This window comes from Adiantum capillus-veneris, chromosome 11 (genome assembly GCF_014529385.1).
Source record: "Adiantum capillus-veneris isolate H3 chromosome 11, ASM1452938v2, whole genome shotgun sequence".
NCBI lineage: Eukaryota > Viridiplantae > Streptophyta > Polypodiopsida > Polypodiales > Pteridaceae > Adiantum > Adiantum capillus-veneris.
In genome coordinates, this window is record NC_140941.1 from 112,628,867 (window position 1) to 112,773,045 (window position 144,179).

Sequence of the window (144,179 nt, forward strand, 5' to 3'; positions counted from 1 at the left end):
ATGAGTTATCTTTGAACTCACTTTGTACTCCACCCACATGTTGTGTATGTAGATCCACTTGCAAGTTTGCAATTGCACTCTGCACACACCTCTCGGTGCACTCACAAGTGGTATCAGAGTTGCAGCTTCCTGATCCTCTCCCGACACATGCGCGAATTTTGAGATGAGCTAAGTTATTGGCCCTTAGTTTGCTAGACAGTAGGTGTAAGGAAAAGGGTTAACTGAGCATATGATTGTACGCAACATTGGACATTACAACAAATTAAGGTAGTGATGTTTAAAAGCAAAGCATAATGTTGTAGCAAGAAAGTGCTAATGTTGGTTGTGACATGAAGCGAATGTAGCGCTACTGAACAAAGTAGGGAAGAGAGAAAGAAAAAGCATTGGATTTTCTATAGAGCTACAGGAAGCGAGGAGATAGAGAGAGCGTTAGCTCTTGAATGTGTATGCAAACGGCAAAGGTGTGTGTGCACGCATACACGCACACGATCTTCAAACACAAAGAAGAGGGAGACAAATCTCCTCGACATCAAAAGAGAGCAAAGAAAGATATAATTTTTTGCTTCTCTCTTGACATATGGGGGGGGGGGGGGGAGAGAGAGAGAGAGAGAGAGAGAGAGAGAGAGAGAGAGAGAGAGAGAGAGAGAGAGAGAGAGAGAGAGAGAGAGAGAGAGAGAGAGAGAGAGAGAGAGAGAGAGAGAGAGAGAGAGAGAGAGAGAGAGAGAGAGAGGGATTGTGTGCACGACACACACACACACACACACACACACACACACACACACACACATGCACTACTTTGGTGGTTCTCTTGCTTCCTAGCATCGGCTCTCAACATGGACAATCTCATCTTTTTAGATTGCAGCATCGATAACGAATCTTCAAGCTCAAAGGCTTCAATATAGCAAGCGATGGAGAGAGCACATCGGCGTTCTCAACACTTGGCATCGATGAGGGATTTTTGTTCGATAACAAAAATCAACATCGACATCCAACAATTTCTCTTAGCATTGACTTCTTTGGCATTGACATAGCAAATTACTTGGCATCGTCAGAGAGAGGAGTTTTTGACAGTTACTGCTTGGCTTCTTAGTGCTTTGATTTTTGCATAGATTTTTTATGTATGCCTATTGTGGTTCAGTTATGTGATGCTTAGCCTTTCACGGCTCACATATTACCAATTTTCATTAGTTTACCGGACTCAGATCTACACAACTACAACTTTTATAGATTTCTTGGCAGGTTTCCAACTACAAGTTTGTTTTTCTTACACTTTACAAGTGCCAATTATCATATGCATGGCATGTGTGGTTTGATTTTGCCCAGCCTAGTTGCCTACAATAAACATGCTTTGTCATTAACAGATTCTAGGTTGAGCGGGAAATTTTTGACTAGTGATTGCTTTTCTTTGGGACCTTTATGCGAATGGATATGTGTGATTAGCACCTTGTGTGTAGCAACTGACATGCATGCGTCATGAACAACATGATCATAAGTACACTCTGCACTAAAATCCCACTATGCATCTACATCAACATCACAATCTCCTTTCACAGAAGACTCTACAATAGCTGCACTTGTATTAGACCCTGTAGTTTATTTAGCTTCTTTTGCCTTCAGTTTTGGACAATGCTTGATCAAGTGATCATTAGCTTTACAATAATGGCAACGTGTCTTCTTTTTCCCTTATCATCAAAATTCCCAAACGAAGTGCTGCCAGTAGAAGCACTAGGAACAAAAGATTTTCCACTCGTAGAAGAACCATGAGAAGTGGTTACATTGTTGTTACCACCTTTTCTTTGAGCAACAATAAAAGCATGTTCAATTGCACGCTGTTTAGTCCTTTTTTTTGGAAAGTTACTCTTGCAGCTGCAATGTGCATCAAACTTGACAACTTCAAGTACTAGTAAAAGTCTGGTAAGAATCTTGCAAAGAATCAAGAACAGTCTACACAAGGGAACTGCCAAAAAAGTCTTCGCCTGCAAAAATAAGTTACTCATTAATATCCTTGACACCGGAAAAGAAAGTGTCCATTTCATCTTCGTCATGCATAATCTTTGACTCCATCTCTTTAGGCAACAATGCAATTTTTGCCTCATTTTGACTTGCATAAAGACCAGCCAGAATATCCCAAGCCTAGTTTGCAGATTTTGCTGAACAAATGTGAGGAGTAATAGTGCGCTTCATAGAAATTTAAATCAATGCACGAGCCTACGCATCTCTTATATCCCAATGAGCTTGCTCAACCATAGGGAAAACAGTTGTGGCAACAGCAATCCTGCCACCAAAACCTACAACATCCTCAACATCACCTACATCCTCGGAACCAAAACATAGATCAATGCCCCACACAATATTCCAAACACCCTTTGACACAAGGACATGTTGCATCATGTAAGCATGCATATGGAAATTTTCCCCATCCAATCTGTCCTCAACAACAAACATCTTGATCACATTTGTGTTGTTGTTAGCCATGGCAAATGCTGCACCTGATGTGCAAACTACTCGAAAAGAGGAGAAACAAAGTGGGAACAACACATGTTATATAGCATAAACCGTAGAAGACTGTAAGAGGACTGTTATGCAAAAAATGACACTGACAAAAATTCTGCACAAAATGACCAAATACCATGCACAATACTGCTTGTAGTGAAAACGGAGGTCAAAATGAGCCCAAAGCAAAAATCTTAGCAAACCAAGCTCTACGAGCTTGCCGAATTATTTGTCAACTTGCTGACGCTTGCCAAAACTCACAAAAATCAAAGAAAGTGAGCAGGTGTGTGCTGGAGCTGCTGGCAACTAAGCCAAGAGGATGCAACCTGCTCTGATACCAATTGTTGGAATTAGGGTTGCAAAGAAACACACACAACTTGGAGAAGACGAAGGAAGCTTAAGAAGGCACACAACAAAGAGTGTATTACTTAGTGTGCAATGGAAAGATAAGATAGCCCTAAAGTCATGGGCTTATATACAATGCACGGCGGAAAAAAACCTCCCAGTGAGGGAAAAAATGCCCCGGCAGTCCTAAGTGTGTTCACACACATCACTAACATCACTACCACATGTATATGGTAACAACTATTATGATAACGGTTCATATAATCAATAGGTCACCTAGCACACCGTTAAACTATAAGATTTTGCATGAGATGTGGGTATGCAAGAAGCCTAACTATGATAGATTACGTGTATTTGGGTATAAGGCATTCTCACATGTGCCTAAAGAGCTTAGAACGAAGCTGGACCCCAAGTCACACAAATGCATCTTCATTGGCTATGAAGAGATGGGTTATCGTCTTTGGCACCCGGGATCCTTGAGAGTTATTCGCAGCTCACAAGTGATTTTGAATGAATCAAAGATGCACAAATAGCCCGTGGGAAAGGTTGAGTATCACAAAATGAGATACAAGGATGTAGCCTCAAGTCCAGTTACACAAACAACTCAGTCTACTAGTGATGTACCTACCGCTAGTAGTACTCTAGAGAGATCTAGTTAACTCCTGAGACAGTACACTCCAGTAGCTAGGCAATGTAGAGATCTATGCATGTGTCTCTTGCCCCTAAGTGCTTTTAGCCAGGGTTAGACTATTTGGTGTGGTCACTGACTACGAAGAGCCTACCTGCTACCAAGAGGTTATTGGGATGGAAGATAGAATGAAGAGGAAGCAGGCAATGCACTCTGAGTATAACTTGATTATGGAAAATGACACTTGGGAATTGATAGAGTTTCCAGAGAGAAAACAAGCCTTGCCTTGCAAATGGGCGTACAAGAACAAATGCCCGATAGACGATCCCAAGCCTAAGTATAAGGCTAGATTGGTTGCTAAGAGATTCAAGTAGAAGAATGGCATGGATTTTGATGAGATTTCCTCTCCAGTAGTCAACATGACCACTTTGTCTCTTGTGCTTGGACTAGTAGCCATTGAAGACATGAAACTTGTCTAGATGGACGTGAATATGGCTTTCCTTCATGGGGATCTTGATAAGGATGTGTACATGAAACAACCACGGGGTTTTGAAGTCAAACTTGAGAAGCCTATGAGGGTAGAACTCATGTGTACATTGTGTAAGTCATTGTATGGCCTAAAACAAGGCTCAAGGCAGTGGTACATGAAGTTTGACAAGTACATACAATCCCAAGGGTATGGAAGGAGCCAAAAAAAAATCACTACTTGTATGCCCAAAATTTGAACGATGTCGTGACGCTCCGCGTCCCACTAGGAGAAAAGCACAAAAATAATAGGATTTTTAAAAATTGTTTGTGGTGCGTACATCAATTTTTTTTGTAGCTTTGGCCTCGACCCATTTGGTTAGGTAGTCTGTGGCTAACATACTCCACATGAGTCCTATAAGCCGGTGGTGCTATGGGACCCACAAAATCTAGGCCCCACTTGGCAAACGCACACTCCTACCATTGGTCTCATAGGCATTTCATACTTCTTAAGTGGAATTTTTGTTCTTTGGCATTCATCGCACCGCCTCACGTATGTGTCAGCATCCATGAAGAGTCTTTTCCACCAAATTCTGGCAAACACTATACCCAAATCTACCAAAAAACCTCAAACCTCAAGCTCTACATAAGCTTATATTGCACATTCAACCTTACAATTTATGCACCCAATTTTGAGCACTTGTTGTGCTTTTAAAAGTGCATCATATTCGCACAGCGTGCAAGACAAAAAACCTAAATATTCTTGTATACAGTTAATCTATGCTAGATATCTGAAAAACGGTGAGGAATTTGCAAAAAGTTTCTTCTACAAAGTTGTAGACCATGTTGAAACGAAGGAGAATTGCAGATAGGATTTTCACATTTGCAATCTATAAGGAGAAAATCCATTTGCAAAATAGTGCTACTGTGCACACACAATTTTTATGGCAGCTACACACTATCTTCCATACTATCGTTTGAGCATACATCACTTTCAACTGAGTAAACAAGCTTCCATTGTGTTCTCACAAAGATTCTAAGCTTTCTTGATCTCTCCACTGTTGAGAGAGAGCAAGCTATTGCCTGGAAGCTCTTACGTTGCCATGCTCCCTGCCATAGTCATGTGCTGTGGTACCAATTGAAGGGTGAGAGAGAGAGAGAGAGAGAGAGAGAGAGAGAGAGAGAGAGAGAGAGAGAGAGAGAGAGAGAGAGAGAAGAGAGAAGAAGAAGAAGAGAGTTTTAACGTCGTAGGAAACTATCCCAAGAGACCTTAAAGATCTAACTGGAGAGAGAGAGAGAGAGAGAGAGAGAGAGAGAGAGGAGAGAGAAGAAGAAGAAGAGAGTTTTAACGTCGTAGGAAACTATCCCAAGAGACCTTAAAGATCTAACTGGAGAGAGAGAGAGAGAGAGAGAGAGAGAGAGAGAGAGAGAAGAAGAAGAAGAAGAAGAGAGTTTTAACGTCGTAGGAAACTATCCCAAGAGACCTTAAAGATCTAACTGAAGAGAGAGAGAGAGAGAGAGAGAGAGAGAGAGAGAGAGAGAGAGAGAGAGAGAGAGAGAGAGAGAGAACACATGGAGTGGGTGGACTCAACTCTAAGTGAAAGCTACTCCCTTATTTTTTTTAATTGGATAAGAGATAGGGTTAGTGTGATGGATGTGTTATTAGGTATCGATCATGCTGGCCTTTACCCCAACAAGCGGTGGATGAAGGTCACCAAATTTTGTGGAAATTAACATGCTTGTAATTCCTTCAAGGTAGTCCGAATTAATGGGTAGCAAGGGTCTTGAACACAAGGTGAATGTCGCACATTGTGCAATCCAATAAACATGCATGGGCAACAAAGTGACTGGTGATGGCACTCCTAGTGGCTGGCGGTGGTTTGAAAAGTGTATAATGGGCATTGGCAATCGTGTTCCAATGCCCTTATTTGAAAGCTACCAAAAACACTACAAAGATATTTCAAGACAACATATTTGGCTATATCTAGGCCACGTCTTTTCTCTTGGATGTGAACATCGCGACAAAACCTAATACTCCACCAAATATATGGCTCCAAACAAGCACCAATCTTACCTCAACCAAAGTAAGCTCTCTCCTAGAAGGATACAGAGTGGAGCATGCACAATAGGGTGACAAAAATCTCCCCACCCACCACAACTCTACACTTGAGTCATGTTGGCAGCTCCTTGGCATCACCAAATGATGGTGGACATACGATAAACACATAACACTAAGAGTGAAGCATCACACTTTAACCCCTTTCAAGGCGGTGAAGAGGATCGACTCCACCCTTGAAATGAATGGGAGGTTTATAGAGGATATTTGTGGACTAGAGCACATCCATGAAGTTTTCAATGTAGAGTTGCACAAGGATGCCAAACCAGACACATTGGCAAGTATGAAGTTTGTGTCACAAGAGAGCCTAGCTGCACCTATTCAAACTTCACTGAATGCACGAAAAGGAAGAGGCCATATCTAACATACAAGGATATCTATTTTGTCTTGTGCATTCTCGATCTTAGTCAAAATGAGAGTATGCTTATTCGTCAACCCTTCTTGGGACTAGAGGACTTGTTCAATGTGTTCGTTTTGCGACAAGAAACTTATTCAAACAACTAGAGTTAGCATGGAGGTGGCACATGTACTGTGTTTTTGGATTTTTAAAATTTCTTTAGTGAAGAAGGTAGCTAGGTAGACTTTTGAGATGTCTTACAGATTACAAATTGATGGTTTGACTTCATTCAATCTAACCAACCAACTATTACTCATAGTCTATGTTAGTAGGCATCCATATTCCAACACCCATTGAATATATGTAATCTACTTTTTTTTGGTGGAGGGGAGAAAGAAAAATAGTGTGGGGTCCATGTCAGGGGTGCACATCCTTTCATATCGAGGGAGAGGGGGGTTGTATTGTAAGGTTTTTCTATTTGATGTTGTCATGAAAATATATTTCTAACCTTCTAAGTGTATTTTCCATCTTAATTTGGCCACTTAGGTCTGGGAAAAATAAAAGAGAATGAGAGGAGTTGATTAAAGTGCTATAGACTTAGTTAGGTCAAAGGCTTGGGATCAAAGAAAGAAGTTTATAAAAAAGCAAGGATAATAACTGTTTAGTTATCTCGATCAAAGATACAAGTCAAGGAATATGAATCTATCTCGAGCAGCCTGGATCAAACGTACAGTACAAAGAAAATTACCTAAAGCAATTATAAGAGCCTATATGCATGCTAAATATGCTTAAAGCTTGCCAATGGAGTAAGCATATAAAAAATACTACTTCTTTGCTTAAGAAATACTTCTTTTCACCCTTATTTGCCTATTACCCCGCACTTCTTTCTCTTCCCCACTGGGGTGTTTATGGCTTGGGAAGGAGGTTACACCACGGAATCATGAAGCTCATTATCTTCTTGGTTTGAGGAAAGCTTCGCAGGAGCAAAATCTTATATTGTAATCAAGCCTCTCTTTGAGAGAATTATAATGAAAAGACCTTTTGGAGGGGGAACCGACTCCAAGAAAATGTGGTCTTCAATAAGCAATCAATCTTAATTATGCGATTCTCCTCAAGTTATGTGCATGAATTGATATTCTCGTCTGTAAAATATGCAAAGAAATCAGCTTGACACAACCTAAAGTCTCCTTTAAAGATTTTTCTTAAAGAAAAACTCCCCTTTCATAATTCAATTCCGCTGTGTTTGTAAGAAAATACTAGATTTTTTGATAGAGGTCATTATGAAATAGGAGGTATTCGTTGATGGAAAAGTGGATCCTTGCAAATAGATTTTTTGTAAGAGGGCTCCCCCATGGACCTTTAACGGTATTATTAGGGGCCCTCCAAAAGTATATCATGGGCTCATAAGGCTCCTTTCTCAAAGAAGAAAGGGTCTTCATCAAAATTTTGTGAAGGCGCTATTGGGATGTCCTTCAACTAATCTCCGTACCTGGGAAGGGTCTTTTGACTCGAGTTAGCAGATTGGCAATTAGTCTAGTTTTCATGAACCACTTCCTATTTATACTTCACACCCCATTTATGGCTACTTTTCAACCTAAGGAATAATAGAGGGCCCAATTCCTTGGTGGCCCTTTATGGACTTCTATGGGGGCCCCTCTAAGGATGTCTACACACTATTTCAAAGATCACCATTCCCATGACAATATGTGCAGGGGGTGCTTACACAACAGCTGCTTGCCATAGTAGAATTTTAAGAAGCTCTAACTGGCATCAAAAGACGTTTGGGTAGCCTATTGGTCATGGGATTATCTTTTAGTGAAAGGGGATGAGATCCAACTTATGGGCATTGCCTAAACATATGGATAGGGATAAGGGGTGCCCATAATTTTGTCATCCACCCTTTTGTGCATTCACTTCATGATTCCATGTGGCCATCATGTAGCCATATGCACTTGAGTGCCAAATATGGCACTCAATGTGTGTACACCCTAAGGCTTCACGACGATGAGGGTGAGCTATTGAGGATGGTAGAGTCTTCTCTTATATGAACCATAGACATAGGGTCATTATTGACTTTGACACATTGAATCTTCCTCCTTGAAGGGGCATCTTCTCGTCTACATATGACGAATTGACCTAAGGTTGAAGGAATCAGAGGGAATATCATGGTTTAACTTTTGTGGATGGCACACACTCCTCACTAAATGAGACAACCATTCTAGGAGGAATCTCATGGTTTAACTTTTGTGGCTGGCATACATCCTCACCAAATGAGACACCCATTCTAGGAGGGATAAATGACCTGAAATCATCAACGATTATTGATCGCCTATTTCCCAACGGGGGGGGGGGGGGGGGGGGGGGGGGGGCGGGACAAATTGGGGGCTCATGAGATTGAACCCACTCAGCAAGTCTAGATCTCAAAGGCGATATTGAACAATTTTTCATAGTGAGGGTATCTTACTTGACAGTTTTGTAGATACACTTGTGTACTTCCCAAAACCTCAAGTTTGGGTCAAAACAATCCTTCAAAGACCAAGTTATAGGTGAAATAAAGTTTCAGAGCAACTAGGATCTTTTCCCTTTATCGAGATCCTATAACCCTATCATTGTGCAAGCATACGTTTTTTGATGTGGTAGTGGAGTTTGAAGCACACCTAGGGTAAAACCCCCAATAGAGGACAAGCTAAGCTGGTCGGCAAATTTCAACCTCCACACTGTACTATTTTAAGCTTAAAGGGGTGCATCAAATCGTTGAAGGCAACATCTACTAGCAGTAAAGCCACAACTTGACTGGTGATACACATGCGTTGAACGACGACGCGATAGTTTTACAGTTTAACAAAATCGAGGGCCAATGAGGCGACGCCCCTAGGGGGAGTAGGGAGCCAGCGCATCAACAAGGCTTGAACCGAGGATGTGATGGTACCTCACTGATGCTAACCATAAAAGTATTAAACAGCCGATGTCTCACAATTTGGTATTCTCTTGTGGGTCAAGAGGACCCTCCTTCTTATTTGGGGTTTTTCCCTGGCACTTGAGTTCACTAGTTAAGAAATGCTCACATAGAGTTTGACTTGTAGCTGTATTTTTGTTGGTTTTCATCCATGTACAACATGCTCTAGGTAGGATGTTCCGTGTCCCGACTAGTTGACTAGGTGGCAAGAAGCAGCTGGCAGACCCAGAGCAGCCATGGAGTGGATGAAGCTCTTGAGTCCGTTGAAGCTCACAAGCAGCGGCAGACCGGAGCTCTTTGCAGATGAAGTGGAGTGCTGCTTAGTGGGCAACGCAGATCTCGATGCAGAAGGTCTACCTCCTCTCAAAGCAGGCATAGTAATCTTCACAACCCACCGCATTCTTTGGATAGATCAGAATAATTGCAAGGGAGGATTCCTCTTACTTTCCTCCATCATCCAAATATTCCCTCCCAAGAAGTCCATCAAGAACATGTTTACAACTCCCCGCATCAAGCTTCAGATTTGCTTATCATCATCAGGCGCCCCTTGCCCCCATAGCCAGAATGCACCCACCTCTTCTATGCTTGTCTCAATCATCTTGCGAAACCAGTCGGCGGGCATTGACTCCGCCTTCTCTAAGCTCGCTGAGATCCTTCAGGCCAAGGCTTGGCGAGTAAACCTCCAACATCAACAAGATTCAAGAAGGGTTTTAATGAGCCAAGAGGGAGTTGGTAATTCTTTGTCGACCGAAGATGTCTCAGGCCCTAGCCGACTGAAGCCTGCCATGGCTGGAGTTTCAGGCATTCTCAGAAGAGAGCAAGAGCAGTGGGAAGAGACTGACAAAAATCTTCATGATGCTTTCCTGGATCTTAAGGCATTAATGGTAAAGCACTCCATGGATGTAGAATTCTGTTTATGCCTGTTCTTTGCATGAGAGAGAGAGAGAGAGAGAGAGAGAGAGAGAGAGAGAGAGAGAGAGAGAGAGAGAAAATGTTATATTAAACCGCTTCAAAAGGCCAAAATGACCTATGAGACCAAATTGGAACAATCTTGATGAATTTGATACAATTTCAAGGTACAAAATAAAATGGACGGAAATAAGATAAATTCTAAATGGTATTGTCATGAATCTAAGCAGCTCAGAGCTGTGTAGCACTATAAAGTGTGTGATGGTGAAGCAATGGGTAGTACAATCTCAGTGTATGAACATCAATGCTTGAGGATGTCCGGCCTCGAGCGTTGTTCGAGGGTGTACCGCATTGGTTTTTGTAGAATCTCGCCGATGTCCATCATGGTAAGTACTCTTACTAGGCATCTTGCATGTCGGGCTAAAGTAATCCGTATTCTTTGTTGTAGTCTCCGTCGATGGTGTGAGGTACCCCTCACTCACAGGCATCTAGATCTCCCTAGCTCCGTAGCTCAATGGATTAGCGTACTTCTGGTGTGGGTGATAGCTGGGCTCTGTTGAGTGACTTGCTCCTCTGTCTGCCTAGTAGGTGGTCTGAAGAAACTTGTAATCCGCCTCTAAGACTGTCTCTTTGCTGGTCTCTGCAACAGACTCTCTCTGTTTGCGTATCTCGAGTAAAAACAATTCAAGACATCTTTGATCCTGATATCTCATGACCCTAGATAGTGGTCCAAAAATTCTCCGAAGAGGTAGTGAAATTGCCCCCGCATCTGGTAGTGTACCGGACAATGCATATGTGATGCAACTCTGTCTCGCAGGCTCCAAATGACATAGCTTGCATATCCTAGCCTTTGAAGGTATCTTCCTAAATTTGCTAGTATAGACCTCAAGCTGATGTAAAGAGGTGCGTAACTGACCCATAGGGCACCGTATCTGTCACAAGGCGGGCACCACGTGCCAATAGAAAAGAACAGACTGAACAGACTTTTGGCACTTCAATAACAATTGAACGGAAAGAGAGAGACGACACGCGACACGGAGTGGCGGAATTCCACCCCAGAGAGTATTGGCCCCAAACCTTGGCGCCCCTTTCGGTATTTCTTTATATTGCATCATCAAAGTACAAGCCGGTACTCCAGACTCTGCACCTTCTCCAGGAAGCATGCCAGAGAATGAGCCCTAGCCTCATATTTAAAGGCCCTTGGCCTGAAAAGCAGTTATAGTAAAAAGCCTTTAAAACTCAAAAGCTTCTGGTTCAAAAGCAAAGCCAAAAAGCTGCCAGCGCAATTTACAGAAATCCATACAGCCTGCCATGTCATCAGCTAGCGCAAAACGCAGAAATCCGTACAGCCTGCCACGTCATCATGTCAGCGCAATTTTCGGAATTTGTCTGTTGCCTTAGGGTTAGGGTTTTTGGCAAAAATTAGGGTTTGCAGGTTTTAGGGTTAGGGTTTTCAGCATTAGGGTTTTCAGCAGTTAGGGTTTTTGGCAGACATTAGGGTTTAGGCGCCTCGGCCACATCTGTACGTTGACTCCATTCTTTAGGCTTTGACACATCAGCAGTTTGTTACAGTATCCCCCAAGATAATTGTGTATCCATGTAACTGGGTCTATCACAAACCCTTCCTCCATCAATTGGAGAAGATGCTTGTCAGGTGCAGCGGAATTGAAATGGTCAAGATCTAGGTTTTACACTTACACAAATCCTTTTCTTTCTTTCCTTGCGTTAGTGATTCCTTTTAGCTTGAGTGATGGTTCCTTTTACTTTTTCCTGAAGAGAGTGAATGGGAGAGTGCGGTAGAGATGTGTAGAGGGAGAGAGAAAGAGAGAGAAGAGGAGAATGACGCTTGATGGGGCCCCCCACACCCATAGTCACAAGGGACGCGTGAGGGGACGGGGCTCAAATGGATTTTTAGTGTAAAAAAGAGGACGGGACGGTAAGTGGGGACGGGAAGCTAAAAAATGGGCGTCCCCTATGACTATGCCCACACCGTCGTCGATGTGGTATTTGCTTTTGATTGCGTAAATGGAATGTACACACAATGCAATACCTCAAGTGCAGACTGTACTGACTCAAATAATGAGTGTAGCCGCGGTAACTCCTCAAGATGAGGCACCTTAGGGGCTGATTTGATGCACCTTTGAATCGTTCTCGGTGTGGGATTGCGAATGGCCACCAAGGGGTAGATATTGGGGCTGATTTGCGCTCCGCTCCCGATGTGAGGGGAATGAAGGGCTGAAAACTGGTTGCAAAAACGCAGATCTGGTGCGCAAAACGCAGCAGATCTATCGTGTAAAGCAAGGCTGAAAACGTAGATCTCGACGATGCCGATGATGGACAGCAATGTGAACACTTGATGACGGCGAGGGAATGGTCGAGGCTCGATGGGCTGCCGAAGTATCTGATTGCAAGGGGGAACTCGTTAGGGAAGATCCAAGCCGCTTTCCGGCGAGGGGAAGGACTGAATTTTGAAAACGATGAGGCTGATCTGCCCGCTGGTGCTAGCACTAGGGCTGATTTGGCAATGCAAGGCCAAAACGCTAGGGCTGGAGGCTGTTGCAGAAAACGCCAGGCTGATCTGGGCAAAAACGTTGGCTGCTCCCTTTGCTAAAGCTATCTGCAAGTCACTGAAAATGCTCCTTGCTTCCTTTATAGGGCTGAAATTTGGGTTATAAACCAAGTAAGGGCTAGTAGGGCAAATTATCCACCAGACCTAACAAATAAATCATAAAAATGATTCGTTAATAAATTGGTCTAGGGGGTGAGTTTCCATATGAAACTATCTCCACGACGACTTTTGAGAGAGAGGCTCCTTTGGGTGATGTGGAAATGGCCAAAACACAAGGATGGTGATGATGCATCTACTCGCAAACAATGGATTGCCTCTTGGATTAACGATGCCTTTGTTGGTTACTGGTGAACAATAACCTTTGCTGCTCCAACTTGGATGGTGTGAACCAAACTGCAAACTGGAAATATTGCTTGTAAAGCGAATAGCGGAATATGCAAACGCCTCCGCGAAGGTTACCGGCCAACCCATGCTGCCCCTAGGTGGGAAGATTGGCGAGAGCAACCCCGAATGTGAGATCAAGATGGATATGTCCTTTGGAATGGCCACAAACCATGATAAGTCCTTTGGATGATGTCTCATGAAATGGCGAAGTAACTCCTTAAAGATAGAGACTCCTCTTGGGGCTTCGACTAGATTGCCGTATGATAGAAGCTCTAGATGACTCCTCGTCTATGCAATGGATGTGGCTACAATTGTAGGCTCACGATGATTACGAACTCTGGCGGAAATTGCGTTACAAAGTGATGACGTGGCATGACCAAATGGAAGAGAAATGGCCGAGTGGACAAGAGAAACTGACCAGACTTACTTAAAGAACTTATGAAGCATCGGTCATGGGGCCTAAAACGCTAAAGACCAAAAGCTTGAACTCTGGGAGACAATTCTCTACAATGCGCTGACATGCTGACGTGGTAGAGTGTACGGATGCCAACATGGCGGGGCTGTACGGAATTTCTGCAATTCGCACTGCAGGTGCCACGTGGTAGGTTGTACAAATTTCCGTGATTTACGTTGGGCTGCTAATGTGGCAGTTTTATCCAAGCTTTTGGATCAGTTGCTTTTGATAAAGATGCCTTTGGGGCTCTGCTTTTGGGCATCCCTTGTAAGAATAAAACAGCCCCTGGGGCCTCGTTCTACAAAGCATCTGGACGTAGAGTCTGAGAGCAGAGGACCTCTGGAGTTGTATTCTTGTTGTGATCAATAAATAAAGAAATACCTAAAGGGGCGCGAGTCTTTGGGGCCAATGCTTCTGGGCGCGGAACTCCGCCGTGCTGTGTCGACTCTCTCTCTCTCTCTACATTAAAGTTTAGTGACTTTGAAGTTTTTGTTCGTGTGTTGCTATTGATTTCTTGCTTGGAGTATCCAACCCGTTACAATGGTGTTGGAGCTCAAAAAGATTCTTCTTCTAGGGAGGATCCGATCCCTTCGGCAACACACATTGATTCTCGAGGAGAATTTGACAGACCAATCAAGTTTCTATTGTTTAACAAAGAATCTTCGTGTCCCGACACCGAACTTATTAGCCACTCCCACCCTTTGTCCATCGCGCATCGGGCGCGTTGTTGTCTTCATGGCTTTGTCTTAAAGGGCATAAGCCATAAAGAACCCCAGATTACACATGGGTTTTCGTAGAGAATCTGACAGAAAATAACACCTTTCAGGGGGGAGGCGAAGAAAAGTTGAAATCTGGCGCGAGAATTGAAGAAAAGAATGAAGATTTGGACAAATGCTTGGCGGAAAAGCTTGTGAGAGCGGAGTACAAACACCAATTGCAAGTTGACCCATGTGTGAAAAAATTGATCAGGTACTCTAGAGACCTGAGATTTGCGAAACACCTGAAGGATTACCCGATTGATGAGATTAACTCGCGATGGCGTGATGCCATTGATTCTCCTCTCAGGTCGGGAGGAAAGCTGAAAGGACAGACGAGTGCAGAAAAGCGGAAGCTACACTTGCATAAAGAGCTGGAAAGAGCTCTTAACTAGAAGCCAAGCTAGAGAGTTCCTGAGCAGTCCAAGAGCGCGGAAGAAAAGGAAACACGAAAGCAGGACTGATACCAGACTGTATGGAGACCGACCCTGATGAGATGGATGAAATACTGAACTTTGTAGAGCGTGGGGCAAAGTGCGAGACCAAGAAGCCCTTATTTTCTTTGATGGAGAGCCAAGGCCAACTTTATTTCAACCGAATTGGCGGCTCGACTTGGATTTACGTCCGAGGAAATGGATTATGGGGCTACCGGCCAAGGCTGTTCTAGCGGCACCTGGACGGATGTTGCCATTACACCTGTCATTGGCAAAATACGTTTGTATTTTTAGGGGTATTTAGGGCACGAGGACTTTTACATCATGCCTTTGGAAGGGTGTGACATCCTTCTAGGAATCCCTTGGTTCCACAAGAACAGCGCCATGGTCGAGTATAGGGCAAGGAAGGCCATCTTGAAGAATGAGAAGGGCAAAGAGATTGTACTTGATGTAAAAGTGAAGGGCGAGTCCGTTCTCCTTGTCTCAGCTTCAAGAGTTTCCAAATTAATGAAATTCAGTCTTTTTGAAAGAATTGAATGACAATCAAAGGTCAAATTTGTCAGTGTCACAAGGCGGGCACCACGTGCCAATAGAAAAGAACAGACTGAACAGACTTTTGGCACTTCAATAACAACTGAACTGAAAGAGAGAGACGACACGCGACACGGAGTGGCGGAATTCCACCCCAGAGAGTATTGGCCCCAAACCTTGGCGCCCCTTTCGGTATTTCTTTATATTGCATCATCAAAGTACAAGCCGGTACTCCAGACTCTGCACCTTCTCCAGGAAGCATGCCAGAGAATGAGCCCTAGCCTCATATTTAAAGGCCCTTGGCCTGAAAAGCAGTTATAGTAAAAAGCCTTTAAAACTCAAAAGCTTCTGGTTCAAAAGCAAAGCCAAAAAGTTGCCAGCGCAATTTACGGAAATCCGTACAGCCTGTCATGTCATCAGCCAACGCAAAACGCGGAAATCCGTACAGCGTGCCACGTCATCATGTTAGCGCAATTTTCGGAATTTGTCTGCTGCCTTAGGGTTAGGGTTAGGGTTTCTGGCAGAAATTAGCGTTTGCAAGTTTTAGGGTTAGGGTTTTCAGAATTAGGGTTTGCAGGTTTTAGGGTTAGGGTTTCCAACATTAGGGTTTCAGCAGTTAGGGTTTCTGGCAGACATTAGGGTTTAGGCCCCTCGGCCACATCTGTACGTTGACTCCATTCTTTAGGCTTTGACACGTCAGCAGTTTGTTACAGTCAGAACTTAATGAAATTCAGTCTTTTTGAAAGAATTGAATGACAATCAAAGGTCAAATTTGTCAGAACTTGAAAAGAAACAACAAGATTTTCTTCAAGCTCAGGCTGATTGTTTCTTGGAAGGCTTACGAAGAGAGTTACCTACTCCACGATCATTGATTTGATTCCAGGCAATACACCATCGAACCGACCACCTTATTGAGTTAGTTGAGCCCAAAATGAAGATTTAATGAACTAGGAGAAAAGTGGATCTTGGAGAATGTGCATTGACTATAGAGCTCTCAATAAACCATTAAGAACAACCCAAGATCAATGATATACTCGACAGACTTCAAGGGTCTACTTACTTTAGCAGAATTGATTTGAAAAGTGAATATCATCACATCCGAATTGCTTCTGGAGACGTCTACAAGACAGCTTTCAGGACGACTTTTGGTTCGTAGGATTATTTGGTAATGCCCTTCGGTCTCACGAACGCTCCGACTACATTCAACCGCATGATGGATAAGATTTTTAGAGAGTACCAATCATTTGTGGACACTTTCTTCGACGATATCACTGTCTTGTCCAAGAGTGAGGTAGAGCACAAACCATACCAGGAACGGGAAATCGAAACGCAAATAGGGAACGGAAACGAGCATGAATTGCCATTCCCTGTTATGAATACTCACGTCTAAAACACAGAATGGGGATTTGGAACGGGAAGTTGGAATGGGAATAGGGAATGGAAGCCTAAAAATGGCCATTCCTTGTAACTATGGCACATACACCATCTATTATAGGTTTTCCAGGCACTATGGCAACATTAATTGGTTCTAAATGAAAAAGAGCGAGTTCTTCTTGCCAGAGATGCACTTTTTGGGATACAGTCTCAACGGAAGGCGTAAAGATGGACCCGGCCAAAGTTAAGACCACTCGTGATTGGCCTAATTTGAAGAATGTTCATGAAGTTTGAAGCGTTTTGGGGTTGTGCTCTTGCTGTCGGCAGTTCATTCAAAAACTTGCGAAGATTCCTTTGCATGTTGTCACAAAAATATGGAAGCGTAAATTGACTTTTAATTGTACTTCAAATACTCAAGAGAATTAGAGAGAGAGAGAAACTTCATTGGGGACCAGAAGATGGGCTGGTCCCCCCCCATAAAGAGAATATCTTTATTACTAAGGGAGAATCTTTGCAAGCACAGGAACGGGGGGAAAGTCCGTCCTTTGTTCTTTCTTGGCCTTTTTTCTGCTTCTGACTGAGAGAGTAGAAGAACTGCTCTCTGACTACTGAGAGGATCTATCCTCTTCTGCAAGATTTTGGGAAGCTCTCGTAGGAGAGAGTCTACCTTCCACAAAACTCATCGGAAGCTCTCACGAATGAGGGTCTATCTTCCGCTAACTGTGCCACTTTGGACGTAATCATTCTTGCAATCAACCAACCACAGAAACATGCAAAACACACACACACACGCTTGCTGTAATTTTCTGCACATAATAAAAAATTGTTACCTGAGCGCGTTCCAATGCCAAAATGGAGGTCCTTTTCGCGATGGAAATGCTCCAAACTTGGTGTATGTGTAGAGTAGGTAGTGGGGAATAAGATTCTATTAAGACTTTGCTGAAATTCACCCTAATACAAGTGATTAGGGGCTGAAAACAGGGAATTTGCAGCAGCTAGACAAGGGAGAAAGAGAGTTTTCTACTACTTTACGCGATGAAACTTCTCCCAAAGCTGCATGCAACCATGAGAGGCCTTGTTCTAGGTGATGGGTGCTCAGAGGCTCCACCTACACCACAAGGTGTTGCTCTCAAGCTTCAATGGAGAGCTTCACTGCGTAGAGGATGGTCAACTTGGGGGAGGTAGTGCACTGCCAACCTGGCAAGAGGGGGAGGGGCTGCTCTCTTATAGCCTCCCAGAAGAGGGGGCGCTAGCATGAAGAGAGGGAGAGAGAGAGAGAGAGATTGCATGGGAAAGTGTGCCAAGTGGCACACTTACTTTAAAATTTTTAAACCATTCAACTTTTGACTTTAAAAATCCTATGCTAGTTAATGAAATGTGCAATTAAGTGCACAACTGCACACATAGATGCAACAAATGAAAACGTTATCTGCTCCCTAGCGCATTGACTTACCAGCAATGCTCTGGCATTACCTGTTTGCACTTGTCCTGCCATTTGGTCTAGCGCAAATCATTTAAGAATACTTTTAACTAACTTATCCTAAGGCCGTAAAATAATCAGGCCTTAGGGTTATTATTCTAAGGACCCCATCTCATTCCTGTGCTTGCACTAGCGCGCGTAATTTTCTGAGCCTGAAATCTGAGGCTACTATCTATCCCTTCATTGAAGACCGGATTTCCCAATCGCTAGGGCTTCAAGGTATTTTCTGCTAGGGTCTTCCTGAGGTGCACTGGCCCAAACTTGGGCGCACCTGAGGCCCCAGAACTGCTAAATCTATTTTGATGTGCACACAACTAATTAGATAATTCCTTTCTCGTAAATAAAGTAATTATTTACAAAGTCTGACTTAGTTACATCCCTCTTGGTTCTAAACAGTTGACCTCAACTGTAGAGCGTCAAGATAACTGTGCAAGATGTCTGGGTAGTCCTTAAGATCGGACTCAGTCATCCACTTTGAATCTAAAGGAGTGTAATTCTTGAACTTGACTAAATACTTTCAATGTAGACTCCCCGACTTCAGTTGTCTCTCCGAGTGGTGTATTATCTGTTCAGGTTGAAGGATTTCCTCAGTCTCTTCGACTTCTGGAGGATCTTCTTGTACTGGCGCCACTGGAGAAGGTCCAACATATGGTCGGAGGAGACTGACATGAAAAGCATTATGGATGCGCCAGTTAGAAGGCAAATCCAATCTGAAAGTCACATCATTGACTTTATCTGTAATTTTGAAAGGGCCGTAAAATCTATGGGAAAGTTTGACAACTTTCCCTTTGCCGACCCGCTTTTTCAATCTAGCTTTCTCAAACCGAAGCAGGACATATTGTCCTTTTTCAAGATTGAGATTCCTTCTGTGCTTGTCTGCTTTTCTCTTCTGTTGCTCTTGAGTACGAAGAATCGCTTGCTTTGCGTGTTGATGGGCAATATCAATATTGCGCACAAATTCATCTGCGACGAAGATGTTTTCTTTGGTCACCATAATAGGAAGTAAGAGTGGCTTCCCATAAATAATTTCAAAGGGAGCTTTACCAGTTGAGGAATGTATGGTATTATTATACACAAACTCAACTATTGGTAAGTACTGCTCCCATTCGGATTGTCGTTCCGAAACATAGCACTTGAGGAGATCTGAAACAGTGGCATTAGCGATTTCGCTTTGACCATCTGTTTGAGGATGATAAGTTGACGAAAAATCAAGCTTAGTTCCCAAGTTTTCGAACAATGCCTGCCAAAATAGACTAGTCATGCGGGGATCTCTATCGCTGACAATAGTCTTTGGCAATCCATGGTGTTTAAAAGTCTGAGCTAGAAATATTCTAGCTGTGATCAGCTTTGATCGTCTTCTGTACTGGAAGAAAATGTGCTTGCTTACTGAATCTGTCTACTATAGTCCAGATTGTATCATTTCCATTCTTGGATCTAGGAAGATCCGTAATAAAATCCATGGCAATACTTTCCCATGGCGTGTTAGGCACAGGGAGCGGCTGAAGCTTGCCATAAACTTTATGTCTGTCATATTTTACTTTTTGGTAGACTAAACACTCACGTACATGTTTTTCAATGTCCGCACGGAGTGTTGGCCAAAAGAAATACCTTTCGAGGGCACTAGTGGTGGAAGCAATTCCCCGATGCCCGGCATAAGGAGAATTATGTGCTTCATCCATCACCTTCTGTCGTAAGGGCTAAGCTATGCATATTGCTTGTTGACGATAGAGCGTATTATCCCTAATGGAATAAGGTGGCCTTGAGTGACCAGCTTGAAGATCTGCCGAAATTATGGCGAAGTCTGGATCTTGAGGATACATCTTGTTGAGAGATTCTAGCTCCTCATGATAAATTGTTGTTAGTGCATTGATCTTTGGACGCCTGGAGAGAGCATCTGCAACTGCATTCTTTGTTCCAGAAGTGCGTAAAATTTGAAAATGGAACATTGAAAGAAAGTTGGCCCATCTCATTTGCTTTTCTGATAACTTTCTCTCTGTGAGAAAGTAGCGAAGACTTTGATGATCTGTCTTGATAATAAAATCAGCTCCTAATAGATAGTGTTTCCAAATGGAAAGAGCATGAATTACTGCCATTAGCTCTTTCTCGTATATGGAGACATGCAACTCTGCATCTTCAAGGCGTCGACTTTCATAGGCTATCGCGCGACCCTCTTGGTTCAAAACTGCTCCTACACAATCTCCAGATGCATCGCAGTATACCTCGAAAGGTTTGCGAAGATCAGGGACGGTGAGAACAGGTCCGTGACTGAGTAGATACTTAAGCTTTTCGAAAGCTTGTTTTTGTCCAGATCCCCAATGGAATGGAATCCGCTTCTTTGTCAGGTCATGGAGGGGACCTGCTATCGCGGCAAAAGCTTGAATGAAACGCCGATAATAGGAACGGAGGCCAAGGAAACTTCGTACATCATGTACTGTAGTTGGCGTAGGCCATTCTACAACTGCTTGAATCTTATCAGGGTCCATCCTCACCTGATTGTGAGACACTATATGGCCCAAAGAGTGGATTTCTTTTAAAAAGAACTCACTCTTCTTAGCATTCACAAATAATTTGTGTTTGCGTAATTCTTCAAACACTAAGGCGAGATGCTTATAGTGTTCGTCTTCCGACATCTGAGAAGATTAACACGTCATCAAAGAAAACGCCTGTAAAACTTTTGTATGAGTGGAAGATTCTATCCATCATTGTGTTGAATGTAGCTAGTGCATTAGTGAGTCCAAAAGGCATCACTAGAAATTCATACAACCCGAAGGTTGTTCTAAATGAAGTCCTATGCACATCCTGAGGAGCTATGCGGATTTGATGATAACCGCTCTTCAAGTCTATACGACTAAAGACACTTGCTCCTTGTAACTTGTCAAGAATGTTGTCAATCTGAGGGATTGGAAATCGATTCTTGATTGTGATCTTGTTTAGAGATCTATAGTCTATGCACATATGGAATGTGCCATCCTTTTTCTGTTCTAGCAAGACAGGTGAACAATATGGAGAAGTACTAGGCCTTATTAAGCCCTTCTCCAAGAGTTCGTTAACCTGCTTGAGAATTTCCTCTTGTTGCATTAGACTAACTCGATAAGGGGGCTGATTTGGAGGAGAACTTCCTGGGATCAAATCAATTGTATGATCCTCAGGTCGCGAAGGTGGGAGTTCATTTGGAAGTTCATCTACAAAACAATCTTTATAACTTTCTAATAACTTAAGTCTTTTTTTCTCTAAAGAGGAAGAAAGTTGTGAAACAGACACATCTCTCTCTCTTGCAAAATCAAGTACGCTAAAACACACTTTTTCATTTCTTTCTTGATGGCAATGTGATTGGCGATAGGAATACGCCAATCACCTGCATCTGCAAGTACAAGATACTCCTTTCCTTTATGAGCAAAGGATAAGGTTTTCTGAACATAGTTAGGAATGGGATGCATCTTGTAGTGCCAAGGCATTCCGAAGATAACATCGCATCCTTCAAGTGAAGCTAGTAAGAAAGACTCTTGATCTTTGTAGTCGTCGACCTTTAGATTCAACTTCCCTATGATTGGAGTAGAGTTTGAGTTCTGCCCTTTGAAAGCAGATTGTGCTTGAATAGAAACTCCAAAACGATTGGGCTGCAAGTTCAGGTCGTCAGCTAGCTTGGTAGAGATGAAGTTGTCTGTACTACCAGGGTCAAACAAAATAAGAGCCCGTTGGTTGTTGATACTACCCCATGCTTTGAGAAGAGCTCTTTCTTTTCCAGCCTTGGTTGTATTTCCCTGTACATCTGGGACTGCATTGGAAGAGGGTGGTTGCGGAGGTTTGGTAGGACAATCACCCTTCATATGACCAACTTGTCCGCACTTGAAGCATCTTCCTTCACTAATGTAGGTTCGCAACTCAGCAGGAGAGAGATATCTCCCTTTCTTGGGCTGATTTGGCTTTGCTTCTGCTTCGGAGGTGGTTCTTTTCTTCTTTTGCGAAGAAGAAGTAGAGGTAGGCTGCTCATGGAGAGCCTTCTGCTTGGCATGGTAAGTGCTTTGCTCCATCTTCCTAGGAGTACCCTTGTCATGTATTCCATTAGCTATGCGGGCTGATTCCATAAGTATCTGCAAGTTACCTCGAGGGTGAAGCTTCATAGCCTTTTGCAAGGCTTCATGCAAACCTGCTTCAAACTTGCGCATCTTCTCCGAATCGTCAATCTTCTTAAATGGAGTGACTTTCAAGAGAACGTCCCAAAACCTATCCACATAGCGTGGAACAGTTTCGTTCTCTGACTGTGAAAGTCGATCCCATTCTTTCTTTACCTCTTTCTCATAGTCTGGAGGAAGGAACTGTGCGTAGAACTCCTTCTTGAAAGCAGTCCAATCTTGGGGTTTGCGATCTTCCAGGATAAGGGTTAACCACCAACTGCTGGCGGTGCCTTTCAGGTACATACTGACATGGCGAAGCTTGGATCTTTCTTTAAAATTCCCTTCAGCAAATGCAACTTCGAATTGGCGGATGAAAGCCAAAGCTTTGTCATTATCACGCCGTCCATTGTAGGTGTCGAATTTCACATCTTTATCTCCCGACTTGAATGTTTTCTGCCTGTGGTGCTTCTTCTTATGGTGCTCCTTCTTTCTATGCTTGGACTTCTTATAGATAGGAGTCTTTTCCCTTGAATGCACTTCTTGCTGCGACGGATCGTCAAGAAACATGTCTTCCGGAGCAACGATGTCATCCAAATCCTTCATAAAAGAGAACTGAGGGGAATCAGGGGGATTCTGCTCTTGAACCTTTGGGTTAAAACGCACATGACGTTCTGGAGGTTTCCTCTGCCTCTCGCGCATGCGGGAGGTTCCAATCAAAGGATCTTTCCTTGGTTCTGGCGCCTTTCGGTTCTGCGGGATCTCTCCCGACCCCATCGGCATTTTCTCCTTCCCTTTCTCAAGAGTATGGAGAATCTTTTGGACTTTTGGATGGGAGAGAGCTTTTTGCAACTCTTCCACCTACTGTTGAAGGAGAGAGAACTCTATCTCGTGTCCTCCCATTTCTGCAGTCTGCCAAGAGTCGTCAGTCCCTTAAGGAAGAGAGAGATGACCTTGCTCTGATACCACTGTCACAAAAATACGGAAGCGTAAACTGACTTTTAATTGTACTTCAAATACTCAAGAGAATTAGAGAGGGAGAGAAAGCTTGACACTTCATTGGGGACCAGAAGATGGGCTGGTCCCCCCCCCCCCCATAAAGAGAATATCTTTATTACTAAGGGAGAATCTTTACAAGCACAGGAACGGGGCGAAAGCCCGTCCTCTATTCTTTCTTTGCCTTTTTCTGCTTCTGACTGAGAGAGTAGAAGAATTGCTCTCTGACTACTGAGAGGATCTATCCTCTTCTGCGAGATTTTGGGAAGCTCTCATAGGGGAGAGTCTACCTTCCACAAAACTCATCGGAAGCTCTCACGAATGAGGGTCTATCTTCCGCTAACTGTGCCACTTTGGACATAATTATTCCTGCAATCAACCAACCACAGAAACATGCAAAACCCACGCTTGCTCTAATTTTCTGCACATAACAAAAAATTGTTACCTGAGCGCGTTCCAATGCCAAAATGGAGGTCCTTTTCGCAATGGAAATGCTCCAAACTTGGTGTATGTGTAGAGTAGGTAGTGGGGAATAATATTCTATTAAGACTTTGCTGAAATTCACCCTAATACAAGTGATTAGGGGCTGAAAACTTGGAATTTGCAGCAGCTAGACAAGGGAGAAAGAGAGTTTTCTACTACTTTACGCGATGAAACTTCTCCCAAAGCTGCATGCAACCATGAGAGGCCTTGTTCTAGGTGATGGGTGCTCAGAGGCTCCACATACACCACAAGGTGCTGCTCTCAAGCTTCAATGGAGAGCTTCACTGCATAGAGGATGGTCAACTTGGGGGGGGGGGTAGTGCACTGCCAACCTGGCAAGAGGGGGAGGGGCTGCTCTCTTATAGCCTCCCAGAAGAGGGGGCGCTAGCATGAAGAGAGGGAGAGGGAGAGAGAGAGATTGCATGGGAAAGTGTGCCAAGTGGCACACTTACTTTAAAATTTTTAAACCATTCAACTTTTGACTTTAAAAATCCTATGCTAGTTAATGAAATGTGCAATTAAGTGCACAACTGCACACATAGATGCAACAAATGAAAACGTTATCCCTAGCGCATTGCCGTACTAGCAATGCTCTGGCATTACCTGTTCGCACTTGTCCGGCCATTTGGTCTAGCGCAAAGCATTTAAGAATACTTTTAACTAACTTATCCTAAGGTCGTAAAATAATCAGGCCTTAGGGTTATTATTCTAAGGACCCAATCTCATTCCTGTGCTTGCACTAGCGCGCGTAATTTTCTGAGCCCGAAATCTGAGGCTACTATCTATCCCTTCATTGAAGACCCGATTTCCCAATCGCTAGGGCTTCAGGTTATTTTCTGCTAGGGTCTCCCTGAGGTGCACTGGCCCAAACTTGGGCGCACCTGAGGCCCCAGAACTGCTAAATCTATTCTGATGTGCACACAACTAATTAGATAATTCTTTTTTCGTAAATAAATTAATTATTTACAGAGTCTGACTTAGTTACACATGTGCTGACTCAGGAAGGGTTTCCTTTTACTTGGGGCCGCCAAAGATTGCAGCTTTTCACTCTCAAGGAAAAGTTGACACCAGGACCAGTATTGGCTTTGCCAGACTTGCAAAATCCCTTTGAAGTTTACTGTGATGGATGTGGTCGTAGTTTGGGAGCAGTTTTGATGCAAGAAGGCCATGTCATACCTTACGAGAGTAGGATGTTTTCCTGAGCGCGTTGCACAGATTTATGAGAAAGAGCTTCTGGCAGTTATCCATGCTCTTACACAGTGGCGACATTTTCTACTTGGAGTCGACTTTACCGTCTTCACAGACCATCAGAGTTTACGCTACTTCTTGTCTTAGAAGCAGCTTTTGGAAAAGCAAACGAGATGGGCTAACATTCTGTCACACTTTCATTTTTATATAGTCCATGTTCAGGGTGCGTTGTCTTGTAAGCCCTTGGTTCTGGCTATTTTCGCGATTCATCGTAGAAGCGCTTTGAGGATATGGTAGATCAGTACGCCACTGATCCTGATTTTGCTGACACCTTTCTTCGGTAGCAGAGTGGGGAGACAGTTTGTATCTATGTCAGACTTTGTAAATAATTAATTTATTTAAGAGAAAAGAATTATCTAATTAGTGTGTGCACATCAAAATAGATCTAGCAGTTTCTGGGGCCTCAGGTGCGCCCAAGTTTGGGCCAGAGCACCTCAGGGAGACCCTAGCAGAAAAATACCCTGAAGCCCTAGCGATTGGGAAATCGGGTCTTCAATGAAGGGGTAGATAGTAGCCTTAGATTTCAGACTCAGAAACTTATGCGTGCTAGTGCAAGCACAGGAATGAGATGGGGTCCTTAGTATAATAACCCTAAGACCTGAATCATTTTACGGCCTTAGGATAAGTCAGTTAATGTATTTTTTTTAAATTGTCTATGCCGGACCAAATGACCGGACAAGTGCGAACAGGTAATGCCAGAGCATCACCGGTACGGCATTGCGTTGGGGAGCAACTAACAATTTCATTAGTAGCATCTGTGTGTGCAGTTGTGAGTTAATTTTCACATTTCATTAATAGCCTAGGGATTTTTAAAAGTGAAAGTTGAAGGGTTATTAAGTAAGTGTGCCACTTGGCACACTTACCAATGCAAACTAACTCTCTCTCACTCTCACTCTTACCCTCTCTCTCTTCCTAGTGCCCCCTCTCCCTGATGGCTATTTAGGAGCCCCTCCTCCCCCATTTTCAGTGTTGGCAGTGCTCCTGCCCCCCCTATTGTGAGTATGCCCTACGCATTGGAGCCCTCCATGGAAGCTTGAGAGCAGCCCCTTGTGACATATGTGGTGGCCTCGTGCTCCCATTGTCTAGAACAAGGGCTCTCATAGCCATAGCCAGCTTTTGGTGAGGTTTCATCGCGAGAAGTTACAGCAGGCACTCTCTTCGTAGAGTGTGGTGGCTGTAAATTCTCTGTTTTCAGCCCTTAATCACCTCCTTTAGGTTGAATTTCAGCAAAATACATATAGAATCTAGTTCTTCTCTACCTACACTACGCGTACACCAAGTTTCGTGCAATTTCATCGCAGAAAGGTCTCTATTTCGGCTTTGGAAGGTGCTTAGGTGACATTTTCAGGTTATGTGCAGAAAATTACAGCAAGCATGTGTGCGTGCATTTTGCGTGTTTCTCCCTTGTTTTTGTTGCAGGAATGATTATGCATAAAGGGACTCAGTTAGCGAAAGGTAGACTCTCATTTTTGAGAGCTTCCAAAATCTCATAGCAGAGGGTAAATCCTCTCAGTATTCAGAGAGTAGCTTTCGCACTCTCTGAGTCAGAAGCAGAAAAGAAAGAATAGAGGAAGGGCTATTGCCCCGTTCTTGTGCTTGTAAAGATTCTCCCTTAGTAATAAAGATAATCTCTTTATGGGGGGGGGACGAGCCCATCCTCTGGTCCCCAATGAAGTGTCAAGCTTTCTCTCTCTCTCTCTCGTATTCTCTTGAGTATTTGAAGTACAATTAAAAGTCAGTTTACGCTTCCGTATTTTTGTGACAGTGGTATCAGAGCAAGGTCATCTCTCTCTTCCTTAAGGGATTGACGACTCTTGGCAGACTGCAGAATGGGAGGACGCGAGATAGAGTTCTCTCTCCTTCAACAGCAGGTGGAAGAGTTGCAAAAAGCTCTCCCATACAGAAGTCCAAAAGATTCTCCATACTCTTGAGAAAGGGAAGGAGAAAGTGCCAATGGGGTCGAGAGAAATCCTGCAGAACCCAAAGGCGCCAGAACCAAGGAAAGATCCTTTGATTGGAACCTCCCGCATGCACGAGAGGCAGAGGAAACCTCCAGAACGTCATGTGCGGTTTAATCCAAAGGTTCAAGAGCAGGATCCCCCTGATTCTCCTCAGTTTTCTTTCATGAAGGATGTGGATGACATCGTCGCTCCAAAGGACATGTTTTTGGACGACCCGTTGTAGCAAGAAGTGCGTTTAAGGGAAAGGACTCTTGTACTCAAGGAGTCTAAGCATAGAAAGGAGCACCATAAGAAGAAGCACCACATGCAGAAAACATTCAAGTCGGGAGATAAAGATGTGAAATTCGACACCTACAATGGACGGCGTGATAATGACAAAGCTTTGGCTTTCATCTGCCAATTCGAAGTTGCATTTGCTGAAGGGAATTTTAAAGAAAGATCTAAGCTTCGCCATGTCAGTATGTACCTGAAAGGCACCGCCAGCAGTTGGTGGTTAACCCTTATCCTGGAAGATCGCAAACCCCAAGATTGGACTGCTTTCAAGAAGGAGTTCTACGCACAGTTCCTTCCTCTAGACTATGAGGAAGAGGTAAAGAAAGAATGGGATCGACGTTCACAGTCAGAGAACGAAACTGTTCCACGCTATGTGGATAGGTTTTGGGACGTTCTCTTGAAAATCACTCCATTCAAGAAGATTGACGATTCGGAAAAGATGCGCAAGTTTGAAGCAGGATTGCATGAAGCCTTGCAAAAGGCTATGAAGCTTTACCCCCGGGGTAACTTGCAGATACTTATGGAATCAGCTCGCATAGCTGATGGAATACATGACAAGGGTACTCCCAGGAAGATGGAGCAAAGCACTTACCATGCCAAGTAGAAGGCTCTCCATGAGCAGTCTACCTCTACTTCTTCTTCTCAAAAGAAGAAAAGAACCGCCTCCGAAGCAGAAGCAAAGACAAATCAGCCCAAGAAAGAGAGATATCTTTCTCCTGCTGAATTGAGAACCTACATTAGCGAAGGAATATGCTTCAAGTGTGGACAAGTTGGTCATATGAAGGGTGATAGTCCTATCGAACCTCCTCAACCACCCTCTTCCAATGCAGTCCTAGATGTACAGGGAAATACAACCAAGGATGGAAAAGAAAGAGCTCTTCTCAAAGCATGGGGTAGCATCAACAACCAACTGGCTCTTATTCTGTTTGACCCTGGCAGTACAGATAACTTCATCTCTACAAAGCTAGCTGATGACCTAAACTTATAGCCGAATCGTTAGCACAATCTGCTTTCAAAGGGCAGAACTCAAACTCTACTCCAATCATAGGGAAGTTCAATTTAAAGGTCGACAACTACAAAGATCAAGAGTCTTTCTTAGTAGCTTCACTTGAAGGATGCAATGTTATCTTGGGAATGCCTTGGCACTACAAGATGCATCCCATTCCTGACTATGTTCAGAAAACCTTATCCTTTGCTCATAAAGGAAAGGAGTATCTTGTACTTGCAGATGCAGGTGATTGGCGTATCCCTATTGCCAATCACATTGCCATCAAGAAAGTAATGAAAAAGTGTGTTTCAGCGTACTTGATTTTTGCAAGAGAGAGAGATGTGTCTGCTTCACAACTTTCTTCATCTTTAGAGAAAAAACGACTTATGTTATTAGAAAGTTTTAAAGATTGTTTCGCAGATGAACTTCCAAATGAACTCCCACCTCCTCGACCTGAGGATCATACAATTGATTTGAACCTAGGAAGTTCTCCTCCAAATCAGCCCCCTTATCGAGGTAGTCTAATGCAGCAAGAGGAAAGTCTCAAGCAGGTTAACGAACTCTTGGAGAAGGGCTTAATAAGGCCTAGTACTTCTCCATATTGTTCACTTGTCTTGCTAGTACAAAAAAAGGATGGCACATTCCGCATGTGCATAGACTAAGATCTCTAAACAAGATCACAATCAAGGATCGATTTCCAATCCCTCGGATTGACGACATTCTTGACAAGTTACAAGGAGCAAGTGTCTTTAGTCGTATAGACTTGAAGAGCGGTTATCATCAAATCCGCATAGCTCCTCAAGATGTGCATAAGACTTCATTTAGAACAACCTTCGGGTTGTATGAATTTCTAGTGATGCCTTTTGGACTCACTAATGCACCAGCCACATTCAACAAAATGATGGATAGAATCTTCCACTCATATAGAAGCTTTACAGGCGTTTTCTTTGATGACGTCTTAATCTTCTCAGAGACGGAAGATGAACACTATAAGCATCTCGCATTTGTGTTTGAAGAATTACGCAAACACAAATTATTTGTGAATGCTAAGAAGAGTGAGTTCTTTCTAAAAGAAATCCACTATTTGGGCCATATAGTATCTCACAACCAAGTGAGAATGGACCCTGATAAGATTCAAGCAGTTGTATAATGGCCTACGCCAACTACAGTACATGATGTACGAAGTTTCCTTGGCCTCTTTTTTTATTATCGGCGTTTCATTCGAGCCTTTGCCGCTATAGCAGGTCCCCTCCATGACCTGACAAAGAAGCGGATTCCATTCCATTGGGGGTCTTTAGAAAAACAAGCTTTTGAAAAGCTTAAGTATCTACTCAGTCACGGACCTGTTCTCACCGCCTCTGATCTTCGCAAACCTTTCGAGGTATACTGCGATGCATCTGGAGATTGTGTAGGAGCAGTTACGACACAAGGTGATGAATGAAGCACATACTTCTCTTTATGTCGGGCATCGGGGAATCGCTGCTACCACTAGTGCCCTTGAGAGGTATTTCTTTTGGCCAACACTCCGTGCGGACATTGAAAAACATGTACGTGAGTGTTGAGTCTGCCAAAAACTAAAATATGATAGACATAAAGTTTATGGCAAGCTTCAGCCACTCCCTGTGCCTAACACGCCATGGGAAAGTATTGCCATGGATTTTATTACGGATATTGGATCTAAGAATGGAAATGATGCAATCTGGACTATAGTAGACAGATTCAGTAAGCAAGCACACTTCAATCCAGTGAAGAAGACGATCAAATGGCTAGAATATTTCTAGCTCAGATTTTTTAACACCATGGATTGCCAAAGACTGTTGTCAGCGATAGAGATCCCCGCATGACTAGTCTATTTTGGCAGGCATTGTTCGAAAACTTGGGAACTAAGCTTGATTTTTCATCAGCTTATCATCCTCAAACAGATGGTCAAAGCGAAATCGCTAATGCCACTGTTTTAGATCTCCTGAAGTGCTATGTTTCGGAATGACAATCCGAATGGGAACAGTACTTACCAATAGTTGAGTTTGCGTATAATAATACCATACAGTCCTCAACTGGTAAAGCTCCCTTTGAAATTATTTATGGGAAGCCACTCTTACTTCCTATTATGGTTACCAAAGAAAACATCTTCACCGCAGATGAATTTGTGCGCAATATTGATAATGCCCATCAACAAGGAAAGCAAGCGACTCTTCGTACTCAAGAGCAACAGAATAGAAAAGCAGACAAGCACAGAAGGAATCTCAATCTTGAAAAAGGACAATATGTCCTGCTTCGGTTTGAGAAAGCTAGATTGAAAAAGCGGGTCGGAAAACGGAATGTTGTCAAACTTTCCCATAGATTTTACGGCCCTTTCAAACTTACAGATAAAGTCAATGACGTGACTTTCAGATTGGATTTGCCTTCTCATTGGCTGTTAGTCTCCTCCGACCATATGTTGGACCTCCTCCAGTGGTGCCGGTACAAGAAGATCCTCCAGAAGTCGAAGAGACTGAGGAAATCCTTCAACCTGAACAAATAATACACCACTCGGAGAGACAACTCAAGTCGGGGAGCCTACATCGAAAGTATTTAGTCAAGTTCAAGAATTACACCCCTTTAGATGCAAAGTGGATGACTGAGTCCGATCTTAAGGACTACCCAGACATCTTGCACAGTTTTGTTGACGCTCTACAGTTGAGGTCAACTCTTTAGAACCAAGAGGGATGTAACTATGTCAGACTTTGTAAATAATTAATTTATTTACGAGAAAAGAATTATCTAATTAGTGTGTGCACATCAGAATAGATCTAGCAGTTTCTGGGGCCTCAGGTGCGCCCAAGTTTGGGCCAGAGCATCTCAAGGAGACCCTAGCAGAAAAATACCTTGAAGCCCTAGTGATTGGGAAATCGGGTCTTCAATGAAGGGGTAGATAGTAGCCTCAGATTTCAGGCTCAGAAAATTACGCGCACTAGTGCAAGCACAGGAATGAGATGGGGTCCTTAGAATAAGAACCCTAAGACCTGAATCATTTTACTGCCTTAGGATAAGTCAGTTAATGTATTTTTTTAAATTGTCTATGCCGGACCAAATGACCGGACAAGTGCGAACAGGTAATGCCAGAGCATCATCGGTACGGCATTGCGTTGGGGAGCAGTTAACAATTTCATTAGTAGCATCTTTGTGTGCAGTTGTGAGTTAATTTGCACATTTCATTAATAGCCTAGGGATTTTTAAAAGTGAAAGTTGAAGGGTTTTTAAAGTTATTAAGTAAGTGTGCCACTTCCCACACTTACCAATGCAAACTAACTCTCTCACCCTCTCTCTCCCCCTCTCCCTGATGGCTATTTAGGAGCCCCCCCTCCAGTGTTGGCAGTGCTCCTACCCCCCCTATTGTGAGTATGCCCTATGCATTGGAGCCCTCCATGGAAGCTTAAGAGCAGCCCCGTGTGACATATGTGGTGGCCTCGTGCTCCCGCTCCCATTGTCTAGAACAAGGGCTCTCATAGCCATAGCCAGCTTTTGGTGAGGTTTCATCGCGAGAAGTTGCAGCAGGCACTCTCTTCGTAGACTGTGCTGGCTGTAAATTCTCTGTTTTCAGCCCTTAATCACCTCCTTTAGGTTGAATTTCAGCAAAATACATATAGAATCTAGTTCTTCTCTACCTACACTACGCGTACACCAAGTTTCGTGCAATTCCATCGCGGAAAAGGTCTCTATTTCGGCTTTGGAAGGTGCTCAGGTGACATTTTCAGGTTATGTGCAGAAAATTACAGCAAGCATGTGTGCGTGCATTTTGCGTGTTTCTCCCTTGTTTTTGTTGCAGGAATGATTATGCATAAAGGGACTCAGTTAGCGGAAGGTAGATGCTCATTTTTGAGAGCTTCCGTTGAGTTTTGTGGAAGATAGTCTCTCGTTTTCGAGAGCTTTCCAAAATCTCATAGCAGAGGGTAAATCCTCTCAGTATTCAGAGAGTAGCTTTCTCACTCTGTCAGTCAGAAGCAGAAAAGAAAGAATAGAGGACGGGCTATTGCCCCGTTCTTGTGCTTGTAAAGATTCTCTCTTAGTAATAAAGATAATCTCTTTATGGGGGGGGACCAGCCCATCTTCTGGTCCCCAACGAAGTGTCAAGCTTTCTCTCTCTCTCTCTCTCCCTCTCTCTCTCTCTCTCTCTCTCTCTCTCTCTCTCTAATTCTCTTGAGTATTTGAAGTACAATTAAAAGTCAATTTACGCTTTCGTTTTTTTGTGACACAGTTGCAGGCTATTCCATACGGGACGGCTATTTGATGCGGAAAACGATGTTGTGTCTTACACAGCCTTTGAGGCAAAAGGTTTTGACAGAGTGCCATTGTCCACCTGTTTCGGGCCACCGCAGCATAGGTACCACCTTGAAGGGTGTTGAGTGTTACTTCTACTGGCCGAGGCTCAAAAAGGATGTGGACGAGTTTGTTTGCAGTTGCTCAGTATGCCAAAATGTCAAGTTTGACAGGGATAAGGCACCAAGAATTTCATAGCCTTTACCCATACCCTCTCGTCCTTGGGAAAGCATAGCCATGGATTTTATTTTTGATCTTCCCAAGATCAAAGTCGGCATGATGGCATTTGAACAGTCATCGATAGATTCAATAAGCAGACTCACTTCACTTCGGTAAAGAAGACAGTTAAGCCCGATCATTTGGCGAAAGTGTTTGTTTCACAGATTTTTCGATTACATGGCATGCTTGAGTCCATAGTCTCAGACAGAGATCCTCGATTCACTAGTTTGTTTTGGAGGGCAATCTGGGGGAACATTGTCATGCGGTTGCAGTTCTCGTCCTCTTTCCACCCACAGCCAAACGGGCAATTTGAGATGGCCAATTTAGTGGTTTTGGATTTGTTGAAGTCTTATACTTTGGATCAAAAGACTCAATGGGAAAAGTATTTGCCCTTGGTGGAGTTTGCCTACAACAACACAATTCATTCATCGACTGGGAAGGCGCCATTTGAGGTAATCAAGGGTGCTATAAAGGTACCACCATTTCTAAGCACCAAAGGTAAGATGTTTGAAGCAGATCAATACACGCGAGATCTAGACACTGCTTTTGCCAAGGTTCGCGAGGCTCTTGAGAAGTCTCAAGCACGGCATAAAAAGGTAGCGGATAAGCATTGACGTGACTTGCAGCTAAAGGAAGATGATCGGGTGCTCTTACGGTTTGAGAAGGCATGCTTCAGGAAACGAAAGGGAGAGGAGCAGCTTTTTCCAAAGCTAAGTATACGGTACTATGATCCTTTCCAAGATCAATGATGTATCCTTCAGACTGAAGTTGCCAGATACTTGGAAGATTCACAATGTATTTCATGTGAGTCTGTTGAAGCCTTTCAAAGGTACCAATGGAGAGGGAGTGTGAGGAGCAATTTGAAGTGGAAGAGAACGAGGAGATTCTCGGTCCGGAACAGATACTGGTTTACAAGAAAAAGGAAAGTGAAAGGTAAAGTGAACGGCGGTTCTTAGCCAAGAACTATTCCGCATTGGATGCGAAGTGGATGGAGGAGGAGGACCTAGCAGATACTCCTCTCTTAGAACTTTACCTTGAGGCTTTCGGTCTAGCTTTGACTATCCGGAGACATCCCGGAGATGAGCAGGGTTGAATCTGGTGTAGACGAGACTTCACAAGAGGGGAGTCACTCCGCTCCTTTGTCATAGGTTACCTAGATGGAATAAAGTCACTGATTTCCCTTTGGATTTCAGGGATACTGATGGGCTAATAGTATTCTGCTGAATGACTTTATGAAAGAAGTACTTTGAACTTGGAATTCCCGAAATGTATCTGATTTTCGTGGGCTCTCTCATGTGAGTAGTGTTTGAGTGCATGTTTGAAAGACGAAATGACTGTCGCATTTCAGTCTAGAGTTTCCAGAGAGATGAGATGGACATGATAGCAATAAGAATTAGTCAAATGAGAGATATGTGGAGATCTGGGATAGATCTAGATGTGATTGCTAAACACGTTGCCCATTGATCATAATTCTCATCCAAGATCTCGATGGAAATATAATGTGAATGTGATTTGAATTTTCAGTGTGAACTCAGTGTGTGATTTGTGAATTGCATGCTATACGGATGGTCATGGGTATAGTTCGCTTGATTGGTAATGTGAAATGAAAAGATATGAATCTGATAGTAACCCGATTTAGTAGATCAAGGACATCCATAAAAAGATAAGTGTGGTTTGATGTGATTGCTAAATGTTACAATGATCAGGATTTGTATCTGAGACCCTTGATATAAATATGATTGATCAGTGATTGATATCTTTGTAGAAGTGCTAGATCGGTCGAGGCTGGTGCATGAGTAGATATAGTCAGTGTCTACCGGAAAAAGTTTCCGTTTTTCGGTTGTTTGTGTAGGTGTAATCGAGGGTGATTATAATTCTTTCAAGAGGGGGAAATGTCACAAAGTGATGACGTGGCATGACCAAATGGAAGAGAAATGGCCGAGTGGACAAGAGAAACTGACGGGACTTACTTAAAGAACTTATGAAGCACTGGTCGTGGGGCCTAAAACCCTAAAGACCAAAAGCTTAAACTCTGGGAGAAAATCCGTACAATGCACTGGCATGCTGACATGGCAGAGCGTACGGATGCTGACGTGGTAGGGTTGTACGGAATTTCCGCAATTGGCACTGCAGGTGCCACGCGGCAGGCTATATTTATGTGATTTACGCTGGGCTACTAATTTGGCAATTAGTTGCTTTTGATAAAGATGCTTTTGGGGCTTTGCTTTTGGGCATCCCTTGTAAGAATAAAAGAGCCCCTGGGGCCTCACCTTGGGAGTTGTACCCTTGTGATCAATAAATAAAGAAATACCGAAAGGTGCGCAAGTCTTTGGGGCCAATGCTTCTGGGCGCGGAACTCCGCCATCCGTGTCGACTCTCTCTCTCTCTCTCTCTCTCTCTCTCTCTCTCTCCATGTATGTATTAAAGTTATTAACGTTAAGTGACTTTGAAGTTCTTGTTTGTTTGTTGTTATTGATTTCTCGCTTGGAGTGTCCAAGCCTGTTTACAGGTTGCCACGGATTGGAACCCTTTGGCTCCGGAGTGATGGCCACCGATTGCTAAGGATGTGCAGATGATGTGGACCTGATGTGCTGCCAAAGATGTGTACAAATCAATGACAATGCAATGCCTCTTGTGGAATGATGGAATTCTCCAAGCAGATGGGAGAGATGGCTCTTCCAACAATGCCAAGACTCCAAAGCTAATAGGTTGATTTGGATGGTGCCTTCCTTTGTCGTCATAGGCTGCTAACAAATCCGGATACTTGCAATCAACATCTTCAGGTTTCCAATGCATTTCTTCAATGATGCGATCTGTCATCTCGAAAAATTTATGACTGCAAATATCCATGCTAGGAGTTTTTTTATGTCGAGGTGGTCGAGCGCGCACACCAAGTCAACTACCCTCTCGCTGGTGCACCACAACTGTAACCCCCGGTATACAATGTTTGCATTTCCTACGCTCAATGCGCATGGTCCTGCGCCCAAGGCAGGTCCTGCAGGTCCCTGAGTGAGAGAAGTGTCCTTGGGCGAAATTTTACAACACACACTCAAACACTAGAGAGGAAAAAAAGAAAATCCAAAGATTAGCGGATTAGTGCAAAATCACAAAGCTCTGATATTAATGCTAGGTGCAATGGAATTGAATGGTGAAGATCTAGGTTTTACACTTCCACAAATCGTTTTCTTTCAAGAGACTCCATGGCAGCTCCGACCGCATGCGGGAGCGCAGAGAGGCTTTCCTTTGACTCTGGCGCCCTGGGCCTTTTTTCACCATGGTCCAGGGTGTGCTCAGATGGCACTACCGTCCACCTGTGTGGCTTTTCCCTCCTCCCATTTCTTGATTTAGCCTCATTGTACGTATGTTGTTTTTTCATTGGGAGAGTCTCCCCATCATGATTGTTATAGCCCTCTCTTGTAGAGGTGGTTGTAGCACTATGGGCAGTTTCATCAACTAATAGAAGGATCTTTTTCTCGGGAAAAAAAAAAATCCTTTTCTTTCTTTCCTTGCGTTAGTGATTCCTTTTAGCTTGAACAATGGTTCCATTTACTTTTCCCTGAAGAGAAGGAATGAGAGTGTAGTAGAGATGTGTAGAGGGAGAGAGCAAGAGAGAGAAGAGGAGAATGACACCCGATGGGGCCCCCCACACAGTTGCTGATGTGGTATTTGCTTTTGCTTGGGTAAATGGAATGTACACACAATGAAATAGGGCTGAAAACGTAGATCTCGACGATGTCGATGATGGACAGAAATGTGAGCACTCGATGACGTCAAGAGAATCACCTAGGTGAGGATCGATGGGCTGCTGAAGTACCGGACCCCAACGGGGAACTCGCGAGGGCAGATCCGAGTTGCTTTCCAGTGAGGGGAAGGGCTGAGATCTGAAAACACCGGGGCTGATGCTGCCAAAACGCTAGGGTTGGAGGCTGTTGCAGAAAACGCTAGGCTGATCTGGGCAAAAATGCTGGCTGCTGGACGCTCCCTTTGCTAGCGCTATTTGCAAGTCGCTTAAAACACTCCTTGCTTCCTTTTTAGGGCTGAAATTTGAGTAATAAACCAAGTAAGGGCTAGGTTGGGAAAACTGTCCACTAGACCCAACAAATAAATCGTAAAAAGGATTTATTAATAAATTGGACCACGGGGTCAGTTCCTAGGTGAAACTGTCGCACCTTTGCCCACTCGGGAATCCGATCGACGTGGGGACTGGCTCGCTGGATTCCTCTAACCTAAGATTGCATGCACATCAGGCCAGATGCCCACCGTAGTGTAGTAACATTTGTCAAAACACGTGTACAAACGAGTAATGCAAGAGGGTTCCAAAATGTGGAAAACCTAATAAGGTCCTGCGAAACAGGCTCACAAACTTGCAGTTACTAATCCTCCTAGGATTCTAGACACTCCTATCTAGGAAGAAGGGGAAAACTGGCTCTGAAAGTCGATGAAGCATGTCCACGTGGCACACAGAGCCATGTGCACGTGATAATGCTTTCTATAGAAAGCCATCTTTGTGCCCAACTCTTGTGTCGGCTGAATCTAAGTCCTCCTAGTGTCAAGCTGAGATAGGTCATGACGGACGAGCTTGGTGATCTCTGTGTGCGTAATAGACAGAGAGGGTGCATCCAAAGAGTACTGGAAAGGAGGCAATCCATCCATACTGAAACCGTGTACCTGAAACCATGATGTCGTCTGTCCATACTAGCAAGTATTATCCCCTGCAGCGCTAGCTGTCGGGAAGACTCAAGAGCTAAGCGAGCATATCTGTGTCTAGGAAGGTCCCATAAACTCTGCATGAAGGAGACTGATCTGGTGAGTACCTCGACCACGAGTGAAGATGCACTCAGCTCTGCTCTGATAATCTCATGTGATACTGAAGCCTTAACTCTAATCATTCAAGAGATTAGAGAAACCAAAGGCCTCTTCATACATCTCCACCTATCAATGTTACCAGATCTACTGTGGTGGTCCACTGAAGGTCCCCATATCTGGACTCCATAAAGCATAGCTGATGTCACTAAAGTATCAAAGAGCCATAGCTTTGTTCGAGGTGCCTAGAATCGAACCTGCGAACACATCCTCTCTAGTTTGCCTAGGGCAGCATAAGCTTTGGGTCAAACTAGTCTCAGCTGCTCTCCTTAATGAAAACACTGGTCCACTAAAGACCATCCCAAGGGAAGTGTGCATCTATATACTCCATTGACTCCTGGACATAAGAAAATGTGGGTGTTGATCTCCTAACCCACTGTGGCGTGGTATTAAATACCATAACCTTAATTTTGCCAAGGTTGACAGACAATCCACTATCGTGGGCAAATGCATGTAAATCATCTAAGTGACGCTGCAACCCTATGGGGAATCAAAAATCAGCACAATATCATCAGCATATAACAACGGAATCCACGTCCCAGCCAGCTGAGCTCTTCTGTCACCTCCCCTCTCAATGTAATCAAAAACCTCATCCACATGCATGCCAAAAAGCATCGGAGGTAGCGGGCATCCGTGCTTCTCCTCAATAGCTACATCAGATAACCCCTCTGGGGTGCGAACCTGTTCTCTCACTGACTTGTAGAGTGCCCGAATCAGCTCTGTGCGTTCAATTCGCAGGAAGCCTTAAAATGGGTGAATGTGATAGCCAATCCACCAAGAAGAGCTTAGTAGATGGAAGGGTAATTTAAGTCAAGGGATTGCCCTTTCGCTGAAACACACTTTACATTCTTGGTCTCTAGTGTTTGAACTAAATCAAACACACCCCATCTCATGTAATCTGCACATCAACTTGTCTCTAGGCACTGTGTCAAATGCTTTGCGAAAATCCACAAAGCTACAATAAATCCTCCTCCCATGTGATCTACCCTCCTCGATAATAGCTCTAAGCGTCAGAATGTGATCAAGAGGAGAAAATCGCCGCCTAAAAAATCTGTCTGTCCCACTACTCGCATGCATGCTCTCTCTGACCATCTGCTCAACTGCTGCTCAAGAATGGATGCATACAACTGTACCAATGTGTGCCCAATCATAATAGTACAATAGTTCCCAGGCTCCATAGGGTCCCCTGCCTTGAGGATAGGCACTATAGTAGACAAGCTCCAAGTGTCAGGTAGACCCTCACACTTTGCGTGGTTGAACATTACTGCAAGAAGCTCTACAAGCATATCCTTGGCATGTATAAAATGCTTTGCTACTAAGCCCTCATGATCAAGTATGTGGGCATGGATTTAGGGGTCTGGAAGCGGTGGCTGCCTAGGAACTGTGTACAGAGATGTCGCATACTGACCCCATACGTCTGCCAGGAGGAGGTGAGTGCTCATGGAAGAGTCTCCATGCCTCCCCTGAGTCCTGGTTCAAGAACAGTTGGTAAAGATCATGCTGTAACTGATCATGCTGTAACTGAGCCAAGAAAGCCGGCTTCTTCCGTCGCACTAGGCGTTGGAAGGTAATCAGAGAGAGAGAGAGAGAGAGAGAGAGAGAGAGAGAGAGAGAGAGAGAGAGAGAGAGAGAGAGAGAGAGAGAGAGAGAGAGAGAGAGAGAGAGAGAGAGAGAGAGAGAGAGAGAGACTCAGTGCCAGCAATGTGCTGCCCTATGTGGACAAAGACCAGCTTCGGCGCCCCCTGCAGCATGCCGCATGGATGAAGGCCAGCTTCAGCGCACCCTGTAGTCTGCTGTCGGTGCTGCCTGCCTTTATCTGCTGTGAGAGACTCAGCCTTCTACACCTGTCACACTTCAGCCCCCGACTACACCTGCTGTGCTTCAGCTCTCGACTTCCTTGCTGCTGGGTGGCCCTTGGGTCTTGTGTTGCCTACAAATTCTCTGCCCTTCAGCGTGCTTGACTGCCAGCCTTGGCCCACCCTGCAGTCCTGCCGGTTGCTGCCGACACCGTCTCTATCAGCCTCGCCTGCTACTGCCTCTTGTTGCCTGTGTCCAACCTGCTTCTACCTGCCCGCAGTTTGCCCTTCGCGCCGCTTCTTCCTTCCTCTACGCTTGCGGCGGTTGTCGATTAGGGACTTGGTGGATTATCTTCTGCCAATGCCCGGTTTGACTTTGCATGAAGCTTGCAGAGATGGATTTGAAGGGGTACGCTGGAGATATGTGACAAGCCCTTGGTCTACTCCTTTTTTCCTTGTCGGCTGGTGTTTGCTTGCTGCCGCTGCCCTGGTGCTGTGATCAGAGTTGCCCCCGATGTTTGCTTCAGCCCAGGCAGCCTGTAATGGAAGCATCTGAAAAATGTTTGTATCCCCTTGCCTTGCCCATCTCTACCTTGTTCTTAGCCTGCGCTATCGAGCGATGCCACTCCTCACCATCACCACAAGAACGAACTGTTGATCTCCCACCCTGCTCGTCACCTAATCACCATCACCCGTAGGAAGATCTACTCTAGCCCAATGCTTTGTCGTCATCATTTCCACAGCCACTGCATCCACAGCTATAGACAAACGAGAGAGAGAGAGAGAGAGAGAGAGAGAGAGAGAGAGAGAGAGAGAGAGAGAGAGAGAGAGAGAGAGAGAGAGAGAGAGAGAGAGAGAGAGAGAGACTATGCGCTTCCATGTGCTGGTAGTGGGTTGGATCAGGATACACTTTATATGCTTGCATGGAAGTTGTTACAAATGGTTCCAATCAAGTCTAATTAACGATCAAGCCAATAATGTAATCAATAACAATGGAGTCCACCTTCTCATATTGATCCAGACCGCTAGACCATCCCACTTGCGCTAGCTGTTTGAACTTTGAATGCAGCCGTGTTAAACCAAAAAAAAAAAGGAACGTGACCTGTTGAAACCTACATGTCAATGTTACAGTGATATTGAACCAGGGCCGGCTACTGGGTCAGGCACACAAGCGCCAGAGAGAGAGCTCGCATGGTTTGAACTTTGCACCTCAGAAGTAGGAAAACACACGGGCTTGATATAATATTTAAAAAAAATATCGTCTGTACTCCCCAGCCGTACGCCCTCCTGCACCCGCATGATCGTATCCCACCGGCTACTTGGCTTCCTCTTGCCTACCTGCTCCCACGCAGATGTCTGCTTCGTTGTGTGCTCCCGACGTCAATGTGTGCTTATCCGTCACTAGCTGCCTGCGCGATGTCATTAGTAAGCCTTCATATTTTCTTTTGTTCCCATTCTCATCCACTTTGTACCAGATCTCCACTACGCAGTTTGCTGCAAAATGTGGATCTAAGAATGCCCCAAATCAATCCGCGTCGCTTTGAAGGGGTTTTGGATGCTTAGAAGATTATTTAAGGCCCCAATCACACACGCTGAAATGGCAAATTTTGATTCAAAGCTGTGACCTCCATGGGTTGGTGGAGCTAGTTGGCTTTGTACGTGTGCGGGGAGCGAAGCCCCATCGGGGAGAGCGAGCATGTGTGCTCCTCACATCGTGCACAGGTGGAGATGGTGCAGACACACGAGAGAGAGAGAGAGGGACGTGAACAGGAGGAGGTGTGCTTGAATGCCATGTTGTTCATTAGGTGTGGTTACATAAGTAGGCGTGCATCTCCTGATGATGACGTGGATTAAACTAATCTATTAGGCTCGACCCCCTCACCCATTCCAAAGGGTCATCGGACACAACCAAACGCGAGGGCGTAAGGCTTAAGCGTGCTTGAGAGGAGTTGAGCCAAAGAATGGGGGCCTCCATGTCTACTAGCTGAAGCCAAATGTCGCCAGTCCTCTGTCGTCAAATGCCCTACGCAAATGTTGTGGACGTCCTTCAGGTCCTCAAATGCCTTTCAAACGCCATCCCGCAAATCTTCAGTTGGAAAGATTCAATGGAATTTTTAAACAGCTGACTAGCTACAAAGTAGTGCTTGAATACTCGGATGGAAAAACGTTTTCTTGACCAGAGGGTACCATTTTTCAAATTTTTGGTTTATGTGGATTGAGTTTTAAGTTTTGATTTTTTATATATATATATATATATATATATATATATATATAGAGAGAGAGAGAGAGAGAGAGAGAGAGAGAGAGAGAGAGAGAGAGAGAGAGAGAGAGAGAGAGAGAGATTCCTTTATCATTCTCAAACGTCAAATACAACCTCTATAACCAAAATTACAAAAAAAAAATCATGTGAGTGCAGAGCAAATTATTAGTGACTCCCAATGCTTGAGAGAGAGAGAGAGAGAGAGAGAGAGAGAGAGAGAGAGAGAGATAGATACATGGAATGTGTACACTATAAAAAATTTGGTTTTTCTTGCATATGTGCAGATGCCTCTAGATGTAGAGAAATATAATAGGAAAATTTTATATTGTTTACTAACTTTATGAAATTTCACATGAAATTAAGTATTGTCAAAATGTACCAAGAGTTGAAAATGCTATGTATGCTATTCTCTTTAATTGGTTTATTTTGCTCGATTTTTGGTTCGCTCGACAAATCTGCTCGGTCTTTGGAATTCGTCGAGATATGGCAGACAAAGGGGGGCATCTTTCTCTCTCAACAACGCTATGTCCAAGAGTTGCTAGAAGCATTTTGTATGATAAAGTGCAAACCTATATTTCTCCGATGGATTCTAACCAAAAGTTGTTCCAGCATGATCCCTTTGATGTCGGCGATGTTGCGAAGTATCGAAAGCTGGTCGACTCTTTTATTTGATTGCTCAACACCCGTTTTGACATTAGTTTTCCGGTGGGACTTCTTAGTTCATTTATGCAAGCATTTTGGATCTTGCGGCATTTGAAACAGTCTCAATCGTTGGGCATACCAACAATCATTGGGCATTTGATATGCGGTTGGAGGTACAATCTTCGAAATTACTCTTTGAGAATGGAGTGATTTTGATTGGGGTGGAGATCCAGATGGACGGCATTCGGCTACATGTTACACTTTTTCATCGTGTATAAGAGCGATTTCATGGAGCAGCAAGAAGCAGCTTCAGTTGCCTTATCTTCCACATAATCCCAACCCTATGTACCCGTGGACAAGCTACACCACAGCAGGGTTCAGTCAGTTCAATCAAGTGTAGATTAGCAGTGATCTGGCACTTTTGTGAGTCTATTCGTAGACCGTGCATGCCCAGTCACTTAGCATAGATGCATATCCTCCGGTTGCACACAGCATGATCATCAGAAATCCCATCAGAATCCATTAGCATCAATTAGGGAATTTTCCAGTGCATTTAGCCTATTTTCCTATTTATTGGTATTTTCACTTATTATTTTTAAGTGACTTTCCTACAAAAGTAGGTAGGGCAATTTTGCTAAGTTAATATATAAGCAAACCCAAGTTAGCACTGTCTGGCAGAAGAGGCAGCAGGAGCACCTTGCTCAACAGGCAACTTCTCAGCAAGACCAACCCCCGCGACTACTCTGGCGTTTTCTCCACAGAAGACCTAGCGTTTTTGCATCAGATCAGCCCTGGCGATTTGTGCACATCAGATCAGCCCCGGCGTCATCACGACACAGCAGATCAGCCTAGCGTTTTTGCATTTGCAGAACCCCGGCGACAGAAGGACCAATTTCAGCCCCTGGCGTTTTTGGATTTCAGCAGCAAATTAAGACCGGCATTATTCACCTAAAGTGTAGCAGATTCAGCCCGTAAAGACCATCAGTTTTCAACCCTAAGAAACCTCATTTTTCATCCAAGAAAACGCAGCCAAAACAGTCATTTTCAGCCACCGAAACAGTCCCAGAAATTCAGCATCAAGAAGATCCCAGATTTCAGCCATCGTCGTCGTCGCTGCCGTCATCGTCGTCGTCATCGGCATAGATAGTCCATTGCATACGCATTGTACACCTTTGTGCAATCAAAGAATAGACCACTCTCACCGACGAGAGTGGGGCCTTCGGAGGAGGGTTTTACAACCTCTCGGGTGTCGTATCTCTTCTCTCTCCTTCTCTCAGTCTCATTCACTTGCACGCACAATATCCACTCACTTTGTGTGTGATCATAGCACTCTCCACAAGACGGAAAGCTCTCTCTTTCCCTAAGAAGTAAAAGGAACCTTGAGCAATAAAGATCACTAATCTTGAGAAAAAACAACATTCATTCCGCTGCACCTAACAGACCAAGCATATAGAGTTACAGGATTGTTTAATTTGTGATAAGACCGTGGGTGGTACTATTTGAGATTGGTTTTCAACACCAAACTACCATGATTTACTTTGATGAGTTGTATAGCCATTGCCTGGAACTCGGTGTTTCATGCCCGGACCAAGCATATAGAGTTACAAAATCATTGAATTTGTGACAAGACCTTGGATGGTACTATTCGGCTTGAGTAGTGTTCTACGTTAGATAGCCTTGCTGATATCTTCACCAAACCTCTACCACATGCAACATTATTTTTTCATGCCGGCTCCCTTGGATTGGTTCCTGTATAACAGACTTGGACACTCCAAGTCAAGAATCAATCGCGACAGCACCAAATAACCACTTCAAAACAATTCACAGATCACAATAGATTTGCACTGGCCCGGCGGAGTTCCGTGCCTAGAGATATTGGCCCCAAAGACTGGCGCCCCTTTCGGTATTTCTTTTTGTATTAATCAATCATCGAAGTACAAGAGAGCGGTTAGGGTTTCACTCTCAGACTCTGCGTCCAGATGCTCTGAGAAGTGAGGCCCTCATCACTAATTTAAAGATTACAAGGGATGCCCAAAAGCAGAGCCCCAAAAGCTTTTAAAATCAAAAACAGTAGTCCTCTCTCTCTCTTAAGAGAGTCTTTTCTTTTTCTATATAAAAAAAGCAAAATTCGCGTCGCTCATCATTTCAAAAAAAATAAAAAATAAAAAAAAAATATATTTTGAATAGCCTCCGCAATTTCCGGAAATTAGGGTTTTTGACAGAAATTAGGGTTTGCAGGACTTTTAGGGTTTTTGGCAGAAATTAGGGTTTTTGCTGTCCGCCACGTCATCACTTTGTGACATACCCCCCTCTTGAAAGCATTGTAATCGACCGCGATTACGCCTGCAAAACCGACAAAAGCCATAAACCGTCTTAGCAGACACTGACTGTTAGTACCTACGTACTAGGAACACACATCTAGCACATGTACAAAATAGACAGTTACATCACACGACATCACAGGACATCACCAGACATCACAGGACATCACATGACATTCAACATTCATTTGGATCTTAGACCATGATTTATCGGCAATGTAGCTAGCAATCACATCTAGGTGCAATCGGGACCGCATCGATGTCCGATTGACTAACCCCTATTGCAACCATGTCTATTTGAGATCAATCAGACCAAAATGCTGCAGTCATTTCGGCTATTAGTTCCTGCACTCACAAGAAGTCAAGAACAAATCAGTATCATTATCAGGAATTCCATTTCATAAAGTCATCCAGCAGAATACTGTCAGCTCTCAGATCCCTGAAGCTCAAAGAGACATCAGTGACTTTAGTACCAAAATCGAAGCATCTGTTGACAAAGGAGCGGAGTAACTCCCCTCTTGTGCATCCCACTGCACCAGATCTTCGGCCAAGCTGAGTTTCTGGGTTCCGTTTGGAGTAGACTATGCTAAACCAAAACATCGAGGTAAAGTTTCACAATCCGAGGAGTATCTGCTAGGTCCTCCTCCTCCATCCACTTCGCATCAAATGCAGGAAAGTTCTTGAACTAAACCAAGAACTGCCTTCGGACTTTACCTTTCTTCGTATCATTATGTGCCAAAATCTGTTCAGGAACAAGGATCTCCTCGTTTTCTTCCACTTCGGGTTGCTCATCAGGCTCCCCATCATCAGCCACATCACCCTTAACAGGGTTCAAGAGACTCACATGCAATGCATTGTGAATCATCCAAGTATGTGGCAGTTTCAATCGGAAGGAGACATCATTTATCTTTTCAGTGATCTGGAAAGGTCCGTAGTAGCGCATACTAAGCTTTGGAAAAAGCCTCTCCTTTCCCTTTTTCTTTCATAGGCGTGCCTTCTGAAAAGTAAGAGCACCCAATCATCCTCCTTCAGTTTCAAGTTGCAACGATGGCGATCCACTGCCTTTTTCTGTCGTTCTTGAGACTCCTGCAAAGTCTCGCGAACCTTGGCAAAAGCCGTATCCAAATCTTGTGAATATTCATCCGCTTCCAATATCTAATCTTTCGTGCTAAGGAAGGATGGAACCTTCGCAGCACTTTCAACAATCTCACACGGCGTCTTCCCCGTCGAAGAGTGTATCGTGTTATTGTAGGCAAATTCCACCAAAGGTAGGTTCTTTTCCCATTGAGTCTTCTGATCCGAGATACAAGACTTCAAAAAATCTAAAATCACTGAATTGGCAATCTCAAATTGCCCGTCAGTCTGCAAGTGGAACGATGACAAGAACTGCAACCGCGTGCTAATGTTCTCCCAAATTGCCTTCCAAAACAAACTCATAAATCTGGGGTCTCTGTCGAAGACAATCGTCTTAGACGTGCCATGTAATCGTAAAATCATCGTGATGATTCTGTTTTCTTGGGAGATCAAAAATGAAATTCATTGCAATACTTTCCCAGGGGTGGGTGGGTTTGGGTAAAGGCTGTAACAATCCCTGTGCCTTATGCCTGTCAGACTTGACTTCTAGCATACCAAGCAGCTGCGCACAAACTCTTCCACATCCTTCTTGAGTCACGGCCAATAGAAGTATCTCTCTACCCCCTTCATGGTGGTAGCAATGCCGCAGTGACCCGTAAAAGGTGGACAGTGGCATTCATTTATAACCTTTTCACTCAACAGCTGTGTAACGCACAACTTAGTCTTTTTCATCAAGTAGCCTTCCCGAAGGGAGTATCCAGCTACTGTCTCCCCATCCCGTAGCCGTGTGAAAATATTTGCAAAATCTGTATCTGTGGCATACTGATCGACCATATCCTCGAAGCTCCTATGATGTATCGCGGAAATAGCCAGAACCAACGGTTTCCGAGACAAAGCATCTACCACCACATTCTTTTGTCCCTGCACATGGACAATCTGGAAGTGAAACTGTGACAAGATGTTCGCCCACCGCATCTGCTTTTCCGAAAGATGCTTCTGTGACAAGAATTAGCGCAAACTCTGATGGTCTGTAAAGACAGTAAAATCCGCTCCGAGTAGGTAATGCTGCCACTGAGTAAGAGCATGGATAACCGCCAAAAGCTCTTTCTCATAGATCTGTAATGTCATCTCCGGCCTAGAGAACAAACGGCTCTCGTAAGCTATGACATGGCCTTCTTGCATCAAGACCGCACCCAGACTACGACCACAAGCCTCACAATATACTTCAAATGACTTCTCCAAGTCCGGCAAAGTCAAAATAGGTCCCTTAGTCAATTTCTCTTTCAATGTTGGAAAGGCAGTCACCTCTGTGGGTCCCCACGAAAAAGGTACTCCTTTCTGTGTCAAGGTATGCAAAGGGGAAGCAACCTCTGCAAACTTTCGTATGAACCGCCTGTAGTACGAACACAGTCCCAAGAAGCTTCTAACTTCATGGACATTCCTCAAATTGGGCCAATCACGGATAGTCTCTATCTTGGCCGGGTCCCTTTTGCACTCCTGCTGACTGCTGGCACAATGTGTCCCAAAAAATGTATCTATGGTAGGAAAAATTCACTTTTCTTTGCATTAATCACTAACGTGTGATCTCGTAATGCCTGAAAGATTTGAAGCAGATGATCTCTGTGTTCTGCCTCATTCTTGGAGAAAACAATGATGTCATCAAAGAAAGTGCCAACAAATAGCCTGTACTCTCGAAAAATCCTGTCCATCATCCGGTTAAATGTCGCAGGAGCATTGGTTAAGCCAAAAGGTATCACCAAAAACTCAAATAACCCAAAAGTCGTCCGAATAGTTGTCTTGTAGACATCTCCTGGCGCTATCCTGATTTGATGATATCCACTCTTCAAGTCAATCCTGCTAAAGCACGAGGATCCTTGTAACCTGTTGAGTATATCATCGATCCTAGGAATCGGAAATCTGTTCTTGATGGTGATTTCGTTGAGAGTGCTATAATCGATGCACATTCTCCAAGATCCATCTTTCTTCAAAACCAACAACACTGGAGAGCAATACGGTGAAGTACTAGGCTTGACAAGACCCTTTTCGAAGTGGTCTTTCACTTGGTTTATAATCTCTTCATTCTGTGCTCGGCTCACACGATAAGGTGGCCGATTTGGTGGCGTGCTTCCAGGTATCAGATCAATGGTTTGATCTTCAGGCCCTTTGAAAAGCAATCGGCATGAGTGTGGAGAAAAATCTTGGCGTTCTTTTGATCAGGTCAAAACATATTCAACCTTTATCCATCGTTCAGTTCTCTTCCAAAAGAATGAGTAAGAAACTGAAGTTCATCAAGTACAATCTCTAAGCCCTTCATTTATCAAAGTCGCTTTCTCGGCCCGGTAGTCAACCACGGCGTAGTTCTTGTGGTACCAAGGGATCGTGAGTAGAACGTCACTCGCGTGCCCTGAACACCCCTGTCATTGCAAACAAAGTTTGCCAATGCTCGGTGTAATGGCAACATCCCATCCGGGTGCCAGTCGAACTACCTCCGCCTGTGGCGTCAGTCTGTTGGGCATAATTTCCAAATCGAGCCGCCAATTCCAAGTGAAAAGAAGTTGGCCTTGGCTCCTTCAAAAGAGCTTCCTGATCCTTCACTTTGCCCCAAAAGCGGCAAAGTTTGTACTTTCATTCATTAGATTCGGTGCAGGTTCCACACCATGTGGTACCAGTTCTGTTTTTCTATCTGCCTTTTTTGCCACGTTCCTCAGCTGCTCTCGAACTCTTAGACCTGTGGTCATCTTTATCATTCTGTTCTTTCTGTGCCTTTTTAGGGCACTTCGCGGAGATATGTCCATGTTCCCCGCATCCAAAGCACTTCCCCTCTTTGATGAAGCGAGCTCTCTCCTTAGGAGTAAGCTTGGGTCGTGCATCATTTTTCTCTCGGTTGCTCTTTTTCTTTCTACGTCATTCCAAAAAGTCTTTTCGGCTCGTTGTGTCATGGCCTCATCTGTGGGGTAGGTCAGACTGCCAGAGTGAATGGCAAAGCCCCGCTTCGCATGACTCATCAACTTCTGAATAGAAGCTGACTTCTTTTCCAAGCAGTAATCTCGGATCTCTGTAGGTAGACCCAAGGTAAACCGCTCAATCTGTTCTCTGAACGAGATCTTCTTGAATGAAGAGGCGGATAGACAAGAGTTCCAGAATCTTTCACAGTAAGAATTCACTGTATCGCTCTTGGTCATCCGGAGATGGTTCCAAGCAGCTCGTATATCTCGCTCAAACTCTTGAGTCAACCAAGAAGAAATTAAAAGCCTCTTGAATTTCAGCCATGTAACTGGCACAGTCTTGCTTAATAGAAGCGTGGATCACCAAGTGCGAGCATTCCCCTTAAAGTAAGAGGCAGCTCTCCGAATCTTGGAGTGCTCTGAATAGCGTCCTCCCGCGAAAGCGATGTCAAACTGTTGTATAAAAGACAAAGCCTTCGAAGCATCTGAGTATCCTGAGAAAGTATCAAACTTGATCGAGTGGCCACCTTCCTTAAACTCTCGGACTTTCTTGCTTTTATCTTCGAGAAAGTCATACTGGTTGGCTTTGTAAAAATTCTTCTTGTTCGCATAAAACTTTCCGTCATCGGAATCTGAGCTGTCTGTAGGCGAGTCCTCAGTAGAACTGTGAGTCTCTGGGCGAGATGTAGCCTTCTTTGCCTTTTTCTTTTCCTTTTCGAAGCTTTGTTTCTTGCTTCGCTTTTTACCTTTTCTATCTTCTTCGCTCGAATCTAAAGAGCTAGAAGAACTGTCAGAAGAAGAAGAAGAAGAAGAAGAAGAAGAAGAAGAAGAAGAAGAAGAAGAACTGGGTACTCCTTCAAATCGAACACGCTTATTCTGTTTCTTTGCCTTGTCAAATGTCGACCGATGACCCAAATATCCCGGGAAGTCAGTGCCTTTCTTCTGCTTTTTGCCGTGCTTTTTGCCTTTCTTTCGCACGTCGAAAAGCTGAGCAATCCGTGCATCAACCACGTTCTCCAGTTCCTTCTCCATATATTTCTTGGAGGCAGAAGGTTTCTTGAGAGCGGGTTTCGGGAGTGGTTGTGGTTCTCTGCCACTCCATCTGTACCTCTTCCAAAGAGGTCTGTTTCATATATTTTGCCATCTTCGGGTCCTTGGCAAAATTGAGCATCATCTTTGTTGCATCGCCAATCAATTGACGACGCTCCATCTCTCTTTGCTCCGCCTGAGTAGGCCGAGGCGGGCCATACTCTCTGTCTGAATCTTCGTTGTGATCCTAGATGCAGAGGGAGTCGACTGATCATTGCCTGAAGCCATAGGTGCCGCGGAAAAAAATTCGGGGATCGGATTTCCCATAGAAGAGAAATCGGCCGTGCTCTGATACCACTGTAAGAGACTTGGACACTCCAAGTCAAGAATCAATCGCGACAGCACCAAATAACCACTTCAAAACAATTCACAGATCACAATAGATTTGCACTGGCCTGGCGGAGTTCCGTGCCTAGAGATATTGGCCCCAAAGACTGGCGCCCCTTTCGGTATTTCTTTTTGTATTAATCAATTATCAAAGTACAAGAGAGTGGTTAGGGTTTCACTCTTTGACTCTACGTCTAGATGCTCTGAGAAGTGAGACCCTCACCACTAATTTAAAGATTACAAGGGATGCCCAAAAGCAGAGCCCCAAAAGCTTTTAAAATCAAAAGCAGTAGTCCTCTCTCTCTCTTAAGAGAGTCTTTTCTTTTTTTATATAAAAAAAAGCAAAATTCGCGTCGCTCATCATTTCAAATTTTAAAAAAAAAATAAAAAAAAAATATTTTAATAGCCTCCGCGATTTTCGGAAATTAGGGTTTTTGGCAGAAATTAGGGTTTCTGCTATCCGCCATGTCATCACTTTGTGACAGTTCCCCTTCCAGGAGCTGAGAGGGGGTGTTAAAACTTAAAAGTTACATCTAATAGCCCCCTTTTGTGTATAGTTTTAAAGGTTATTAACCTTTGTGAACTTGGCCACTAACTTTAAAATTGGTCCTATACTTTTAATAAAGGGAATGTGAGCCCAATTTTCGTTCGCTCACTTATTCCCCCAACTATCGTGTAGCGCTCTCTCTCTCTCTGCAACTTCAATCTGCTACTAGCGCCCCACTTCTGCAGGTAAGTGCCTCCTCTGTAAGCCACAGCCCCTGCACATCTCCTCATGCTCTATCACTTGCACACACTGCTTCTCGCTCATCAACTGGTATCAGAGACGAATTAGGGTTTGCTCCCAAACCTACAAACGCTGATTTTCAGCCAAGAAGGTCAACTTTCATGCGAGATTTTGCAATTTCATTGCTAAAGGACCCGTCCCCGGACTCTAGAGGGCTCCCGGCAAGTCAAATTGACCTAAAACAGGCTGAAATTAGGTCAAAATCAACAAATTCCAGGTTATAACAGCAAAATACAGGTTTTGCAGATCATGTATTAAGGTGTGGGAACATCTTTGCTAGGTCCCCGCTACCTGAAAACAAAGAAATTGCTGAAAAACAGGTCCCAAACAGGTGTTTTCAGCAAATTTCAGATTCACGCAGGTTTTTGCATGATGCGTCTACATTGGGAAAAGTGCAAATTGATGCAATTACACGCATTTGACAAGTTTTGGCTATGTGTGAACATTTGTGGCTCAATTTTGTGCAATTTGATGCTACAAATTGGGGATTTTGCTCATATATGCTTCTAAAGGCTGTGCATTAGCCTTATGTATGTTCTGTGAGGCTAAAAAAAACTTAAATTATTGTTTTTGAGCACAAATTCGCTCGCTGAAATTTTTCGCGTATAAATTTCAGAAAATGTTTTTTGTGCCTAAATCAACCTATTTTGCCCCAAGTTGCTGCTGTGACCATTTGGAGCTGTAGTGCACCTCTATGAGGCTATACTCCGGTTTTTGTGCATTTTGCCCAAAAATTCAGTGTATTAGCCCTCTTATTCGTGCAACTATGGCCTTATCTTTCGGATGTGAAGAATCTCTTCGAGATTAGGAGGTTCGATGGAACAGGTTTCGACCTTTGGAAAGATAGGATCGAGGGAATCCTATTTCTTAAGGATTGTGAAGGGGCACTTGAACAGGTAAAGCCACAGAATATGTCGGATGAAGCATGGGTTAGCCTGAACAGGAAGGCAGTTACTGAAACCGGCCTGTTCAATCCAAAAAGGGCGGTAGACTTTACTTTAAACCTTGATTTAGCTTTCACCCATTATTAGTCGTCTATTTTACCTGTACTTTCAAGACACAACAAAGGGGAGAGGGATACAGGCTGCTAGATTGCACCTGTATGAGTGGACAGACACCAGATTGGCCCCTAACTTAGGCGCCCCTTTCGGTATTTCTTTATTGTTCAAAAGAGGGAATAAACGCTGTGGTTCCCTACAAGCTGCCCCGCACAAACTCGGCTGAATTTCCACTGTTCCAGCCTGATTTCGGCAGCATAACTGTACTAGAACCTTTCACGGTCAGTATTCCCACGCATTGACCGACTTTCCCGACGCATACGGGCACTTTGCAAAACCTGGCGAGAATCTGCAGCACGCTGAATTCTCTGTTTTCAGCCCTGAAAATGCGTCAGATCACCTGTACAGCGGTCCCCTTGCGTCCCCGAACCTCCTGGGGGTATTAGGGTCCGTTTAGGGCCAAAACCCTAAACCTGCAAAAATACACAGCAGGCTGTAATTCACTGTTTCGGGCTCCGTTTCGCGTGCCGGTCGCATCCCTAGCAAGTCCTCGAGCTCCCGCACCTGTAGGGCTACTTGCCCTTTGAATCGGACGAGATTTCTGGCGTGAAACCTCTCCGAATTCACCTGTACCTGCGGGGGGATTAGCCGCTAGCTAATCCAGTACCTGTGCAAGAGGCTCTTGCCTCGGCAATCGCGCATGAACCCACACAATTGTACATTGGTCAAATGAAGAGCCCACTAGAGGGGCATAACATACTGCCAAAGGGGAGAGAGAGGGCAGTGCGTAGCGTGCAGGGCATCACTCCTGGCACCGCACTGTGCATAAGAGGGAAAGCAAGCACTCCATAGCTCTTAACCTGTGACAGAGACTTGCAAAATGAGCCTCCCAACTATAAATCACGTTTTTGCCTTCTCTATAAGTAGTAAACTGGCCTCAAAGTGCCAAGTGTCACTCATTTGTGCATTTTCCCGCTTTAGACCCTCGGGTCTAAAAATATCTCACCTGCAGCCTCTGTTGACTTGGCCACAGAGTAACAAAATGATCCCCATGTCAAACTGCACGTAATGACGCGAAGACATTTTCAGGTCCCAAAATAGCAGTTCCCTAAATTTTAGGAGATGCTGCCATTGTATCTTTCTAGGTCATCCGACCCTCTTTGTACACTGCGGCCACATCCAAAACTGAAATGTAGCCTCTGTAGCAAAGGATTCCACTTTGGCTAGTCAATGACCCCACTTGGTTAACCATAGTCCTTGTCCAACCTTAGTGCTCTCTTGCCCTCAGGCCCGGACTCCCTCTGGACAGTTCCACACTAGCTATGCAATGCAGGGCAGTTAGATTTCCCGAGGGGTGTTTCCAAAAAGTGAAAGTAAATAGATAATAAGAAAGAAATCAACAAAAAGGATAGATAGTAGTCACACGCTGGTGACATACCCCCCTCTTGAAATCTCAAACGTCCTCGTTTGCATCTATGTCGTACAAGCTCCTAGTCAACATTGATGTATTCCACACCTGTCGACACATGTACGACACATACATGCTCATTGTCAACCCTGGTGTATTCAACACCTTGTTGACTCATGTATTGCCTGCGTGTGAACCCTGTCCCAATGACATAGTGGTAGCTTCGCACTCTGCCATTGCTTTGAGTCACTAACTTTCCAATGACAAAATGGTAGCTGCACATTTTGCCACTGTCTTATAGTACACGTTGGATCCCGTAACACTTTCGAGCATATCCAAACCGACAGTTTAAGAATGCAGTTACACATGTACTCTTCAATAGAAGCAATCACTGTATCCTTGACAAACTGACAAGAAATACTCACTTCTATAGCACTAATCAAACTTTTGGACATTCCATAAGAGCAATTGCCAAACTGACAATCTGTACAGCTCTAACATTCATGTAACAGGTATTTCATTTGAGCTCACTTTAAATACCATGTACATCATTTGTTTCAGAAGCCATTGTCACACTGACAATCCATGTAGCTTTGAAACTCAAGGGGTCAAGGTAGGTTGCAAATCGAAGGCTTCCAGGTAAAGTGATAACACAGTTGGTGACTCTGCAAGTTCACCTTCTTCCATCCACTTAGCATCCATTGGTGGATAGTTTCTGAACTTTACCAAGTAACGCCTAGCAACCTTGCCTTTCACTTTCCTTTCTTTGTGTGCCAAAATCTGTTCAGGGACCAAGATTTCGTCAAGTTCCTCGACTTCCGGCTGATCTTCAGCTGGAATAGCTTCTGGCACATCACCCACATAGGGTCTGAGAAGACTCACATGAAACGCATTGTGAATCTTCCAACTGTCAGGCAATTTCAGCCTATATGCAACATCACTGATTATGTCGCACACTTGAAAAGGCCCATAGTAACGCATGCTGAGCTTTGGAAACAGTCTTTCCTTGCCCTTCATCTTCTTTAACCTTGCCTTTTCAAACCGTAGAAGCACCCAATCACCAAGTGAATATACCACTTCACGACGGTGACGATCAGCTGCTTTCTTTTGCTTTGCCTGAGTCCTTTCTAAGGCCACTTTGACCTTCTTGTACATTTCATCCATGTCCTGAACATACTTATCTGCTTCAAATATCTTGTCCTTTGTATGCAATATGGGAGGAACTTTCTTGCCACCTTCAACTATCTCAAAGGGTGCCTTGCCAGTTGATGAATGCACTGTATTATTGTATGCATACTCCACCAATGGCAAATACTGCTCCCACTTTCCTTTATGCTCTGACACATAGCACTTGAGCAGATCTAGGACAGTAGAATTTGCCTCTTCCGACTGCCCATCTGTTTGAGGATGAAATGACGAAGAGAATTTGAGCGTGGTGCCCATATTCTCAAACAAACCTCTCCAGAACAAACTTGTCATGCGTGGATCACGGTCGCTAACAATCGACTGTGGCATGCCATGATACTTGAAAATATTGCTCATAAACAAGCGTGCCATCTGATCTGGCTTTATCTTCTTCCTGACAGGAATAAAATGAGCCTGTTTGCTGAATCTACAAATAATGGTCCAAATACCATCATTTCCTGTCTGCGTTCTTGGAAGATCAAAGATAAAATCCATAGCAATACTTTCCCATGGTTTATCTGGAATAGGTAGGGGTTGCAATAACCCTGGTGCCTTTTGCCTGTCAAACTTGACCTTTTGGCATATTAGGCATTCTCGCACAAAGGCATCCACATCCCTTCTCAATGTAGGCCAATAGAAGAATGTCTCAACCGCTTTAACTGTAGCATCGATACCACGATGCCCTGCATACGGTGGGACATGACTCTCTTCCATAACTTTGCGTCGCAATGGCTTTGTGACACACAATCTGCCATGCATCATCATGAACCCATCTTTGAGAAGATAGTGTTCATGACGTTGTCCATCCATTAGCTGCTCGAAGACCCTTGCAAAATCTTCATCATTTGCATACTGTTCTCTCATATCATCAAGTTCATGATGATAAGGAATCGACACAGCTGAAATTTGTGGCTTCCTTGACAAGGCATCAGCCACAACGTTCTTCTTGCCTTCCACATGCACAATCTGAAAATGGAACATGGACAAGATATTTGCCCATCGCATATGCTTTTCAGATAACTTTGTCTGTGTCAAGAAGTATCGCAAGGTCTGATGGTCCGTTTGGACAACGAAATCTGCACCTAGCAGGTAGTGTTTCCAACTTAAGAGCGCATGAATCACAGCCAGTAATTCTTTCTCATAGACCTGCATGGTCATCTCTGGCCCTTGCAAAATTCTGCTCTCATAGGCTACTACCCTGCCATCTTGCATTAGCACAGCACCAATGCTACTACCGCAGGCATCACACTGGACCACAAATGACTTCCTAAGATCTGGCAACACAATGACTGGATCCGAAGTCATCTTTTCCTTTAAGAGATTAAAAGCTGAAATCTCTTTTTGTGTCCATCTAAAGGTGACTGCCTTCTTTTGAAGAGCATGTAAAGGTGAAGCAATCTCAGCAAAATTTCGGATAAACCTTCTGTAATAGGAGCATAGTCCCAAAAAGCTTCGGACATCATGCACCGTCTTCAAATTTGGCCATGACTTGATCGCTTCGACTTTTGCAGGATCCATTCTGACACCATCCTTTGAGACAATGTGTCCCAGAAAGTGAATCTCTTCCAGAAAAAACTCACTTTTCTTTGCATTGATGAGCAACCTATGACTGCGTAGCTCTTTGAACACAATGGCCAAGTGATGCCTATGCTCCTCTTCATTCTTTGAGTAGACTATCATGTCATCAAAGAACGTACCAACAAACTGCTGGTGTGGACGGAAAATTCTGTCCATCATCCTATTAAACGTAGCAGGAGCATTTGTGAGACCAAAGGGCATCACTAAAAATTCGTAAAGGCCAAACGTTGTTCTAAAAGCAGTCTTGTGCACATCCTCTGATCTAATGCGGATCTGATGATACCCACTCTTTAGATCTATCCTGCTAAACATAGCTGCTCCTTCTAATTTGTCCATAATATCATCAATTCTAGGTATAGGGAACCTATTCTTGATGGTATTCTTGTTCAGTGCACGGTAGTCGATGCACATACGCCATGAGCCATTTTTTTTCTGCACCAACAATACTGGAGAACAGAATGGAGATGAACTGGGCTGAATCAGCCCTTTTTCTAACAGCTCCTGTACTTGGCCCATTATCTCTTTCTGCTGAGCCGCACTAACCCTGTACGGAGGCTTATTTGGTGGGCTACTGCCTGGCACCAAATCTATCGCATGGTCCTCGGGTCTCTCTGGCGGTAATTGAGACGGTAATGAATCGGAAAAACAGTCACTATACTGTTGTAAAAACATTGACCTTTCTTTATCTAGCACAGATAAATTTGATTCATCACAATCTGACACTTCACGTGCAAAAACCAAGTACGCAGAAAGATGCTTTTTTATTACAGAAGTAATAGCAGAAGCTGATACAGTAGGAATAGACTCCCCTTTAAGCTTTACATCCAGAATGTGAGTCTTTCCCCTGCTCTGTACAGTGATCTTTTTGTTGTAGGCATCCATGATTCCCTGTACACGAAACAACCAAGGAATACCTAACAACACATCACATCCGTCCAGTGGCATGATGTAAAATTCTTCAGCATCTACATAGGACTGGATATGTAGACGCAACTTTCCAATGATGGGTGTCACAGCCTCTGTATGGCCAGGACATGCCAAACCTGCCTCTGCTGTATACCCCATCTCTTCAGGTCTGATTCCCAACTTTGAAGCCAATTCTGGGGAAATAAAGTTGGCTTTGGCACCTGGATCAAAGAAGATAAGCACTGTTTGATCCCTAACCTTTCCCCATGCTCTGCAAAGCTCACTTGCATCTGAATTTGGCTTGTCGCCCACCATATCTGGCACTAGACCAGCCATGGGCTTCTTTCCTTTCTTGTCTTCCTTGTCTTCAGAATCAGCTGGCCTTTTCTTTGTAGGACAGTTGTAAGCGATGTGGCCAGGCTGCTCACATATAAAGCATTTGTTCTCTGTCCTCAGGACCTTCTTTTGCTCTTCTGACTTGCGAGGAAAACGTCTTTTCCATTTCTTTGCTGGTCCTTTTTCTGATTCAGCCGTAGCTTTGTCTTTCCCTGTGTTGGCCGACTCCTGAGTCCCTTTAGGAGCCTCATTGGGAACGTGCTTCTTGGCTGAATTTTTCTTGCCTGATCCTGCCTTGACGCCAGTGTTAAATTCACAATCTTCTCCCTTGAGCAAACCATTGCCAGTGTTTGCTACCTCGATGAGCTGCGTCAAAGTAGTGACTTTGGTCTTTGTGCAGTATTTTCTCAATCCTTTGGGTAGGCCACAACAGTATTTTTCTATCTGTTCTGTCAATGGCACAAACCTATAGGAAGTTACTGGAAGTAGAGCTTTCCAAAACTTCCGATTGTAATCATCCAGATTTCTGCAAGTGGCAGCATTAAGCTGGTGCCATTCTGTCATGACATCTGCTTCGAAATCATCAGATAACCATGCTGCTGCAAAAATCTGCTTGAAGTAAATCCATGTGGACGGAGCTTGCCCTTGAAGCAATAAAGTTGTCCACCATTGTCCCGCATTCCCTGTCAAGAAAGTGGCTGCCTTGCGGACCTTTGAAGCCTCTGTAAAGTTTCCCCCTGCATAGGCCTTATCAAACTGCTGGAGGAATGAAAGAGCCTTCTTCCTGTCATCAAACCCTGTAAAGGTCGTGAATGACACTCCTTTGCCACCTTCTTTGTACGGAGTTGGCCTCTCCAGCGGCGTTAAATTGTCATATGGAAGTGACTGAAACATGGGAACACTATTAGGGTTCATCTGTGTTCCTTGGCCGCTATTAACTTGACCTGGAAATGCCATATTTGGCTGCTGATTTGTAATTCCAGCCATGCCAAAATTTGCTTGTGGCATCCCAAATTGTCCCTGAGTGCTTTGAAACCCTGGTTGCATACCCATGACACTGTACATGGGGTTAGGCATCATCGTTTGAGCACCCGCAAACACTGTTCCTGGCGTATAAAACTGATTTCCAGGTGCATGACCAGCCATGCTTTGGAATACGGATCCACCTCCAAAATAGCCAGGGTGTACTGAAGGTGGTGGGAAGACCTGTTGCATAGCCTGTAAGTTGCTTCCCTGCCCATTAGAACCAGCTATAGGCTGTTGAAAGGTGGCGGGCTGAACTGGTACAGCTTGAAAAACTGGCATCTCAGCCACCTGTTCTTGCACCTTAGGCACAGGTTGTGGAGACTGCATGTTCTCCGTCAAGTGTACAGGTGTTTCCATTGACTGTGCGGTATGAATCACCTGTGTTCGAGCCTTAACAGGCTTTTGAATATGATCCAGTGACCCAACTTGCTGAGACGGAACCGGAGGTTGCAGAAAGGCTAAAAACCTCGGATTCTGCATTACTTGTGTGAACATAGCCACAGCAGTAACCAACTGGGTCCTGAATATATCATCATCAGTCTGTGGTGGTCTTGAGGACTCACCCACTTCATGTGTCTGTTGACCCTGTGAAGAGGAAACCTCTTCAGTCACATCATCTGGTCTGTCAGCCATAATTACAATTCCCTGTGTCTCGTCTATGATCCCCTGTGTCTTCAAGCCCAAAACTGACCAAGGCTCACTTCTATGGAAAAAAGTGATTTAATCCCGTCGATGGAACCATGAAACCGGCCTGTTCAATCCAAAAAGGGCGGTAGACTTTACTTTAAACCTTGATTTAGCTTTCACCCATTATTAGTCGTCTATTTTACCTGTACTTTCAAGACACAACAAAGGGGAGAGGGATACAGGCTGCTAGATTGCACCTGTATGAGTGGACAGACACCAGATTGGCCCCTAACTTAGGCGCCCCTTTCGGTATTTCTTTATTGTTCAAAAGAGGGAATAAACGCTGTGGTTCCCTACAAGCTGCCCCGCACAAACTCGGCTGAATTTCCACTGTTCCAGCCTGATTTCGGCAGCATAACTGTACTAGAACCTTTCACGGTCAGTATTCCCACGCATTGACCGACTTTCCCGACGCATACGGGCACTTTGCAAAACCTGGCGAGAATCTGCAGCACGCTGAATTCTCTGTTTTCAGCCCTGAAAATGCGCCAGATCACCTGTACAGCGGTCCCCTTGCGTCCCCGAACCTCCTGGGGGTATTAGGGTCCGTTTAGGGCCAAAACCCTAAACCTGCAAAAATACACAGCAGGCTGTAATTCACTGTTTCGGGCTCCGTTTCGCGTGCCGGTCGCATCCCTAGCAAGTCCTCGAGCTCCCGCACCTGTAGGGCTACTTGCCCTTTGAATCGGACGAGATTTCTGGCGTGAAACCTCTCCGAATTCACCTGTACCTGCGGGGGGATTAGCCGCTAGCTAATCCAGTACCTGTGCAAGAGGCTCTTGCCTCGGCAATCGCGCATGAACCCACACAATTGTACATTGGTCAAATGAAGAGCCCACTAGAGGGGCATAACATACTGCCAAAGGGGAGAGAGAGGGCAGTGCGTAGCGTGCAGGGCATCACTCCTGGCACCGCACTGTGCATAAGAGGGAAAGCAAGCACTCCATAGCTCTTAACCTGTGACAGAGACTTGCAAAATGAGCCTCCCAACTATAAATCACGTTTTTGCCTTCTCTATAAGTAGTAAACTGGCCTCAAAGTGCCAAGTGTCACTCATTTGTGCATTTTCCCGCTTTAGACCCTCGGGTCTAAAAATATCTCACCTGCAGCCTCTGTTGACTTGGCCACAGAGTAACAAAATGATCCCCATGTCAAACTGCACGTAATGACGCGAAGACATTTTCAGGTCCCAAAATAGCAGTTCCCTAAATTTTAGGAGATGCTGCCATTGTATCTTTCTAGGTCATCCGACCCTCTTTGTACACTGCGGCCACATCCAAAACTGAAATGTAGCCTCTGTAGCAAAGGATTCCACTTTGGCTAGTCAATGACCCCACTTGGCTAACCATAGTCCTTGTCCAACCTTAGTGCTCTCTTGCCCTCAGGCCCGGACTCCCTCTGGACAGTTCCACACTAGCTATGCAATGCAGGGCAGTTAGATTTCCCGAGGGGTGTTTCCAAAAAGTGAAAGTAAATAGATAATAAGAAAGAAATCAACAAAAAGGATAGATAGTAGTCACACGCTGGTGACAGTTACATACATCAAAATGGCCATGACCGATGAGACACTCATTGATTTGAAAGGTCTTACAAATGCTTTTGATGTGTGGGAGAAGTTAAAGGCGATGTATGAGAATACAACGCCTGTCAACCAAGTGCATTTGATGCAAAAACTTGTTGGCATGCAGCTAGATGAGTCCAAGAGCGCTGTAGAGCACTTGTCGTTGTTTACAAGTACTTTGTCGCAGTTATAGGATTTAGGTTTGCCTCCTTTTGATGATAAGCTGAAAGCTATCTTCTTGCTTATGACCTTACCTGATTCATGGGAAACATTGGTGGTTTCATTGTCGAATAACCCCAATTTGACCATTGATGGTGTTAGGGGTTCTATCTTGAATGAGGAAATCGGGAGGAAAGCAGGTGGAGAGGGAGGCAGTTCTGCCAACATGGTTAGAGGCAGGACAGAGAAGAATAATGTCTATGCACAAAGGAGTAAGAGTAAGAGTAAGGAAAGGGGAAATGCCAGCAAAGGCAAGGGTGATGTGACTTGCTATCAGTGTGGCAGGAAAGGTCACCAGAAACCCGATTGCAGGTACTAGAAAGCCGAGTTAGAACGGAAAAAGAATGGCGGAGACAAAAAGAAAGAGAAGAAGGAAGTCAAGACAGATGCACAGGATAGCTCAAAGGACAAAGAGAAGGCCAATGTGGCTTCTAGTGTTGTGATTGAGGAGCTGTCAGATGTAGAGGATATCTTGTGTGCCACTTTGTCAGATGATGATGCTTATGACCTTGATGCCTCTCTTAATGTTCATTCACAAGACATGGAGATCACCAAGAGTGATCTTATTGATGCTTTGTTGACTGTCAATGATGCATTATCCCAGACTTGGATAGTTGATTCCGGTGCTTCATTTCATGTGACTCCTATCAAGGAGTGTTTCTCTACTCTTGATGCAGGCAAGTATGGCCATGTATACCTTGGAAACAATCATGCATGTTCCCTTGAGGGTATTGTTACTGTGCATCTCTCCATAGATGGCACAAATGAGCTTGTCTTGCATGATGTTAGATATGTGCTGGGAATCAAGAAGAGTCTGCTTTCTGTTGGTCAGATGGATATGCATGGTTACAACATCTTGTTTGAGAGAGAATCATGGAAAATGACTAAAGGCTCAAGGCTGATTGTAAAGGGCATAAAGAAAGGGACTGTCACGAGGACGTGGCAGTTATTAACCATGTCACAGAGATGTGGCAACTGCTAACCTTGGTTGTTGGTTTCTTTCCAATGGGGTTTATTTTATTTGTTTAAGACCCTCTTTTTGAAGTAGCAAACGGTCGGACATTGTATGACCAATGTGAACGGTAGATTCACCCGCAGACGGGAAGTGGTCCGCACTGGAATTCGTATGGTAAGAGGATGTCTAGGCTCAGAGCAAGATCATATAGGTCCCCCCGTCGCACTTAGCAAGTTGGTGGATACTAGGAAGTGAACTCAATTAAGGCGTAAAGTCAAGGTGGGACTACCAACAAAAAGTATCCGACAGTTGGGCCACATTGCACTTTTGGATGCGGCTCCAATGAGGATAGATGGTCAGAAGACCAGTGGGAACCCAACTGAAGCATCTCCTAAAATTTAGGGAACTGCTATTTTGGGCCGTGAAAAGTGCTCGCGTCATTACATCCGGTATGACTAGGGGAACATTTTATAACTCTGCCGCGAAGTCAACTGGGCAACCGGTTAGGATATTTTTAAGCGGCAAACCCGAAACGGGAAAATGCTTGAAAATGCGCCAAGTGTCACATTTTCGTGAACTTTCCTCTTGCAAAAAAATGGGCGCTGATTTTTAAGCTGGGAGAGGCCTCATTTGCAACCTGTCATAGGTTAAGAGCTATGGAGTGCTTCCTTTCCCTCTCATGTACAGTGTGGTGCTAGGAGTGATGCCCTGCACACTACACACTGCTCTCTCTCTCCCCTACGTGCAGTTATGTGATGCCCCACAAGAGGGCTCCTCATTTGACTGATGTACAGTTGTGTGGGTTCATGCTTTTGTGCTGAGGCAAGAGCCTCCTTGAGCAGGAACAGGGGTAGCTAGCTGCTGCTCCAAAGCAGGCACTGGTGAGGGTCATAACCTCACCGTATAGGTGCAAAATCAGTGCTGTGTATGCGCTGTATATTCACTGTTTTTCAGCCATACGGACGCCAGGACCATTGGGAATCGTGCCCCACTGGCAGAGGACAGTTAGGGGACTGTTTGGGGCTGAAAACAGGGCAAAAACCAGTAAATACAGCGTGCTGAATTTACTGTTTTTGGACAGGAATCAGAGGGTATACGACAGTGCAAGCGAGTTCCAGTAGGGGAATTGGTTTCGCGCAAGTTTTGGGGCTGTTATGTTGTCGAAATTTGGCCAAATCAAATGGTATCTAGGTGGATACACGTGAAGGATTCCCAAGACCTTACCTTGTAATTTACCCTCCTAAAGAATAAAGAAATACCGAAAGGGGCGCCAATTTTGGGGCCTACAGGTTGTCGGCGTCTGCTCGGAGCATTCTAGTTTCCGAGCCGTGTGTGTGATTAAGTGTTAATTCTCTCGCAGGTTCTCTTTGCAAAGTGCTCTGTGTGTGTGTATAAGAATAAAGAATTTCGGGTGAAAGCCAACGCCTACCGCCCTACGGGTCGGTTTCATGGTTCCGTCGCCGGGACATCAATCACTTTTTCCTCAAAGAGTGAGCCTGGATTGTTCAGGGTAAAGACACACAGTGCAAGAACACGGGGATTACACTATGGCCGACAAGGGGAAGGGAATTATGGAAGAGGGTTTCCTCTCCAAAGGACAGGCAGGAGATTCCTATGGTTTTTGAGATTGGCGAGAGCTCACGGCCACGTTAGTCTGTACCTCCTGTCAACGTGAATGTCCCTCCAGTAGTACAGGGCTTTATGACAGGGCAACTTGAGGATGATGCATTTAAGACTCAGTTAGTTGCCGCGGTGAATGTCTTTTCGCAGCTGGTGCAGAATCCGAGGTTTATGGAATTCTTGCAAGCGCCACCAGTGCAACAACAAAATAGGCAACCTACGCCGCGTACGGAGCTTGTTGAAGCTCAAGCCCAGGTACTTCATGAGGCGCAGGAGGAAAGGGAACACTCGCATGTTGCGGAGTCGAGGGCTCCAAAGCAGGTTCCTCCCGTGCTTGAACAGGTGGCTAGAATGCCTATTCCACAGGTTATGCCAGTTCAGCCCGCCACCTTTCAGAGCCAGCATGCTGTCTTGAATGGACAGGGAGCTGGATACCAGGCTATGCACTCAGTTTTTCCACCACCCACGGTACATCCTGGGTATTTCGGGGGTGGATCAGTGTTCCAAAGTATGGCTGGTTATGCGTCTGGAAGTCAGCCGTACATGCCAGGAACAGTGTTCGGGGGTATGCAAGGCATCATGCCAAACCCCATGTATGGTACTATCGGCATGCAGCAAGGTTTCCACGGCAACCAGGGCCAGTTTGGGGTGCCACAGGGTCATTTTGGCATGGCTGGTTTTTCTGGACAGCAGCCAGATATTGCACCTCTGATGCAAAATGTGAATGGCCAACACGTGCCGATCATGCCTAGTACAGTGCCCATGTTGCAGACCATCCCGTATGACAACTTGGGGGCACTAGAGAAGGCGAAGGCTTACAAAGAAGGTGGTGCAGCGGTAAAGTTCAGTACCTTCAGTGGTTTCGAGGATAAGACAAAGGCACTCACTTTCCTCAAGCAGTTTGATACAGCTTATGCGGGAGGGAATTTTACAGAGGCCTCGAAGGTCAGGAAAGCTGCCACTTTCTTAAAGGACAATGTGCTTACATGGTGGACGACATTGTTAATGCAAGGACAGGCACCCGCCACTTGGGTTTACTTGAAGCAAATGTTTGCATCTGCTTGGCTATCAAATGAATTTGAAGCCGAAGTCCTGACAGATTGGTACCAGCTTACGGCAGGTTCGTGCAAGAGCTTGCTGGAGTACAATAGGAGGTTTTGTAAAGCATTACTCTCAGTGACCTCCTATAGATTTGTGCCATTGACAGAGCAGATAGAGAAGTACTGTTGTGGGCTGCCTAAAGGGCTTCGTGATTATTGTACAAAGAACAGAGTGGCTACCCTTACTCAGCTCATGGAAGTTGCGAACACTGGTCTTGCCCTGTTGAAAGGAGAGGACAGTGGATTTCCGAGCAGTGATAAAGGAGGGCAGCAAAAGAAAAATTCAGCGAAGAAGCCCTTTGTGAAAACGGCTCCTGATGCGTCACAGGGGCCAGAACAGGTCACCAAAGATAAGGATTCAGCTGGGACTTCTGGAGCGCAGGCAAAGAAACAGAAAAGGAAGCCTTTCGTGCGCAAGTCGCTCGAGGAAAAGAAGGTCCTAATGGCTGAGAACAAATGCTTTATATGCGAGCAGCCTGGTCATATTTCTATCAATTGTCCACAAAGGAAAAGGCCAGCTGACTCAGAGGATAAAGAACATAAAAAAGGCAAGAAGCCAAAACCCACGGCAGGTTTAGTGCCAGACATGGTGGGTGACAGGCCCAGCACAGATGCCAGTGAGTTATGCAGGGCATGGGGTAAAGTTAGGGATAAGACGGCACTCATCTTCTTTGATCCAGGTGCCAAAGCCAACTTTATCTCACCAGAGTTAGCTATGAAGCTGGGCATCAGAGCTGAAGAGATGGGGTACACCGCAGAGGCAGGGTTGGCATGTCCTGGCCACTCAGAGTGTGTTACTCCCATCATTGGAAAACTGCGTTTGCATATTCAGTCGTATGTGGACACTGAAGACTTTTACATCATGCCGCTGGAAGGTTGTGACGCCTTGTTGGGGATCCCGTGGATGTTCCGAGTGCATGGAGTCTTGGATGCCTACAACAAAAAGATCACTGTACAGCATAGGGGCAAAACTCACATCTTGGATGTAAAGCTTAAAGGAGAGTCAGTCCCTATTGTATGTGCTTCTGCTATCACTTCTGTAATAAAGAATCATCTTTTTGTGTACTTGATTTTTGCACGTGATGTCTCAGATAGTGATCAGTCAAATTTATCTGTGTTAGATAAAGAAAGGTCAGCATTTTTGCAAAAGTTTAGTGACTGTTTTTTTGATTCATTACCGTCGCAATTGCCGCCAGAGAGACTTGAGGACCATCGGATAGATTTTGTGCCAGGGTGTAGCCCACCAAATAAACCTCCCTACAGGGTTAGTGCGGCGCAACAGAAAGAGATTATGGGCCAGGTTGAGGAGTTATTAGAGAAGGGGCTGATTCAGCCTAGTTCTTCACCCTTTTGCTCCCCAGTGCTCCTAGTGCAGAAGAAGGATGGCTCATGGCGCATGTGTATTGATTACCGTGCGTTGAATAAGAATACCATCAAGAATAGGTTTCCTATTCGTCGCATTGATGATATTCTCGATCGTTTAGAGGGTGCTGCAATTTTCAGCAGGATAGACCTTAAGAGTGGGTACCATCAGATTCGTATAAGGCCAGAGGATGTGTACAAGACTGCGTTTAGAACGACATTTGGTCTTTATGAGTTTCTAGTGATGCCGTTTGGGCTAACAAATGCTCCTGCCACGTTCAACAGAATGATGGACCGGATTTTCCGCTCGCATCAACAGTTTGTTGGAACATTCTTCGATGACATGATTGTGTATTCGAAGAATGAAGAGGAGCATAGGCGTCACTTGACCATTGTGTTCGAAGAGCTGCGCAATCACAGGTTACTTGTCAATCCTAAGAAAAGTGAATTCTTCCTCGAAGAGATCCACTTTCTGGGCCACATAGTCTCAAAGGATGGTGTTAGAATGGATCCCGCAAAGGTCGAAGCTATCAAGACATGGCCAGACTTGAAGACTGTGCACGATGTCAGAAGCTTCTTGGGATTGTGTTCCTACTATAGAAGGTTTATCAGAAATTTTGCAGAGATAGCATCGCCTCTTCACGCATTGCAAAAGAAAGAAGTCACTTTCAGATGGACCCAAAAAGAGATTTCAGCTTTTAGTCTCTTAAAGGAAAAGTTGACTTCAGATCCAGTTATTGTTTTGCCAGATCTCAGGAAGTCATTTGTGGTCCAGTGTGACGCGTGTGGCAGTAGCATCGGAGCAGTGCTAATGCAAGATGGACGGGTAGTAGCCTATGAAAGCTGAATTTTGCAAGGGCCAGAGAGGACTATGCAAGTCTATGAGAAAGAGCTCTTGGCCGTGATTCATGCGCTTTCTAGCTGGAAGCACTACCTCTTAGGTGCTGATTTTGTTGTCCAAACAGATCATCAGACTTTGCGATACTTCTTGACACAGTCAAAGTTATTTGAAAAGCATATGCGATGGGCAAACATTCTTTCCATGTTCCACTTCCAGATTATGCATGTGGAAGGCAAGAAGAATGTTGTGGCTGATGCGTTATCAAGAAAGCCACAAATTTCAGCTGTGTCAATTCCTTATCATCATGAGTTAGATGACATGAAGGAACAGTATACTGCTGATGAAGATTTTGCAAGGATCTTTGAACAGTTACAAGAGGGGCAACATCATGAGCACTACCTCCTCAGAGATGGTTTTATGATGATGCATGGCAGACTTTGTGTCACTAGGCCACTGCGACATAAGGTCATGGAAGAGAGTCATGTCCCACCGTATGCAGGGCATCGTGGCATTGATGCAATAGTTAAGGCGGTAGAGACATTCTTCTATTGGCCTACCTTGAGGAGAGATGTGGATGCCTTTGTGCGAGCATGCATAGTTTGCCAAAAGGTCAAGTTTGACAGGCAAAAGGCACCAGGGTTGTTACAACCACTGCCGATTCCGGATAAGCCATGGGAAAGCATTGCTATGGACTTTATCTTTGATCTTCCAAGGACGCCAACAGGGAATGATGGTATATGGACCATTATATGCAGGTTCAACAAGCAGGCCCATTTTATCCCTGTCAGGAAGAAGATAAAATCTAATCAGATGGCACGCTTGTTCATGTACAATGTGTTTAAGTACCATGGTATGCCACAATCGATTATCAGTGATCGTGATCCTCGCATGACCAGTTTGTTCTGGAGAGGATTGTTTGAGAACATGGGTACTACGCTCAAGTTCTCGTCTTCGTTTCATCCACAAACTGATGGACAGTCAGAAGAGGCCAATTCTACTGTCTTAGATCTGCTGAAATGCTATGTGTCAGATAATAAGGGCAAGTGGGAACAGTATTTGCCTATGCTTGAGTATGCGTACAATAATACGGTGCATTCGTCTACTGGCAAAGCACCTTTTGAAATTGTTGAAGGCGGCAAAAAAGTTCCTCCCATTTTGCATACAAAGGACAAGATCTTTGAGGCAGATCGATATGTTGAGAACATGGATGAGATGTATAAGAAAATTAAAGTTGCCTTGGAGAAGACTCAGGCAAAGCAGAAAAAGGCTGTTGATCGTCACCATCGTGAATTGTTGGTATCACCTGGTGATTGGGTTCTGCTAAGGTTCGAAAAGGCAAGGTTAAAGAAGATGAAGGGCAAGGAATGGCTGTTTCCTAAGCTCAGCATGCGTTACTGTGGGCCTTTTCAAGTGCTTGACAAGATCAGCGATGTGGCTTACAGGCTGAAATTGCCTGATGTGTGGAAGATTCATAATGCGTTTCACGTGAGTCTTCTAAGACCCTTCGTGGGTGATGTGCCAGAAGATATGCCAGTTGAGGATCAGCCAGAAGTTGAGGAGCTTGATGAGATCCTGGTACCTGAGCAAGTTTTGGCACATAAGGACAGAAAAGTTAAAGGAGAAGTTGCAAGACGTTATTTGGTGAAGTTCAAGAACTATCCGCCTATGGATGCAAAGTGGATGGAAGAGCATGAACTGTCAGAGTCACCAAATGTATAACAGCTCTACCTTGAAGCCTTTGGGTTACAGCCTACTTATGCCCCAACCCAACGTGTGCAAAGGAGGGGTAATGATAGAACTAGTACATCAAATGTACATATGAATTCAGTGCCATAGATAGAGATGGCAAAAGTATGAAGGCCTCATTAAGTCATTTGTATCTATGTATGTTACGACCTTTCTTGCGGATACATGCGATGATAAAAGAGTGTTGATAGCACAAGATCATCAATGGCGTGTATTTATGGTATGCAATCGAGGACGTTTGCGATTTCAAGAGGGGGGTCTGTCACGAGGACGTGGCAGTTATTAACCATGTCACAGAGATGTGGCAACTGCTAACCTTGGTTGTTGGTTTCTTTCCAATGGGGTTTATTTTATTTGTTTAAGACCCTCTTTTTGAAGTAGCAAACAGTCGGACATTGTATGGCCAATGTGAACGGTAGATTCACCCGCAGACGGGAAGTGGTCGGCACTGGAATTCGTATGGTAAGAGGATGTCTAGGCTCAGAGCAAGATCATATAGGTCCCCCCGTCGCACTTAGCAAGTTGGTGGATACTAGGAAGTGAACTCAATTAAGGCGTAAAGTCAAGGTGGGACTACCAACAAAAAGTATCCGACAGTTGGGCCACATTGCACTTTTGGATGCGGCTCCAATGAGGATAGATGGTCAGAAGACCAGTGGGAACCCAACGGAAGCATCTCCTAAAATTTAGGGAACTGCTACTTTGGGCCGTGAAAAGTGTTCGCGTCATTACCTCCGGTATGACTAGGGGAACATTTTATAACTCTGCCGCGAAGTCAACTGGGAAACCGGTTAGGATATTTTTAAGCGGCAAACCCGAAACGGGAAAATGCTTGAAAATGCGCCAAGTGTCACATTTTCGTGAACTTTCCTCTTGCAGAAAAATGGGCGCTGATTTTTAAGCTGGGAGAGGCCTCATTTGCAACCTGTCATAGGTTAAGAGCTATGGAGTGCTTCCTTTCCCTCTCATGTACAGTGTGGTGCTAGGAGTGATGCCCTGCACACTACACACTGCTCTCTCTCTCCCCTACGTGCAGTTATGTGATGCCCCACAAGAGGGCTCCTCATTTGACTGATGTACAATTGTGTGGGTTCATGCTTTTGTGCTGAGGCAAGAGCCTCCTTGAGCAGGAACAGGGGTAGCTAGCTGCTGCTCCAAAGCAGGCACTGGTGAGGGTCATAACCTCACCGTACAGGTGCAAAATCAGTGCTGTGTATGCGCTGTATATTCACTGTTTTTCAGCCATACGGACGCCAGGACCATTGGGAATCGTGCCCCACTGGCAGAGGACAGTTAGGAGACTGTTTGGGGCTGAAAACAGGGCAAAAACCAGTAAATACAGCGTGCTGAATTTACTGTTTTTGGACAGGAATCAGAGGGTATACGACAGTGCAAGCGAGTTCCAGTAGGGGAATTGGTTTCGCGCAAGTTTTGGGGCTGTTATGTTGCCGAAATTTGGCCAAATCAAATGGTATCTAGGTGGATACACGTGAAGGATTCCCAGGACCTTACCTTGTAATTTACCCTCCTAAAGAATAAAGAAATACCGAAAGGGGTGCCAATTTTGGGGCCTACAGGTTGTCGGCGTCTGCTCGGAGCATTCTAGCTTCCGAGCCGTGTGTGTGATTAAGTGTTAATTCTCTTCGCAGGTTCTCTTTGCAAAGTGCTCTGTGTGTGTGTATAAGAATAAAGAATTTCGGGTGAAAGCCAACGCCTACCGCCCTACGGGTCGGTTTCAGGGACACTTTACTGCATGCATGGAAAGGCTGTGTTGGGCAAGTTTATTACATTGGCTGAAATTAACTCACATGGAGTTGTGGCACAAGAGGCTTGGCCATATGAGCTAAAAGGGCCTTTCTAAGCTTTGTACTTTGAACAAGCTTGATGCTAAAGGCACAAAGCTTGACTTTTGTAATGAATGTCAATATGGCAAGCAAGTAAAGCGTTCTTATTACTCTGGTGTCGCTCGTAAATCTTGTGTGCTTGATCTTGTACATTCCGATGTATGTAGCATGCCTACTAAGTCTATGGGTGGTGCATATTATTTTGTCTCCTTTGTTGATGATCATTCTAGGAAAATTTGGGTTTATTTGCTTAAGTCTAAGGATGAAGCCTTTGCTGCGTTTAAGAGATTTCATGCATTTGTGACCACCCAAATTGGTAGAAAGCTAAAATGTTTGCGTACAGACAATGGGGGGAAGTACACAAGTGCTGAATTTAACAAGTTTTGTGAAAATTTGGGCATTAAGAGGGAGCTTACTGTACAATACAACCCCTCTTCTAATGGTGTGGCTGAAAGATTCAATAGGACACTTTGTGAGAGGGTGAGATGCATGCTGTCCACAGCTAATCTCTCTCATGGATTTTGGGGAGAAGCTTTGAAAACTGCAGTGCATATATGCAATCGATCCCCTCACATGTCTTTGAAAGGTGACATCCCTGAAGAGGTTTGGTTTGGCAAGCCTGCTTCATATGATCACTTACGCATTTTTGGTTGCGAAGCTTTTGTGCATATTAGACCTGAGTTGAGAAGTAAACTAGATGCCAAGTCCATTAAAGGCCTTTTCCTGGGATATGGTGAAGAATGCGAAATGGGTTACAGGATTTGGTTACCTCAGCTCGAAAGGGTTGTGCATAGCCGGGATGTTGTTTTTAATGAGGCAAGGCTGCTTCAAAACAATTGTGCCTCAAAGCATGACGATAAAAGGGTCAAATTTCAGCATGACCAGCCATCTGTTAGGCCTATTTTTGACCCTCAGGATGCACCACATATGGCTGAAAATGTAGACGATCCAATGGTGTTTGAGCCAGATGATGTTGGGCAGCCAATTGAGGCTCCTGAAGGACATTTGCGGCCACGAAACAATGCTGAAAAAGGTGCTGAAAATGATGTACAGCAGCCCATTGTTGATGATTTTATCATGCTACCTGATGTAGACCCATTAACGGATAATGTGGATCATTGGGTGAGGCGGTCAGACCTGAGTTGAGGAGTAAACTAGATGCCAAATCCATTGAAGGCCTTTTCATGGGATATGGTGAAGAAAGCGAAATGGGTTACAGGATTTGGTTACCTCAGCTCGAAAGGGTTATACGCAGCCGGGACGTTGTTTTTATTGAGGCAAGGCTGCTTCAAAACAATTGTGCCTCAAAGCATGACCATAAAAGGGTCAAATTTCAGCATGACCAGCCACTTGTTAGGCCTATTTTTGACCCTTAGGATGCACCACATATGGCTGAAAATGTAGACGATCCAGTGGTGTTTGAGCCAGATGATGTTGGGCAGCAAATTGAGGCTCGTGAAGGGCATTTGCAACCACGAAAATGCTGAAAATGGTGCTGAAAATGATGTACAGTAGCCCATTGTTGATGATCTTAGCATCCCACCTGATTTAAACCCATTGCTGGATAATGTGGATCATTGGGTGAGGCGGTCTACTTGTCAAACACGGCCTGTGAGCAGATATGATCCCTCTTTGCATTACATTATGTTGACAGATGAGGGAGAGCCTCTTACGTATAAAGAGGCAAAGACATGTGAGCATAGCGACAAGTGGGAGCTTGCTATGCAGGAAGAGATTAAAGCTTTGCATGCTAATCATACGGATTTGGTGGAATTGCCCAAAGTAAAGAAGGCTATTCCTAACAAATGGGTGTATAGAATCAAGACAATTGATGCAAAACCCAAGTATAAGGCAAGGCTAGTTGCAAAGGGATATGTTCAAACCAAGGGCATAGACTTTCAGAAAGTGTTCTCTCATGTAGTGAAGATGACCACTTTGCGTGTATTGTTTGCCATAGTGGCTGCTCTTGATTTGGAAATGGACCAAATGGATGTACATACCGCTTTCTTGTATGGTGATGTGGAGGAAGAGCTTTACATGAAGCAACCCGAGGGTTTTGTTATTCCTGGCAAGGAACATTTGCTATGTTAGCTCAATAGAAGCTTGTATGGGCTGGAACAATCATGTAGACAATGGTACAAGAAGTTTGACCGCTTCATGCTCAAACATGGTTACAAAAGAAGCCATGCAGACCATTGTTTGTATATCAAACGTTATGAGGATGGCAACTCTATCATTCTTGTGCTCTATGTGGATGATATGTTGATAGTTTCAAAGAAAAGAAGCACTGTTGATGCTCTTAAAGGGCAGTTGAATTCTGCATTTTCAATGAAAGACCTTGGGGCAATTGAACATATACTTGGAGTGCGTGTTAGAAGGCAAAGAGACCAGCGCATATTGTATTTGTCGCAAGAAAAGTACATTGAAAAGATGCTGGACAGATTTAACATGGCTGAAGCAAAGCCTTTTGGTGTGCCATTACAGCCATATGTCAAAATCTCCAAGGATGATTGTCGCAAGTCAAAGGAAGAAGCCAATGACATGCAAAGTGTGCCTTATGCTTCAGCTTGTGGTTCACTTATGTATGCTATGGTTGCTACTAGGCTTGACATAGCCCATGCAGTGGGAGTTGTGAGCTGGTTTATGGCTAATCTAGGTAGGTTGCATTGGGATGCAGTGAAGTCCATTATGAGGTACTTGAAAGGGACTAAAAACAAATGCTTCTGCTATGGTAAAGGACCATTGGAGTTGAAGGGATTTTGTGACTCGGACATGGCTGGTGATGTGGATACACGGAAATCCACAAGTGGTTATGTGTTTACTCTTGCAGGAGGTGCTGTTTCATGGTGTTCTAGATTGCAAAAGATTGTTGCATTGTCTACCACTGAGGCTGAATATATTTCAGCCACTGAGGCTTGGCAAAGAATGCCATGTTTCATGCACGCACAAAGCATATTGATGTGCGGTATCACTTCATTCGAGAAGTGCTTGAGGATGGCCTTATTACATTGGTTAAGGTCCATACATCACAAAATCCAGCAGATGCTCTCACTAAGTGCTTATCGAAAGCACATCATCAGCTATGCATACAGATGGTGGGAGTCACGTAGCTTAAAGGCACCATTTATGCCTTTAAGTGGGAGGTTGTTGGGTGAAAGGCCCAAATGGCCCCCTTTTGTGTATAGTTTTAAAGGTTATTAACCTTTGGCCAAGTTCACATTGAACCTGGCCACTAACTTTAAAATTGGTCCTATAGTTTTAATAAAGGGAATGTGAGCCCAATTTTGGTTCACTCACTTATTCCCCCAACTGTCACAAAGTGATGACGTGGCGGACAACAAAAACCCTAAAATTCCTGCAAACCCTAATTTCCGGAAATCGCGGAGGCGGAATATTATTATTATTATTATTATTTTTTTTTGTTGGGAAATTTTGAGCGACGCAAATCTCAGCTTTTCGCTTTGATTTGGGAGAAAGAAAGAGAAAAAGAGAACTTGCTTTTTACTGACTCTCATTGAGAGAGAGAGAATCTGCTTTTGCTTTCAAGCTTTTGGGGCTCTGCTTTTGGGCATCCCTTGTAACCTTTAAATTAGTGGTGAGGGCCTCACTTCTCATAGCATCTGGACGCAGAGTCTGAGAGTGAATCCCAACCCACTCTCTTGTACTTTGAACTGATTAATATAAAAAGAAATACCGAAAGGGGCGCCAGTCTTTGGGGCCAATATCTCTAGGCACGGAACTCCGTCGGGCCAGTGCAAATCTATTGTGATTTGTGAATTGTTTTGAAGTGGTTATTTGGTGCTGTCGCGGTTGATTCTTGACTTGGAGTGTCCAAGTCTGTTACAGTGGTATCAGAGCACGGCCGATTTCTCTTCTACGGGAAATCCGATCCCCGAATTTTTTTCCGCGGCACCTATGGCTTCATGCAATGATTAGTCGACTCCCTCTGCATCTGGAGATGCGGGCTGGGATCACAACGAAGATTCAGGCAGAGAGTATGGCCCGCATCGGCCTACTCAGAGGAGCAAAGAGAGATGGAGCGTTGTCAATTGATTGGCGATGCAACAAAGATGATGCTCAATTTTGCCAAGGATTCGAAGATGGCAAAATATATGAACCAGACCTCTTTGGAAGAGGAACAGATGGAGTGGCAGAGAACCACAACACCACTCCCGAAACCCGCTCTCAAGAAACCTTCTGCCTCCAAGAAAATATACGGAGAAGGAACTGGAGAACGTGGTTGATACACGGATTGCTCAGCTTTTTCACGCGCAAAAGAAAGTCAAAAAGCACGACAAAAAGCAGAAGAAAAGCATTGGCTTTCCAGGTTATTTGGGTCGTCAGTCGACATTTGACAAGGCAAAGAAATTGAAGAAGCGCGTCAAGTTTGAAGACCTACCCAGTTCTTCTTCTTCTTCTTTTGACAGTTCTTCTAGCTCCTCGGATTTAAGCGAAGAAGACAGGAAAAGCAAAAAGCGAAGCAAGAAACAAAGCTTCGGAAAGGGCAAGAAAAAGGCAAAGAAGGCTACATCTTGCCCAGAGACTGACAGTTCTACTGAGGACTCGTGTACACACAACTCAGATTTTGATCATGGAAAGTTTTATGCGAACAAGAAGAATTTTTACAGAGCCAACCAGTATGACTTTCTCGAAGATAAAAGCAAGAAAGTCCGAGAGTTTAAGGAAGGTGGCCACTCGATCAAGTTTGATACTTTTTCAGGATACTCAGATGCTTTGAAGGCTTTGTCTTTTATATAGCAGTTTGACATCGCTTTCGCGGGAGGACGCTATTCAGAGCACTCCAAGATTCGGAGAGCTGCCTCTTACTGTAAGGGGAATGCTCGTACTTGGTGGTCCACGCTTCTTTTAACAAGAGTGCGCCAGTTAAATGGCTGAAATTTAAGAAGCTTTTTATTTCTTCTTGGTTGACGCAAGAATATGAACGAGATGTACAAGTTGCTGGAACCATCTCCGGATGACCAAGAGCGATACAGTGAATTCTTATTGTGAAAGATTCTGGACCTTTTTTTCTACCCGCCTCTTCATTCAAGAAGATCTCGTTCAGAGAACAGATTGAGTGGTTTACCTTGGGTCTACCTACAGAGATCCGAGATCACTGCTTGGAACAGAAGCCAGCTTCTATTCAGGAGTTGATGAGTCATGCGAAGCGGGGCTTTGCCATTCACTCTGGCAGTCTGACCTACCCCACAGATAAGGCCATGACACAACGAGCCGAACAAACTTCTCGGAATGAAAGTAGAAAGAAAAAGAGCAACCCGGAGAAAAAGGATGCACGACCCAAGCTTACTCCTGAGGAGAGAGCTCGCTTCATCAGAGAGGGGAAGTGCTTTGGATGCGGGGAACATGGACATATCTCCGCGAAGTGTCCTAAAAAGGCACAGAAAGAACAGAATGATAAAGACGACGACAGGCCTGAGAGTTCGAGAGCAGCTGAGAAATGTGGCAGAAAAGGCAGATAGAAAAGCAGAATTGGTACCACATGGCGTGGGACCTGCACCGAATCTAATGAATGAAAGTACAAACTTTGCCGCTTTTGGGGCAAAGTGAAGGATCAGGAAGCTCTTTTGAAGGAGCCAAGGCCAACTTCTTTTCACTTGGAATTGGCGGCTCGATTTGGAATTACGCCCGATAGACTGACGCCACAGGCGGAGGTAGTTCGACTGGCACCCGGATGGGATATTGCCATTACACCGAGCATTGGCAAACTTTGTTTGCAATGACAGGGGTGTTCAGGGCACGCGAGTGACGTTCTACTCGGGATCCCTTGGTACCACAAGAACTACGCCGTCGTTGACTACCGGGCCGAGAAAGCGACTTTGATAAATGAAGGGCTTAGAGATTGTACTTGATGAACTTCACTTTCTTACTCATTCTTTTGGAAGAGAACTGAACGATGGATAAAGGTTGAATATGTTTTGACCTGATCAAAAGAACGCCAAGATTTTTCTCCACACTCATGCCGATTGCTTTTCAGAGGGCCTGAAGATCAAACCATTGATTTGATACCTGGAAGCACGCCACCGAATCGGCCACCTTATCGTGTGAGCCGAGTACAGAATGAAAAGATTATGAACCCAGTGAAAGACCTCTTGGAAAAGGGTCTTGTATAGCCTAGTACTTCACCGTATTGCTCTCCAGTGTTGTTGGTTTTTGAAGAAAGACGGATCTTGGAGAATGTGCATCGATTATCGCACTCTCAACGAAATCACCATCAAGAACAGATTTCCGATTCCTAGGATCGATGATATATTCGACAGGTTACAGGAATCCTCGTCCTTTAGCAGGATTGACTTGAAGAGTGGATATCATCAGATCAGGACAGCGCCAGGAGATGTCTACAAGACAGCTTTTCGGACGACTTTTGGGTTATTTGAGTTTTTGGTGATACCTTTTGGCTTAACCAATGCTCCTGCGACATTTAACCGGATGATGGACAGGATTTTTCGAGAGTACGGGCTATTTGTTGGCACTTTCTTTGATGACATCATTGTTTTCTCCAAGAATGAGGCAGAACACAGAGATCATCTGCTTCAAGTCTTCCAGGCATTACGAGATCACACGCTAGTGATTAATGCAAAGAAAAGTGAATTTTTCCTACCAGAGATACACTTTTTGGGACACATTGTGTCAGTAGCAGGAGTGCAAATGGACCTGGCCAAGATAGAGACTATCCGTGATTGGCCCGATTTGAGGAATGTCCATGAAGTTAGAAGCTTCTTGGGACTGTGTTCGTACTACAGGCGGTTCATACGAAAGTTTGCAGAGGTTGCTTCCCCTTTGCATACCTTGACACAGAAAGGAGTACCTTTTTCGTGGGGACCCACAGAGGTGACTGCCTTTCGGACATTGAAAGAGAAATTGACTACGGGACCTATTTTGACTTTGCCGGACTTGCAGAAGTCATTTGAAGTATTTTGTGATGCTTGTGGTCGTAGTCTGGGTGCGGTCTTGATGCAAGAAGGCCATGTCATAGCTTACGAGAGCCGTTTGTTCTCTAGGCCGGAGATGACAGCACAGATCTATGAGAAAGAGCTTTTGGCGGTTATCCATGCTCTTACTCAGTGGCGGCATTACCTACTCGGAGCGGATTTTACTATCTTTACAGACCATCAGAGTTGGCGCTACTTCTTGTCACAAAAGCAGCTTTCGGAAAAGCAAATGCGGTGGGCGAACATCTCGTCACAGTTCCACTTCGAGATTGTCCATGTGCAGGGACAGAAGAATGTGGTGGCAGATGCTTTGTCTCGGAAACCGTTGGTTCTGGCTGTTTCCGCGATACATCATAGGAGCTTCGAGGATATGGTCGATCAGTATGCCACAGATACAGATTTTGCAGATATTTTCACACGGATACGGGATGGGGAGACAGTAGCTGGATACTCCCTTCGGGAAGGCTACTTGATGAAAAAGACTATGTTGTGCGTTACACAGCCGTTGAGGGAAAAGGTTATGACTGAATGCCACTGTCCACTTTTTACGGGTCGCTGCGGCATTGCTACCACCATGAAGGGGGTAGAGAGATACTTCTTTGGGCCGAGACTCAAAAAGGATGTGGAAGAGTTTGTGCGCAGTTGCTTGGTATGCCAGAAGGTCAAGTTTGACAGGCATAAGGCATAGGGATTGTTACAGCCTTTACCCATACCCACCCACCCCTGGGAACGTATTGCAATGGATTTCATTTTTGATCTCCCGAGAACACAGAATGATCACAATGATTTTCCGATTACATGGCACGTCTGAGACGATTGTCTCCGACAGAGACCCCAGCTTTATGAGTTTGTTTTGGAAGGCAATTTGGGAGAACATTGGCACGCAGTTGCAGTTCTCGTCATCGTTCCACTTGCAGACTGACGGGCAATTTGAGATTGCCAATTCAGTGATTTTAGATTTATTGAAGTCTTGTATCTCGGATCAGAAGACTCAATGAGAAAAGAACTTACTTTTGGTGGAATTTGCCTATAATAACACGATACACTCTTCGACGGGGAAGACGCCATGTGAGGTTGTTGAAAGTGCTGCGAAGGTTCCATCCTTCCTGAGCACGAAAGATTAGATATTTGAAGCGGATGAATATTCGTGAGATTTGGATACGGCTTTTGCCAAGGTTCGCGAGACTTTGCAGGAGTCTCAAGAACGACAAAAAAAGGCAGCGGATCGCCATTGTCGCGACTTGAAATTGAAGGAGGATGATTGGGTGCTCTTACTTTTGAGAAAGCACGCCTAAGAAAGAAAAAGGGAAAGGAGAGTCTTTTTCCAAAGCTTAGTATGTGATACTACGGACCTTTCCAGATCACTGACAAGATAAATGATGTCTCCTTCCGATTGAAACTGCCAGATACTTGGAGGATTCATAATGCATTGCATGTGAGTCTCTTGAATCCTGTTAAGGGTGATGTGCGTGATGATGGGGAGCCTGATGAGAAGCCTGAAGTGGAAGAAAACGAGGAGATCCTTGTTCCTGAACAGATTTTGACACATAATGATACGAAGAAAGGTAAAGTCTGAAGGCGGTTCTTGGTTTAGTTCAAGAACTTTCCTGCATTTGATGCGAAGTGGATGGAGGAGGAGGACCTAGCAGATACTCCTCGGATTGTGAAACTTTACTTCGATGCTTTGGTTTAGCATAGTCTACTCCAAACGGAACCTAGAATTCAGCTTGGCCGGAGATTTGGTGCAGTGGGATGCACAAGAGGGGAGTTACTCTTCTCCTTTGTCAACAGATGTCTCGATTTTGATACTAAAGTCACTGATGTCTCTTTGAGCTTCAGGGATACTGAGAGCTGACAGTATTCTGCTGGATGACTTTATGAAATGGAATTCCCGATAATGATACTGATTTGTTCTTGACTTCTTTTGAGTGCAGGAACTGACAGACGAAATGACTGTAGCATTTTGGTTTGATTGATCTCGAATAGACATGGTTGCAATAGGGGTTAGACAATCGGACATCGTTGAGGTCCCGATTGGACCTAGATGTGATTGCTAGCTACATTGCCGATAAATCATGGTCTAAGATCCGAATGAATGTTGAATGTCATGTGATGTCCTGTGATGTCGTGTGATGTGACTGTCGATTTTGTACATGTGCTAGATGTGTGTTCCTAGTACGTAGGTAATAACAGTAAGTGTCTGCTAAGACGGTTTATGGCTTTTGTCGGTTTTGTAGGCGTAATCGCGGTCGATTACAATGCTTTCAAGAGGGGGGTATGTCACAAAGTGATGATGTGGCGGACAACAGAAACCCTAATTTCTGCCAGAAACCCTAAAATTCCTGCAAACCCTAATTTCCGGAAATCGTGGAGACGGAATATTATTATTATTATTATTTTTTTTTTGTGGGAAATTTTGAGCGACGCAAATCTCAGCTTTTCGCTTTGATTTGGGAGAAAGAAAGAGAAAAAGAGAACTTGCTTTTTACTGACTCTCATTGAGAGAGAGAGAATCTGCTTTTGCTTTCAAGCTTTTGGGGCTCTGCTTTTGGGCATCCCTTGTAACCTTTAAATTAGTGGTGAGGGCCTCACTTCTCATAGCATTTGGACGCAGAGTCTGAGAGTGAATCCCGACCCACTCTCTTGTACTTTGAACTGATTAATATAAAAAGAAATACCGAAAGGGGCGCCAGTCTTTGGGGCCAATATCTCTAGGCACGGAACTCCGCCGGGCCAGTGCAAATCTATTGTGATCTGTGAATTGTTTTGAAGTGGTTATTTGGTGCTGTCGCGGTTGATTCTCGACTTGGAGTGTCCAAGTCTGTTACACCAACTATCGTGTAGCGCTCTCTCTCTCTCTCTCTCTCTTCAACTTTGATCTGCCAGCGCCCCACTTCTGCAGGCAAGTGCGTCCTCTGCAAGCCACATCCCCTGCACATCTCCTCATGCTCTATCACTTGCACACACCGCTTCTTGCTCATCAACATCTTCTGTGCGGTGATGGCTCCATTATCTCTCTGGAGTAGTGTAGGGAGTGAGGGCTGTTTTGTGGTTGTGTCCGGCTGTATTTGAGGAAGACAGACCTTTTTAGGTGGTATGAGCCATGTATGTGCCCACCCAGTAGGTTGGCATGAGGCCGGACCCTTGCTCCTAGGGTTTCTCGGGGCCAGTCTCTTATGTCTGTAGTTTCCCCTGATGTGTCCGTCCACGGACTAGATTTGGTCCTCTGGCCAGTTTATCAGTTTTTAGATGATGTGGCATATTTTATTAGAAGGCGCTCCCCTCCCCATTTCTGGATCGTGGGGTTTTTAGGCTGAGTTGGGCATATGGTGGGGCTCCCTACATTGGGACCCCTTGGCCCCTTGTATTCATTCATTCAATGAGTGCAGATTGTCAGTGTTTTGGGTCTACAACATTTTCTCTCTTCCTCTTTCTAGCGTTTTCTCATTGCAGGAGCTCTCTCTCTCTCTCTCTCTCTCTCTCTCTCTTTTTGCTACTGGAAGCGTTTTCTCTCTTCCATTGCGATTGCACTTCCCTCTATCTATCTTCTACTGTAGGTGCTGTGTGTGCAGAGATTACAGAGGTGTGCTGCCCAATGCCTGTGCGGTGGGCTGCCCTTTGATCGGAGGTTGATTCGGTGGAGTCTGTTGCGGTAGATCCGAGATCTGGTGGCTGCCCATGTTTGAGAGTAGGTCTGATCGCAGTTGCAAGCCATCCAAGTTACCTTTTCCGCTGCACCTTTGATGAATAGAAATCCTAAATTTTTACGGTTTTGGCATCTTGGTGTTCTGGTAGCCTTGTATTTTACATGTTTCTGTAATGTATTTTAAGGAATTTTCAATGGCCACATGAGGGTGTTGATATGTGTGTGAGAGAAGCTCACTTGGTTTGAACTTGGTGCTGTTATTAGGAGTGGAAACATGAAGCCTTCTAGAGCAGCTTTCTTATCCTCAGCCCTTCAAAATCTCTATGGCTGCTTAAACAAGGCAAGATGTGGCAAAATCCTAGTCGAGGATGTTGACAATGTGGCAAAATGTGGCTTATAATTTGTTATTCATAATTACTACTGTCGGTATGCAATGTAGACAATTTGAAAAATCTGGCAAGGTTCTTGTGCATGGGTAGTAATATTTTACCAAGAGAAATATGAATGTCCTCTTTTCAGTGCAGCATGATTTGCTATGAGCACTTTGTATAAGCACGTCTTTGTGTGACTCCATTGAAATGTTAAATATATATTTTTGGATAGAAACAGTTTACTTTTTCTATCCAGGATAGATAATAGGTTATACTGGTAGTAAATGTATACAAGCATACAAATCACTGTAATGGGTTTTCTAGATATAAAGCCTAATATATAGGATGGGCTTTTGCTTGTACAAAACATCTCATGTCTCTGCTTTCTTTGTTGCTTGACGATATTTGCAGAGTAAAGCAAAGGAGATGGTGGTTCTGGCTGAAAAAATGAGGGCGAAGTTATTGGCAGCACCAACTGTGCAAGCAGAGTCAACAGATGATGAAGACTTAAAATCACGTCAAGAAATGCAAGATTGGATGCTGAGTGTTGGTATAGCATCTCCTGTCACAAAGGAAACAGCTGGTGCTCTCTACCATCAGCAGTTATCCCGCCAGGTGCCTTTCTTAGTGCTGTGCTAGCCAGCCTGCAACACGTACACTAAGGTGTGGCCAAGTGTCAAATGGTTTTTAGGACAGCCTGTTTTGTTTCCACTACAAGATGGTCTTTGTATGGTCAAATTTTTGTCTGACTTTCTGATGGTGCCTATGCTTGGTCCTGCCGCTTGTGTGTGGTGCAATTTTTTGTCTTTTTTTGGAGGGGGGGATTATTCTCCTTAATGGCAGGAGCAAAACATGACAACTTAAAACTTTGATTAACTTAAAGAGAAACATTGATGGCCACTTACAAAATACTTTTATTTATTGTCTGATGACAATGCAGGCACGAGGAGTCATCTCCCCTTGTGTTGAGAATCTGGAAAAAGTGCATAAAAAAGAGCCAGAGCCAATATTATATGGCCAATTTGTAAGGATGCATGATCAGGAACATTCACTGCTAACTAGTTCTAGAAGACCAAAGTTTGTGAGGCATAGTCTTTTGAGTACCTACCACTGAAGATGGAGTTCCAACAACACTTTATTGTGTGTGACTGTGTGGGGATTTGTGTAGATGTTGTGTTGTGTGTTGACCTGAGCATCCTCAAGGACCCACAATACTCATTAATACAGACTTGTCTTTTCTCACAAAGGAGTGAGTGGCTCCTCTCTTGTGCAGCACGTGCTGCACCTTTGGAACAGTTGCAGCTAAACCAAAAGCCTTAAGGTAAAGCTTTAATATCTGAGGAGTATTTGCCAAGTCCTTGGACAAGGGGCAATTTGCGCCAGTTGACTACTCTCTACACTCCATCACAGTATGGAGTTGTCAAGCAGAAGAACCGGACAATTGTGGCGATGGTTCGAGGGATGCTTGAGCATTGATCTCTTCCTTGAGTCTATTGGGCAGAGGCTTGTTTTACTGCAGTCTATCAGTGTCCCACGTTAAACTGTAACCCAAACAAACCCCCCCCCCCCCAAAAAAAAAAAAAAAAAAAAAAAAAGACCCCACCCCACCCCACACACACACACACACACACACACAGAGAGAGAGAGAGAGAGAGAGAGAGAGAGAGAGAGAGAGAGAGAGAGAGAGAGAGAGAGAGAGTATCTCACTCTCTGGGCCCCTCCTCAAGAGGTCCTCTCTATGTTTGCGTAGTTCCAACAAATAGAGTCTAAGGCATCTCTGATCACGATATCTCATGACCCTAGAAAGTGGTTCAAAACCCTCTCTGAATAGACAATGGAAGCGGCCTCGTATCTTATACTATACTGGGCAATGATATATGTAGTGTAACTCTGTCTTGGGCTCCGTGTGACACAACTGACAAAGTCCTGGACTTGGCTGATACTTCTCTAAGCCTACCTATCTCATCTCTAGCTGGTGTCAGGATGTGCGCAACTGACCAATAGCACACCGTATCTCCTGAGATAGATGAGTATCCATCTATCCAGGTCTAATCACAAATCCATCCTCCATAAGCTGAAGATGCTCTCTCTAGAAAGCCATCTTGTACCCAACTCATGTGTAGGCTGTATCCATCTCCTCTTGGTATCCAACTGAGTCAAGTCCTGCCTTACGAGCCTCGTAATCACTGCCCGAGTGAGGGAGATGGAGGGTGCATCCAAAGAGTATTGAAATGGGGGTAGTTTGTCCATACTAAAACCATGCAACTGAAACCAAGATGCCATGTGTGCATACCAACATGACCTATCTCCCTGTGATGCCAGCTGTCGTGAAGACTCCAAGGCTAATCGAGTGTATCTATCTCTGGGGAGAGTCCAAGTGCTATGCATAAAGGAGACTGCTTGAGTAAGCACCTCCACTACCAACGGAGGGGCAGCAAGCTCCGCCCTAACAATCTCATGTGGTACTGAGGCCTTGGTCCTAATCATTCAAGAGATCATAGAAACCAAGGGTCTCTCCAAACATCTCCAACCATTAGCACTATCAACTCTGCTGTGATGGTCCACTGAGGGTCCCCAAACCTTATAGCATGGCGAAAGTGACTAGAGTGTCAAAGAGCGAGAGCTTTGTTTGAGGTTCCTGGAACTGAACATGCGAACACATCCTCTCTAGTCTCCCTAAAGCCGCGTAAGCTCTGGTCAATCTCGTCTCCGCTACTCTTTTCAAGGAAAATATTGGGCCATTGAAGACCATCCCGAGATAGGTATATGCATCTGTATACTCCACAGTCTCTCGACTATAAAGGTGGGAGCTGACCACGTGGACCCATTGTGCCTTGCACCGTTACCTTGGTCTTACCAAGGTTCACTGACAATTCACTATCCTGGGCAAATACATGCAATGCATCCAAATGACGTTGCATCCCCTTTGGAGAGTCTGAAATCAGCACAATATCATCAGTGTATAACAATAGCAAAATCCATGTGGCTGCTAGCTGAGCACCTCTGTTTCCCTCTCGCTCTACATAGTCTGAAAACTCATCCACATACATCCCAAAAAGAGTCGGAGATAGGGGACATCCCTGCTTCAAACTAATTGTGGAATGAACCATGTCAGACATGCCCTGAGCAGTGCGTACCTGCCCCACAACTGTCCTGCATAAAGCCAAGATCCCCATATCAGCTCTATGGGCCCACCCATGTCTTGCAGTCTGCGTATAAGTCTGGCTCTCAGCATTGTGTCAAAAGCTTTGTGGAAATCCACAAAGCTACAATAGATCCTTGTGCCATGGTATCTAACCCTCCTCAATAATAGCTCTGAGTGTCAGAATCTGGTCAAGAGTGGAGTAACCTCTCCTGAACCGTGCTTGCCCTGATGCACGTATGCCTTCTCTCTACCCATCTACTCAACTCTTGCTCAAGAATAGATGCATATAACCTAGCCAATGTTTGACCAACCATGACGGTGCGATAATTCCCGGGAAGCATGGGATCTCATGACTCGAAAATAGGCACAATTGTCGACATACTCCAAGTCGTAGGAAACCCTCATACATGGCTCGACTAAACATCATAGCAAAAGGCTCTGCAAGCATATCTTTGGCATGAATGAAGTGCTTTGCTACTAGACCATCATGATCCTGTGCTCTCCTTGTCTTAATCCCGTCTATGGCTCTCCTTACCCTCTCAGCAATAAAGAAAGTACAGGTCTTTGGGCATGTCTCTGGGGGGTCAGGCAAGGGTGGCTGCCCTGACGTTGTGTATAGAGATGTGGAATATTCCCCCCATGTCATTGTGGAGGTGATGGCGTCGGGTGATGGTGAGTGCTCATGGAATAACATCCATGCGTCGCGTGAATCCTGACTCATAAACTAGTACAGATCCTGCTCTAACTGAGATAGGTAGGCCCTCTTCTTTTGTCGCACTAGGCGGCGAAAGATATCTTGACTGTCTATGTGTGGTGATACCAGTGAGCACCTCTCTTTGTAGTCTGATCCTCGTCTCTCTACACTCCTCGTCATAGTCTGTCTCCCTTGTGAAGGTATACCGAGTGTGTGTGGAGACCCCATTCAAAATGGCCAATCCATGTGCAATCCCCATGTCTATCAGGTCTCGTCCATACTCAGTGTGGTCCTCGTCGTGTGAGAGTCTAGATATCTTTGTGACATCAAGCTCCCTCCGCATCTCCTTTGAAGTATCATGGAATATTGTTTGGTGATGGGCATTCCGAGCATTGAAGTCCCCCAGGATGATAATGCCATCATCCTTGGAGAACTCCCATATGTCATCATCCAAAATAGAAAAGGGGAACTGTCCTCTAGGTGATGCATACACTGGCGTACTAGGAGGAAAATACTAAATAGCAATGTAGAGGTATCTACTTGTCTCTGTCCTCAATTTCACCCAGATGTACTTCGCATGTTCATCCATGCGGGCTATATGTATCAATGGCTGCCAGCTCCTCTTTAAATAGAACTGCCACTCCTCTTGAGCCCCGTCCTGGATGGAGTCTGCTATCTGCTGTTGGGTTAAAGGCCCAAATGACTCCTTTTGTGTATATTTCTAAAGGTTACTAACCTTTGGCCAAGTTCACATTGAACTTGACCACTAACTTAAAAATGGTCCTATACTTTAATACAGGGAATGAGAGCCAAATTCATACTCTCAACTATTCCCCTTACGAAAACGTGCAGCCTCTCTCTCTCTCCTACTTCGATTTCTCACCCCCCCCATCTCTGCAGATCGCCTCCTCTCCAAGCCTCAAGCCTTGCACATCTTCTCGTGCTCTATCACTTTGTACACATTGCTGCGCACTCATCAACCTGCAAACACTGATTTTCAGCCAAGGAGGTCAACTTTCACGCGAGGTTTTGCAATTTTATCGCCAAAGGACTCGTTCCCGGACACTAGAGGGCTCCCGGCTAGTCAAATTGACCTAAAGCAGGCTGAAATTAGGTCAAAATCAGCAAATTACAGGTTATGACAAGAAAATACAGGTTTTGCAAATCATGTATTAAGGTGAGGGAACATCTTTACTAAGTCCCCGCTACCCGAAAACAAAGAAATTGCTGAAAAACAGGTGTTTTCAGCAAATTTCAGATTTACGCAGATTTTTGCAAGTGTATTTTTGATGCATCTACATTGAGGAAAGTGCAAATTGATGCAATTTATGCACATTTGATAAGTTTTGGCTATGTATGACCATTTGTGGCTCAATTTTTTGCAATTTGATGCTACAAATTGGAGATTTTGCTCATACATGCTTCTAAAGGTTGTGCATTAGCCTTATGTATGTCCTGTGAGGCTAAAAACAACTAAACATAAATTCACACGCTGAAATACCCTGTGTAGAAATTTTGAGAAATTGCTTTTTTTGCCTAAATTGACCCATTTTGCCCAAATTGCTCCTTTGACCATTTGGAGCTATAGTACACACTTCTGTGAGGTTATACTCCGGTTTTGGTGCATTTTGCCCAAAAATTCAGCGTATTAGCCCTCTTCTTCGTGCATCTATGGCCTCATCTTCTTTGGATGTGAAGAATCTCTTCGAGATTAGGAGGTTCGACGAAACAGGTTTCGACCTTTGGAAAGACAGGATCGAGGGAATCCTATTTCTTAAGGATTGTGAAGGGGCACTTGAACAAGTAAAGCCACAGAATATGTCGGATGAAGCATGGGTTAGGCTGAACAGGAAGGCAGTTACATACATCAAAATGACCATGACCGATGAGACAGTCATTGATTTGAAAGGTTTCACAAATGCTTTTGATGTGTGGGAGAAGTTAAAGGCGATGTATGAGAATACAACGTCTGTCAACCAAGTGCATTTGATGCAAAAACTTGTTGGCATGCAGCTAGATGAGTCCAAGAGCGCTGTAGAGCACTTGTCGTTGTTTACAAGTACTTTGTCACAGTTATAGGATTTAGGTTTGCCTCCTTTTGATGATAAGCTGAAAGCTATCTTCTTGCTTATGACCTTACCTGATTCATGGGAAACATTGGTGGTTTCATTGTCGAATAACCCCAATTTGACCATTGATGGTGTTAGGGGTTCTATCTTGAATGAGGAAATCGGGAGGAAAGCAGGTGGAGAGGGAGGCAGTTCTGCCAACATGGTTAGAGGCAGGACAGAGAAGAATAATGTCTATGCACAAAGGAGTAAGAGTAAGAGTAAGGAAAGGGGAAATGCCAGCAAAGGCAAGGGTGATGTGACTTGCTATCAGTGTGGCAGGAAAGGTCACCAGAAACCCGATTGCAGGTACTACAAAGCCGAGTTAGAACGGAAAAAGAATGGCGGAGACAAAAAGAAAGAGAAGAAGGAAGTCAAGACAGATGCATAGAATAGCTCAAAGGACAAAGAGAAGGCCAATGTGGCTTCTAGTGTTGTGATTGAGGAGCTGTCAGATGTAGAGGATATTTTGTGTGCCACTTTGTCAGATGATGATGCTTATGACCTTGATGCCTCTCTTAATGTTCATTCACAGGACATGCAAATCACCAAGAGTGATCTTATTGATGCTTTGTTGACTGTCAATGATGCATTATCCCAGACTTGGATAGTTGATTCCGGTGCTTCATTTCATGTGACTCCTATCAAGGAGTGTTTCTCTACTTTTGATGCAAGCAAGTATGGCCATGTATACCTTGGAAACAATCATGCATGTTCCATTGAGGGTATTGGCACTGTGCATCTCTCCATAGATGGCACAAATGAGCTTGTCTTGCATGATGTTAGATATGTGCTGGGAATCAAGAAGAGTCTGCTTTCTGTTGGTCAGATGGATATGCATGGTTACAACATCTTGTTTGAGAGAGGATCATGGAAAATGACTAAAGGCTCAAGGCTGATTGTAAAGGGCACAAAGAAAGGGACACTTTACTGCATGCATGGAAAGGCCGTGCTGGGCAAGTTTATTGCATTGGCTGAAATTAACTGTCACATGGAGTTGTGGCACAAGAGGCTTGGCCATATGAGCCAAAAGGGCCTTTCTAAGCTTTGTACTTTGAACAAGCTTGATGCTAAAGGCACAAAGCTTGACTTTTGTAATGAATGTCAATATGGCAAGCAAGTAAAGTGTTCTTATTACTCTGGTGTTTCGTAAATCTTGTGTGCTTGATCTTATACATTCTGATGTATGTAGCATGTCTACTAAGTCTATGGGAGGTGTATGCTATTTTTTCTCCTTTGTTGATGATCATTCTAGGAAAATTTGGGTTTATTTGCTTAAGTCTAAGGATGAGGCCTTTGCTGCGTTTAAGAAATTTCATGCATTTTCGACCACCCAAACAGGTAGAAAGCTAAAATGCTTGCGTACGGACAATGGGGGGGGAGTTCACAAGTGCTGAATTTAACAAATTTTGTGAAAATTTGGACATTAAGAGGGAGCTTACTGAGCCCCTCTTCTAATGGTGTGGCTGAAAGATTCAATAGAACACTTTGTGAGAGGGTGAGATGCATGCTGTCCACAGCTAATCTTTTCATGGATTTTGGGGAGAAGTTTTGAAAACTGCAGTGCATATATGCAATCGATCCCCTCACATGTCTTTGAAAGGTGACATCCCTGAAGAGGTTTGGTTTGGCAAGCCTGCTTTATATGATCACTTACGCATTTTTGGTTGCGAAGCTTTTGTGCATATTAGACCTGAGTTGAGAAGTAAACTAGATGCCAAGTCCATTAAAGGCCTTTTCCTGGGATATGGTGAAGAATGCGAAATGGGTTACAGGATTTGGTTACCTCAGCTCGAAAGGGTTGTGCATAGCCGGGATGTTGTTTTTAATGAGGCAAGGCTGCTTCAAAACAATTGTGCCTCAAAGCATGACGATAAAAGGGTCAAATTTCAGCATGACCAGCCATCTGTTAGGCCTATTTTTGACCCTCAGGATGCACCACATATGGCTGAAAATGTAGACGATCCAATGGTGTTTGAGCCAGATGATGTTGGGCAGCAAATTGAGGCTCCTGAAGGACATTTGCGGCCACGAAACAATGCTGAAAAAGGTGCTGAAAATGATGTACAGCAGCCCATTGTTGATGATTTTATCATGCTACCTGATGTAGACCCATTAACGGATAATGTGGATCATTGGGTGAGGCGGTCTACTGGACTAAGACGGACTGAGTAGATATGATCCCTCTTTTCATTACATTATGTTGACAGATGAGGGAGAGCCCCTTACGTATAAAGAGGCAAAGACATGTGAGCACAACGATAAGTGGGAGCTTGCGATGCAAGAAGAGATTAAAGCTTTGCATGCTAATCATACTTGGGATTTGGTGGAATTGCTCAAAGGAAGGAAGGCTATTCCTAACAAATGGGTGTATAAAATCAAGACAGTTGATGCAAAACCCAAGTATAAGGCAAGGTTGGTTGCAAAGGGATATGTTCAAACCAAGGGCATAGACTTTCAGGAAGTGTTCTCTCCTGTAGTGAAGATGACCACTTTGCGTGTATTGTTTGCCATAGTAGCTGCCCTTGATTTGGAAATGGACCAAATGGATGTACATACCGCTTTCTTGCATGGTGATGTGGAGGAAGAGCTTTACATGAAGCAACCCGATGGTTTTGTTATTCCTGGCAAGGAACATTTGGTATGTATGCTCAATAGAAGCTTGTGTGGGCTGAAACAATCATGTAGACAATGGTACAAGAAGTTTGACTGCTTCATGCTCAAACATTGTTACAAAAGAAGCCATGCAGACCATTGTTTGTATATCAAACGTGATGAGGATGGAAGCCCTAACATTCTTGTGCTCTATGTGGATGATATGTTAATTGCTGCAAAGAAAAGAAGCAGTGTTGATGCTCTTAAAGAGCAACTGAAATCTGCATTTTCAATGAAAGACCTTGGGACAGCTGAACATATACTTGGAGTGAGGGTTAGTTGGCAAAGGGACCAGCGCATATTGTATTTGTCGCGAGAAAAGTACATTGAAAAGGTGCTGGACAGATTTAACATGGCTGAAGCAAAGTCTCTTGGCGTGCCATTACAGCCATATGTCAAAATCTCCAAGGATGATTGCCCCAAGTCAAAGGAAGAAGCCAATGACATGCAAAGTGTGCCTTACGCTTCAGCTTGTGGTTCACTTATGTATGCTATGGTTGCTACTAGGCCTGACATAGCCCATGCAGTGGGAGTTGTGAGCTGGTTTATGGCTAATCTAGGTAGGTTGCATTGGGATGTAGTGAAGTCCATTATGAGGTACTTGAAAGGGACTAAAAACAAATGCCTCTGCTATAGTAAAGGACCATTGGAGTTGAAGGGATTTTGTGACTCGGACATGGCTGGTGATGTGGATACACGGAAATCCACAAGTGGTTATGTGTTTACTCTTGCAGGAGGTGCTGTTTCATGGTGTTCTAGATTGCAAAAGATTGTTGCATTGTCTACCACTGAGGCTGAATATATTTCAGGCAGTGAGGCTTCCAAAGGAGCCATTTGGTTAGCACGTCTATGCAGTGAGTTTGGTTTGCCTGCCAAGGCACCTATGCTTGGTTGTGATAGCCAGAGTGCCATATGTCTGGCAAAGAATGCCATGTTTCATGCACGCACAAAGCATATTGATGTGTGGTATCACTTCATTCGAGAAGTGCTTGAGGATGGCCTTATTACATTGGTTAAGGTCCATACATCACAAAATCCAGCAGATGCTCTCACTAAGTGCTTATCGAAAGCACATCATCAGCTATGCATACAGATGGTGGGAGTCACGTAGCTTAAAGGCGCCATTCTAACCTTTAAGTGGGAGGTTGTTGCATTAAAGGCCCAAATGACTCCTTTTGTGTATATTTTTAAAGATTACTAACCTTTGGCCAAGTTCACATTGAACTTGATCACTAACTTAAAAATGGTCCTATACGTCAATAAACGGAATGAGAGCCAAATTCATACTCTCAACTATTCCCCTTACGAAAACGTGTAGCCTCTCTCTCTCTCTCTCTCTCTCTCTCTCTCTCTCTCTCTCTCCTACTTCGATTTCTCACGCCCCCATCTCTGCAGATCATCGCCTCCTCTCCAAGCCTTAAGCCTTGCACATCTTCTCGTGCTCTATCACTTGCACACATTGCTACTCACTCATCATTTGCAAGCTGTCTCCCATGTGTATCAGATAACATGTAGCATGGACTGCTTACGCCCTTAGAGGCCTGATGTGTCTCAGAGTAGAAGATGATGTCCCTCCCAGTGAAATTATTCTCAAAAGCACCTACATCAAGGTGTAGAGGTCCATTACAATTCCAAGTAGCAGCTTTGAGTGTGGTCTCGCGCCATCATGCGAAGCGCCTCTCCATAATAACCATTCTTCAATCTCTATAGAAGGTCAATTTCCTTTCTCTCAAGCTGTCCTTTTCTCGGGCATAACTTCATTTATATGGGCAAGTTGTGAGAGTGTGAGGTCATTCCCAAGAAATATCCCCGTCTTCTTTAGTGTAGGATGCTTCTTCAAGAAGTTCGTCGCTTCCATTGAGGGGAAACAGATGATCAATGCTCTCTCCTTTGAAGTCTCTCCATTTCCTTCTCTCTTCTTTCCCACCCTCCATGCCTTTGTGTGAGTAGCCTCACTACCCATCATGATGAGAAGTTCCTTGACTTCCCCCTCCACATCATCACGATCTTTTAGACCGGTTACTCGTACATGTAAAGCTATAGTCTCCCTCCTTTGCTCTTCTTCTAAGGTCATGTTGATGATTGTGGGAGTGGGGATGGTTGTTGTTTCTTTTCCATTCCCTTTCTTGGCGACTTCTATCCATTTCTCGGCCTCATCCACCTTCCGTGTCTTCGTGATCACATCCACCCACGAGGACGTTTTTACCTCATGTTGCTTCTCTCCCTCCTCAATCTTCCGTACTTGTTCCTTCATGACTTTGAGTTCCTCTATCATTGAAGGCTGGATTTCTCCTGCAAGTCTACCGCTTGCTCTAGTCTTGGCAAGCTCTCATTTGAAGGCCGAAACCTCCTCTTTAAGTGCTTGTGAGTCCGCCTTAAATGCTTGGATTTCCGCGTGAAGGTCCTCTTTTGTAAGGTGCAGCGGAATGAATGTTGTTCTTTCTCAAGATGAGTGCTCCATAATGTGCTCAAGGTTCCTTTTTGTTCTTATGGAAGGGAGAGCCTTCCGTTCTTAATGAGAGAGTGCAATGATCATAAACAATGTCACGTGACACATCCCAACCCTATGTGTCCATGGACAAGCTACACCACATCAAGGTTCATCAGTTCAGTTAGTTTAGATTAGTAGTGATCTGGCACATTTGTGAGTCTATTCGTAAACCGTGCATGCCCAGTCACTTAGCATAGATGCATATCCTCCGGTTGCACACAGCATGATCATCGGAATTCCCATCAGAATCCATTAGCATCGGTTAGGGGAATTTTCGAGTGCATTTAGCCTATTTTTGGTTATTTTCACTTATTATTTTTAAGTGACTTTCCAACAAAAGTAGGTAGGGCAATTTTGCTAAGTTAATATATAAGCAAACCCAAGTTAGCACTTTCTGGTAGAAGAGGCAGCAGGAGCTTCCCGCTCAACAGGCAACTTCTCAGCGGTACCCCCCTCAGCACCATCGCCTTGCCTCTAACAGACTTGGCGTTTTCTTCATAGCAAGCCATCGCCATCGCCATTCCCCCCAGTTCCTTGGCGTTTTCCTTATCCAACCACCATCGCCAGAAAGCATCAAAGCCTAGCGGTTTTCTCCTTGACCACCTCAGCGTTTTTCCAGCATTTACTAACGCTAGCATCAGCAGCAGGTTCAGCGTTTTTCTTCATTGAATTCAACAGAGCAAACATCAGCCCTTGTAGCGTTTTCATCAGCAGATGCATATCAGGCCTAGCGTTTCCTGTTTCCAGCCATTCGGCAGCAGAAGGTCAGAAAATCACTAACGCTAGGACAGCAGGTCAGCGTTTTTGGTTTGCAACCTAAAAACGCAGATTTTCAGCATATGGAACAGAAGCAGATCAGCCCCCAGTCGGTTGCAGAAGTCCCCCCAACTTTAGCCAAGAAAACGCAGCCAAAACAGTCATTTTCAGCCACCAAAACAGTCCCCAAATTCAGCGATTAGAAGATCACAGATTTCAGCCATCAAGTCGTCGTCGTCATCACCGTCGTCGTCATCGGCATAGTCCCATTACATCAGTCCATTGCATACGCATTGTACACCTTTGTGCAATCAAGTAGACCACTCTCGCTGACGAGAGTGGGGCCTTCGGAGGACAACCTCTCGGGTGTCGTATCTCTTCTCTCTCCTTCTCTCAGTCTCATACACTTGCACGCACATTGTCCATTCGCTTTGTTCGTGATCATAGCACTCTCCATAAGACGGAAAGCTCTCTCTTTCCCTAAGAACTAAAAGGAACCTTGAGCAATAAAGATCACTAATCTTGAGAAAATACAACATTCATTCCGCTGCAACTTACAAACAAAGTGAATGGACACTGTGCGTGCAAGTGTATGAGACTGAGAGATAGAGAGAGAAGAGAAATACGACACCAAGACGTTGTAAAACCCTCCTCCGAAGGCCCCACTCTCGTTGGCGAGAGTGATCTACGATTGATTGCACAAATTGGTACAAAGTGGATGCATGTGACTGATGTAAGCCTAGGCTAGATCGATGACGACGACGGGGATGGCGAGACCGATCTAAGGGTTGAATTCTGCCGTGTTTGTATTGCTGTCCAAAAACGCTGCTGGCTGAATTCTGCTATTGCTGAAAATGCTAAGGAAAAACGCTGATTTGCTGGTCTTATGGCTGAAAATCTGCTACTGTTGTGGGGCTGAAATGGCTATGGAAAGAGGCTGAAAATGCTGTGTTTATGGACCTATGATCGATAATTTGGAATGCAAAGGGTCAAACCCCACTTTTATTGAGAGAGAGAGAGAGAGAGAGAGAGAGAGAGAGAGAGAGAGAGAGAGAGAGAGAGAGAGAGAAGAAGAAGAAGAAGAAGAAGAAGAGAGTTTTAACGTCGTAGGAAACTATGTCTCTTAAAGATCTAGTCGACGAGGAGCTGAACTCAAGACATGTTATTGAAGAGGGAAATGGCATAACTAATCTACCACACTTGGGTGATAGAAAGGTTATAAATGTTATATTAAACGTCTTCAAAAGGTCAAAATGACCTATGAGACCAAATTGATACAATCTTGGTGGATCTTATACAATGTCTGGGTACAAAATAAAATGAAGTAAAATAAAAGCTAAAAAGAACATCAGTGTTCGAGAGTAACTTCAATGTTCTCCATAGTGAGCACTCTGGCGACTCCTGTGTCGTGCTAGTATGGTGTGGATCCTCTGTCGTAGTCTCCGTCGGTATCGAGATGACCCCCTCATCCGGGGCGACGGGATCACCCTAACTCTTATCGCGTGATCAAGCAATGTGCCTTTGGTGCCGCTATACTGTGGGGTCTACTTCTCTGTCTATGACCGAAAGAAATCTGTAATTTGCTGCTTTAGCTGTATCTCCCTCTTTGAGCCCCTCCTCAAGAGGTCCTCTCTGTCTGCGTAGTTCTAATAAGTAGAGTCCAAGGCATCTCTGATCCTGATACCTCATGACCCTAGAAAGTGGTCCAAAACCCTCTCTGAAAAGACAATGCAAGCGGCCTCGTATCTCATAGCGCAATGACATATGTAGTGTAACTTTGTCTCTAGCTCTGTCTGACACAACTGACAAAGTCCTGGACTTGGTTGACACTTCCCTAAACCTACCTGTCTCAATCTCTAGCTGGTGTGAGGATGTGCATCACTGACCAATAGCACACCGTATCCCGTGAGATAGATGAGTATCCATGTATCCGGGTCTGATCACAAATCCATCCTCCGTAAGTTGAAGAAGATGCTCTCTATAGAAACCCATCTTCTCATGTGTAGGCTGTATCCATGTCCTCCTGGTATCGAAATGAGTCAAGTCCTACCTGATGAGCCTCGTAATCTCTGCCCGAGTGAGGGAGATGGAGAGTGCATCTAAAGAGTACTGAAATGGGGGTAGTCTGTCCATACTAAAACCATGCAGCTGAAACCAAGATGCCATCTGTGCATACCAACATGACCTATTTCCCTGTGATGCCAGCTGTCGTAAAGACTCCAGGGCTAATTGAGTTATCTATCTCTGGGGAGAGTCCAGGTGCTATGTATAAAGGAGACTGCTTGAGTGAGCGCCTCCACTACCAACGGAGGGGCAGCAAGCTCCGCCCTAACAATCTCATGTGGTACTGAGGAGGCCTTGGCCCTAATCATCCGAGAGATCATAGAAACCAAAGGCCTCTCACCAACTCTGCTGTGATGGTCCACTGAGAGAGAGAGAGAGAGAGAGAGAGAGAGAGAGAGAGAGAGAGAGAGAGAGAGAGAGAGAGAGAGAGAGAGAGAGAGAGAGAGAGAGAGAGAGAGAGATGATGATGAAATGAAATGATATATTAGCGTCTTCAAAAGGCCAAAATGACCTATGAGACCAAGCCGTTACAACATAGTGAATCTGAAACCATGTCCGGAATCAAAAGGAACTGAAACAAAATATAATGTGTAGTACAATGAAAGAAAAGGGGGGGGGGGGAGGGGTGAAGATATGGTGGAGATCCATCCTCATCTGCACTCTGGACGTCGAGAGAGTATGGCTCGAATCCTCTGCTGTAGTCTCCGTCGATGTTGTGTAGCTCCTCTCCTCAATCGCGGGCGTCTAGATCTCCCTAGCTCCAATGCTCGGTCTATGAGAATGCTGGTAGCGGTAGTATGAGTGCGGACAGAGCTCTGCAATGGTGGCTGCTCCTCTGGGGGTCCAATATCTAGTGAGAAATCTGTAATCTGTCGTTGGGACCGTCTCTCTCCAACTCTCCTCAGTAAAGTGTCTTTGTGCCTGTGTAACTCAAGTAGATACAGTCCAAGACATCTCTGATCCTCATAGCTCATGACCCTATATAGAGGCCCAAAACCCTCTCTGAATAGACAATGAAAACGGCCTCGTATCTCATAGTACACTGTGCAATGACATATGTAATATAACTCTGTCTCTGGCTCTAGATGACATAAGCGGCATATCCTGCTATCTGCTGGTATCCCTCTGAATCTGCCAGTCTCAATCTCGAGCTGATGTGAGGATGTGCGTATTTGGCCAATGGCACAATGCAAGCCATGAGAAAGATGTGTGTCCATATAGCTAGGTCGAATCACAAACCCATCCCCTGTGAGGTGGAGAAGATGCTCTCTATAGAAAGCCATCTTCGTGCCCAAATCCTGTACCGGCTCTATCCATGTCCTCCTCGTGTCCAGCTGGATCAGATCCTGATGAGTGACTCTAGTAATCTCCAGCCGTGTTAGAGACATGAAGGGTGCCTGTAGAGAGTAATGAAAAGGAGGCAGCCTGTCCATGGTGAAGCCATGTGTCTGAAAGCATGATGTCATCTGTGCATACCAGCATGATGTATCCCCCTGTAGAGATAGCTGTCTGGAGGACTCTAGGGCCAGCCTGGCATATCTGTCTCTGGTAGTATCCCATAGGCTGTGTACAAAGGAGACTGATCTAGTAAGCGCCTCAATCTCCATAGGGGGGGGCAGCTAACTCCGCTCGAATGATATCATGTGGTACGGACGCCTTGGCTCTAATCAATCGAGAGACCATTGATACCAAGGGCCTCTCCATACGTCTGCAACCATCGTGGCCTACAGAAGGTCCCCAAACCTGCACCCCATATAGCATAGTAGATGCAACCAAAGTATCAAAGAGCCATAGCTTTGTCCTAGGTTCTTGAAACTGAACCTGCGAACACATCCTCTTAGTCCTCTCAAAGCCGCATAAGCTCTAGTCAGTCTAGTCTCTGCTGCTCTTCTCAAAGAAAATCTCGGCCTAGTGAAGACTGCCCCCCAGGTAAGTGTACGCATCTGTATACTCCACAGTCTCCTGACCATATGTGAAAGTAGGTGCTGATTTCCTGATCCACTGTGGTGTGGTGTTAAACACCATAACCTTGGTTTTACCAAGGTTTACACACAATCCACTATCCTCTGAAAAACTGTGTAGTGCATCCAAATGTCGCTGCATACCCTCTGGTGAGTCAATATCAACACAATATCATCAGCATATAACAACAATGGGATCCACATCCTGCCAGCTGGGCACCTCTGTCACCCTCTCTGTCAATGTAATCAGACACCTCATCGACATACATACCAAATAGAGTAGGAGACAATGGGCAGCCCTGTTTCACCCCAATAGTAGAGTGAACTAAATCAGATACCCCTTCCGGAGTGCGTACATGTCCCATCACTGATCTGTACAAAGCCATAATGCCCCAGATCAACTATATGGGCACCCCCATCTCCTGTAGTCTGCGCATCAATCGAGCTCTCGGTACCATGTCAGATGCTTTGCGGAAATCCACAAAGCTACAGTAAATCCGTCTCCCATGTGACCTGCCCTCCTCAATGATCCCTCCTGAAACTGGCCCGACCCTTTGCCCGTACCCCCTCATCCTCTGCCCAAATACTCAAGCGCTGCTCAAGAATGTATGCATACAACTGTGCCAATGTGTGTCCAACCATAATAGTGCGGTAGTTCCCAGGCTCTGTAGGATACCCTGCCTTGAAGATAGGCACAATAGTAGACAACCTCCAAGTCTCAGGTAACCCCTCACACATGGCACGATTGAACAACACTGCAAGAACCTCCATTAGCATATCCCTAGCATGTATGAAGTGCTCCGTTGCTAGACCGTCATGATCATATGCCCTCCCGGTCCTCATCCTGTCAATGGCCCTCTGTACCATCCCAGTGGTAAAGAAGGTGCTCGTAGCTGGGAGAGATGGTGACACAGCTGCCAGATTTTGTTAATGGTCCCTTGCAAAAAGCGGGAGGGATGAGAGAGAGAGAGAGAGAGAGAGAGAGAGAGAGAGAGAGAGAGAGAGAGAGAGAGAGAGAGAGAGAGAGAGAGAGAGAGAGAGGGATGGTGACACAGCTGGCAGATTTTGTTTATGGTCCCTTGCAAAAAGCGGGAGGGATGCTAGCATTAGTTGATATCTATTGCTTATTCAACCGAGCCAGGGGAACAGGTATGCTATCCTTGGGAATACGAGTAGCCTTTTTTTTTTTCTCCTGCCACGAGATTGATTGAGTTGCATGCAAATTAACACTCTCATGCACGAAATTTTTTTTATGTTCTTTCAGAGCTCATCTCTCCAGAGGACTTGCTTCGTGCATGTACGTTATGGGGGAAAATTGATGTGTAAGATTTTGGCGTCTTAATAGTGTCAATCCTTAATCAGGGTTTTGAAAGGCTTCTTTCTTTATGTTCTTGATTTCTTTGGATACAATCAGGCCTGTTGTTCTTCGACGGTTTGACAGTGGTGTGATGGTTATTCAGTCGAAGTCACAGAGCGATGATGAGGTGATCTCTCTCTCTCTCTCTCTCTCTCTTCTCTCTCTCTCTCTCTCTCTCTCTCTCTCTCTCTCTCTCTCTCTCTCTCTAGTTTAATTTATTATCCTAGTTTAGTTTATTTTGTTAATCTGACTTTGTATCAGATACACCGCATTGTAACTTTTTGGTCTCATAGGTCACTTTGGCCTTTTGAAGACGTTAATATAACATTTCATTTCATTTCATTTCTCTCTCTCTCAAAGGAGGACTTGGACCATTGTATTACTGTAGCAAATTACAAGAAGCCCAAAGGCATTACATAAGCCCGTAGGCATCATAGTAAATCGGAACTGGCAGTTAAAACACTCCCGAGATATAAGAAGGATAACAAACCATAGGGGAAAAACTACCATGATAGAGAGCTACAAAAGATGGCGATACATCAAAGACTAGGGTCTAGGGAGTGGAGGATGACTATAAAAACGAGCTGAAGCAGACACAGGCCACCCGAACTTGCGATGAAGAGGCGGGATGCTTGAGAGAGAGAATAAGAAGAGGAAACTTGAATAACCTTTCTATTACCCAAGTGTGGTGTATTTCTTATCTGAGTTCCCTCTAGAGTAAATAGGTCTTGAGTTCAAGACTTGTCACATAGACTTTTAGATCTCTTTCTCTTCTTCTCTTATGTGATGCACATTCAGATGCTGTGTGCATGTGCTGGGGACATGCAAGCAGGTGAAGGTGCATGTGTATGTGGTTTAAAGAGGTCTTGGATTGTTGAATTCATTGCAGGTTTTTTCGAGGATTAAGTCTCTGCTAATAAGGACAACGGAGTTCACAAAGGTTGGGATCAGCGCAAGTGAGGCAGCAAGAGCCTTGGGTATGGCACCTGCTCTTGCCAAGGAACAACTTCTTGCTGCAGAGAGTAAAGGTAAGCCGTCCTTTTGATCACAAACTTTTAGGCTGTAGTGTTTTTCTATAATTTGACATTGTGTGAATGTTGTGCTTGTAAATGTTGTCATGTAGGCGATCTGTGTCGCGACGATGGCCCTGATGGGTTGCGATTTTTCCTCAACTTTTTCAGAGAGTTGGTGATAGAAAGATTTGTAGATACTTTTTGAAAGAGATTTCTTTACAGGGTCCATTTATACACACATATCCTGTTCCATTGTTTCAATGAGCTGCAGAGACAAGCTTCATTGAATACTCCATAAGCTTATCAAGAATTTCTGTGAGGCTTTTTTTGGCCGCTGCTGTAAGTAAATTCCAGGGTTGTCATTATAGTTGGAGTACAAAAGAGTGCCTGGAACACTCTAGGCTCCCTTGAGAGATTGTAGCAAGGAACTTGGGTCTTCATAGTTCAACTGTCAAATTAAGAGCTTTCTTGCTACACAAATTGGGTGCCAGAAGCATTGAGGCCTGGTTTGAACTCTGTACCTTGTGGCATTCACTCACTTGCATGAATTACCCAATGTACAGTGTTTTCTAATGGGATATCAAGCTAATGTAATTGGCTCAAAGAAAGTTTTTTTTTTCTTTTTGGGGAAATGGAATGCAAAGTTTGTATTATGTTCAAATAGGGGATTTGACAAAGTTTGCCAACATGGATGAATGTCCATATTGGCCTTGCAACACTGAAATTTTTCATGCTTCGCAAATCCATCTTGCCAAGCTATATGTGAACACAAATAACGTCTTTGTATATGACTTGTTTTTTAGGTTAGGTAGCAACAAATGTCTCGTATGTAGCAAACCTAATATCATAAAATATTTCTTGGATGAGAAATTAACTCTTGTCAGTTGCAAGTAGAGAGTTTACACGTTGTAAATCAAAGGCTTTTGAAAACCGTTAATCTTTAAAGATGCATTAAAGAAATAGCAGATCTGTAAACAACTTGCATAGTGATAAATAATGCCCGTCTTAGGGCTTGCATCATCACTAGTGAACTTAAATGCTTGTGTAGTGTTGCCTAAACGTGGCAGACTACTTGAATCGTAGAATCGATAGCAATAGAAATTAATACACTTAATTGAATTGATTGATCAGGGGATAGAGGCTATAATATATTTGGTACTTGCTTGACATATACCAAGGAATATATGGTTTGGTTAAAGTTGTTTGCTCTTGTGACCTGAACATTATGCATAATTTGAATGCAAGAAAATCAATTTCTAAAGGATTGAGCCATATTTCGGCTTACCCTAGAGATCTTCATCTTGCCCTTTCAACTTTGCTTCGTTGTTTGATCAATTTGGTCAATATACTCTGATTGGAGTCAACAATCCATTGGAATTAATCACATAGGTGAAAAAATGCTTTCTTAACAAAATTGTACAACCCTCACCACAATGGCTCTCTTCCAATTGTCTTCGATTCATCCATAGATGGGTCATTGTTTCCAAAATCTTTCATAGAAATGGTTTATTGTTTGGCTTAATAAAGTTTCCAATAGCTCCAATATCATGTGTAAAAGGCTTGTTTAGTTTGTAGCACTCATGGGTACAAAGTTTGTCCCTTATACACTCTCTCCTACATTAATTTTTTCTACCATTCTTAATCACTATAGTGGTATTGATTACTCTCTTGATACCATAATACTACATGTTTTTTTTTTTACTTACACAATCTGTAAACTATGAGTCCAGATTCATTTTGATGCTTCTAATGGTATCTACATAGAAATTATAAAGGGTATCAAATCATGTCTTAGTTTCATTCTCTTTGAATTTGTGCTGAGAAATAGAAAATCTATAAAGATTTCTTGAAAATTAATTCCAATTCCTTATAGGTCTATGAAGAATTATGTACCTCTTGTTTCCAATTTTGATCTTGTAGTAAGGCTATTATTTCATACGGGCCTTACTATAGTGGTCTTAAATTCACCGACCAAACAATCTTAAAGAGGCCTATTTTGCCTTTTACATTAGACTGCTTGGGTATCTTTCATGATGATTTTTACTTATTAATTTGAAAGTTTTTAGAAAGAGATGATGGAATTTATGGAATTGGTCAACAAAGAAAGAAAAAGTTATTATATATGACATTGATGCCATTCCCATGAAAGAGATGATGGCCTTTTGATGGTGAACAAACAAACAAAAAATGTACTATTAGTTACTTTTAAAGTAAAATACTATTTAGGAACCTTTAAGGAACTCATTTCCTCTTTGGGATTCCATGATGTGTTTAATTGAAAAAACTTTAGCTTTATCACAAAAAACCTTTTCAAGATAGTAGCTAGTCGAATAATTTTTAATTGTGACATGTATAACACATGATAGACTCTTTAACACCACATGTACACGTCTCCAAGGATAATAGAATCTGCTGTCTTGTTTATATGGATGCAGGTGAAAATTCTATCTTTGCTTAAAGATGACTAGTTTTAGCTACAGTTTGGATAATGAGGATACAAACCTAATCCATCCATAAAATCATATTTTGTCCTGATGTATAGGATAATTGGAACGTTTCTTCATTCTAAATATATTGTAAAAGAAAGTTTCAAATGCGAAAAAGGTTTTGTGCCAATGCATTCTTGTTCTCCAGAGCAAGATGTCCTTTGAACATAGTGATCTTTTGTGTCAGTATTATTTTTTATACAACACTCAAGAGGCTGAAAGCGTGTTAGATCTAACTTGAATGGATGGTAAAAGTGCATTGGATGTGGCACAACTAACGATAAGCATGAAGGTGCATTCATAAGCTGGGAAGATGAAAGAAGTGGAGGGCAATCGACTGTGGGTGAATAGCAAGGAGGAGAGAAGAAGTAGGGATCTAGGAAAGATAGCCAAGTCTTTGTGTCTATTTGAGATCAACCAAACAAGCTAAAAGTGCACGACAAATGCCTCTACAGGGTTGGAATCTCACATATTAACCATAAATTCCAACCGTCCTTCCCTACTTCTATAGTCTGAAGATGACTTTTTGAGCTTCTTATGCATAATATGTGGCTCAACTACTTTTTTCTATCCACAACAAACCATGCAAAAACATCAACTATGATCCACTTAAATGCTTAGAGACCTAACTAAATTGCAAATTTCCTCGACTATACATGGATGACCACTATAGAAAACCTTCAGGATGAAACACCTCCAAAGCTTAGTTAATGCATTGAAGAGATCTTGCCCATGTGGTTGCGGAAGGGTATTAAGGGAAAGATTTGCAAATTCAAGAGTTGAATGTGCTAGCTACAAACTGTACGCTTGATTTGCACTCATGGGGTTGAAAACACAACAACCTTGGATTTGTTGGATGGAGAAGAATTTGGTCATGGTGGGACACCTAATGGGTAGCAAGAGAGTGCCTTTAATATCGGTAGGAGTGGAGGGAAATGGACTATCAAGAGGGCATACAAGGACCCAAAAATATCCATCTCTTGTGGATATGCTCTAAGGCCATGCCATGTTTTGGAGCTTTCGATTGGAATGTTCTATGGATTCTTATGGGATGTTCTAAGGAAGTTGTTGAGTTTTGCACATATGTTGACTACATGTTCTATGGATTCTTATGGATGTTCTAAGGATTTTGTTAACAAAAACATGGTTGTTAGAATGGACAAACTTGCCATCATGTATTTGGGCATGAAGAAAGAAATTATGGTGTTAGTGGGCACATATAAATATAACCTACAATGAGAGAATACCAAGTTTCCTCACTCTAATCAAATAATATGCCAAACACAACAAAGAGATAACTTGTCATACCCAACATGCTACTTAAATAGATGATAGATATTTGCTGCCATGAACCAAAGATACATTAGGTAATGAAAAAGCTAAAGCAAACCAAACCAATGACAATAAGATGAATAGTAAATCTGAGTTGATTTGCACGATTAAAGTAGAAAATTGAAAAATAACCATTGGCTTGAAACTTGAAAGAGAATGAAAAGGTTCATATCAATGCCATGCAAAGGGCCTTGGATACCAAATCATATCAATTTGTTTAAATATCCAAGGGAAGGTCCTTTAGCTTGAGCAACCATGAAAGTTTAGGCCAATTTTTGTTGATCTATGTGTTGGGTTGTGCTATGTTGAATATGGGGATATGTATTTATCTAGATATTTGTGCATGAAAACTTTGCACAATGGAAAGTGGCCCTTACAAGTGGATTAATAGGATGATATACCAAATTTATAAGAAATTTTGGGCCAACTCCAATTGAGTGGTGTTATTGGTGCTCTTCAACAAACAATAGAGTGCATTGAATTATAAGGGAGTGATGGAATTCAACCATAAAACATGATAAACATGTGCACTCTCAAACACAAGAGAAATGTTGGGTCAAGTCATGCTGCTCCATGTATTGGTTTGTGAAACATTGGTAGGTAAATAGATGAGAGGTAGCTAGTCACGGACAACATGCTACTTAAAAGAAGTGGTACCTTTTTTTTTTCCATGAAGTCAAGGTACATGAGGTGTTGACCAAGACGGTCCTTGAGTAGCCAAGTTATTCTAGGTCAATTCCTGCTAATGTATGTGTTGGTTATGATTTTGTGGATATGAAAATTATGTATATTAGTTGGGGTGTCTTTGTGTGCAATGTAGATAAAGGCAAGAGATGCCAGAATGACACTACTAGTCACATACAAACTGTTGGTTCACATAGGTAGCACCTATATGTTGGGTGGGTTACACTCAACGGCTTCCTTCTCTGGCTGCATGACCATGTGGATTCCATAAATGCTATGTTGGGCCTATGTTGGGCCGAGTGTTGCTCATTATGAAATTGCAATAGGTTAGATCGGGTTTGGATATAAAGGTTTGCATAATGTGGAACATGAACATGCCCATTCCCAAGTATGTGGATCTAAATATGGGTAGTATTGGCACCTTTCGACAAGAGTTAGTGTTTGATCATTTCCAAATGCCTGTTACAAAGGTCACAGAATTGGTCACTCGAGGTAGAAGTTGTCCGCAATCCGCTAATCAAGACAACTTGGAGGCGTGCCACCGGGGATGTCAAGCCCTTGGCGGATGAAACCAGGTCAGAAGTAAAGACCGACGACTAGGATTTGACTAGCTAGGAGATGGGTTGTAATGGAATTTGCCTATTCAATTTGAGAGTAGTGGAATTTAATGAGAGTACTTTCAAGAAATGATTTTGTGAGCATAGTGGGTAGACATAATTGAAGATAGCAACATAATTATAGCAATTAGTTAACTTGGCATGGACAATACTTTTGCAAGAGAGATAATTTAGAGAACATGACAACAGTTGAGGACTGGATTTATGTGGAGCCGGTCCCCCCTCCAATAGGCATTTGTATTATGATTTCTCCCATAAAGAGAGACTTGTTACAATACATTCTTTGTGTTCCTTGTGACCTAGGTGAAGCAATGAAGATGGAAAGCTTCATGCATCACCATCATAGCATAACCTAAACTTGAAGAAAGCTTTAACTATACCAAGCCTCAGTCCTAAGACCTCAAACACCTTCGAAGGTGGAGAGAGCTAGCAGGGAATGAGGGTAGGGAAGAGGAAGAAGAAACATTTCATACGAGAAAGAGCTAGTTCCTCACTTATCATAACTCTTGTGCTAGCATACATAATAGCATAGTAATGAAGAAGAAATAGATGGAAAGCTCAAGCATTGAAGCATGGCTCTTGGATGGATTTGCACTCCATAGCCAAGAGTGTTGGTGTAGGCTCTCAACCTCTACTTGCTTGGAGAAGGAGAGGGAGCTCTTGCACTTTGCATAGTACACAATGAGAGTGTTTGTGAGTGTGTGTGGGTGAGTATACCCCCTAAGCACCCCCCTAGCTTGCTTGGGTCGACCCCCCCTTGTAGCTCATGCTTGAAGCTCATTGGACCCCTCCAGGACTAGCCAATCACAAGCAGGAGCCATTACAAGCAACATGGGTAGCCTTGGGACAAGTGTCCCCCTTTCCCCTTTGAGAGAGAGGACTTGATAAATGCAAAATCAATTAATTAAATATCCTAAATTATCATTGGACCCCTTGGGTGGCCAACCAATAGGCTTCACGCACACCATGAGGGCAACATGGGAAGGAACTTGACAAGTGTTCTTGCTGCCTCTTCAAGCTGGGGCTTCCCTTGTGTGTGTGTGTGTGTGTGTGTGTGTTCTCTCTCATCCCCCCCCCCCCCCCCCCCCCCCCCCCCCCCCTTGTAGGCTCGCCCCCCTCCTTGTAGGGATATTTTTGACTTTGGATGAGCAAGCCCCTTAGTCATCAAGCATGACTAAGCACTTGAAGTAGGGGGTGTTCCCACAAGCATCTCAGGCAAGCTTCTCAAGGCACCTCAAGCGCCTTAATCATGCACCAAGTCAAGCACCTCAAGCATGGAGCCAATCAAGAACCCTAAGCATCTTAATCAAGCACCTCAAGCACGACAAGCACCTCGAGCTTGGGCCGGGTTCCCACCTCAAGCTCAGCCCTAGCTTACCTAAGGTCAAAGGACTTTTACACACATTATTGGAGCTCTTCAATGAAGCTAACCCTAAGGTCTTATGCTCCATTGGTTAGCCTTGCTCTTGATAGACCATCTCCCATTTGGGCGCCTTTACTATTGGCTCCGTGTTGAGATAGATCTATAAGCACATATCTATATCTTAACACTTGTTCCCATTTATTCTCCCACATTAAGTGATCAATTTAATATGAGAAAATCATTTGGGTTGGTTAGATATTAAATTTTATGACATTACCTCTCTCTTGAAATCATAGTCGTCCTCGACTATGAGGTAGAAGAGATAAAGCCTTAGTCATTAGTCAATCGTACTTAGCGGGTAGAGGATCCCTTTTTTACCCTACGACACCTTTCCAAGATGGATGACTAATCCATTTGGTGCTTGGGAGACATAGCTTCCGCAAGCATGTGTGCTCTTTAGTCCATTTCATTCTCCCAAAGTAGAGTGACAAATTCTACTTGGTGTTTGAGAGACGTCGTCATCTTAAACATGATTCTAAGCATGCATACTAGTTAAATTTGTGCACAATTAAAAAGAGGATTAGTCTTATAAGACAAAAACATGAGTCATTTAAAAGAGAGTTGTACATTTGCTTACTCTAATGTAGCATTGTAAGCATTGACAAGGTTCATACTATCCTTAAGTTGTACTCCTTGCATCCATTTAGCATCTTCAAAAGGATAATTTTTGAACTTAATAAGATACCGTCGGATTATCTTACCATGTCGTAGTACCTTGTCTTCATGCCGAAGGACAGCTTCGGGTTGTAGCACCTCTTCTTGGTCTTCAACTTCGGGAGGGTCTTCAATAATTGGTTCAGTTGGTGGCTCTCCTTTATAGGGCTTAAGTAGGCTTACATGAAAGGCATTGTGTATAAGCCAATGGTTGGGTAACTTGAGTTGATAAGTCGTCTCATTGATGGGCTTCAAGATTTGGAAAGGACCATAGTATCTTTTTGCTAGTTTAGCATAATACTTTTGATGGCCCGTAGGATTTTTGCCCATCGTTTGCCTTAATCGAGCCTTAGGAAACTTGAGTAAGACCCAATCATTTTCTTTGAACATTAAGGCTCTTCTGTGCTTATCAGCAGCAGCTTTTTGCCTTTGTTGAGAGATGGCTATAGCCTCCCTAATCTTTTGAAAAGATTCTTGTAGGTCACCGCTATACTCATCGGCGGCGAAGATCTTCCCATGTACTTTGAGTAGCAAGGGACTTTTAGGTCTTCCCTCTATGATCTCGAAAGGTTCTTTCCCCGTAGAAGTATGTACATTATTATTGTAGGCATACTCTACTAGAGGTAAATACTTTTCCCATTGTGAGCGTTGATCTACTTCGGTAACATAAGTCTTGAGTAGATCGAGTATCGTAAGATTGGCTATCTCACTTTGGCCATCCGTTTGTGTGTGATAGGCCAAAGAGAAATTCAATCTTGTTCCTAGATTTTCAAAGAGACCTTTCCAGAAATTACTGGTCATTCTAGGATCTCTATCTGACACGATGGATGTGGGTAATCCATGGTGCTTGAAAATCTGAGATATGAAGAGAGTTGCCATTTGATGTGCCTTAATAGTCTTTTTGACAGGAATAAAATGTGCTTGCTTGCTAAACCTGTCGACTATTGTCCATATTCTTGTATTCCCATGGATAGACTTGGGTAATCCAAAGATGAAATCCATGGATATACTCTCCCATGGTGAATTTGGAATAGGCAATGGCTGGAGTAATCCAGGTTGCTTCCCTCTATCATACTTGGTCTTTTGGCATACTACACATTTTGAAACATACTCTTGTATGTCCACTTTCATGGTAGGGCAATAGAAATACGTCTCTACTCCTCGGAGAGTAGGTTGAATACCTCTATGCCCTGCATATGGAGGAGCATGGGATTCATACATAACCTTCTCACGAAGGGAATGGGTAACACATAGCCTATTGCCGTGGAGAAGATAACCATCCTGCAAGGTGAATGGTTCCTCTTTCTTCCCCAAAGCAAGGGCTGACATTATGTCTCTAAAGTCAGGGTCAATAGCATACTCATCTATCATAGAGGATAGATCATTGTGAGTAGATATAGACACCGCATTAACTTTTGGTCGTCGTGAAAGTGCATCGGCAACTTGATTGTGCTTACCAGCTATGTGAGCAATATGGAAATTAAATTGCGAAAGAAAAGTTGCCCACCTCATTTGTTTGTCGGAAAGTTTGGTTTGCGTCATGAAATACTTGAGACTTTGGTGGTCGGTTCGTAGGATAAATGGAGTCCCCAATAGGTAGTGCTTCCATGTATCTAGGGCATGTAGAACAGCTAAAAGCTCTTTCTCATAAATTCCCAAGACTCGTTCATCACTATTGAGCCTTTGGCTCTCATATGCTATGGCATGCCCTTCTTGAAGCAAAACCGCTCCAAGGCAATCACCACAAGCATCACATTGGACCTCAAATGGTTTTGAGAGATCCGGAAGCACGAGGACTGGTTGGGAAGTAAGCTTCTCTTTGAGTTTTTCAAAAGTATTTTGCTCCTTAGCAGTCCATACAAACTTAACGTTCTTTTTTGTTAAGTCATGTAGTGGTCCTGCTACTTGAGAGAATTTTGCTATGAAGCGTCTATAGTATGCACACATACCAATAAAGCTTCTTAGCTCATGTAGATTCCTTGGGTTAAGCCATGATTTTATTACCTCTAACTTTGATGGATCCATACGAATACCATCGTGAGAGATAATATGACCTAGATATTGAATCTCTTGAAGGAAGAATTCACTTTTCTTTTGGTTGAGAAAAAGTTTGTTTTCCCTCAAGGCTTGAAAAATCACTTGGAGATGTTGCTTATGTTCCTCCAAAGATTTGGAGTAGATGATGATATCATCAAAGAACACTCCAGTGAATTTACGATATGGTCTAAAATTTTTCTCCATGAGACGATTGAAAGTAGCTGGTGCATTAGTCAAGCCAAAAGGCATGACTAGATATTCATAAAGACCAAATGTTGTGCGAAATGCGGTCTTTAGGATATCTTCATCCACTATCCTTATTTGATGATAGCCACTCTTAAGGTCAATCCTACTGAAGTAGGTAGAGCCTTGTAGCTTATCAAACATATCTTCTACCCGAGGCACGGGAAATCTGTTTTTGATAGTGATATGGTTTAGTGCTCGATAGTCCACACACATACGGTATGTACCATCTTTCTTTTGCACTAAAAGGACTGGAGAACAAAAGGGAGAGGAACTAGGCCTCACCATCCCTTTGTCTACCAATTCCTGTACTTGCCTCATAATCTCCTCTTGTTGAGCTTGTGAGACTCGATAAGGAGGTTTGTTAGGCGGTGAGCTTCTTGGAAGGAGCTCAATACGATGGTCATCATCCCCTCATTTTGGAGGTAGGTCCATAGGGATATCATCGATGAACACATCTTGGAATCCTTTTAGAAAAGTAGACAAGTCTAACTCTTCTTGATTCCTATCATTTTCATTTGATGAAACATTATTAGCTTTTAGAGACTCTTTGACATAAATCATGTACGCAGAAACTGAGCTCTTCATTGATTTATCAAAAGAAAGAGGATTTACAAGTGGAATAGTGCGACCACGCTCACTAGCATCTATATACATGTTCTTTCCCCTGTAGGTGAAGTAAATTCTCCTTTCAGGGAACTTCATGTTGGCATCCATGCGATCAAACCATGGTGCCCCTAGGATAACATCCTGATGTTGGAGAGGAGAGATGAAGAAGTCTTCTTTGTCGACATAGCTTTGGACATGAAGCCTCAACTTCCCAATCAAGGGAGTAACAGAGGCTTGTTGTCCCTTGAAAGCTGCATCAGCTGTTACTATATCTCCCATCTCAAAAGCTTGAATGCCCAACTTGGTGGCCAACTCTATTGATATGAAGTTGAGAGTAGAGCCAGGGTCAAACAAGATGAAGGCATCATGCTCTCTTACCTTTCCCCAAGCATAGGAGAGTGATGATCCTTTGCAATGAGCATCCTCTTTTGGAGCTTCGATGGTGGAAGCCCTAGGAGTCTCATTGCGAGTATTCTTCTTGGGGCAAGAACGATAGCCATGTCCTTGCTCCCCACACTTGAAACATTTATGGTCCTTGCGAAAAGCTTCAAGATCTTCAGGAGAGAGTTTGTTTTTACCTTTGTAAACTCCCTTCTCCTTGGACCGATTGTTGTTGTTGGAAGTGCCTTGGGAATTATTTTGTGCATTGGATTTCCCCTTTGCATCATTTTTATCTTTGTTTTCCATGGGCTTGACATTACGTCTAGCCCCTTGATGGAAATTGATGAGTGAAGCAACCATGGTGTGATGGATTACTTCGGTAATAGTAACAGGCCGTTGAGAGTTGATGTATTCGGCCATCTCTTCAGGTAATCCCGCACAGAATTGCTGTCTTTGTTCGGCAAAGTCTATCTTTTGAAAGACAGTAGCTTTGAGATGTAAATCCAAAAACTTGTCTACATACTTGTTGATAGACTCATGAGAGAGAAGCTTCAAGCCGCGCCATTCGGTAAGAACTTTATCTTTAGTATCGCTTGGAAGAAATTGCTTCATGATGGAAACTCGTAGAGTTTTCCATGTCTTTGGGGCTTCTCCATTGCCACGAAGGCTAGCCCACCATTGACGAGCTGATTTTTGGAAGTGCATAGCTACATGGCGTAGCTTGGAGGAATTTGTGAAGCCCTCGTCCCCAAAGGCCGCATCAAATTGCTGGATGAAGGCCAACACTTTGTCGGTAGCACCAAAGGTGCCATTGTAGGTGAGAAAAGAGATACTCTTTCCTCCCTCCTTGAACTTCTTTAGCTTTTGTGACCTTCGCCATGCAGGAAATGATTTGCGATGTCCTCCCCTCTTGTATTCTCTAGGAGAATAGCCATAACTTTCATCGGAAGAGGAGGAAGGTGAAGAAGAAGGAGAAGAGGGCGACCTCTTCCCAGGCCTTTTCTTCCTTTGTTTCCTCTCTTGCCTTCCAGAGTGATGAGGAGAAGGACTATAGGTTGCTCTTTTCCTCTTGGGAGGAGTAGGCGATCGTCTAGACTGCCGTCTTCGTGGAGCCACCTCTTCAGAAGAACTTAGACTTTCATTGCTTTCTTTCTCTTTGGATTCCTCCTCTCGAATGGGAGAGAGTCTTCTTTTGGGGGTCTCTTCAAGAGGCCTCCTAAGCTCTCTCTCCTCTGGGAGAGGAAGGGAAATTCCATAAGCACGAAGTTGTTGAGTAACTTTGGCTTGCAAAGCAGGGTTGCCCATAGCTTGCTACAACCTAGCGACGAGATAATTCACAAACATGGGAGCATCATCATTAGCACCTTCATGTGCAAAATCAAAGCTATCAATGTTCATTCTACTCTCTTGATTATTGTCAGCCATGTTAACAAAATTTATGTTTATACTTAGTGTATGCTTTGGCAGTTCAAAACCTTAGTTGCCACTCCTCTTAGCCTTTGAAACTCGGCTCTTAAGTATCTACACCCACAGCTCAAAGTGGTTAATTATAGAGAGTAGAGAAGTAGGTCTAACATAGCAGAGTTGCCAAGGGCTAGCTCCTTTCGGACTTCTTATGGCTCAATAATGGTAAAGCCGTAGGCAAGTCTAAAAAGACTCCATGATTAAGTCCAAAGCTCCCGAGGTGTGCACCATCCCCCACATAGTGGGCTTAACAAAACCGATATTAGATCCCAGTTCCACTTACTCTATTATAATTAACAACATCAACCATTTATAGGCTACTTAAGGACCTCTCTTCTTAAGCAAGAAAAGAGAAACCAAATACTCTGATACCAATGTAATGAAATTTGCCTATTCAATTTGAGAGTAGCGAAATTTAATGAGAGTACTTTCAAGAAATGATTTTGTGAGCATAGCGGGTAGACATAATTGTGAAGGAGTACGAGCGGAAGTGCGACGCGAGAGAGAGTGCGAGAAGAAGAGCACGACGATATGGTGAACTCGCTCTATTGTAATGTGTAGAGCATAGTGAGTTCTTATTAGGTTTTTATAAAAGAATATGTGTACATACCTGGCGGCCCGCCGACTTACCTGGGCGACCACATTGGGCTTTATACCCCAACAACCTCCCACTTAAAGTCCAATGTGGTACTTTAAGTGTGAGAGAAGCTACTATACAAGCTAATATACAAGAGATGTAGAGAAGTGATGTACTACCCTACACCTAACTGCTTGCGAAAATGCGCAAAGCTCTCTGAGGGAAGTCCTTTTGTAAGTAGATCAGCAGGATTTTCTGTGGTGTGAACTTTGACAAGCTGAAGTTGCTTATCCTCGAGCATTTCCCTGATGAAATGATACTTCACATCCACATGCTTTGTCTTTGAGTGATAAACTGGATTGCGAGCCAATTGTATAGCACTTTGACTATCACAATATAACATAGGCATCTCTTCTTTGATTCCCAAATCTGTTACTAGTCGATTAAGCCAAATTGATTCTTTGCATGCCTCTGATGATGCAACATATTCAGCCTCTGTAGTAGACTGAGTAACACAATCTTGTAATCTAGAACGCCATGATACTGCTCCACCAGCCAATGTAAAGACATACCCTGATGTAGACCTTCGGTTGTCTAAGTCACCTGCATAATCTGAGTCTGTAAAACCCTTTACACTTAGCTCCTGACTCCCATAGCATATACGCATACTCTTTGTAGCTTTCAAGTATCTCAATATTCCTTTCACTGCCTCCCAATGTTTCTTGCCTGGGTTTGACATGTATCGACTTCCTACTCCCACTGCAAATGCAATGTCTGGGCGAGTAGCAATCATTGCATACATCAAACTACCCACTGCAGACGCATATGGAATCTTATCCATTTCAGCCTGTTCTTCCTCAGACACAGGACAATCTTGTTTGCTAAGTTTCACATATGGTGGCAATGGGACACTCAGTGCCTTTCCCTTCTCCATATTGAAACGTTGCAAAACCTTGTCAATATACTCTGTTTGAGATAACCAAATCAACTTCTTTGATCTGTCTCTCTCAATGCGCATACCAAGTATATGACTTGCCTCACCCATGTCTTTCATGTCAAACGATTTTGCCATCTTTGACTTCAAAGCTGAAATTTCTTCCAAGTGCTTGCCAGCAATCAACATGTCATCCACATACAAAATAAGGATCAGCCAACTACCATCCTTAGCCTTCTTTGTATATAGACAGTGATCGAACTCACTACGTTTGTAGCCTTGAGAAAGCATAAACTTGTGGAATTTATGGTACCATGCCCTCGGTGATTGTTTTAAGCCATAAGGACTCTTTAACAACTGACATACCCAATCTTCCTTGCCTTTCTCAACAAACCCTTCTGGCTGCTGCATGTAAATTTCCACATCTAAATCACCATGCAAGAACGCTGTCTTGACATCCATTTGGTGCAACACCAAATCTAATATGGCAACCAATGCAAGAAAGCATCTCAATGTAGTCATTTTGACCACCGGAGAGAAGACTTCATCAAAGTCAATGCCTTGTTCTTGCTTAAAGCCCTTGGCAACAAGCCTTGCTTTGTACTTTGGCTGACTATCATGAGTGGTGATCTTATACCTGTAAACCCATTTTTGCCCCGTGGTAATTTAACTAGCTTCCATGTCTGGTTTTTATGCAGAGCTGTCATCTCTGACTGCATGGCCAATTGCCAATTCCCGGAGTCCTTCATTTGCACTGCTTCCTTGTAACATGAAGGCTCATTGCAATCAGTTAACATGACATAGTTCATAGATGGAACAAACCTATCAGGAGGTCGCGTGACACGTCCAGATCTACGCACAATAGGTGGCTCAGGATCAGCCACAACCTGTGGTTCCACTCTATCCTGTCCTTGCTCCTCTTGAGCCCTGACATTTTGTCTTGCACGTGCAGGTCCATCTTCTTGGAAGACAACTCTTCTAATCTCCTCAACCCTCTCTGGTTTAGAATGATATTTGGATTCATTAAAGTGAACATCATTGCTGCGGACAACCTTTCTGGATTCGGGATCCCAAAGTCTGTACCCCATCTCACCAGAATTACCATAGCCTAGAAAGATGCACTTTCTACTCTTTGGCTCAAGTTTGTTCCTAAATTCCTTTGGAACGTGAGTATATGCCTCACAGCCAAAGACTCTGAGATGCTTGTATGAGGGCATTTTACCTGACCATACCATCTCTGGCACTGAATCCTTCTGCAAAACCTTGCTAGGAGATCTATTTACAAGATGAACAGCTATTGATACAGCTTCAGCCCAAAACCCATTTGGCAGCTGTGCATTAGACAACATACTTCTGACCTTCTCTTGTATGGTCCTATTCATCCTCTCAGCAACACCATTTTGAGGAGGACTGTAAGGAGGAGTAAGTTCACGTTTTATACCTTTTGACTCACAAAAGTCCTGAAAGGCCTTTGAAACATACTCTCCACCATTGTTAGTGCGTAAGAATTTAAGCTTCTTGCCACTCTGATTCTCCACAAGTGTCACAAACGTTTTGAAAACACTAAACGCTTCATCCTTGTGCTTGAGAAAGTAAACCCATACTTTCCTCGAGTAATCATCTATAAATGTCATAAAGTAAGAAGCTCCCCCTAGAGATAGGTTAGGCATAGGTCCACACAAATCACTATGAATAAGTGCCAACTGTGTATCTCTTCTACTGCTTCTATGCTTATGTGGCTGCTGTGTTTGCTTACCATACAGACAATGTTCACAGAATTCAAAATCATTAAATGAAAAGCCAGGCAAATAACCAGAACGAGACAAAATTTCCATTCCCTTCTTGGACATATGTCCTAACTGGCTATGCCACAAAGAAACGTTCGGCTGCTCGGTTACATTGATTACATTTTTAGAGACATTTGATACATAAATCATGTAAAGTCCTCCAGACTTTACTCCATGTGCTACTATCATAGAACCCTTGGATATCTTCCACATGTTCTGTCCAAAAGTGGTGACGTAGCCAGCATCATCAAGTAAACTGTGCTGATCAAGCTCTTTGTAATTGCGGGAACATGTCTCACATTCTTCAGCGTGAAAGAAGAGCCATTCTGAAACTTCAATTGAACATCTCCAACACCTAAGATCTCACATGTCTGCCCATTGCCTAGCCGAACATGATCTTTAGTGGTCACATAAGAGGTAAACCACTCCTTGTTTGGAGACACATGAAGTGATGCTCCTGAGTCTATAATCCAGTCACTCAGTGCATTTCCATCAGATGCTGTAAGAAGAGCTGAGTCCATTGTATTCTTCAAGAAGTAGATGTCTCCTGACACTAGACTGTCATCCTCTGCAACAGTGTTTGTCACATTTATTTCTTGAATCTTCACTGAGGACTTGTTCTTGTCACCATGGTCTTCAGCTTTTTCTTTGCCTTTTTCTGCTTTCCATTCTCTGCAGTCTCTTTTCATGTGACCCTTCTTGCCACAATGGTAGCATTCTATGTCACTCTTGCCTTTAGCACTGCGGGACTTGCTACGAGACTGATTCCTCTTTCCACCTTTGTACTTTTCTTTGGTCCTTCCCCTGACAACTAAGGCTGTTCCTTTGCCTTTGTCCATTGTCTTTCTATTGGTTTCTTCAGTAAGCAGACTTCCTTCTACACCTGCTATGTTCAAACCATATGGAGGTGCAGAATTACTCAAAGCTGTGCGAAAAGTGTCCCAACTTTCCGGTAATGTGATCAACAGGAACATAGCTCTAACACGTTCATCAAACTTGACACCTTGAGCTGAAAACTGACTGTAGATTGTGTTGAATTCATTCAGATGATTGGACATAGGTGTCCCTTCTTTCATCTTCAAGTCAACAAGATTCTTAAGCCAGTATACCTGTGAAGCTGCACTCTGCTTCTCATAAAGATCACTCAGCTTTAAGCATGCTTGATAAGCCGACATCTCGTCTGCTACATTGAAGTAAACGCTTTCTGCCAAAGTCAGCATAATGGTAGAAAGTGCCAATTCATCCATTTCGTTCCATTCATCTTCGTCCATATCTTCTGGTTTTATCCCCTTGAGCTTTATAGGTTTTATCTGCTTCTTTTGTACCAACACGTGCCAAATCTGCTTCTTCCACAATGGGAAATTGGTTCCATCCAGCTTCTTGATATTGTAAAGAGCAGTGTCCTGTGATCCAGCCATAGCTACGCTTCACAGTAGTTTACTTTCCTGGGAAAAATTTGGCAGAGTTTCCCCTGTAAACTGACCTCTGAACCAATATCAACCTGTCAAATGAACCAAGAAAGCTTCAGATTCTGCATAAATTTTGGCAGAGTCTCCTTTGTAAAATGGCTTTGGTGTACTCAAAAACAGACCAAAAAACAGCTCAAAAAACACTGTCTCTCTGACACTGTAAGCTGCGGGTAAACCTGTCCTGCACTTGTACTGTCTCTGACTGTCCTGTCACTGTCCTGTAAGCATAGACTACGACAATTCCTCAACGGCAGTAAAGCAAAGATGCAATCCCAACTGTCTAACTCACAGTCAATACATCCTAACTGCCTATCTAAGGGTGCTTGAGGGATCGCTCCAAGACCTGTATCACCGAAAGGATCTCAACATTCGAGAATCCCCCAGCTCAATAAAACCTCACTCGACCCTCAACAAAGGCTGCAGTAAATCTGACAGTACATAGACTTCCCACAAAGTCATATGTGCGCTCCTTGCCGCACTGTCGAAGCAAAGGACTTGCCGATACACCGTGTGCGAGCCACAAATGGCTCCAAGCACACAACAAGCCTAAACTAGCAAGCTCAAGAGAGCAAAGGGTGTGTCACTCACCGCTCTACGCTCGCCTTCGTGGTGGATTCCTCGCCACGATGAAGATGAAGAAGCAGTCGTGCGCGCTCAAACGCTTCGCCGCCGTCGTGCCTTCGTAATGCTTGATCGCACACACACTCTCCCTCTCTCTCTCTCTCTCTCACATACACACACACACACACAGGAGGGTGAAGAAGAAGAGTGGAGATGGAGATGGAGCAAGAGCACTCTTCTATTGCACAAATGAGAGAATGAGTGAATTTTAGGTTTAGTTGGCTTTTATATGAGCTCACCCCATTCACACTTGGGCGCCCATGCTTAGCCAACTAATCCCTTGAATGTCCCAGTAGAGTGCGCCTCTCATCGGCGATCACTCTTACCCTTTTCCTATTGGTCCAACAAGCCCGGTACCTGACTCTACCAAATACATAATACACGTCCGTCGTAGGTGATGGGGTGTCCATGAGCCGTGAGGGTTAACATGCCCCCCTTCCTGATGTAGATTCCGTCTCGGAAGCTATTGAGTTGAAGCTCGTTCGTCGAGGTGGAAGAGCATTGAGATGAATGTCCCTTAACCTTTTCAGTCACTGCAAAATCAAACAACATTGGCACAGTAATTGCATTCTCATAAGTGATTAAAAAGCATATGCAGTTTTAGGTAGACACTTGATTGGTAAAAGAATTTCAAACAATTTGTCAGCAATGAACATTAAAATTGCAATGTAATCAAATGCATAAACAGATGTAAAGGTAAAAAATTAAACAAGTCTGGGGTCGTTAATTTGACGGTCGAAAGGCCCTAGAGATCGAATATTAATACCATGGGTAAGCTTCTTAATTTTCAGTGGTCAATTAAGTTGTTTAATCGCGAGAGCCAAGTATTCATGTTCGAGAGCTAACTAGAGGCTATATCTAGAAGACCTTGTAGTTAAGCACCATAAAAGAATTTCTCATGAAATCATACGCTGACTGATTACTGTTTCTTGACCCCCAAAGTCTTTTCACAGTGATTCAATTTGATGTGTGTGCTTATTTTGTATGCCTTGGGTTTTTTTGCTTTTCAAGAAAACGCCCACAACTGGGAACCTCTGGGCTCTAGTTACCATAAGGCAATACATGTGAGTGAAGTACCAAATCAAGCTCAGATTTTCTCTTCCAGCTTAAGATTTTATAGTGTGGCACTTTGATTTTTTGTTTGTTCATTTTTAGCATTTTAATTTTGTAACTTTGGGGGGGTCATATAACACTGATACACCTCCCAGGCTCAATCACTACCAGTAAACTCCTTTATAATACTTAAGCTAAAGGTCCATAGGGTCAAGCCCACTAGAAAGCCCTAGTACATTTCACCAATGCTGCCTAAATCGGATTAAGAAACCTAAGTAAACATTAATTATTAGGAAGCATTCCCATGGTATAAGAGAAGATTTCTAACACCTAACTTGGTTAAACTAGTTTGTCGGACTGCGTGATTTTTTAAACCTAGACAAGTGATTATGACAAAAATTAATTGATTAATGTTTGATTACAAGCAAATGCGTGAATATTAGGCTACCAATCACAATTAACAGCTGGCAATCATAGATGCTAAAAAAGCTAAGGGGCAATGTAATGGACAAGGAAAACACCTGTTTGTGTTGATGGTCGCGCTTGATTTGAAGAGTGAGTCGAAGATAAAATTCATGAAGGTCCAAATCCTACCAATAGCAACACGCTCCTGTACACAATAGAAACAAAAAGGAATACCTCCAGGAGCACATTCGTGGAAAAGGTTACCAACACATATTGAACACAACAAAACAAACATTGGAAACCCTAACCTAATTATTTGCAATCTCCCCTAGAGAGTCAAAGGGAAGAGGATCATTGTAGAGGTTTGGGGGAAACCCTAAGGCTAAACCCCTATCCTCGTTGTCGAGATAAACAAAGTCATCATCCATGAGACCATATGTGCCATCCGTGTAGTCGTGTAAATTTTCTTCTTCATCATAGGCGCCCATGTTTACTAAGAAGGTCACTAGACGCCTATAGTCATCTTGGTCAAAAGGGTAGGCTTGTGCAATGGGAGAAACACTCTTTTCTAAGTATGGATCAGACGTGGTCAAGAGACGTATCAGCCATTCTAACTCCTCAAAATTCCTCTCACATGCTAGCGTACCTATCAAATCCCATTCACATGCAAGCACTGGAAAGACCATGTGAAATATTTGTGAAAAGTAACGAGGGTACCTCTCACCCAAGGCAGGAGTGGATGACTCTAGCGTACTAGCCATATCTGTACACGCAAATAGATGATGGTTAGAGTGCAAATATTACAAGGGTCGTGTTCTTGTGCATAATTTATTTTTATTATTTTGTGTTATGGCTCTTGCTCTTTTCCTTTTTTATCTTGTTTTTGTGAGTATAAGGCTTTATATATACATTCCCTAAGATTGGAGATTGAGAGGTCAGGGAGAAAGGTTGAGAGGGAAGCAAGTGAATGATGGATGTTCACAAACACTCCCCCCTTCCTTGGGTAGATCATACCGTTTGAAATGATGTCATCACCCTTTGAAACCAATTGTTCCAGTTGGTAATAGGTGAGGATTTTTGCCAATAGTTTTCTATTACCCTAGGTGCCTCGTCAAGTTGCAAGGGTGGTAAGGTACTCTCCCAGGATCGAACTTGAAGTGGTTCATTAGGTGATTCTTGAACACTGGGAGGTGTGGACTCTTTTGTAGCTTCATGGAGGTCCATTACTATAGATGGAGGCTGTGTAGAAGCTTTTACCTCTATGGATGTATTACATGAGGAGCTAGAAGCTTCATGGAATTCCCCCCTTCCTGAGCTAGGTGGAATAAATTGGTTTTGCCTTGGAGCCCAAACTAGCTCTGGACTAGGCGTGTAGCATTCTGTGATCTTTCCCTTCCCACGATCTGCCATTGGCTTTAGCGTTACACTGTTTGACTCATATGGGTTTGTTGTCGATAGGGACGGACACATTTTACGTTTAGGTACCCAAATTTGCTCATTTCCATCATAGTAGCCTTGGGCTTCTAATAGTTGTTTTGGAATCCATCGTGATTTGGTCTTGACTCTCTTAGGGCGCGCTCTTGGTTTTCCCAGGAAATTTTTTCTTGGAATGGATGGGAGGGTTGAGGTAGTTGGAAGTAAGGCCTTGGGGACCCATTGATATGTACTCTTAGGTCGTGCAGGTTGAGTACGTGCAATATTATTGCTTGCTGCAACTACAAGTGTTGAAGTGCTAGATTCATGGGTAGCCGGCAAAGACGAGTTAACCACCTTGGCTTGTGAACGTTGGCTATCCTTCAACTTTTCTAGAGTTTGCAACGTAGGTGATTTTGCTTGAATGATAGGGGTAAGAGTCGGTGGTCGCGTCGTGACACTAACAGTATCCCAATCAATAGTGCATTTGGTTTACGTGGCCTTCCATAGCTCCCGCGGGCATGACTAGAAACCTCTGCACTATGCTTCCATTGTCATAGACAACAGGGGTCTGAAGGACTCCAAGAATAGTAGTTTTCTTTTTATTAATGCCCTTGACTTGCATCGTACTCGGGGATAGGGTCGGTTTCCCTAATTGACACCAAACTCCATAGGATAACAAATTGTGTTTAGCTCCCGTATCTAATAAGGCATTGTATAGCACTTTCCCATAGGGGCTATTTAGCTCAATTGGGTATCGTAAGGGTGGCTCAGATTCTAATGAGTCGTCATCTGTGTCCTTGAAAAATGCTTGCGTGATTCCCAGATTAGCCTCTCGTTGGCGTCTAAGATGTTGTTGTCGTTCTTGAGCCTCAACTCTTGCTTGGATTTTTTAAAGCTCTGCTTGTTCCTTGGCAGCCTTCTTTTGATGGATGGCTTGCAACTCTTCCTGGCTTAGAGGATCATAATATCTTTTGAATTTACTCCCATTAAGGAATCCAATGGTTTCAACTCCATCTAGAGTCTCTACACGAATGGTACCTTGCGGGGTAATTTCACACACTCGATATGGTCCCTTACCAGCGTATTTCAATTTCTTCATTTCATTACGTACCCCGTACATAAGAACTTTATCACCAACCTTGATGTCTTTATCCTTTAAATGGCTATCAAACCACTTCTTTCTCCTATCCTTCTCCACTAGAGCATTTCGCACAGCTAATTGCCTCTCTTCATCTAGCCTTTCCAGGATATATAATCGCTCCACTAAGGGGTTACCATCCCAACCTTCTTGAGAAGCTACTCGAAGACTAGGAATGACAAACTCCCATGGCATAACTGCTTCTTGGCCATACACCATCTTAAACGGTGTGCAATTAATAGCAACTTTATACGCAGTACGATAAGCCCATAAAGCTGATGTAAGCTTTAGGTCCCAATCAGTGCGATGAGCCTCAATTGTCTTTGTCAAAATGGAGATGAGAGTTTTGTTGGTACTCTCAGCTTGGCCATTTGCTTGGGGATAATAGGGTGTAGACTTGTGGTGAGATATCATGAAGTTTGATGTGAGTTCTTTTATTACTTCATTTATAAAATGAGTTCCGTTGCCACTCACAAGTTCAAAGGGGCATCCAAAACGTGTGATAATGTTCTCAAAGAGGAGCTTAGCTGTTGTTTTTGCATCTGCCTTTCGTGTTGCTTTTGCTTCAGCCCATTTGGTTACATAGTCGGTAGCCACAATGATATATCGTGATTGCGTGTTACGTGCAGCCGGACTAATCGGTCCTACAAAGTCTAAGCCCCACTTTTCAAATGGTTGGGTTACCTTGATGGGATGTAGAGGCATCCTATCCCTTCTTTGTGGCTTGTTGAAGCGTTGGCATTCATCACATCCCTTTGCAAAAAGTGATGCATCCTTAAACAGAGTGGGCCACCAATAGCCTGACTGTAAGATCTTTTGGGCAGTCAAGTTTCCTGAAAAGTGACCACCAGCTACACCCATGTGTGTCTCTTGTAGAATATATAAATACTCATCCTCGCGGGCACAGCGTCTAAGAACATCATCTTTTCCTCTCTTATAGAGAGTTCCAGCCAGTAAGCAATAGGGTTCGCATTCCTTGATTAATTTTTGAGCTATATCTTTTCGCAGTTCTTTGGGTGGAAAACCATTAACTAAGAAGTTAACAATCTTTTCACTCCATTCAGGCATTGTCTCAACAATGAACAAAGGAGTATCAGGCAATTCATCATCAACCCCCGTAGGAGCTTCGCCATTAGGGATACGAGATAAATGATCCGCCATGACATGTTTCCTCCCAGGCCTCACAACAACGGTGAAGTCAAACTCAAGAAGAATTAACAACCATCGTGTAATTCGACCTGTGGAACACGGCTTGTTTACCAAATATAGCAATGCTTGATGATCAACATAAAACACAAACTTGGTAGCAAGAAGGTAATAGCAAAATTTCTTTACTGCGTAAATCATAGCTAGACCTTCGCGCTCTGTAGTAGTGTAGTTCATCTCGGCATCATTTAATTGGCGACTTGCAAAGCTAATAGGGTAGTCCAATTTATGTTCTCCTGGTTGAGTTAGAACACACCCAATAGCAAAATTTGATGCATCAATATGCACATGAAAAGGTACATTCCAATCGGGTGTTCGTAGGATTGGAGCACTTGTTAGGGCCTTCTTTAATAACTCATAAGATTGATGACATTCTTCCGTCCAATGAAACTCGATAAGAAGCTTGTACAATGGACGCGCTATCTCGGCAAAGTTTAAAATAAATCTTCGATAATAACCAACATGGCCCATAAATCTTTGAAATCCTTTATAGTTCGTAGGTGGTGGCAAATCGGCAATGGCTTTAATCTTACTCTCATCTGTGGATATCTCGTTCTTGGACACTATATGCCCTAGAATGACTCCATGCTTAACCCAAAATTGGCATTTGAAAGGGTTCAATGAGATGCGATAAAATCTGCACCTTTCAAATATTTTTCGTAGACATAACAAATGATTCTCCCAAGAAGAATAAACACAAAGGTCGTCTAGGAAAGCTTCACAAAACTCCCTTAGAAATTCTTTAAATGCAGTGTTTATTAATCGTTGGAATGTAGCAGGTGCATTCGTTAAGCCAAAAGCCATAACACGAAATGCAAACACTCCAAACTCTGTGATAAAAGCAGTTTTAGCTTGGTCCTCTAATGCAATTGTGATTTGATTGTAACCAGAGTACCCATCTAAAAAGCTATAAGCTTCCTTGCCCGCAACTCTTTCAAGCACATGTTCTGAATATGGCAAGGGATAATGATCTCTCCTAGTAGCTGCATTAACTTTCTTGAGGTCCACGCACACTCTTAGTTTCCCATTCTTTTTTGGCACAATGACTATTGGAGAAACCCATTCTGAGTGCTCAATAGGGTATATGAATCCACATTGGATAAGTTTTTCAATCTCCTCTTGTACAATTTTGGCGTACTTAGGATTCATTGGATAGGGTCGTTGCTGGACGGGTTTAGCAGTGTTGATCATGGGAATTGTATGTTGCACCACAGAAGGTGGAACGCCCTTCATGTCATGATATGTCCAAGCAAAGATATCCTTGTATTCCTTGAGGAGCTCCTTAAGTACAACCTCTTCAGTTTCGGTAAGGTCTTGAGCAATAAAGACTGGTTTAGACTCCTCACCTGGTTCTGCTAATTCTATCTCTTTAACTACCGCTGGACCATCATAGACTCCACTGCTTCCATTGGTAGGTATTCGTTGGGCTTTGGCATACACAACCTTTCGCTCCCCCTGTGGTATAAGATTTAAAATGTTCAGGAGCCGTATGTAAGTCAGCAGGCTCTTGTCCTGACGGAGACCTTTCTTTTAGTTCTGCCTCCTTTTGTTGTTGTGCTAACTCTCGGTTTTGATGTCTTCTTATAGTTCGACTCAATTTCGGCTCTGTAACCTCCAATTGAGCGAGGTCAATGGGTCGCGGGCTGCACCACATGACACTCTGGAGATGTTCACCCCAATTGTCTACTAGCTTTCGATGAGCATTAGATGCCCCTAGATAGCTAAGCCATTCTGCAGTAGATCTTTCCTTGTTTATCCTAGCTCTCACATTCGCTCGATATCGTCGTCTCTTATATGACCTTTGTTTCTTGTTAAGGTTTTGATTTTGGTAAATGTATGAACTCGACTCGCTTGATAGGTCTTCGCTTGTATCTTCTTCACTCTCATATAAATTACCATAGATGGTCGTACTAGACCTTGAGTGTTCAGTTTCTATACTTGGCTCACTCGATGTTTCCTTAGGTTCTGAATCCATTTCTCCATGAGATTCCGTTTTTGATGTGTATTGTCCTGAAGCCTTTGAGGAATCATTGGTTTCACTCTCAGGTAGGTGTGCCTCTTTCTTATCATCGGATGTTACATGCGCTACACCTAACATGTTTACTGGTGCAATGTGTGGTATCTCTTTCCCATCTGGTGTTACCCAAGTTGTTCCTCTAGCTCCCCATGTATCTATAGTTGCCGCTAGGTGTACCCAATCGACATTGTCTGACTCAGCCATTCCGGGTAGGATATCCATATAAGGAGAGTTCTCCCCAATATCCGTGTCTTCGTTACACGTGTAACAATACTGTAATGGAGCTGAGTGAATTGTTGTGTCTGATCGATTATCAATGATGAATTTATTTCCTAGAGGATGCGTTCGACCACTTAAAAGATGAACTCGAATGACAGAGTCTTGGAACTGTAAGTAGACGTGGTTTTTGGACCAGTCATGCACCATTTTTGCTTCCCTCATGAATGGACGCCCTAAGATCATCTCAAATGACATAGGATGCTTGGAAAAATCCATAACAATGAAAGTCTGCCTTACCTTGTGTCCCAAGACCTTGATCCTGAGATCCTTAAGCATTCCAATAGGCGTAACAATAGATCCATTAGCCATTTTTACCACTACGCTTGTGGCTTCAAGGTGAGGTCGCCCCATAGACTCCCAACAACTCTTTGTCACCATGCTGACTCCCTCACCACCGTCAAGGACTCCCTTTACAGTTAATCCTTTAGTAGTGATTGGTAGAGTAGCATTAGATTCATCACCTTCAAAGTATTGCCCCAACTTGTTAACGGGTACTTCAATTACAGATTCATGTCCCGCTAGGTCAGATGGTGGTGCTAAATGTTCCTCATCATTCATTACCGAGTCAGGTTTGTTCATATGTGCAAACTGTGGTAATCCGGCCTGTAATTCTCCATTGAGGAAGGCTCGAAGAGCTGAGACTAGCTCGGGGTCTTTATATAGTTTGGACATGATGGTGGTTCTAACTTCTGAAGACATGAAATCCATCAATTTGGCAACATTTAATGGCATCTTGTGGGACGTAGGACCCTGACAAGAGAATGGTGAAGATGGAATCTCCACTTCCTCAAGGGGGTCGGGCATTCCCTCACCAAACATTCTCTCTAGTAGGAAAGGTGTGTGTCCACTTTCAGATGTCCTACCCTCACTCTCTTCCCGAATGATACTGGGTATAGCTAACGGCCTGTAGTTCTTGTGAGGTTGAACTTGTGTGGGAAACACTGTGTCCGACATCTGGATATGTTTGGGTTCAGGTTCTAATGTTCGTTGAGTTTCTTCCACCAAACCCCTCAGTTGTTGGACTCGTTCAATTTCCACTGTTGGGTTTGGATAGGTTCCAATCTTTCTCTTGCAATCCTCATTTTTTGTCTCTCGTGGCTTATCTTGGGGGTTCGCAACTGGGTAGTTTAACTTTGAATACTCTTTTGGTGTTCGTTGTAATTCCCTCTCGTGATCCTCCTCACTGGCTTTTTCCTTTGTAGTAATAGTTTTGGTCTCCGTGGTCTCTATCGAATCTGAGTCATCCTCAGGGTCATTCATATACACGGGATCCTCTCCTGTCCCTATGTTAGTCTTTGAACTAGGTTTTGAGCTAGAAGCATTAAGGGATTTCTTTCTTCGTGTTTTCTTCTTTCTCGCTCGGCCAATGGATGCAGCATCTCTCTCTTCGAGGATGTAATTTTGCTTTTGGAGCATCGACCTTGTGAGTGCATTCACTGGTGCTACTTTTATAGTTGGTGGTGTCCCATCAACAATCTCTATTATGTTCAATGGTGTGATTTTCGGTGCGTTTGGATTGTTAGGACACTGTGCGATCAAATGATCTATGCCACAACGATTACAAGTGAGTATTGGCATTGCCAATGCACTCCCTTGACTTGTTTGCATTAGTGCAACATTCTTTTGCATTCTAATGGGGCACTCAACTACTCGATGTGGTCCACCACATTCATAGCACTGAAGAGGTGGTCTCCTGGCAAAACTATTAATGTTTTGGCCTCTTGCTGCTAGCGCAGTAGCTTGATATACCGGTTTGATTTGTCCCCAATGGTCTTCCATATAGTACATGGGACACTCCTCAAGCATGTCGACTCCATAGGTGATACTAGAGTCTATGTCCTCTTCGCAATCTACATAAGTACTAGATGACTCGCAACCTATTTGGTTCATAGGTGTAACTCTTGGATGAGGCGGTTGCAGTCCTAGCACTGGAGGTGGCAACGGTGTGGTTTGGACCACATTTTGGGTTCTAGGGACCATGTGCTGTAATGGCAACTGTTGCTCCATGGGTGGGGTAGGCATCAATGCAGGAACTCGAGGTGAGTCTGCCCAAGCTATAGGCGGTCTATTTTCCATGATGCGTTTAAGCATTAGGCAATCCTTCGCTTGATGGCCATACCTACCACACGCGTTACAAGTCCCGTTAAACTTTACTCTGAAAGTAGGGCATTCACTCGTAGTATGTGGGCCCAAGCAAATTGAGCACCATTGTTGCTCCCTTCTTGGATACATATGAGTGTTTTGTGGAGCACGATTACCCCTAAGGCTTTCTTGGATGGCCTTTGTGAGATCTGCCAAAGTCATCTCAGATATCGTTTGCTCTTTCACGATTGGCTTTATCTTCATTGGCTCATGCCCTGATGCTTGCGAGCTACTTGACTTCGGCTCGGCAGACACTCTTTCTCCTGCAATCATTAAATTCCTCCAATTGGATTGCATTCATGGTGACTGCTTCCCAAGTAGTGATACCTCTAATGACTAGGCCATTATAGATACTTTCATGTCATAGTCCCCTAATGAATCTATCGAGCAATTGGTTGTTGTTGAATCGCTCGTTTGGATTGCATCGAGAATTCAAATTCTTTAGGCGACTAATGAAGTCTCTCACGGATTCACCTTCTTCTCGTTGGGCTTTCTGGAGCTGAGAGGCTACACCCCAAAGTACTCCCTCTCGTATGTATTCTTTTAAGAACAGTCTCCTAAGAGTAGAGTAGATCGTTTTTTCTTCTACTCTTAAGGTTCTATACCAATCTCCAGCCTTTCCGCTTAGGGTCAAACTCAAAGCCTTACACTTATGTAGCTCATTGTGATCTTCCAAGGAATCGCACACATGTTCAAAGACTTCCATATGCTTTCTAGCATCTCTGTCTCCATTGAATTTCTGTGTGAGATTAACTACTTGAACTGCCTTGCTCCTAGGCTCTCTATCAGGTGCACCACGCATGTTTTCCGCAATAGAGCGACCGATAGTTTGAGCAAATGCTGCCAAATCTCCTATTTGAGCAGGTATAATGGGTGTATGTGCTCCTGGAACCACATATGAGATGGGAGTTGGCCTTGGCCTTGGCATACGCGCGGCTCTTGGGTCCCATATTTTGTATGGTGGTGTACCAGACGGTGGTCCAAAGTTTACAGGCGTGGCCCTAGGCATAGGGGGTGCTTGATATGGCATGTTATTATTAAATGACATGGCTCCACTTGTATAAGAGCTTGGATAATTCCATTGTGGATTGTAAGCTCTTGGAATAATCGGAGGTGTAGGAGCTACATGAAGCTGAGGTACGACAGGTGCACATGATTGATACATACATGTAGGTATAGTTGGGGGCACTGTGCTACTAGGCATCGGCGTAGTGTTAACAAATGAACTCCATGGTGTACTTCTTGTCATGCTCACCATTGGGATATGCATGGTAGCCGTAGTGTCATTAAGAGAAAGATGAGCTAGATCTGGGAAGGTAAAGCTGCCACTTGTGGGCTCAGATTGTACTGAGGCTCCTGGCGAAACAACATATGGAGGATCAATGGGGCTCACTGAGGGGGTCTCCATTTGTGACAAGGTTGGTTGGTTGGCCTTTCCCGTATCCAAGAATCTCATTAGGCCTGTTGAAGGCATGTTGATCCCTGTGTTCTGTCTTTCTAACTCGACAATCCTATGGAGGACATCACAGACTTTCTGTTGTTCCTCATCTATGCTAGTAGCACCCGATGTGGATTGTAGAACATCTAACCAACCCACATGATAGGTGTGCCCTGTGTACCGATCAATTAAAGCTTCTGCTTGTAGGTCATACTCCCAATTTTCGTTTAGGAATATCCCATCTAGGCCTGGCGTGCTGGAGGTTTCCCTTGAAGTGGAAGCATTATTGCTCCCCATTGCTTGCCCCTCCGTGACTGCTACCTTGGGAGCACTCGGTTGCTCGGCTGGTATGATTGTTGGCATAGGAGCCTTTGCTTTCAGGGCTCGACTTTGTTCTAGCCCTCGTAGGTTCTCAATTTCCCTCTCCCTTGTTGCTTGCATATAGCGTTCGATCTCTTGTACTTCGGCAAGACTCCTACCATCGGGTAGTAAAACCTCAGAGGGAGATAGTCCTAAAGGATCAGGAGGTGCAGTGGATGGAACATTCACATGCACACTCTCAAGAAGCATAGAGTCTATTTTAGGCATGAATGACGAATTTACTTCCCCACTCCCTTCATTTATTTCATTAACCGCATGTTCGAAGCGAGTAGCTCTACTAAGGGTCTCTTTTATGCAGCTAAACACGCTGGACCCAGGCAGTGGGCCCATGGCATGCATGTCTTGACTTGAACTATCAGGGCTTGGTGTAGGATATCCCTCCATGACTTCGTAGTTAGAGGAAGAATCACTAGACGCGATATGAGGATCTTGGGTCGCGCTACCTTGAGTCCCGGCCGAAGGTCCAGAACCTAGGGTGGAGGAATAATGGGTGCCCGCGTAAATGGAGGCACTACCAATATGCTCGTGCTCTAACACTCCTCCAGAGCATAGGTTCATATGACTTCCACACTCTAAGCGCGTTGGTGAGTGCCCGTGAAGGCCGCTCACTTAGTTTTTTTTTTTTTTTTAGTTGTTTATAACCCAAGTTTTTCGTTATTTTTGGTTATTTTTTGTAACCGAGCCACAAAATATGGTGTGTAATAGCTCAAGACGAGCGTTTTAGCTAAAGGAACGTGCCGTGCTTTACAGCTCTCTATTTGGCTACGTGAAGCCCTCGAAATCCTAAAAATAGTTTTTATAGTCCTCGAAATCCTAAAAATAGTTTTTAAATATAAAAAGGTGTATAAACTTTTTTTTAAAATTGAGGACTAAGGTCTGGGTTTGGGCTTGAGCTTGGGGAATGATCCCCAGCCCGAAAATAAATTTTTGATTTTTTAAATAATTTTTTTTTAAATTAAAATAAAAAAAAAGTCGTCGCAGCCGCGCCGCGCGCGCGCGCACACACACTTAACCTACACCTAACTTATCTACTTACAGCTAATGGAGATACTGCCACACACACTCTAACACTGTTTACACAGTACTACAGTAGCTAACAGATCTACAAAACTAACCTTACAGAACTAACATTGAACCTTACAGAACTAACATTCCATAGCTAATACCTTAATTCTAACAGTACATTGCAAAAAAAAAAGTAACTCCTTCTTTAACAGAAAACAAAAAAGACAGTACAATGTAACAAAAAACCTTCTCCACACAACCACACACCTTCCTTCTTCACAAATCCTTCTCCACACAACTACACACACTCATTCCCTACCTTTCCTATGATAGAAATTGCACCACAAGAAAGCGTAAAGTGCTTAACCGAGCTTAGTGTAGGGCATTTCCCCGGCAGCGGCGCCAAAAATGTGCGCTCCTTGCCGCACTCTCGAAGCAAAGGACTTGCCGATACACCGTGTGCGAGCCACAAATGGCTCCAAGCACACAACAAGCCTAAACTAGCAAGCTCAAGAGAGCAAAGGGTGTGTCACTCATCGCTCTACGCTCGCCTTCGTGGTGGATTCCTCGCCGCGATGAAGAAGAAGAAGCAGTTGTGCCGCGCTCAACCGCTTCGCCACCGTCGTGCCTTCGTAATGCTCGATCGCACACACACTCTCCCTCTCTCTCTCTCTCACATACACACACACACACACACACACACACAAGGAGGTGAAGCAGAAGAAGATGGAGATGGAGATGGAGCAAGAGCACTCTTCTATTGCACAAATGAGAGAATGAGTGAATTTTAGGTTTAGTTGGCTTTTATATGAGCTCACCCCATTCACACTTGGGCGCCCATGCTTAGCCAACTAATCCCTTGAATGTCCCAGTTAGAGTGCGCCTCTCATCGACGATCACTCTTACCCTTTTCCTATTGGTCCGACAAGCCCGGTACCTGACCCTACCAAATACATAATACACGTCCGTCGTAGGTGATGGGGTGTCCGTGAGCCGTGAGGGTTAACATCATACATCCACAAATTTCCCACTGTATGTTGTAACCGCTGCGGCGGTTGTTTGATGCGTGACTCACAACCAGCAAACCCTCAACAAACATACATCATCTCTGACAATACATCCCATGTGGAAGTACCTGCAATGTCAGGATGAAATCTGGAATATCAAGCAGCAAACACAAGCTACCTGATGAACTAGTGGATGTCTCCTACAGTCTGTGTGTAGATGCGCCCGTGTCGTATGTGACACGTCTCCAAGAACTGTGAGCCGTCCTTCGATGTGTAGACAACCACAAATCAACACTCTGGGAGTGTCGATATCCTCAGCACCTACAGTCGTAGGCCGAAAACCCCAAATTTGCAGAGTCGGATCTGCACCCGTCGAGACCACGTAGTCGAAAATGGCCTGCGCAGACCTTTGTCGAAGCCGAACAGTGGCGGAGATGACCTCCGAATGACATTCTGAGAACACCAAGCTGTTCGGGCTCTCCCACAGGATTTGGGGCCGTGTCTTCGCCTGTCGAATTTCACTCCAATCTGAGCTGGTGACTCTAGCCTCCTGTAGTGCTGCCCCGAGCCTCGATCTGAGCTCTGATACCAGTTGAAGGAGTATGAGCGGAGGTGTGACGCGAGAGAGAGTGCGAGAAGAAGAGCACGACGATATGGTGAACTCGCTCTACTGTAATGTGTAGAGCATAGTGAGTTCTTATTAGGTTTTTACAAAAGAATATGTGTACGTACCTGGCGGCCCGCCCACTTACCTGGGCGACCACATTGGGATTTATACCCCAACAAATTGAAGATAGCAACATAATTATAGCAATTAGTTAACTTGGCATGGAAAATACTTTTGCAAGAGAGATAATTTAGAGAACATGACAACAATTGAGGACCGGATTTATGTGGAGCCGGTCCCCCCTCTAATAGGCATTTGTATTATGATTTCTCCCATAAAGAGAGACTTGTTACAATACATTCTTTGTGTTCCTTGTGACCTAGGTGAAGCAATGAAGATGGAAAGCTTCATGCATCACCATCATAGCATAACCTAAACTTAAAGAAAGATTTAACTATACCAAGCCTCAGTCCCAAGACCTCAAACACCTTCGAAGGTGGAGAGAGCTAGCACGGAATGAGGGTAGGGAAGAGGAAGAAGAAACATTTCATACGAGAAAGAGCTAGTTCCTCACTTATCATAACTCTTGTGCTAGCATACATAATAGCATAGTAATGAAGAAGAAATAGATGACAAGCTCAAGCATTGAAGCATGGCTCTTGGATGGATTTGCACTCCATAGCCAAGAGTGTTGGTGTAGGCTCTCAACCTCTACTTGCTTGGAGAAGGAGAGGGAGATCTTGCACTTTGCATAGTACACAATGAGAGTGTTTGTGAGTGTGTGTGGGTGAGTATACCCCCTAAGCACCCCCCTAGATTTCTTGGGTCGACCCCCCCTTGTAGCTCATGCTTGAAGCTCATTGGACCCCTCCAGGCCTAGCTAATCACAAGCAGGAGCCATTACAAGCAACATGGGTAGCCTTGGGACAAGTGTCCCCCTTTCCCCTTTGAGAGAGAGGACTTGATAAATGCAAAATCAATTAATTAAATATCCTAAATTATCATTGGACCCCTTGGGTGGCCAACCAATAGGCTTCAGGCACACCATGAGGGCAACATGGGAAGGAACTTGACAAGTGTCCTTGCTGCCTCTTCAAGCTGGGGCTTCCCTTGTGTGTGTGTGTGTGTGTTCTCTCTCATCCCCCCACCCCCCTTGTAGGCTCGCCCCCCTCCTTGTAGGGATATTTTTGACTTTGGATGAGCAAGCCCCTTAGTCATCAAGCATGATTAAGCACTCGAAGTAGGGGGTGTTCCCACAAGCATCTCAGGCAAGCTTCTCAAGGCACCTCAAGCACCTTAATCATGCACCAAGTCAAGCACCTCAAGCATGGAGCCAGTCAAGCACCTCAAGCATCTTAATCAAGCACCTCAAGCATGACAAGCACCTCAAGCAGGACAAGCACCTCAAGCACGACAAGCACCTCGAGCTTGGGCCGGGTTCCTACCTCAAGCTCAGCCCTAGCTTACCTAAGGTCAAAGGACTTTTACACACATTATTGGAGTTCTTCAATGAAGCTAACCCTAAGGTCTTATTCTCCATTGGTTAGCCTTGCTCTTGATAGACCATCTCCCATTTGGGCCCCTTTACTATTGGCCCCGTGTTGAGATAGATCTATAAGCGCATATCTATATCTTAACACTTGTTCCCATTTATTCTCCCACATTAAGTGATCAATTTAATATGAGAAAATCATTTGGGTTGGTTAGATATTAGATTTTATGACATGGGTGAAGAGATGGGCTGCCCGTGAGTAGAGATGTAAGAGAAGCTAGATTTGCTTGTCGGTGGACCCTCTACCGGTGAGATAAGCAACAAGGCTAAGAGCCTATCAGATGAGATGCAAGATAAATCAGAGTTGCTTGATAATCCCGATGTAGAGGCTCGAAAGTCCAATGAATGTAGTTTGCATGACTCTTTTGTAAGTGGAACTCAAGACCAGAAATTGGACATCATCAACCATATTTTTAAATGTCTCAGCTATACGACCAACACTATTAGTAAACTAAGACGAAAGAAGAAAAAAAAAAGTGATCGTCGTTGCTTCTCTTTTCAGCGGCTTGTTTCCTGTGCATTGACTTAGTAGTCAAGGGGCGTGTTGTGGCAAGGCTCTCTCCTTGGTGGCAACCCCAAGCCAGTCTAAGTTCCCCTTTGTTGTTGATGGTGTATGGTTACAGGGTGGTGCCCTTTATCAATTTATCTATCTGGCTTTTTTGTGTGGCTAGGTTGATGGTTGATACCATGGCTTGGATGAAGCATGGCTTTCATTGTAACTTTTTTTTTTGCCTTTTTTCCCCAAAGGGTTCACTTAGGGTGATTAGATTGATATTAAACAAACACAAAAAATTACATATCCAGCTCAGTCATAAATCGTGCCCTGAGCCCACTCACAGACCATACAAAGTTCAAAATTGTTCAATATCCATGACGAATGGCACTGGATTTATGCTTCGTGAAGTCAGACATGTTCCTAAACTGACTAAGAGTTTGGTGTCACTTAGTTAGCTTGATGATCTAGGCTATACTACTGTTTTTGGTAATGGTTCTTGGATGGTACGTAAAGCAAATTTGCTTGTCATAAAGGGGAAAAAATTTAGCTCACTGTACTCTTTATACATCTCTTCAATCAAAGAGACTGCTATCTATGTAGCCGAGTAGGCTTCAATTGAGTTGTGGCATAGCCAGCTAGGCCATATGAGCCAGAAAGGAATGAAAATCTTTCAACGTTTGGGCTACTTACCCGTATTAAACTTTTCTGATTTCAATCTATGTAAGCATTGCATCTATGGCAAGTAAACTAGGAAAACTTCCTCGCCATTACATCGAGAGTTGGGAGAACCTCTAGATTTGGTTCATAGTGATTTATGTGGGCCAATGCCACACAAATTTCTATGGGGGGCACTATATTTCTTGACATTCATAGATGACTCTACTCGAAAAGTGTGGGTCTACGTCTTGAAGGGGAAAAACAAAGTGTTTGCCACATTCCAAAAATTCTTAGCTATGGTTGAGAACCAATCTGGTAGAAAGCTAAAATCTTTTCGAACTGACAATGGTAAAGAGTATGTCTCCACAGAGTTCAAGAATTTCTATAGAAAACAAGGGATTTGGCAATAATTTACTACGTCATATACACCTACTTAGAATGGAATTGCTAAGTGTATGAATCGCACGATTAAAGAAAGAGTCACAACCTTGTTATCTATGGCAAATTTACCTCCTGAGTTTTGGGGAGAGTCTCTTATGGCAAATGTAACATCATCAATAGATCACCTAGTCCTCCGTTGAATTTTAAGATTCCGTAAGAGATGTGGAATGGAAAGAAGCCAAATTATGATAGATTACGTGTGTTTGGGTGCGAAGCATTCTCACACATTCCCAAAGAACTTTGCAAGAAGCTAGATCCCAAGTCATACAAGTGAATCTTCATGGTTATGGTGCAGATGGAGAAATAGTATATTGTCTCTGGCACCTGAAATCTAGAAAGATTATCCGTAGCTCACAAGTCTACAATGCCTATTAAAGAGTCCAAATATAAAAAAATCAGATTTAAGGATGTAGCCTCCACAAATATGAAAAAACCAACTCAGTCTACTGGTGATATTCCTACCACTAGTAGTGCTTGAGAGAGAGGGAAATCTAGAAGTCAGGGAGTGAGGAGATCTACTTGTGTATCTCGTAAACCTGAGTGTTTTGAGCCAGGATTGGAGTATATGTTAGTCACTGACTATGATGAGCCCACTTGTTACAAAGAAGCTATTCATATGGAAGATATCGTGAAGAGGGAGCAAGCTATGCAGTCTGAGTATAACTGTATTTTAGCCAATGAGACTTGGGAATTGACAAAGTTCCCAGAGGGTAAACAAGCATTGCCTTGCAAATGGGTGTACAAGAAGAAGTACACAATAGAAGACATCGAGCCTGAGTATAAGGCTAGATTGATTGCTAAAGGCTTTAAGCAAAAGAAAGGCATAGATTTTGATGAAATTTTTCTGACAGTAGTCAAGATGACTACACTATTTCTTGTTCTTGATTTAGTAGCCATTAAGGACATGGAATTGGTCCAAATGGATGTGAAAATGGGGATCTTGAAGACCATGTCTACATGAAGTAACCAAAAGGTTTTGAGATCAAGCGTAAAAAGCCAACAAGGGTAGAACTGGTGTGTAGACTCAAGAAAGCTTTGTATAGACTAATTCAAGGAAATGTTACATCAAGTTTGATAAGTACATTCAATCCCAAGGTTATGTATATATCCAAGAGGATCACTGCTTATACACAAGGAGGTTGAACGATGGTTCCCTCATCATTCTCATTTCATATGTGGATGATATGCTCACAGCCGAGAAGTCCAAAGATAAGGATGCCTTAAGCAAGCAATTTTCCATAAAAGATTTGGGTAATGCACATCATTTTCTTGATATGCGTATCAAGAGGGATCGTAAGCGTGAAATACTTGAACTATCACAAGAAGAGTATATTCACACGGTCTTGCAACATTTTAACATGCAAGAGGAGGAAACATTGAGTACCCCAATGGTTGCATATGTAAAACTTAGGAAGAATGATTGCCTCAAATCAGATGCTGAAAAAGGCAGAGATGGAAAATGTGCCATATTCTTCAACAATTGGCAATCTCGTGTTCTTTGTGATTAGCACACGACCAAATATTGCATTTGCAATGAGAGTGGTCAGCAGGTATATGGCAAATCCAGATAGAAAGCATTGGGAATCATTGAAGTATATCTTGAGATACATCAAGGGTTCAACCAACAAGTGCTTACTCTCTGGGAATAGTGATGCATCTATAGTTGGATACACTAATTCTGATTATGCGGGTTGTGTGGATACTAAGAGATCCACATCTGACTACATTTTCTTGTTTGCTGGAGCGTTAGTCTCTTGAAGATCATGTCTCCAAAACTGCACTTCGTCTTCCATCACTGAGGCTGAGTACGTTGTAGTTTTCATTGCCATCAAGGAAGTTGTATGGTTATCTCATCTAGTGGGAGATCTTGGTATATACTAGACTCTAGTGCTACATTGTGACAGCCAGAGTGTGATTGCGTTAACAAAGAACCCCATGTTTCATTTTAAGTCGAAACACATCGAGGTTAGGTATCATGTGATACGAGATATTTTGGCTAGCAGACACATTGAGTTAGCTAAAGTTCACACGGATGACAACCCTGCATATGCTCTTACGAAGAGCTTAACTTCAGAGCGGTTTGCACATTGCATTGAGATGATGGACGTAGGGTGAAGCCCTCGTGATACTTCACATTTGTACAGATTTGTACTATGGCCTTCAATTGGGAGATTGTAAGGGTGCATGCCATACTGGCCGGGCGCCACCCATTATTAACTTTACCTTATTCATTCTATAATACATAAAAGAATAAGGGACTGTGGATGATTATCTAATCAGAGCTCTCACACACGCTTGCCTCACATCTTCACCTTAGGCAGTGTATGTTTAATTGCCATCTGGATGTTATGCAATAGAGTGTGCTAGGCTCAAGGGTCCGTTGCTTTCACATATTCTCTTAGCTTGGTTAGATCCAACTTAATGAGGGACTTGGAAAACGGGTCCTTTCTCTCTCTCGACAAGTTTTTTCCTTTTCCCTTCAGGATAGCAGTCTTCTTCCTTAGCCCTAGCCACTCTTAGCTTTAGGGAGAAATGGCCACACATAGTTACGGTGGTATCTACAACTTGATCTACATTCAACTCAATTAAATGTGAAAGCTAGTCTACTTGGTGCGAGATGTAGCACCCATCCAGACAAAAAACCGCATTGGCATATTGGAGATTAATGCAGGTTAAGCTAGAAGAGCTCCTCTATGGACCAATATTCCATAAGTCAGTCAATGCCCATTTCTCACATAATACTTTTCATTTCTCTTTTTCCAAACCTGCCATGCCAACATGCTAGATGTGCATGGCTTGTAAGTTTTAATATGCCTACTTGATAGTTAAAAGCCATACCATAAAGTAGATCAAGATGGTGATAGCATGAGTGCTAAAATCCTTAGAACTTCCAAGAAATAAACGACAATGCTACCTTTGCATCCATGATCCATAACATGAAATTATGGGAGACATGAACTTTTTATAACTACTCATATTCATCAATCCAAACTTTTTTAACGTGAGCATAACAGAGAGACACACAATGTGTGCGTATGTGTGTATACACACATATGCACACATGCACGTATCTATGTATGTATGCCTCTTAATGTATGTACATGTGTGTGTGTGTGTGTGTGTGTGTGTGTGTGTGTGTGTGTGTGTGTAAGTGTACACACATACATTTACATGTATGTGTCTGTGTGTGTATGTATGTATAAGGTGTGTGTTTGTATTTGTGCATACAAATAGTTGAATGCATATGTAAACAAGTGTCACGTGTGTATGTTTGTGTATACATATACACGTGTATTTTGTGTGTGTGTTTTGTTTGGGGGGGCGGGGGCGAGGGTCTTCTTTCATCATTGCATGCGAACAAAAAGTCTTGCAAAGAGCAATGGGGCCTTGCTATGGAATTTGAGAAAGCACCAAAGATGAGCTGCAAACGTGCACAAGGCATACTTATTCTTCTATGCAATTGTAGCAACGTGATAGACAACGATTGCTTTGACACAAGCCTTTTTCCATAAACCCGGAATCTATAGGGTTTTTAAAACGGAACCGAAAGTCTACATTTGGGGGGTGCCTTCCCAAAGGGAAAACAACATTCGATCTTGCGGTAACCATGAGAGAGCAACAATATTGTCAGTAGGTCCTCCCAATTTTGGAAAGGAGCTGAATTAACAAGAATCTAAGAACACGAGTGCTATGATTGAACACTTCTAAATGTCATGTTTTCTTCTTTTCCATGCATATATGTTGTAACCAAAAAATCATTTCTTTGGAAAAATGCAATAAGGAGTCAAATGTTGGCCTTCCGAAGCTCCTTTCATAGGCTTGGCCCCCATTTTGGCTTCTCAAGATTTGGTTGATGGTGCTAGGCTCTCCACAAAAGCCCGTGTTTGGTTCTAATAGACGCTCTGTTTTTGCTTCTCTCCGAGCATGGAGCATCTTTGCGGTGATGGAGCTTGGAAGGCTCCCGCCTTATACGGCCTTAATTCAGTACATGGTTGTCCCCTTCTAGTTGCTCTTTTTTGTATATGGATGGTCCCCTTGTCTGTCGTATGAGTCTTTGCTAATGTTGGTATGTATTGTGGGTGTAGGCCCCCTAAAAAGGCCAGAACATTATGAACTTTTTGATTATGGTTGGGCCTTCTGGCACGGTCTATGGATGAGGTTATAAAGTAGGCCTAGTGGTTTTGGTTTCTGCAATACATTCTTCAATCACCATTGGTAAGTTTTGCTTTTTTATTTATAAAAAAAAGGATTGTTAGTTTTTTACTGCAAACTTTTGCTGACCTCTAAGAAAGTTTAGATTTATTTTTTGCTAACATAAAACTTCAAAGTATGTCCCATTTTGAGTTTCTGTATGCAAAATCTTTTTTCTTTTTGCCATACTCGCAATTGTAAGTGGATTTATTAAATTCTCCATAAAGAAGTGATTTGTACTGTTTTGTATACAAAATCATAGAATCCTCACAATACAATCACGTGAATGAAATTATATTAAGTGTGCCGGAGGCGATTATGAAGTGAGCTTTTGTTTTTCATCCCACCACCATTACCTCCCATTGGCACCTCTTAGCACCCATTGCCACCACCAACCTAACCGACCACTAGTGGTTGGTGGTGCTAGCTTACTGCCACCATGTGTCACCCTTACTCCTACCACTACTGCCCATTGCCTCTCCTCCCTCTAGTGGAGTAGCCAAGGACTCTGTGTGTGTGTGTGTGTGTGTGTGTGTGTCCCTTCCCCCCCCCCCCCCCCCCCCCCCCCCCCCCCCCCCCCCCCCCCCCCCCTCTCTCTCCTCTCCTCTCTCTCTCTCTCTCTCTCTGCCGGTCCCCCCCCGCCCCTCTCTTCCCCCCGGTGGATCTCTTTTGAAAACAAACCAAGGCACTAGCTATATTGCTAGTTCCTTGGGGTTTTTTAATTAAACCCCCTACCCCTCTCTCCCTCTCATGATCCCTCCAATTTGTCCCCTCTCTCTCCCCCTCTTCTCTCTCTCTCTCTCTCTCTCTCTCTCTCTCTCCCTCCCCATGCGTGGTTAGCCCCTCCTTTTTGGAGAGAGAGAGAGAGAGAGAGAGCAAAAGAGAGGTTCTTGTAAAGGATACTTATGAGTATGTGTAGTGGCACAAAAATAAATAAATTTGGACGAATTTCTTTTAAAGGAATCTAGGGAGATACTTATGAAAAGTTTTGAGTGAATGGTAATCAAAATGGAAAGACAATGCGGAAGGGGGGGTGTACAAGTGGTTGGACATCGTATGACAAGGATGCGAGGCATAGAGAGAAAGTAGGACAAGCGTGACACACGTTACGAGCCATAGACAGTGAGGGAACATAGCTACGCCACAAGACAAGAGCATGGAGAGTTGGAAGTTCCAACTCTCCATGCTCTTGTCTTGTGGCGTACTAGAAGGGAGATATAACAAGACTTTGCCGTAGGGAGTTTCAAAACTCACACGCACTAAATAAAGAGTAAAAGAGTTTATGTAAGGGCATCCAGTATTCAGGAAAAGGCAGTATTGGAAACATGCAGAATTCACTTTAGGGTAGCTTCAAGGAGGAAAATTTTCAAAATAAGTTGATTTAACTTTATTTTATTAATTTTTTCGAACATATTTTCTCCTTCTCCCCCACCATTCAACTAGTTGTTTTCATTTTTCAACCAACATACTTTTCCCGAACACTGGCCCAGGCACCTTTATCTTACCAAGGTGTGAGTTTTGAAACTCACTGTGCATGGACACTCTAAGAACTTTTTCTTCAATGGCTTGCTGACCATGAGAACAATGACGCGAGCACAAGAAGGTGGTTGGTGCATGTTATGTCTCCATGAACTAGAGCACCAAGGTTCAAATCTGGCTAAAATTCGTGGTGGTTTTGCTTCCTGCGCTTGTTGGTGGGAGAAGATATATAAGAATTTTTATCCACCTAATAGGATATATCGAATTCCACAAAAGATAATCCAAGAGCTAATGTCTTTCAAAAAGAAAAGAGCAATTTTTTTTATTTTTTATTTGCAAAACTCAATTGCTGGAGAAAAGAACATGTTTAATATGGGCACTTTTTTAGCATGTTAAAACATGCCCTAGAGACCAGATTCACTAGTTGAAGCAACAAGCAACATCAATAAGATCTAGGGTTGAGCCCCGCTGTGGTGGCAAGCTTTGCAACATCTTTGTGCAACAAGATAATTGGACTCTTGTTACACTTTGGTGAAGTGGAGTGTAGTAGGGATGCTTGGTGCTTTCTACTGTGTCTCTTGTAGGATGAGTAAGCTGAGTTCTGAGTTATTTAGCCCTATTGAGTTGGTAGTGGAGATCTAGTCGTGGCAACCACTTTGGCATCGACATTGGTAGTCTTCAATTGATGGACTTAACTATTCCCCCCCTTTTGCAGATATATGCTTTTTTATGTCGATAGTGGGGGAAGCCGTTAAGTCCATTACCATTGATGGACTTAACGACTCTCCCCTTTTGCCGATATATATATATATATATTTGTATGTTGATGACGGGTGGCTCCCATAATAGCCAAAGTATGGATTTTAATGATGTGCCCCCAAGGGAGTGATCCTGTTACTATGGTGCCCTCTTGGGTGGTAGTATGTTTTGGACTCTTAAGTGGATGGAAGTTCTTGGCTCAATGTGAGCATGGCTATGTATGTAATTCTTTTTGAGTTTTAATATATCATAACTTAGTGTACGTGAGCATTGCAAAAAGAACAAGTGAAAGGGTCACGGTGGTTTTCTACAAAATAAGAATTGGCCATGGTTCGTCATGAGCATGGTAGGAATATATAATTTGTTGGATATATCAACATAGCTGTTTCCAACACATGGACAGAGAGTGCATCTCTCCAAATGCAATCCGTACACTTGCACTTTGAAGGCCTGTGGCATTACACAAGATGTTGATATGAGAAAACATCGTGCTTGGCACTACCTTGGTTGACATATATACCAAACGTGGTGCATTTCAGTATGTATGTCAAGTGTGTCTCAACTTAGCCTTAAGCCGGTTAAAAAACCAAATCAGTCGGTTGAAGGGAGGGGGAGAAGGGGAAATCCGCTTAGAAAACTTAAGAAAATAGAGTTAAATTGCAAAAAATACCAATTATTTTAAAAAAATTCCTCTTAAGGGAATTTTGTATGTTTATTCTACTCCAGAAGGGAAAGCCTTTTTTTGGCTTGCCACGTGATATCGAAAGGAGGCTTAGAGCAAGGTGAGGGGAGTTGCGAGCTTCCGGCTCATGCTTCCACATGGAGAGGATAGTGGGAGCTTGCAGCTGTGCTCAGTGCACACACCACACAACAGTGGGGGGGGAGGGAAAGAGAGAGAGAGAGAGAGAGAGAGAGAGAGAGAGAGAGAGAGAGAGAGAGAGAGAGAGAGAGAGAGAGCTGGAACTGTTGCAGTATAGAGAGAGTAAGAGAGGGCACTGGAGTCACAATTTGGAGAGTCGAGAGACAAATAGAGAGTTGACGTTACTTTAAGGAGCATGCTTTTTGGGATGTCCTCTCTTCGAATGCATTGATTGCGAGATATGCCTAGCTTGGAAAGGGCCAAAAAGCTCTGGGAAAATGCAAAGTGAGGGTGTCTCTCTAGATGCAATCACATACACTTGCAACTTGAAGGAAAGGGTCAGCTGAGGTCAGGAAGTGGATGAGCTGTTTCCAACAGATGGAGAGAGAGTGCATTTCTCTAAGTGCAATCCATACACTTGCACCTTGCAGGCATGTGGCATTACACAAAATGTTGATATGGGAAAACATCGTGCTTGGCACTGCCTTGGTTGACATGTATGCCAAACATGGTGCATTTCAATATGTATGTCAAGTGTGTCTCAACTTAGCCTTAAGCCGTTTGAAAAACCAAATCAGTCAGTTGAAGGGAGGGGGAGAAGGGGAAATCCGCTTAGAAAACTTCAGAAAATAGAGTTAAATTGCAAAAACTACCAATTATTTAAAAAAATTTCCTTTTTGGATCTACCCTAAAGGGAATTTTGTATGTTTATTCTACTCCAAAGGGAAAGCCTTTTTTTGACTTGCCATGTGATATCAAAAGGAGGCTCAGAGCAATGTGAGGGGAGCTGCGAGCTTCCGGCTCATGCTTCCACGCGGAGAGGATAGTGGGAGCTTGCAAGTGTGATCTGCACACACCACACAACAGTGGGGGGAGGGAAAGAGAGAGAGAGAGCTCGAACTGTTGCAGTATAGAGAGAATAAGAGAGGGTGCTGGAGTCACAGTCTACTAGTGAGTTGAGAGACAAATAGAGAGTTGACGTTAGTTTAAGGAGCATGCTTTTTGGGATGTCGTCTCTTTGAATGCATTGATTGCGAGATATGCCCAACTTAGGAAGGGCCAAAAAGCTCTGGGCTATTTTCAATGAATGCAAAGTGAGGGTGTCTCTCTAGATGCAGCCACATACACTTGCAACTTGAAGGAAAGGGTCAGCTGAGGTCAGGAAGTGGATGAGCTGTTTCCAGCAGATGGAGAGAGAGTGCATCTCTGCACCTTGAAGTCATGTGGCATTACACAAGATGTTGATATGGGAAAACATCGTGCTTGGAACTGCCTTGATTGACATGTATTCCAAATGTGGTGCATTTCAGTATGTATGTCAAGTGCGGCGCAGTCGTCAATGAGCTTCCTATCCGCAATGTTGCCTCATGGAATGTATTGATTGCAGGATATGTCCAACAACGTTAGGGTCATGAAGCACTAGGCTATTTTCAATGGATGTAGAGAGATGCCAGCTCTACAAATGCAATCACGTACACTTGCACCTTGAAGGCATGTGGCATTACATAGGATGCTGATATAGGCAAAAGAATTCTCGATAATATTGTTAGTCAGGGGTTGTTGAAAGAAATTGTCGTGATTGGCACTACCTTGGTCAACATGTATGCCAAATGTGGTGCACTTCATAAAGCACGTTAGTTAGTATGTATTTCAAGTGCAGTCATCGACAAGCTTCCTATCGGCAATGTTGCCTCATGGAGTGCATTGATTGCAGGATATGTCCAGCGGCATCAGGGTTAGGAAGCTTTAGGTTGTTTTGAGCAGATGCAGAGAGGGGGCATCTCTTCAAATGCAATCACATACCCTTGCACCTTAAATGCATGTGGCATTACACAAGATTGTGATGTGGGCAAAAAACTTCACGATGATATTATTATCTAGGGGTTGTTGAAAGAAAACGTTATACTTGGCACTACCTTGCTCAACATGTATGTCAACAAACATGGCAATGATTATATAAGAGTTATGGTAACATGGACTATATTAAGATGGTTAAATAGATTCATGACGAGATCATTATGGGGGTTCTTGGGGTTCTATGGGTATGCATGAGTGAGCTTGAGAAAAAGCATAGTATTGGTCATTCAAAACCATTAGTAAGAGCGAGCGAGACCCGTGGTAAGTGGATAGCGTGAACTCATAAACATAAAAAATAAGACAATTTAATAAAAGAAATCTTTGTGAAATCTTTAAAAGGACTTTTTACAAATCAATATATTAAAAAAATCTTATTGAATCAATACTTCATATCATGCGATCACAATCTTATTAATACAAGCCTTTTTTAGCATATCAAAAAAATGAATATAACTTTAGGAAATAGCATTTGAAAGGGACAAGATTTACTTTTCTTGAAGACCTTTAGACTCACCTGAGGACACATGTCTAACAAATAAAATTGAACGACCTTTCGTCCATATGATATCAAAGTCTTTAGCATACAAAAAAGAACTCATCGTGTATCTATAGAATTTATTAAAATTATACAAGGTGAAACTTTAACATTTTAAAACAATATACTGCAAGAAAAGTAAAGACATGTATGTGAAATGAAAGGTGAAATAAAAAGATCCATTTACTATTCTAAAATTGAAATAACATTTAAAGTAACTCTTAGTCATCACTGAAAACACATTGAAAGTATGTTATCCAACTCTCCTCTAAAGCAAAAGTCTCAAGACTTTCTTTTTTGGCTTTCTAAAAGAAGCCTTAGTGTTCAGTAGAGTTAGACATCCTTTCAATGTTTTCAGTGCCAGCTATGGAGACTCATCTTCAATGTTGATGGAGTTTGTCAAAGGGTCCCTTTCATTTCATAGCTTTACAGAGCTTTTTAAGACTTT

At 43.6% G+C, this 144,179-nt stretch overlaps 1 protein-coding gene across 1 annotated transcript; it reads left to right on the forward strand.

The window, feature by feature from the left end:
* Positions 1 to 9,447: 9,447 nt before the first annotated feature.
* LOC147447847 (EAP30/Vps36 family protein) lies at positions 9,448 to 100,113 on the forward strand. The gene is made up of 7 exons (XM_086523659.1): positions 9,448 to 10,224; positions 81,661 to 81,864; positions 98,179 to 98,272; positions 98,388 to 98,445; positions 98,538 to 98,607; positions 99,370 to 99,508; positions 99,604 to 100,113. Exons 1-7 carry the CDS (start codon positions 9,577 to 9,579, stop codon positions 99,696 to 99,698), a joined length of 1,308 nt encoding a protein of 435 aa, XP_086379785.1. The 5' UTR covers positions 9,448 to 9,576; the 3' UTR covers positions 99,699 to 100,113.
* The last annotated feature ends 44,066 nt before the right edge of the window (positions 100,114 to 144,179 follow it).

Excerpts from the sequence above, each read along its gene's own strand:
- LOC147447847 (XM_086523659.1), top strand. The coding sequence starts at position 9,577 with ATGGAGTGGATGAAGCTCTTGAGTCCGTTGAAGCTCACAAGCAGCGGC. Across the intron at positions 10,225-81,660 it reads TGGATCTTAAGGCATTAATG|AGTAAAGCAAAGGAGATGGT; the intron begins GTAAAGCACTCC and ends CGATATTTGCAG. Across the intron at positions 98,608-99,369 it reads AGTCACAGAGCGATGATGAG|GTTTTTTCGAGGATTAAGTC; the intron begins GTGATCTCTCTC and ends AATTCATTGCAG.